We start from the raw sequence: 129,256 nt of genomic DNA on the forward strand, positions 1-129,256 counted from the left end.
GGGCTGGAGAGGAATGGCCTAAGATTTTATCACGATACTCAGAACAGCTCTCAATTTTAAACTTATAAGTTGTTTATTTCTGGAATTCTCCATTTAATATTTTCAGACACTAGTTGACCACAGGTAACTGAAACCATGGAAAATGAAACCAGGGGAAAAAAAACATGGATGAGAAGGGACTACTGTACTTCATTTCCCATAGTATTATACTTAGCTGTATAGTTGACCCTTAAATAACTTGGGGGTCAGTGATGCCAGCCCTCTGCACAGTAAAAAATCTATATAAAACCTTACAGTTGGCCCTCTGTATCCATGGTTTTACATCCAAAGATTCAACCGCAGATTGCGTAGCACTGTAGTACGTATTTATTGAAAAAAATCTGCATATAATTGGACCCATACAGTTCAAACCTGTGTTGTTCAAGGTCAACGGCATTTACAAATCTGTCTTCATAAGTACAAGTTCCTTGAGGCAGATCACATGCAACCCCTATAGGCCTCTAGAAGTTCATTGCAAAGTGTCGACTTCGCATAAAGTTTGCTGAACTTGTTGGATGGTGAGTGACGGCAAAACTTACTCACTGCTCAGGCCTCAACGCTTCCACCCATATTCTCCTTCTCTTCCACAGTGGAGCTTTGAGTTTAGAACATACTAATGACTCTTGTGAGAGCATGAATCTAGTAAGGAATGTCTCTAATTTAGGCTTTGAGTAAAAATAGACAATGGAGCAGAAGACCCTGCTTGGGACAGAATCCACAACTTGGACCTGGAAGGAGACTTGTTTAAGCAGAAGGTCTGCACACAAATGTCATGACCTTGATAATGAAAAACCAAAATATGTTTGCTCTTTTAGTCTTGGGGTCAAATTTATTATTTTCCAGAATTAAAATAAAGGGAGAAAAAAGATACATCTCTTCTACCAACATAATAAAGCATAATAACAGGAAAGAAGAGATGAATCCTGAATTACTTTCTTTAGGATACTGTCCATGAGCCTGGCCATCTGATTAAAGTACTGAGATGAATATGTGCAAAGAAATGCAAGCCAGTGTGCAATTCACAGGTACACTCACAAAATGCTAGGGTTACCTTTTCTAGCAAGGCAGGAAATACTCACCATAGGATGGGAAGACTTCAGTTCAAACTGAATAAATTATTAGTCAAATAAACTAGATTAGGTGATGTGATCTTGTGGAAATGTCAAAGATACCAAATTGAAATTAGGAGGTTGGGAGTTTGATTTCAGGTTCTGTCTTTAACTAGGTGTAGGATCTTAGACCTGTAATTAACACTTCTGGACCATGATTTTCTCTTCTCTAAAATGAGGAAATTAAAATTGATAAGTAGTTTTCAAAATTTTTGTTGTTGTTTTGAAAATTCCAGAACAATTTCTTCAAATGTAAGTTTAGAGAATCTCCATGTATACAAACATAAAAATGAAACTACTCTAATTGAAGCTGATGTGGGTGCCTGGAACCATCTGTTCCCATAAGGCTGCCTTTGGTTGGAACCCAGGGAACTCCAAACTCCATGAAGCTCAGTGTAAAAGTTGCTGGACAGGATAATCCTTGAAATCACTTTCATTTCTGACTGGCTACAACTCAAGGACTCTAATAAAATTAATTGTTAAAAGTTACAAATTCAGTCATTATGTTGGGCATAGATTTTAGCCTGGGAAACATGGAGGCACCAACATCCAGTGATGACATGGTTAGTTATTTTTCACACCTTGGTTGCCCTGTGTCAGAAAATCTTCTATACGTACTAGAAAATTTCTATAAGAAATTTTCTATAAGTCAAATCTAGTTTATTTGACTAATTATAAGCAATTGAAAGGTCCTAATAGATATTTTTCTACTGGAACTATTGAAACCTAATTCTGATTTTTATAGCAAGTCCCCTACTTTATGAAGTTCTAACTAAGTAAATGTGATTATCTTAGAATAAACTCAAATTACCTTTTCCCAGGCTACCTATCTCTGACTGTAGCTAGTTCAGCACTCACCCAATGACAATTACTTGGGAACCATTGATCTACCCTAGTTTCAAAATTATGAAGCTCTGTATTCACCCAAAAAACAAGCACCCTAGTTTTCTATATAAATTCTCAGATCTCCATACTGCTTTCTCCTAAACAAATTGATGAACAAACAAACAAAAATGCTTTCCAAAGTCTCATTTTAATTTGCAAGGAGAATGAACTCTTTTGTATTCATAACATTAATATTATACACAATAATAATATTTTTCTCTGCTGTGTTTTGTAAACCTCACTGAAGAAACCAGAAGAAAGTTAAAGCTTTCCACACCATTTTCTTGACCCCCTCTCAGTAGGCTGAGCTGAGTGATTTTCATATTGACTCAGGTTCTGTAGGCTTCTGGAGCCATGGAGAATCAGAGTAGGTAGGAAAGAACTCCTGACAGATCAAGTTCCATGGTAAATGTTAATAAATATGACTGAGTCAGCAAAATGGTGGAATAGAAGGTTTCAGCCCTCATCCCCCCACAGAAACACCAAAAATATTCATGGATGAAAATACCTGCATAAGGGCTCCAGAATCCAGGTGAGAGATTACAGAACCAGGGTAGAACACAGAAATGAAAAAAAGACACATTGAAGAGGGTAGGGAGGACAGTTTTATTTTACCTGTGTCACCTTTCTCCCAAGCCTACACAGCACCAAGAGAGATGCCTCACCTCACACTTAAGATGGTTTTTATTACAAAACCCAAAAGATAACAAATGTTGATGAAGATGTGGAGGAAAAGGACCACTTTACAATGTTGATGGGAATACAAATTGATGCAGCCACTATGGAAAACAGTATGGAGTTTCCTCAAAAAATTAAAAATAGGACTACCACATGATCCAGCAATTCCACTTCTAGATATATATCCAAAGGAAATGAAGTCAAGATCTTGAAGATCCTGAACTCACATATTCATTGGAATATTATTCACAATAGCCAAGACAAGGAAGTGACATTCATCAACAGATGAATAGGTAAAGAAATGTGGTCTATACATACAATGAAATATTATTCAGCCTTAAAAAAAGGGAAACCCCACCATTTGTGACAACGTGGATGAACCTGGAGGACATTATGCTAAGTTAAGTAAGTCAGACACAGAAGAACAAATTCTGCATGATACCACTTATAAAATGAATCTAAAATAGTCAAACGCATAGAAACAGAGACTGGAATGGTAGTTGCCAGGGACTGGGGGGAGGGGGAAAAAAGAAGGTATTAGTCAACTGTACAAAGTTTTCATTACACAGATGAGTATGTACTAGATACCTATTGTACAGTTTAGATAGTTAACAATATCGTAGACTTAATTTGTTATGAGAATAGATCTTATGTTAAGTGTTCTTATCACAATATAATAATAATAATAGGGCTGGAGGAAACTTTTGGAGATGATGGATAGGTTTAAGGCATTGATTGTGGTGATGGTTTCATGGGTGTATACTTGTCTCCAAACTCATCAATTTTATATATTAATTATGCACAGCTTTTTATACGTAAAAAATGAAATAAAATATAACAGAAAAACATGACCAAGCCCAAGTTCTTCTCTAATTCACAGATACATTTTTAAAAGTGTTATCTTGTTCCAGGGCACATCCAAGCACTTTAAAAAGTGACATTTATTGTGTTTTCTTCCTGATTACAAAAGTGCTGCATGATCACTAAGGAAAACATGGAAATTACAAGGCCTCTGGATTCTTTGATTGCACCAAAGCGAAAGCCAAGCATCCTTCTCCATCCTGTCCTGTTATCAGGATCCAAGTCATATCCTTCTCCATCCTGACCCCCTCTCTTCATCCAGGGATGGCTTCAAGAACTCATTTAACCTATTAGTCAATTAGTATCTTAAAGGTCAACTCAATATTAACTCCTCCAAAATTAAAACTATTGCTTTTGGTGTACACTTTTCCCCTCTACAACATGGCATGATGAATGTTAGCTTTAATATTCTATGATTTGGTAACCATAAAAAATGACTCCAGTTCACATTTTATTTTATTTTATTATCTTGGGCTATATTTCACATCAAACTCATCTGAGAGGGTCCCTTTACATGTGGACCCATGCAAAAGAAAACGTTCTCAAGAAATGCATGTGGCATAATATAATGTTATATATTTTAAAAAGCAGAAACAAAAGTGTATATGAGATGTGCTACAATGTTAAACTGCACAGATTCATCAATGAACAGAATATAGGGGCAGAGAATAAAGAAACTTACCTAGTAAGTTTGCTACCTAAAGTGGCATTTCAAATCAGTTAAGAAAAGATGAATTTTTAATAAATAATATTAAAGCATGTAGCTAACTATTTGGGAAAAAAGCTCCATCCACAGGCATTAAAGAAAAAATTAACTCCATATAGGTCAAAGATCAAAATGTAAAAAATAAATGACAAAGTGTTAGAAGAAAACATAAGTAATTTTTTAAAATATAATCTTGGGTTTAAAAGGCCCATTTGCTTAAGCAAGGTACCAAAGCCAGAACTCATTAAAAAAAAAAAAAAAGATTGATTTTAACTACATATAAATTAAAAACATTGTGGGCAAAAGCACCACAAACAAAATTAAAAAAAAAACAACTAAGAAAATATATTTGCAACACATTTGACAAAGCTCTAATACACTTTATATATAAAGTCAGGGCTAATTTATTTATGGTATAGAGTTCTTTCAAATAAAAAGGAAAATCCAATAGAAAAGTAGACAAGAAAAATATGCAGGCAGTACTCTGACAATGAAATGCAAATGATTTATAAATGTAAACAATAACACTCATTTAAAAGAGTGCAGGGTTTCCCTGGTGGCGCAGCGGTTGAGAATCTGCCTGCTAATGCAGGGGACACGGGTTCGAGCCTCGGTCTGGGAGGATCCCACATGCCGCGGAGCAACTAGGCCCGTGAGCCACAACTACTGAGCCTGCATGTCTGGAGCCCGTGCTCCACAACGGGAGAAGCCACAGCAGTGAGAGGCTCACGTACCGCAAAAAAAAAAAAGAATAGATATTTTCATGGATGTTCATTTTAGCTTTGTTTTAAATAATAAAAGTATCTAGAGATAAGCTAAATGTTTATCAATAGGAAATGATTAAGTAAATGAAGGTATAGCCATACAATGGAATGCAATGAAGCCAGTAAAAAAACTGAGTTAGATAGGGACTGACTTGGAAGGATATCTAGGTATATTAAGTGGGAAAAATGTAAAGGAAATGAATATTTTATGCTCCTATTTATACATGACACTAGATTTCTTAAAAGGTGAACAAGTATGGCTGGTACAGTGAAGTAGCAGGACGTACCAGTTAGAATCATCAAAACAACTTTACTTTTGGCTCTGGTCCCTTTAAGTTTGCTGCTCCATGGAGATGGTTCTACCCTCTTCCTAGATTTTTCTTCTGACTTGAAGGTAATAAAAGTTCTACAGTCAATATTAGTTACAAACACAATTCAGTTTACTAACCAGTCCCAGATGATAACCAAGACTCCAAACCTGACTGAATGTTACATCTGATCCTCTTCCCCAGCCCAGCCTGCTATGGGATGCTGCTTGAACCCACCTTCCTTTTCTCTTTTCTTGCTTTACTCTTCCGCCCCTCATTTTCCATCTTGCTATTTTGATTTCTGAACCAGCTTTAGTCAAAGCCAGGGAAGGGAGAAGAGTGGCAAGAGGAATAGGAGAGTTGTCACTTAACTGGTGTGGGCTTAAGAGGGCTTCATGCCTCCAGGGCCTGGCAGATATTTCAAGCTGACATTTTCCCCTCTTGAGAGAATTTGTGCATTTTCCTCCAGCCACTGGTTCCCATCTCTCCCTGCTTTTCAAGTATGTCCCTCCAAACAGCAGACTTTCTCTGTTGGGGTCATATTGCTCTTCCTTGGGCAGAATTTAAGATGGATCCAGGCCATTTTTCTTTTCTGCGTGGCCCACATCTGATATATGAGAAACAGCAGGCTCAAGGCCAGAGAGGAGTCTCCTGGGACTAATACAGAGCAAGAGAACAGAGTCAGGAAAACTGAGAGACAGAGACACACCCACAGAGAAAGCCAGGAGACTGGAGAGGTAGTCAGGGAACAGATCGTGTAGGGCCTTGAGAGTCTGTCTGCACCTTAGAATCTGGGGTACAGTTCAGTTCTAATTAATGGAGGGTCTTCAATAAATATTTGTTGAGGTTTTTGTTTTTCTTGTTTCACTCAGTTCTTGTACTTAAGAACTACACAGTCAAGTTGGGGAGATAGACATGTACACCAGTGCACTACAGTACAATGTGGAGACATGAGAAGAAATACAATGCTCTGTGGGGAGAAGCAAAAAAGGTTCCATAGACAAGGCGTCATTGGGTGGTATCAGGTAAAGAAGAGCTGTAGGGTAGGACCAACTGGGATGGTTGCACTGTCTGGTTAGATGATCAAGAATATGCAGGCCACAAGTGATGTGAGTATGGAGGGAGGTGAGGGAAAGAAGAAGGAGACAGATCCTCGATGATGGAGAAAGGGGATTTGGGAGCCAGAAAGCAGTATGAAGAGGCAACCCAAAGTACCATCTCCTTCCCTTCTCAGGGACCAAATCCCTTCAGGGTGAGACTGGAGGAAAAGGACCTCTCAGTGGTTGTCTCCACTGCAGCTTTTTTTTTGACAGTTGGCATTGCACAAATCTGGGTCTCATTGCCAGGAAGTTTCACAAGGCAGATTTGCCAAGGGAAGTCCCCAGAATCTCCTGGACTTCTTCCTGCTTCCTTCCCATAAGAGAGGCTGTTGAAACCTCTAGGGCATAAAAGGCCCAGAGGCATCCCAGGGAAGCTGACCAGGGATATGGGAGAAACCACCATGGACCAGAAGTCTGTCTCTCTGAGTAGGTGAGCTCTGGGCTGATAATTCAGCAGGAAGTTAATGAGGAGAGAAGGGGTAACATAGGTAACATAGACCTATGGAAGAAGCGTTCGTCTTCTTCTCCTGGGACACCAGTCTCTCTGTTCAATTCCTTATCAAAACCTATCGAGTCAAGGCAACTGCCCTAGGGGACCATCTGATCTTTCCTAGATGGGCAAGGGAGCAGCTGTGGCCAGAGCCCTTCAGACCATCAGGAGTGTTTTCAGTCTGCATTTTCACAGAGCCGCCTCTTATCCAGATTGTGATATACAAGCACTGTCTTGGGAGTCCCATGTTTCATGGGCTCTGCTTTCTGCACATGTTAAAACTTTAGGGAGCCTCACCACTTCTTGTCTTCAGAATGATCTGTTGGGGTAAATGTTTTCTAAGATCCTCCTTTCAACTCTAAAGTTCTGATCCAAAACTCTGGCTTTCATGGTGGCTGGGAATTTGGATGAAGGTGGGGATGAGACTAAATAAACAGGGCTATGGGTGAAGAAGGGAAGTTTGCTGGGCTAAGATGGATTATGTCTTATGGAGGAAAAGGAGCCATTTCATTGTGTCTTTCCCTCTTTCTTCCTGCCTGTGGTCTCAAGGCATGCCTGCCCACTTGGAAATGGCAAGAGCATTTTTTTTTTTTTTTTTTTTTTTTTTTTTGGTACGCGGGCCTCTCACTGTTGTGGCCTCTCCCGTTGCGGAGCACAGGCTCCGGAAGCGCAGGCTCAGCAGCCATGGCTCACAGGCCCAGCCACTCCGTGGCACATGGGATCCTCGCAGACCGGGGCACAGACCCTTGTCCCTGCATCGGCAGGCAGACTCTCAACCACTGCGCCACCAGGGAAGCCCACGGCAAGAGCATTTTAAGTTCCCTGTTGAAGGTCTCAGCTCTGAGCCCTTGGGGGAGCAGCCCACAGGGAGCTGGCACTTTGAAGAAGGGCCTGGAGGCTGACTTAACAGCAGATGTGGCAACCAGAATTCTCCTACCCACTTAGCAGGTGTGTGGAGGACCAGTTCCCTAAGAGTGATGTGAATCAGGAGAACAGAACCCTTGAATCCAGTTTCCCAGCCCCAAAGTCTGTGGAGAAGGCACAAGCCCCAACAGCTGTCATCCAAAGTTTTATCTCATTTTTAACTGCCCTTTTCTCCATTTTCAGATCCCCCCAAATGTCCTAGTGTGGGTAAGTCTAGACAATGTCCCCAGGGTGGGGGTCAGGTCATAGTTCAAGGAGTCTTGCCTTTTGGGTGAGGTTTCCAGCACCAGGGTCCTGCCCTTTCCTTCCTTTTAGGAGGGTGAATTAAGGATAGAATGGTCTCATCAGTCCTCCCAGGGGAGGTGCCCTATGGAGAAGAGGCTGGACATGACCTCAGTCATGAAGGCTTAGCGCACTTCCAGCGGCAGCTCACACTCCTCAATTCACCTTGCCTTGTTTTAAGTTAGTTGTGTGTACACATGGTGACTATTCATTTCAATTCACCCAGGAGAGTTCTGGTTCAAGCTGGTACCCCAGGGAAATGATTAATAATGATCCTTTTTCACCCTCCAAACTGTCCCATTGGATGATAAACTATTTGGTCACCTTAACTATATTCAATTCCAGACAAGGCTGTGAGCTGCCTGAGTACAGGGACAGCATCAGCCTCATTTTAGCTTCCTCAATATCCAGGACAACACTTGGCACAGAGCAGGTGGTTCAATTAATTTCTGTTGGATAAATGAATGAGCAAATGAATTCCCAGTTTGGAAAATGTTTCTCTGTAGGGCTGTAGACTCCACAAGGTACCCAGGAGCTGGGGACCTCAAGGCCCTATAAAGAGACCTCAGTAGCTATGCCTGCAGTGCCCAGAGGAAGTGTAGCTATATCTTGCATGTAGGCACACCCACACACTCACTGCCACAGTCTGAGACAGAGAACCAGGTGTGGCTTAGTAGATTTCCTTCTCACCCACCTCTTACAGTTTTAGTGGTCTTGCTTCTTCAGGAAGTCAAGTAGTCAATGAGTCACCACTGCCTGGGTCCCCTGGGCTGTGTCCTTTCTGATGTTTGGTTTATATCTCTGCTTCATTCTGTTTCTCTTGATGACTCTGCCAGGTTCTGACACTAACATACTGATGACTCTGAGTTTTTGTCCTGTGTGTCTCTTTGTGTATGCATGGCTCTGCTTCTATCTTTTGAGCCTCTCTCTCTCTGTCTCTCTCTCTCACCCACTTCAATGTTGTGTGTATCATCTCTTTTTCTTTTTTTTTTTTTTTGCGGTAGGCAGGCCTCTCACTGCTGTGGCCTATCCCGTTGCGAAGCACAGTCTCTGGACACGCAGGCTCGGTGGCCATGGCTCACGGGCCCAGCCGCTCTGCAGCGTGTGGGACCCTCCCGGACCGGGGCACGAACACGTATCCCTTGCATCAGCAGGCGGACCCCCAACCACTGCACCACCAGGGAAGCCCTATCGTCTCTTTTTTTTATGCACTGATATTTCTGTGTCATTCATCCATCCATCCACATTGAATCTCAGTGCTCTGTGGATGTTTTCCATATGGACAATATCTCTGTCTCTCACTGTATCTCTTAACTGGGGTCTGGATGCTCAAGAGCCAGCACTGGGGGTCCAGGTTGAATGACCTTCAGAGGCTCTGGCTGAATAAGCAAAGGAAGCCACCATGGTTTTTTGGGGAAAAACTGTGGCATTCTGGGCTCTGAGGCCACCGCATTGGCTCTCTTCCCTCTACTCCAGGATCTGCCTACAAACTGGTTTGCTACTTTACCAGCTAGTCACGGGACAGGCAGGAACCAGGAAAGTTCACCCTTGAGAGCACTGACCCCTTCCTATGTTCTCACCTCATCTACTCATTCGCCAGCATCAGTAACAACAAGGTCATCATGATGGACAAGAATGATGCGATGCTTTACCAGACCATTAGCAATCTCAAAACCAAGTCAGTAGGATGGTAGTGGGGAGCATCCAGGGTGGGTTTTGGGGGAAAGCAGATAGTTGTAAACTGGGCCTAAGGCCTTCTAGTTCCATTCATTCATTTGTGCATTTATTCAAGTGTTTTTCCTTGGGCATAATCCTGATGCTTCCTGGTTTTCTCCCCCATGCCTCATCCCTTCACTGAACTTAGCTGCTAAACAGCTGGAGCCAACTTACCCATATTCTAGTCCTAGCCCTTTAGGCAAAGTTTTCCCTGGCAGCCCGTAAAGAAATAATCAGCTTATTCTTCTACTACAGGAATCCCAAACTGAAAATTCTCTTGTCAGTTGGAGGGTATCTGTTTGGTTCCAAAGGGTAAGACCACAGTATCTCTATTTTTTGTTTATTCTGCCATGTAATTTCTAATCATCACTGTTTTTCCTCCTCTTGAAAAGAGACATTGAGTTAGGCTTTAGAAAGGTCCTCCCTTGGCTTAGATGGCAAAACTGATCTGAATTTTGTCATAAGTTGAGGCATAGCACTATGTTTTCTTGCGTCTTGGAAGGAACTCTGCAGGAGCTTAACACAAGCTCAGATACTTAAGTCCTGGGAGAAAATGAACTGGAAGCAGTATTTGGTAAACTTTCAATTATTTACATGAAGGTTTTTCACCTAATGGACTATGGGGAGATGCAATTTTTTTAAGGGTTTAAGGGTTTTGAGGGTTTGACTTTGTACCATGGGGGTGGGTCAGGTAGGTGACTTCCACATAAAACCAAGTCCTTAGCAGCCATCAGTGGACCTCGATTTCCTGGGTCATGGTTGTACAGCTGGATGGCCTGGAAGTGCAAAGCAGCATAAGGGCAATCAGGTCTGTTTTGCTTAAAAACAAAATAGTTATTAATATGAGACATATATTATAAATTATAACTCCTATTCACAGGAAAATGATACTCCATTTGCATCGAGCTAAATAACTACAAATATGTAAGGAAGAAAGGCATCTTTTTTTGCAATTTTTAAATTCAGTTAATCTAATTTTGAATTTCTTCTGTTTTAATTTTTTTTAAAGTGCCAACATTTAAAAAAGTCCAGAGATCTTAATCTCAGTCAGCAGAGGCTTTCCGCTTTCATGAGAAGTCTGATAAGACATCTTTCTCATGCAGCAGGTCAGTACTCTTTACAGCTGGAGTAAGCAGAGGAAAGAAGTAGCATTAGAAGACCTATGTAGATGAGTGACCTAGGGAAAGTTAACACACCTCTCTGAGCTCAGTTTACCCATCTGTAAGACGTATATCACAACATCTACTTCATAAGGTGCGTGCAAAGACTTTGAATGAGGTAACGTATGTCATGTGCCTGACTTAGTTATCAACCAGTAAGTGTCAACTTCTTCTTCTCCTTTTTTTATACTGAATATTTTCATCTATGAAATAAGAGGGCTGACCTAATTAATTTCTGAAGTCTCTACTAGCTCAAAACTTGTAGAATACTTAGTAAAGCAATTTCTACACACATAAAGAAAAAAGATCAACCTACCTAACTTACTTGGTTCTGCGTTAACCTCACCATGAACTCCTTTTAATTATTAATGGATTTTCATGGAAACTATCCATCTGATTCCCAAATTCTCTCTCATTCCTAATACCTGCTTACCTCGATAAAATTAAAAATATTTTCATTCATTCATTCTTACATGCATGCATTCATTTATTCAATAAATAATTTATTGAGTACTTATTGTATATTAGTTTAGTGGTTAAAAGTAGGACTTTGGAGATAAACAAATTTGGTTTGGCTTTCTCTTTAGCTCTATGCAAGCTGCATGCAAGTTGTTTAACTTCAGGCAATTTCTTTTTTTCTTTTCTGCTTTTTTTTAGGCAATTTTTCTTAATGTCTCTATGCTTCAATTAAAAAAAAAACTGTACAATGAGGCAAGTAACAGAATCAACCTAAGGATGAAGTTGTGAGGGCAGGCAATGCAAGCAAACTTTTTAGGTAGTGCTGATGTGCAAAAAGGACCTAATGGTTGCAATAATTATTGTTGTATATAAACGTTGTCATTATTATTAGGTAAATGCCAGGCTTTGTGCCAGGTGCTATGCAGCAATACTTAAAAATGTGTAATGAACAGACTTGCTTCTAAATTTCTAAAGAATGTTTGTCTTTCCTAAAATTGGAGGCTTCTGCCCAGAACATCAGATGCAACTGCTCCCTAAAAGAGGTATCCTTGCTTTTCTTCTAATCACTGTGAGCATTTCTGAAATATAAGAATAAAGTTACAAACCTACTTCTACAATGTTTTTCAGATAATAGTCCAAGTTTTTCTATCTCCTCCACTGTGCTGCTGAGATATATGCAGGAACCAAATCCTCAATTTAATTTTTTTTTCTTTTCTTTTTTTTTAACATCTTTATTGGAGTATAATTGCTTTACAATGGTGCGTTAGTTTCTGCTTTATAACAAAGTGAACCAGTTATACATATACATATGTTCCCATATCTCTTCCCTCTTGCGTCCCCCTCCCTCCCACCCTCCCTATCCCACACCTCTAGGTGGTCACAAAGCACCGAGCTGATCTCCCTGTGCTATGTGGCTGCTTCCCACTAGCTATCTATTTTACGTTTGGTAGTGTATATATGTCCATGCCACTCTCTCACTTTGTCACAGCTTACCCTTCCCCCTCCCCATAACCTCAAGTCCATTCTCTAGTAGGTCTGTGTCTTTATTCCTGTCTTACCCCTAGGTTCTTCATGACATTTTTTTTTCTTAAGTTCCATATATATGTGTTAGCATGCGGTATTTGTTTTTCTCTTTCTGACTTACCTCACTCTGTACGACAGACTCTAGGTCCATCCACCTCACTACAAATAACTCAATTTCGTTTCTTTTTATGGCTGAGTAATATTCCATTGTATATATGTGCCACATCTCCTTTACCCATTCATCCGATGATAGACACTTAGGTTGATTCCATGTCCTGACTATTGTAAATAGAGCTGCAATGAACATTTTGGTACATGACTCTTTTTGAATATGGTTTTCTCAATGTATATGCCCAGTAGTGGGATTGCTGGGTCGTATGGTAGTTCTACTTTTAGTTTTTTAAGGAACCTCCATACTGTTCTCCATAGTGGCTGTACCAATTCACATTCCCACCAGCAGTGCAAGAGGGTTCCCTTTTCTCCACACCCTCTCCAGCATTTAGTGTTTCTAGATTTTTTGATGATGGCCATTCTGACTGGTGTGAGATGATATCTCATTGTAGTTTTGATTTGCATTTCTCTAATGATTAATGATGCTGAGAATTCTTTAATGTATTTGTTGGCAATCTGTATATCTTCTTTGGAGAAATGTCTATTTAGGTTTTCTGCCCATTTTTGGATTGGGTTGTTTGTTTTTTTGTTATTGAGCTGCATGAGCTGCTTGTAAATTTTGGAGATTAATCTTTTGTCAGTTGCTTCATTTGCAAATATTTTCTCCCATTCTGAGGGTTAAGAAAAGTTTTAAGAACAGCTAGTACCTTCCAAGGGTTTTTATTGTTTATTTTCCAATAAAAATGTGCTTTGATGCCAGGCACGAAATGTCCACCTCATGAAAACCACAGTGTTTAAACAGATACTTATCAGCCCTGAGGACTGCCAAAAAAGCTAATAAGCTGGTGCTTTTCATGGTGATGGTCTCTACCACCCTGTTAAGAGCCATGACATTTTGTCCTTATTGAGCAGAGAAGGTGGTGGTGAGGGGAGTGCAGGTTGGAGGTACACAAAGTGGTGTTTGTAGGGGAGGAGGTCTGTTGACTTACTGATTAGCTATATACACATCTGGGTTAAATGCTCTCCACTTGGAAGATATCCTTTGTGATAACCTGGTACTCAGATGGTATAAAAAGAAAATCCAGGCTCTGCTAGACCAGTGCCAATGGCAACCATGGCAAAGCTTATTCTCACAGGTGAGTCTGTAATTGGAGATAGAGCCTTGTTCTTACCTGATTTCTTTTTCTCTCTGCATCTGACAGACATGAAATAGTCTTCATACACACCTCTATGCTTTTCTATTGTTCTTTCATCATTTCAAATTTCCAAGAGAATCCAGACATACACAAATAAGTCTACTTCTGATTCTCTTAATCTCAATTGACTCTGACAGCATTTCTACCTTCATTGATGCCACAAGCATGGTCCTAAAAGAAAGGCTAGTTTTCTTCCAATGCTTGTCTTACACTCCCATTCCTTGTTGGGTTGTTCCCATTTCTCTATTCCTCTTTCTGCACCACCTCATTTTAATTGATATTATTTTAATTTACATGTTTGTGATTTGGGTCTATCTTTTTCAGAGATGAAAATCAGTGGGAACTGAGAGACAGTTATGCAAGTTATCTTTGTTCTACTGTTTTCAGAATTATTTCTCTTTAATCCCTTACTGTCTTACTGAGTTGCTCATGTATTATAAAAATATCAGTTAGAATTCAATCATTTAAAGGGGTTGATTCAGTACATTGTTTAGAGCCAATTTGTATCCATAGCTTATTAGTTGCTCTAGAGCTGAGATTTACAAACTTTTTATAGCTTCAGAACCTTTTCCAAATGAAACCTCTAGCTCAAGTTATAAAGCAATCAGGTCAAAAGTGTCCTGGTAGAAGCCAGGGAACAGCATCTGGAGCCTTGTCTAACAGTTTCTAGTTCTCTTCTACTGTAAGGGCTCTTAAAGTTGGTATAAAAAAACTCGAAGGCCCCAAGAGATACTGAATTCACTGATTTAGAGGATGCTTTGTGTGTGAAGCTGTATTCATCCCAGTTAAGGGTGGTGAAGCATGGATGGGTGTGTAGTCATTGAGTAGAGTAAATTTTGGGTAGTTTCAGTACATAGATCTCCCATAGGTAGTAGACTTCCAATTCTGCCTTCCGTAACATTTGTTACTGACATGGAAGATGGAAGAAGAGAGAACCATGCTCATTTTTGACTAAGAGAAGGGAAGTACAGATTTATTGGTGCCTTCACTGAAAAGCCTACACTTTGGCATAACCCCTAAGTGCCACTTGGGCTATAAAAACCTATGACCCATAGGATGGTACCCAAGGCCTCAGAATTATATTCTACAAGATATAGACACTTTGTTCAGGATACATGTGTTTTCTTTCTCTCTAGGTCTGGCCCTTCTGCTGAATGCTCAGCTAGGTAAGTCATGGACTCTGTATCGTATCCTTGACATAATTTTTTCCTACAATAAACCTAAAATCTTTATAAATTATTCATAATGCAATTGTCTGCTTAATGTATTAAATGTGATTTTTTCATATTCTAATATTACTTTTTAAAAAGCATATCAAGAGACAGATAAGCTATACTAGGAAAGAAAGCTACTGTCTTCTTTACAGACAGGTGGATTTGATGTTGGGAGAACCTGTTATTTTGTATTGGCTGCCACTGTTATTCTCTTCAGCATGACCACCTGAGAGTTGTAAGTTGGTATTCACTGGGCTTCATAGGACTACTGGGCATTTTTTCTTCAGTGGTTCCTAGGCTTCACCAAGATCCCAAAGTGAATCTGTCAAAGTTAAAAATAACCAACTTGAAAGTCAGTGACTAGTTTCCAAGTTGGAAGCTTTGAAATCATTTGCAAGATTGTTCCTGTTAACCACCCTTACACAGAGATCAGGCATCTGAGGCAAAGAGAGGGAAACAGAAACAGGGCTAAAACTTGACAGCGCATTTCAGTGGCACTTAAGTCAGGCCATTTTTCTTGCTTCTTACTACTCTCAGGTTCTGCCTACCAGCTGATATGCTACTTCACCAACTGGTCCCAGTACCGGCCAGGCCTGGGAAGTTTCAAGCCTGACAACATTGACCCCTGCCTCTGTACTCACCTGATTTATGCCTTTGCTGGGATGAGAAACAACGAGATCACCACCATTGAGTGGAATGATGTGACTCTCTACCAATCTTTCAATAGCCTGAAAAACAAGTAAGAGAATGGGAAGATATCTAAGTTGGTATCTCTGCAGTTCAGGTTCAGTGAGTATGAGGTGGGAACCAAGACTCTGTATTTCTAATAAGCTTCCCTATGATGCTGATGCTTCTGGTCCAGGAGCTACACTTTAAGTATCGGGGATATAGATAACGTAGCATGTTGCCTGCTCTAGTTAGTATTAAAAAATAGTTCTGTATCTTCCTTTCACTGTAATTAATATTTTTTTATGACTCAGGAAACTGCAAACCATCTTAGCTACTTGCATCAGAGAACAGGAGGCAGAGGATACCGAAGATCAGACATTAACAGAGCCCAAGAAATCAGAAGAGTTTGCTGTATTTTAATAGAGTTCTGTTCTGTGTAAAAATGAAACAAAACAAACAAAAGCCCTGGTATCTTTTAATTTCTAATTTGTTCAGTTAGTTACATCCAGGAGAAGTAAGGCTACAGGCCATTGCTACCTTCAGTAGTGGCAGTATCTTGAATGCAGCCCCTAGAATTTGAGTAATGATACCTAAGAAGAAATAAACCCCTTCAGAGTGGTATTTCTCAAAGTGTGATCCATTGACCATGCATCAAAATCACATGAGTCACTTGATAAAAATCTCAATCCCTAATCCAACGGAATCACAATCTCTGAGAAAGGGGTTAAAAACCTGGAATTTTAATGTTGTCTTCCAACTCCGGTCCTTGTACTTCATTCTTATATAGACTGATGTTTGAGAACCACTATTCCAGAAAATGTGCAGGATTTTAAGCCAACTGATTTATATTCATTATCATAAAGTCTGAGAAAGTAATTATGTTCAAGCAATATTTACCATTTCATCTGCTAGAGTAGAATGTAAGAATTGCCAATACATTCCTATTTTTAAAAAACCCGGTCTCTTAATTTAGATTTTTCTAAAGAACTCTGAGTGCATTCATAATGATAACACAAATAATTTTTATAAAGTGTTCAGTAGTGAAGGAAAATTGTTCTACAGAATATTTTATCAAGGCAACATCAAAGTTTCTGACCAGGCCCAATACCAAAGCAATGTTATTTTAAATTGAGGAACTCATGGATTTTGAAGTTTTTCTTTTCTATCCTTTGCTTTAAAGGAACAGCCAGCTGAAAACTCTCCTGGCCATTGGAGGCTGGAATTTTGGAACTGCCCCGTAAGTCCTCTACGAGAGAGCCTGGTGTTCATTTGTTATGGAAAACAAGTTAGCCCAATGTGACCTATGTCCCTTCAGATTTCACAACTTAAGACAGGATATTAAGGATATACATTAAACAAATATGCTACTTAAATAAATTACTACACCAGAATCTCAGTATTAATTAGAACACCATTTATTTTGTATGTTTACATTTAGATGGATATTCTGGGACTACATTCACAGAAGCTTAGTTACTGAGATTTCAAAACAACCTCTTCTCAAAGTATTTCAGAAGTACAACCCCTGAGGAGAGTGTTATAGCACTTCTGTCTATTTACCTTCTGGGAGAAGGGAAGACAAAGTCATGCAAATAAACAAGAAGACTTTTTTGAGGGTATACGAACATCAGGGACTATCTGGAGAGACAACACAGTGAGCCAAGGTAGCCAGGTGTTCAAAGCAACAGGTACAATTTGGGAGAAAGATCAGAGTTGGGTGGATAACAAAACACAGAGAATACTGAGGTACCATGGCTGACAGAGCAGTGATTACAAAGTAAGTACAGGAGAAAGCCAGGAACATAGTTTTATCTGGGATGTGGATCTTGGTGAAAAGCTCTGAGGCAGAAATATAGGAGTTTGACTTCACTACAAAATGTTGGGACTACCAAGGCCTCACCCTGCCTTCTTTGGATCTCCTTCAGTTTCACTGCCATGGTTTCCACTCCAGAGAATCGCAAGACTTTCATTTCTTCAGTCATCAAATTCCTGCGTCAGTATGGATTTGATGGTCTGGACTTCGATTGGGAGTACCCTGGCTCTCGTGGAAGCCCTTCTCAGGACAAGCATCTCTTCACTGTCCTGGTGCAGGTGAGGAGGGAGGTGGCAGTGTTTAGCCCAAGAAAATTCAAAGCCTGTTCTTTTCAAGGAGAACCTGGTGGTTCCAGAGTGAAACTAAACTGGAATTTAGAATTTTGGAAACTTTACATTGCAAAGATTCTTAGATATCATGCCTACCTTCAACAGCATTTAAGAATAATAATAACATTATCATGTGTGCTATGTGTCAGGCACAATTCTACAAGCTGTTTTTAGAATCATAACTCATTTCATCTTCATGTCTACTCTATGATATAGGTAGTGTAAGTACCATAATCTTTATTTTACAGATGAGGAAGTTAATATATAGCTGGTTTAAGTAACTTGCCTAATGTCACACAACTAATAGGTGTTGTAACTACCCAAGTAGTCTGACTACAGAGCCCATTGCTTCTAACCTTTATACTAGACTGCCTATTATCACTGAGCACTTACACCATCCTAGACACTGCATTAAGTGTCAGGCTAAAGAATAAGACACAATCTTTGGCTTTAAAGAATACACAATCTTAGGTGGAAGCCTGAAAAATAACCAACAATTACAGTACACTTAGGTAAATGTCATGATAGAGGTATTCAGAGTGCAAAAGCAGCACAGAGAGAAGGTACCTAATTCTGCTCTGGGGCAGGATCAAGAAGAGCTTAGTCTTGAAAGTGGTGTTAACCAATTAAGTGATGATGGGATTGCACAAATGGAGACACGTAGATATGTGTGAGCAGGTATGTGAGTAATGGATTATGAGGCTGCACCAGAGACAAGAATCAGATCATGTAGGATTTGTATATTATGTTAAGTAATTTGGACATTACATTCAAGGCAACTTTGAAGTATTTTCAAGTAATGGAAAGATATGACAAAGCTCATGTTTTAGAAGGATGGCTCTGGCTTTAACCACGGCAGATGAATTAGAAGAAGGTAAGGAGGCAGGGATAGAGTTAGGAGGCTATTGCAATAAATTGAGCAAGAGATGCTGAGGGTCTGAACGAAGACCCTAACAGTGAGAACAGAAAAAGGAAGTATATAAGAGATATTAGGAGGGTAGAATCAATAGGATTTGGAGACCAATTGGAAGTGGAAAAAGAGAGAACTTCCAGTTTTCTGACCTTGAGAACTAGTTTGAATATGGTCCTGTTAACTAAGATGGTAAATACAGGAAAAAGGGTAGATTTGGAGCAAGGAAAAGGACTCATTAATTTGTCTTTGAACAATGCTGAGTGAGAGGAATCTGTAGGACATCCTATAGTTTTGCCTAATAGACACTGGATGAATAGATATTGGATGAATGCCAAGCTGGAGTTCAGAACAAAGGACTTGATTTGATATACTGTATTGACGTCATCAGCAAAGGTAAATAATTAAGAGATCACCAAGGAAAAATGAATGGAGTGAGAAAAGCCAAGGATGGCTTTTAGATTTACTCTCCCCCAAGACAGGGTTTTTTCCTATACCATCTGGTATACCAAATTGTCAGGCAGCCTCCAATAGTTTCAATATTAAGTAACTCACTGGTTGAAAAATAAACCTACTTACTTGTTGAACAGCTCTAGAGGTAAAAAAGAACATCTGTATTCTTAGTCAATACATGCGTCCAGTCATAATAACTTCCAGTTAGTGGTTCTTGCTATGCCCGCTGAAGTAACATAGAATGAAGCTGCACCTTTTGCAATATATTAGTTCAATATTTGAAGACGGCTATATCTTGCCTATAATTTTTCTCCTTCCAGTTAAATAACCTAGTTCCTTTAACAAGTACCCATACAACAATTTTCAGACGCACTCTTCACTGGAACACACTCTGGTACACCCTAATAATGCAGTTATAAAAACTGAATCCAGGGCTTCCCTGGTGGCGCAGTGGTTGAGAGTCCACCTGCCGATGCAGGGGGCGTGGGTTCGTGCCCCAGTCCGGGAAGATCCCACATGCCACGGAGCAGCTGGGTCCGTGAGCCATGGCCGCTGATCCTGCGCGTCCGTAGCCTGTGCTCCACAACGGGAGAGGCCACAACAGCGAGAGGCCCGCGTACTGCAAAAAAAAAAAAAAAAAAAAAAAAAAAAAAATGGAATCCAGTGCTCCGGGTAAGATTAGAGTCACAAAATAACAGTGGATTAACCTCTAGCATTGAACGGGAACCTATCACCTGGCTGTTACCACCTTCTTCACTGGCCAATTCAGCATTTCATTTGATGGGATGTCAGTCTTATAAAGTAGCTCATTTACTGGACAAAGGGAAGCAAATCTCTATATTACTAAAAGCTGGATATAGGTTACTGTAGCAAGTATAACTTCAAAGTGTAGTGATATAAGTAGAGCTCTGACTGGTCATCTGGGACCTGGGTTCTGGTCATGACCTGGATACTAACTTGCTGTGAGACTTTGGTGAAATTGTCTAACTTCTATGCATATTAGCTATAAAATGAATACCATCAATTCTGTCTACTTTATAGGGATATTGAGAAACTAAAGATAAAATATGTGAAAGCACTTTGAAAAAGAAAAGCATTATACAAACATATATTTATTAATATTTAAGGAGCTGAAATCAGTTTCATAGATGTCCTACTATACTTGATTATTCTATAGGAAATGCGTGAAGCTTTTGAGCAGGAGGCCATCCAAACTAACAAGCCCAGGCTGCTGGTCACTGCTGCAGTAGCTGCTGGCATCTCCAACATCCAGTCTGGCTATGAGATTCCTCAGCTGTCCCAGTGAGTGACTCACCTTATCCTCAAACTCCTATAGGTATCAGTTTTGCAAAGTAGACTTGTCCTTAGTCTGTCTTGCCACTCAGGGACTTTGTTTAAGAGGCATTGGAAGTGGTATCTTTTGTCTGCACAGGTGTGGGAAATAACAATTGGAAATGCTTTTAAATGCTTTATCCCACCTCAGGTACCTAGACTACATCCATGTCATGACTTATGACCTCTATGGCCCCTGGGAGGGCTACACTGGAGAGAACAGCCCCCTCTACAAATACCCAACTGACACTGGCAACAATGCTTACCTCAATGTGGTGAGTACCCACACAGATGCAGGTTCAGACCAGAGATGTTGTAAATCACATGGAGGTTCAGAGACAAAAGAAATATAAATTCTGCAAAAGTCTCATTTGGACAACTCTCTTCTTAAGTGGCTGATCATATTTCATTAACTATAACCTCACCAAAATGTTTCAAAAAATACCAACTGGTCTTCCCTGGTGGCACAGTGGTTGAGAGTCCGCCTGCCGATGCAGGGGACACGGGTTCATGCCCCAGTCTGGGAAGATCCCACATGCCGCGGAGCAGCTGGGCCCGTGAGCCATGGCCGCTGGGCCTGCGCATCCGGAGCCTGTGCTCCGCAACGGGAGAGGCCACAGCAGTGAGAGGCCCGCATACCGCAAAAAAAAAAAAAAACAAAAAACAAAAAAACAATTAATCTATCTGTTATTAGCATCATTCAATTTTACCTGTTAGGTCAGTGGACTAGCATAACTAAGCAATGGGTCATCAGCAGGTGATGCTCACCTGCTACATTTTCAGGATTATGTCATGAACTACTGGAAGAACAATGGGGCCCCAGCTGAGAAGCTCATCGTTGGATTCCCTGCCTATGGACACAACTACATCCTAAGCAACCCTTCCAACAATGGCATTGGTGCCCCTACTTCTGGTGCTGGTCCTGCTGGGCCCTACACGGGGCAGGCTGGGGTCCTGGCCTACTATGAGGTAGGTAGCCTGGATTTTACAGTTGAAATTCTGTGAATTTCATGCCCTGTGCTGCACAGTAGCCTTAGGGCTAGAATCTGTGTAGGGCTTGAATGTTCATTTTGTCCACTACTTACCTACTGTAACACAGATATTACTCCAAGTGCTTCAGGTGTTTAAGTAACCTATTCATTTACCTAATCCAGTATGAAGAATATTTGTAGTGTGCAATATCCCTTCAAACAACAGACTACATACTTAAGGTCATTTGTATTAGCACTTAAGGGAATTAAATAACTGTATCTCCCATACTAACATGGGTTCTCAAAATCAAGCACTAAGAATAGGGATAACATCTGAGTATTTCAAAAACAACTTGATCTTATTTACTGCAAATGAAAACCCATAATTAGAAATCTGATGAAAACCCCTATTGGAGGCATGACAGAAAAAAAAAATCAAAGAGGAAATTGTATGTTTTCTCTTTTTTGGGAGTCATACTTAAAGGATTTGAATCTCTTGACTTTTTAAAGATCTGCACCTTCCTGAAAGATGGAGCTACTCAGGCATGGGATGCCCCTCAGGACGTGCCCTACACCTATAAGAGCAATGAGTGGGTTGGCTATGACAATGTCAAGAGCTTTAATATCAAGGTAAGGTCAGCCCCTCCAATGTGCTGTGAGCTCAGCCCTGAGTCCCCCAAAATAAAATGACTCCTGGTGTCCTCTATCCTTAAACAGGCTGAGTGGCTTAAGCAGAACAACTTTGGAGGTGCCATGGTCTGGGCCATTGACCTGGATGACTTCACAGGCACATTCTGTAACCAGGGCAAGTTCCCCCTGATCAACACCTTGAAGGATGTTCTTGGCCTGAAGGGTGCAAGTAAGTGACAGCAGGGGGATGCCCATGGTGTATAAATGTTCCTTTTCCAACTCAAAAGACAGTCTAACATCTTCCCCCTTTGCCCTAGGAGTCTCTTCCCATTTTACCTCACTGTTCTTGCCTGCCTGAGAGAGAAGTCCTATATTCTTTCCTTACCCTTGAACGTCCACATCAGGAATTTAATGTTCTTATGAGAAACCAGGCCTACTGGGTGGGTTTTCCAGGTCTACTAATTCTTTTTTTTTTTTTTTTTTTTTGCTGTACGCGGGCCTCTCACTGCTGTGGCCTCTCCCATTGCGGAGCACAGGCTCCGGACACACAGGCTCCGCGGCCATGGCTCGCGGGCCCAGCCGCTCCGCGGCATGTGGGATCCTCCGGGATCGGGGCACGAACCCGTGTCCCCTGCATCGGCAGGCGGACTCTCAACCACTGCGCCACCAGGGAAGCCCCCAGGTCTACTAATTCTTAAAGGTGTGGAAAATCCTCAAGAAATTAGGCTGACCTTCAATATAAGCATTTATTTTTCTATGAACCCCTTATTAAAAGTCTCCTTCAGCCTGCCTGGGGAGATTGAACAAAAAACCCTAAGCAGTACTGAAATATTTCGAATCTATAATTCAGGGCAAGTACCAATTCCCTAAATTTTGTCCAGATTTTCTCTTACAGCTTATTTGCTTACTGCTTATACCCAGGTCCTAGAAAAGCATTTCGCATATACTGGGTGCTCAGTAAAATTTTTAAAAAATGATTTTAACATCATAAGAGAGAACTTTTAAAATTTAAAACTGGGCTGGCTTGAAATTATAGCTGTTCCTAATTCCTAAGATGGAGTTATCTTGTGAGCTCCTCAGTTACAGGGACCCAGAGCGAACTGCACTCCACCTCTAGACCTCACCCCAGGTCTGCTAGTTCTTCACCTCTAGGTGAATCTGAGAGCTTCTGCCAGGTCCACTAGTCTGCTCTTCATGCTGTTTCAGGTTGCACCACCTCCACTCAGTCCAGTGAGCCCAACAGTGGTACCGGAAGTGGGATTGGAAGTGGAAGTGGGAGTAGCAGCTCTGGAGGGAGCTCTGTGAGTAGTGGATACTGTGCCGGCAAAGCCAATGGCCTCTACCCTGTGACAAATAACAGAAATGCCTTTGTGAACTGTGCAAATGGAATCACATACGAGCAGTATTGCGGGGCTGGGCTTGTCTTTGACACCAGCTGTCAGTGCTGCAAGCTGGCATAAACCTGACCTGTGTCTCCATTCCCTAGTGTGCTGAACAGTCTCCTTTGCTTAGCACACCTTGCTCCTACCTAGAGTTCTGCAATAAAATCCATCAGTCAAAACATAAGTGTCCTTGGTTTTAAGTGATTTGGGTGGAGACCTTTCTAGATGTGAAAATACCAGTTGTGCATGGGGGTGGAGTGGCAGAAGAGAGTGTGTGAGGAAGTGATGACACCAACACACCCACAAGCCTTCTACTGGCTTAGGTTGATATGCATGAAGGTTGGATGCTGTCAGGAGGAAACATCTGAATGTTTGGTGTTGGCATGGGATGAGGACATGAAGAAGATAGGTCTGCATCTTGGTGACTGTTCTCAGTAGGGAACCAAAGTGATTCTGGGAGACTCGGGGGCACAGGCCTGTTTGGCTTGCTCAAGGAACAGAAGGCCAGGACATTCTTTCCATGTCTGCTGAGGTCCCAGAGCTGGTCCAGCTCCCCTGAATTGGCAGCATTGGGAAGGTCTTTGCAGTGGGCTCCTTTGGGGATGTCTGCCTTTCTCAGGAGTGAAAGCAGAGGTCCTTTCCTTGAAACCATAGCTGTGGTCCCTAGCAGCTGTGGTTTTACTGCATTATCTCCTCCTCTGGCTTGGCTGATTGACTGGCATAGACATCAGATTCAAGAGGGCTTATCAGATTATCACCCCTTGGAATCTGCAACAGAGAACAAGGAATGGCTAACAGTCCCTGAGACTGGCTTTGCCTATAATATGTAAGCTCAGGATCTGTAGTGAGGAACTGAGGAGAAGGGAAAGTTGCCCTGGATGCAGAGCAAGAAGACTAAAGGGGAGCAATGGAGAAAAGCCACGATGAAAGATGCAGAGAGAACATTTATCAATAGCTTTCCAACTCTTCATTCTAGCTCCTTCCTGAGGCCCAGATGCATTTCTGCCTTTGGGTTCTGTGAAACACCCCTATAACTATGTAATAAACTGCTCTTTGCTACATACGCTGGCTTAAGTTTGTTTCTTTTATTTGCAACTGAAAGAATCCTAAGTAATAAGAATATAATGGCTCCTATTTTCGGGCATGCTTACTGTATGTCAAACTCCATTTTAAGTGTTTTACATGTATTTTGTTTTTGTTTTTGTTTTTGTTTTGTTTTTTTTTTCTTTTTGCGGTATGCGGGCCTCTCACTGTTGTGGCCTCTCCCGTTGCGGAGCACAGGCTCCGGATGCGCAGGCCCAGCGGCCATGGCTCACGGGCCCAGCCGCTCCGCGGCATGTGGGATCCTCCCAGACCGGGGCACGAACCCGTATCCCCTGCATCGGCAGGCGGACTCTCAACCACTGCACCACCAGGGAGGCCCTGTATTTTGTTATTTAATTCTCTCAGCAACTTTGTGAGGAAGATAACATGAACCCAAGAAACCAAATAACCTGCCCAACATCTCACAGCTAATAAGTTGCAGAGCCAGATCCAAAAGAGTTCACAGTCCTAACTACTATGTTTTACTGCCTCCTTTGACACAGATCTCAGTGTCCTCATGGTAGATGGCAGCACTGGTGGTAATGATGAAGCACATGCAGCTTTCTGGGTAATGACTATTCATTCATGAGCTCACAACATTTCTTGATTATTTATTATGTGCCAGATAATGTTCTAGGTACTAAAGACATAGTGGTGAATAACATAAAGAGTTCACCCTTATGGGGATGATATTTTGCTGATGGGAGTGTTAAGCAATAAATTAGCAAAAAAAAAAAAAAAAAAAAAATGAGGAAAGTGAATCAGTGATAGAAAGTGACCAAGGGAGGAGCCTATTTTAGTTTGAGCAGTCCAGGAAGGCATCTCTGGAGAGATCCCATATGAGATGAACCTTGATATTAGAGAGGAACCAGCCATTCTGAGATTTGGGAAAAGTGCAGAGGTGCAGCAAGTACAAAGTCCTTGAGGTGGAATGAACATGGCATGTTAGGAAAAAGGAGATCAGGGTGACGTCAATATCATGGTAGTATGAGACAGTCTGTTGGTCTCTCCTCTTCAATCTACAAGGAGTAAAACGTTCATAACTCAACAAAGGTTCCTCTGGTCCAACACACTAGGATTCTGGAGACATCCACACATCTGCACATCTGAAGATAAGTAGACTGGGACAAATAGACGAGGTGGAATTGGGAGAACAGCAGAGGTGGTACTTGCAATCTGGACTCCATGGCCATGGCAGTACTGAGCCAACAGTTCCAGAGGACCCAGTAGTAATAGGGGAGGCAGCACACACACATTGGGCCTCCAGACTGCAGCAGGACCCCAGACACAGAGAACCAGGCATCAGCAGTGGAAAGGCCCATGACCTCAGCCCCTCCAGTTCTGGTGGTGCCTGGACTCTGGCACTCTTGCATCTGACAATCCCAGATGCATCAAAGGCACTCATGACCTCCTTCCCACACCACCCTCCCTCTGCCCTTGCTGTGGCCGAGTTGCCCACCACCCAAGCATCCCTGGACCCAGTGGAGGTGCCCACCATCTTGATGCCCTTGGCAGTGACCCTGGCAACAATGGCAACATTGGCAACAGCAAGGCACCAGAGACTCTGGCGGCAAAGCAGCAAGGGCATAAGTGACACCTCTGGCAGAGGCGGTGGAGGGTGGAGAGTCAATTTTCAAACATAGCCAGAGACGTTTCGGGGAAGAGAAACAAAAACTTGTGCTATAGCACTACCTACTAGAAAAAAAAAAAAAAAGGCCTCTAATAACCAACATGTTGAATTGTTAAAATCAAAGTGAAGAAACTTAATATAAAAAACTGAAGAAGAAGAAAAAAATCAAAGTGAAAAGAGTTTTACCTAATTTAAAAAGGTGTTTGCTACTTCAAAAGTGCCAGCGGAGGAACAACTCATTAAGCACCATGAAAAACCATGGTAACATGGTATCACAAAAAGAAAATGGCAATTCTCAGGAAACCAAACTTAAAGTCATGAAAGAGTGTGAACTAACTGATAGGGAATTGAAAATATCTGTCATGAAAGAACTCAATGAGCTACAAGAAAACTCAGAAAGACAGTTCAATGAGCTCAGGAATAAAATTAATGAACAGAAGGAATGCTTTACTGAAGAGACTGAAACTCTTAAGAAGAACAAAACAGAAATTCGGGAGCTGAAGAACTCAATAAATTAGATGAAGAAAGCATTAAAAGCATTGGAAATAGAGCAGACCATAAGGAAGAGAGAACTAGTAACTTCAAAATCTACGAATGATTCAGGTAGAAGAGAAAAGAGAACTACAATTTTTTTTAATGAATAAGTTCTATGAGAACTACTCAATTCCATTAGGAAAGGCAACATAAGCCTAATGGGTATCCCAGAAGGAGAAGAGAGGGAGAAAGGAACAGAGAGTTTATTTAAAGAAATAATAGGTTAGAACTCCCAAGCCTGGGAAAGAACTGGGTATACAAGTTCACAAAGATAAGAGAACACATAATTATCTCAGTGCAAGAAGACATTTTCCAAGACACATTATATTAAAACTGTCAAAAGTCAATGACAAAGAAAGAATTTTAGGGCTTCCCTGGTGTCGCAGTGGTTGAGAGTCTGCCTGCCGATGCAGGGGACACAGGTTCGTGCCTGGGTCTGGGAAGATCACACATGCCACGGAGCAGCTGGGCCTGTGAGCCATGGCCGCTGAGCCTGCGCGTCCGGAGCCTGTTGCTCCGCGATGGGAGAGGCCACAGCAGTGAGAGGCCCGCGTACCGCAAAAAAAAAAAAAAAAAAAAAAAAAAGAAAGAAAGAAAGAAAGAATTTTAAAGGCAGCCAGGGGGGAAAAAAAGACAGTAACCTACAAGGAACCCCCATTAGGCTATCAGTAGATTCCTTAGCAGAAACTCTACAGTCCAGGAGAAAGTGGGATGACATACTCATAATATTGAAAAATTAAAAACTGTCAGCTGAGAATACTCTACCCAGCAAATTTATACTTAATTATAACGAAGAAATAAAGGTTTTCCTAGACAAACGAAACCTGAGGGAGTTCATCACCACTAACCCTGCCTTAAAAGAAATGTTGAAAACACTTCTCACTACCTCTACTTCAACTACGTTGGTGTCTTTGCTGTTTCTTCAATAGTCCAGGCATGTTAGTGCCTCAGGGCTTTTGCACAAGCTAGAATAATCTTTCCCAAGATTTCTATTTGACTTTCTGCCTCACTTCCTGTAGGCCTTTCCTTGAAGCCACCTTCTCAGTGGGCCCCTTCCTGGCCATAAAACTCCCTTTTCCCTTCTTCCCTGTCTGTGATTCCTTTGTTTTTCCTTGGCAAAATCAATACCTGACATCCCATACATTTTATGTATTTACCAATTTTATTGTCTCCCCTGCTAGAATTAACCTCTAGGAGAACAAGGATTTCTGTTTGCTGCTATATTCCCAAAGCCTAGAGCAGTACCTGACATATTATAAGAGTTTAATAAGTACCTGTTGAATGAATAAATCAATGAGGGCAGGAAGGAAAATAATGAACAAGTTGAGTAAGCCAAGCATTGGACTTTATATAGGTTATCTCCTACATGGTGAATATTGTCCTTGTGCTACAGGTGAAGAAATTGAGATATTGTGAGGAAAATTTGCCCAAGATTATGAAGTTAATAGTTAGCAGAGCTTATTTTCAAAGTTGGGCTTTTCTGGTTCCTTCTACACCATAATGTTGCCTTGTAGAAAGCAATGTCACAATGACTTCAGGGGTGGGGGAGGCTGTTGCTTAGCAGCCACTCTGAGTTACACCCATCAAATTCCTGGTTAAAGTCCACTTGTAAGAGTGGTCACTCATGGAGATGGTATACAAGAGAGTCAGGGTTTTTAAAAGTCCCTTTGATAGAGAGTTCTGGTCCAGAGCTTCTCAGAGATCTTCAAAGTTCATGCCATCTGGGCTTCCCTGGTGGTGCAGTGGTTGAGAGTCCGCCTGCCGATGCAGGGGACACGGGTTCGTGCCCCAGTCCGGGAAGATCCCACATGCCGCAGGGCGGCTAAGCCCGTGAGTCATGGCCGCTGAGCCTGCGCGTCCAGAGCCTGTTGCTCCGCAACGGGAGAGGCCACAACAGTGAGAGGCCCACGTACCGCAAAAAAAAAAAAAAAGAATCTCTGAGTGGGATGGTGGGATGGTGGGGGTAGTAGCTGCAATAAGTTACCTTGGCTCTCTACCCACCATAGGTTTATTTCTACATCCTAAGCCTTAGGTACTTTTAGGTAGCTGAACCATACATACCCTTTTCTTAGTTTTCTACCTACTATAGGCTTGTTTCTAAACCATAGCTGATACATGAACACGAGAAGGATGATTTTGTTTCTCTACTTAGAAGGTTTTTCATGTGTGTGTGTATATATATATATATCACCCTCTAACATATTGGTCTTTTTCTTGGAAACAGGATATGACACCTTACCCAGGCATGTACCAGAGAGTCAATCCTCGAGAGCAAAAACACAAACACAATTTTGCTCCATTTAATTCTTTGCTGCCTCAATTTAGGACATACTCAAAGGACTCTTGTTATCCTGGGTATGTGTCCCTCTTTCTGGTGCACTTCAACAAATAGCAATAGGAAAGGAAGTACAAAAAGGGGTTTCATCCCAACCATGCCCTCTAAATAAGAAATCATCTATCTTTAAAGATTCAACCTCTTGCCTTCCAGGTCTCTAGAATTATAAAATTGTAGAGTATAGTGATTCATTCAATAAATATTTATAAATAGCCAGGCAGATTTGTAGGGTTCAGAGATTTTGCATTAAACCCATCACACAAGATTCCTGATTTCTTCGAGCTTATATTCTAGAGTCCAAACAATGAGAAGCAAATAAACAAGAAAATATCAATGGTAATAAGGAGAGTGACCACATTATTTGTTAGTCAGACAGTGACAATTCTCAGAATGAAGGGTGTCTTATTAACAATTATACCAAGATGGTAGCCATAAACTAGGGCTGTCATGGGTGCATCAGGAAGTCTGGTGACCTGGTGATGTGCTGAATAAAATCAAACAGGATGATGATATCATACAGAGTGGTGGACTGGAATCTACTTTGGCAAGGATTGTCAAGACAGGTCTTTTTGGGGAAATAACACTATATGAAATCACAATGACAAGACTGAGCTGGCCCTGTGAAGATCTGGGCCCAGAGCTTCTCAGAGAGGAGGAAAAGCAAGTGCAAGTGCTATAAGCTGGGAAGGAATTTGGTGAGAGGAAAAAAGAAAGAAGATCAGTTTGGCTAGAGTGCAGTGACCAAGGAGGAAACGAGAACATAGGGGGAGGGGTGTGGCTAGAATACATAGGCTTAGTAGACCAAGGGAAGCATTCTAAGTGCTTTAGGAAGGCTTTCAGAATGTGTGGAATTGTAGGGCACAGGGTCAAGGTCTTTCTTTCTTTCTTTTTTTTAAAATTTAATTAATTAATTAATTTATTTATTTATTTTAACATCTTTATTGGCGTATAATTGCTTTACAATGGTGTGTTAGTTTCTGCTCTATAACAAAGTGAATCAGCTATACATATACACACATTCCCATATCTCTTCCCTCTTGCGTCTCCCTCCCTCCCACGCTCCCTATCCCACCCCTCTAGGTGGTCACAAAGCACTGAGCTGATCTCCCTGTGTTGTGCGGCTGCTTCCCACTAGCTATCTATTTTACATTTGGTAGTGTATATATGTCCATGCCACTCTCTCACTTTGTCACAGCTTACCCTTCCCCCTCCCCATATCCTCAAGACCATTCTCTAGTAGGTCTGTGTCTTTATTACTGTCTTACCCCTAGGTTCTTCATGACCTTTTTTTTTTCTTAGATTCTATATATATGTGTTAGCATACGGTATTTGTTTTTCTCTTTCTGACTTACTTCACTCCGTATGACAGACTCTAGGTGCATCAACCTCACTACAAATAACTCAATTTTGTTTCTTTTTATGGCTGAGTAATATTCCATTGTATATATGTGCCACATCTTCTTTATCCATTCATCCGATGATGGACGCTTAAGCTGCTTCCATGTGCTGGCTATTGTAAATAGAGCTGCAATGAACATTTTGGTACATGACTCTTTTTGAATGATGGTTTTCTCAGGGTATATATCCAGTAGTGAGATTGCTGGGTCGTATGGTAGTTCTATTTTTAGTTTTTTAAGGAACCTCCATACTGTTCTCCATAGTGGCTGTATCAGTTTACATTCCCACCAACCCTTAGAATGGGAGAAAATATTTGCAAATGAAGCAACTGACAAAGGATTAATCTCCAAGATTTACAAGCAGCTCATGCAGCTCAATAACATAAAAATAAACAACCCAATCCAAAAATGGGCAGAAGACCCAAATAGACATTTCTCCAGAGAAGATATACAGATTGCCAACAAACACATGAAAGAATGCTCAACATCACTAATCATTAGAGAAATACAAATCAAAACCACAATGAGATATCATTTCACACCAGTCAGAATGACCATCATCAAAAATTCTAGAAACAATAAATGCTGGAGAGGTTGTGGAGAAAAGGGAACACTCTTGCACTGCTGGTGGGAATGTAAATTGATACAGCCACAGGGTCTTTCTTTTACTGGTGAGAAATCCAAGGATCAGAGAGTGAGTGTAACTTTCTCAAGGTTGTACTAAGGAAGTGGAGATGTTGAATCTTGATTCCCTCAGCCATTCTATGTGTTATTTCCACAGCAAAGAGTCTACACCAAAAGACAAAGTGTTATGAACAAAGGCAATTATTAAATAATCCCATTATCAAGAAATTTCACCTGGTTCTGCTTTGCTGTCCCTAGATTACTGATAACTTTAAATTAGCACTGCACTTTTATCCTCAAATTTATATCATGAGCAGTACTTATGCATCACTGTGTTAGCTGTCTTTTATCACCCACAATTTCTGGGAACTTATGGTCTCTCAGCTAAGGATACTGAAATTCCGGAAATATTTTAAAATAGAGTTGATTTTTACTTTGTCAAGACTAGATATCTTGAACGCTAAAACTTAGTTAGAAATACATTAAAAGGTAAAGGAGGGTCTTCCCTGGTGGTGCAGTGGTTGAGAGTCCGCCTGCTGATGCGGGGGACACGGGTTCGTGCCCCGGTCCGGGAAGATCCCACATGCCGGGGAGCGGCTGGGTCCGTGAGCCACGGCCGCTGAGCCTGTGTGTCTGGAGCCTGTGCTCCGCAGCGGGAGAGGCCACAACAGTGAGAGGTCCGCGTACTGCAAAAAAAAAAAAAAAAAAAAAGGTAAAGGAATCCTATGTTAATCAGTTGGCTGACTTTCCCCAAAAAGTTAGGACTCTAGATCAGAGGTAGAAATTCATACATGGCCACTAACTCATTACATATGATGTTTTGTATTTTTGTTTCTAGCCCCACCACATACAACCCAGAGATAAAGCCACCCAAAAAAGTCACCTGGCCAATGAAATTTGGATCTCCAGACTGGGCTCAGGTTCCATGTCTACAGAAAAGAACACTGAGAGCAGAGGTAATAGGATTGGACTTCTATGGAGCCCTTTACCTAATACTTCCATGTATACCAGTGATTCTTAACCAGGAGTCTGTGAATAAGCTTCAAGAAATCCTTGCTCCCCTGAAATTATTTGCACAGTTTTGTGTGTATATGCATATGGGGATCTTTTTGGAGAGTTACACAATTTCACTTGATTTTTAAATGTGCGTATGAGCAAACAAGTCACATTTTCTTATTTAGTTCTCAAATAATCTATAGTAGTCCGAGATACTTATCCCTCTATGACTGAGGAGGAAACTGAGGCTCAGATGAATTAAGTGGCTTGTAGAAGTTGCTCAACTAGAATCTAGGTCTTGTGAGTCCTAAGCCAGTGTTCTTTCCATCACACCACTTGTGTATTAGATCATCAAGGGGCTGTGGATCATTCTAGCAAGAGCATGGATTTCAGGGACAGACTGCCTGGGTTCAGATACTAGTTCCATATTTGCTTGCTTTGTGATCCTGTGCAAGTCCTCTAACTATTCTAATCCTCAGTTTGCTTATCTTGAAAATGGATATAATAATAGACTCAATCTGATAAAGTTGTAAAGATTGAGATATTGTAGAAAAGCATTTAGCACAGTACCTGTAACGTAGTAAATGATCTCAATCCATGTCAGCTATCATAATTCCAGAGGTGCCTTTTTTCCCCTAGTGGAACTTTGGATTAATTCTACAAATATTTATTAAACGCCAAACGTATTAATGTCATTGTGCCTATGGGTAACATTCAAGTATTAAACACACAATCTTCATTTTCAAGAAGTTTACCAGCTACACTTGACAATTTACCAAGTAGAAAATAATTCCTAGAATGATATATTCCAGAGTAAGATGACAAAGAGTACATGTACAAAGCAATGCTGAGAGACTCACTAAGGCTAGGTTACTATGCAGTTGGGGTTCAGTTAGGCCACAACAGCTATAACGTACAGTTCTGTTTTGCACAGCCAGGAAGACCAGAGGCAGAGGGTTCTCATTCGAATATTGACCTAGAAAATATTCTTTCACTGCAGCTGCCCACAGACAAAGACTTTAGAAAGCCACAGAACCGTGTGGCCTACCTAAGCCTGTATTACAACTGAAAAGCTGTGACTACCTTCACGTGTTCCTCCTGACCACAGACTCTCCAGGATTGAGGACAGAGCTGCTCTTGTCCTTCTGCATTGCTCTGGCCCACCTGTCTGACAGCATGGGGCACAGGGAGGGGCAAGGGGCTCATAACTACTGTATAACAGCATAAAGACAAGTTCAGAGGGCTCTCTCTCCATGTGCTGGTTTGTTGTGTATACATGTAGATGGGCCAAGGGGGTTTCTACTGAGTGTTCAGTGGGGTGGCTTCACTTTTCTGAAATACTTGTGGGTCCCTGCCCTCTAGCTCTAATTCCCAGGCACGAGTTTTATGTTTTCTACCACTAGCCCTTGTGACAGGTGACTGTTAGTCTATACATATCAAGGATTTGGATGACTTGCTTGGCCTTGTATTTGGGCTTGCTAGATGCAGAGGATACTTAAAGGCAGAGTTAATATTTAGGTTTTAGGAGCTCTTCCAAGTGTCTGAGTTCCCCAGCGTGGATTGGGGAGGTCCTGATTTGATTGCCTTTCCCAGATTTGTGTAAAACTCACAGAATCAAAATATCGCCCCTTTTCCATTACATCATGTATTTAGTCTGTCAGTCATCATCATATTGACTTCCTACCATGCATCAGGCAGAGTGGCAAACACTGGAGATACAGCAAGAATCAAAATAAACTCACTTACTGGCTTCTTGAGCCTGGACTGAAGTATGAGAAGGACTCCCCAGGGAGGCTAGTGGATTGGATCTGTTCCCCACTCCCAGTGTGAATGATGCCCTGAAGCCTTACAAGTTACTCTACGTGTGTTAAGGTCAGAACTCATGGCAGCCACATTCAATGTACTTATCTAGACACTGGCCTGGGAGACAGGCCTTTTCCTTCTAGCACAAACTGAAATAACTCAAGTATGGTTCCTTCAGAAAGGGCATTAAGTATAGTCTACCTTATCTTTTAATGGGAAGGTCCTTTTGTGCCTACTTAGCCTTCCTAGTAATTATCAGACCAATGGCAAGTCTTCATGTGTCTGGATACCAAAGAGTGAGATGCTGCTAGTGCCTCAAAAAGCTGTAGACTGCTGTACTCTTCAGGGTCAGCATATGATAAGTGTTAGCTGGTGAAAGAAGCACTAGGAGTTGAAACCTATTGGGAGTATGATGCTGAGAGGCCTAACTCCTTAGGGGCCAAGATCTTCTGAAGAAAAATGGTGAAAAACAAGTCCATCGGAAATCAGATTAGAATATTGAGAGAATGCTAAATATACCTCAGTCTAAAAACTTTTACTTCATTTAATCTGATCATTTAAAGATTTCTATTATCTTGTCAAGAAGTATTTTTATGACTTGAGATAAATCAAGATTTACATTTCTCACTGCTTTTGCCCACCTCCCTCCCTTTTCTCCTTTGGATCCACACACATGCTGCTTTTTTCAGAGGTGGTAATTTAGCATTCATTATTTTTTCTGACTTAGGGTCTTGGGCCCCTTCTTTGGAGGATATTGACAGGGATGAGAGAACATTTTTCACACTGTTTTTTGGTTCATAGTCTCAAGGCTTTTGCCAGGGAAGGCAACTCCCCTTTCTAAAATAGTAATCTGATTCGACAAAAAGTAAAAATTTTACTATAGCTTCAGTTAACCTCCAGGGTCCCTTGAAATTCTTAACTGTATATACAAATACTTAAGAAAAATACAAATGAGTACAAAAAATAAAGCATACAGTGTCATTTATTTTACATATGGATTTTGTTCAAGGGGTTTACAGTTTTTTTAGATCTTAATGGAGTAAAACCTAATTATAATTCTGCTTTAGTAACGTAGGGCTTCCAAATTGACAGATAGATTGATATAATATGTAGACTACATGGAGTATTAGAAGATTAAGTTTAACATGCAGCACAAGAGAATTTGCGACAAAGTAGAATTTTTCCAACATTTTAAATTGAAGGCCAATTACAACACTTGCAGTTCTGGTGGAACACCAGACCCTGAGCACACTGGGAGTGGAAGGTCTTGCCTCCAACACACTGGTGGAACTTGGTGGTGTCTTTAGGATTGCTACAAATGCCATCTGCTTTACCAGTGCAGAAACCTTCATCTCCTCCACTGCCCCCATCACCGTCACCTCCACAACTTCCTCCATCACCACCACCTTCTCCACCACTGCCGCTGTCTCCACTGATATTGGCACAGAAAACTTCACTTCCGGGTGTCACTGGTGGGTTGTCTCCACCGATACTGGCACAGGAAACTTCATTTCCGGGTGTCACTGGTGGTTTGTACCAGGTCTTGGTGGCTGGTGGAGTGCATTCTAAAGAACAAAAAGACCATTTCAGAGCATCATCCTAAGCTGTTTTTGAACCTAGAAGCAAAAACTATAGACCTCCTCTTATATCAGTTTTGTTCTCCAAGAACTTGAGCCCTGTGAGAGTTCTCAAGTTATGGTTGGGAAGAATGTTACAAGGGGACAGATGTCCAAAGCAAGGAGGAAGGGAGAACAAGGGCCCCTGGAGTCCTAACAGGATGTCAGCCCTAGGCTTATACTACGTTTCCACTCAGGGAGAAGTGAACCCAACCCTACCGTGATTGGACCAAGGATTTTATGTGGGGGGCTAATTAATACTTGTGTTTTCATAGAGGAGGCTTATCCATATTTCTGTCATAAGTAAAACATCTGCATTTTGTCATCTTGTTAGCAGTAGGTATTATACTTAGATTTTTTCATCTTGTTATGCTTTGTTTCGTATGCTTTATTTTTGCTTGTTTCCTTTCAACATTGCTTTTTCTCCCCTCTTTCTCCCTCTGGCAATTCAGACATTTTATATTTCATTTTACTCCATTACTAGAACCCTCTCCACCACTAGAATTTGCTGCCTCTTACTCCTTCACTCTATAATTTGAGCCCATCTTTTTATAATCATCTCTTAACATGTTTTACAATTAAAAAAATCAATTATTCTGTCAATTTCCTGAGAGTAGAGACATACAGAACTCTTATATCTTCTACTTCTCTACCTCCATCTTTAGCCTTACCCCAGGGATGCTTAAGCCTTACCCCAGGGATGCTTAACCAAGGAACATACAAAGCCATGTGAAGAGCAGGGGTTTCTCTCCTCACACTGTTGAGTCATGGACCAATCAGCAATGTGAGCCTTTGTGCCTGCTCTTCTTCAAGACCTACCTCCAACCCTCCCCACTAGCACCCAAAGACAAAATCTGTAACTAAGGCAGGTGGGAAGTGGCTAAGCTGGCCTGCTTATGTCTAAGTTAGGATATGGTGCACTGCACTGACAGGGAAGCTGTCTAGTTTAGAGAAAATGTCAGCACAGGCATCAGACTCACTTTCAAGATATCAGATTCTTCCTCCCAGACAAAATTTTCCTGAGAAGAAAGGCCCACCTCTAGGGTATAAGGTATATTCAAATCTTTGCCCACATAGCTACTGAACTTAGACTGGTGTCTTGATTGAAAAAAGTATTTCTTTTTTTTTTTTTTTTTTTTTTTTTCTTTTTGCGGTATGTGGGCCTCTCACTGTTGTGGCCTCTCCCGTTGCGGAGCACAGGCTCTGGATGCGCAGGCCCAGCGGCCATGGCTCACGGGCCCAGCCACTCCGCGGCATATGGGATCCTCCCAGACCGGGACACGAACCCGTATCCCCTGCATCGGCAGGCGGACTCTTAACCACTGCGCCACCAGGGAGGCCCGAAAAAAGTATTTCTAAAAAGCCTCTTCCAGTAAATCTGTCCCTTTTTCACATGATGCTCTGTGGCTACCTACATGCACTCTTGCCCTTCTGCAGTTGCCATTGTTGCAGCTTGACCTACATCATCTTTAGAACAATGTGGTGAACTTAGTAGTGATGCACCTGAGGACAAGCACAGGAGCGACTTCAGCTTGATTGTGAGTGAATATTTGCCCTTATTGCAGAAGGAGCCTAAGAAGTCATCCAGATCAATGGCCCAAATCACGGCCCCACCAAAATTGTTCTCCTTAAGAAAGTTAACCTGCAGACACAAAGAGCACTTGGTAGCCAGAATCAAATGGCATCTACACAACAAAGAATGGAGTACAGGGTGACAAGGGGATATTAGGGAGAAAAATGCAAGTGGGTTGAAACCCTATGAATTTTTCTTTTATGAAAGGATATGTGCTTTGTGAATTCAAGGTGTGATTGTCTAACTCAGTTCTATTTTTGTTTTCTTGCTCCAGTTAATAAACTCTTGGGTGTTAATATAAACAAAGCTAATATTTATTTAATACTAGTATACCAAGCTAAGCTACATTTTAACATTCATTACTTGCTTAATCTTCACAGGAACTACTAAGTAGATCCTATTATTATTACTCCTTCACAGATTTCTGGGAACTCACCCAGTCGTAGATGAGGACTTGAGAACCGGGTATATCTGACACCAAAGTCTAGACTGTTAACCACTGCACCATACAGCCCTTTTCTCCTCCATGTTGACCACCTTTCTCCTGACCAGGATTCTGTAAAAATGAACTGACAGAGCAGTGCGAAGGAAAGAGCCGGACGTGAGCCAATGTGGTAAGTCACTGAACAGAAGGCTGGCGGCAGGCCCAGGAGCAGAGTTCAGACAGCCCACCTGAGAGAGTCCAGGAGCTGCACAGAGAAGGCATCACTCAGGCTGGAGGGCTGGCTCGGCCAAGGCCCGGATTTGACAGACAGAAAGAGCCACCATAGGGCCCTTGCTAGGCAGCTCTTTGTCCAACACCTGCAAGTGATGGCAGTAAACAACCTTCTGTTAACCGCTGTCTTGCCCTTGTCCCCAGCCTTAGGCTTCCCCTGTGCCCTGAGCCCAGATATGATCAAAGTAGAATCATTTCTGGATTCTGGAGCTGCCAGGCTGGCTTTACTTCAAGTAAGAAGACACAGGTCCAGTGGTCACGACTGGGGCTGTCTCTGAGTACAGGGTACAAGAAGAAGAGGTCCAGACCATCAAAGCCATGTGTCCTCAGGAGGGCTATCACTGAATTGACAAACTTCTGCCGGTTGGTGAATGTGGACAGCATCGTGGTGAACCTGCAAGGAGACCAGAGGTGAGACCAGGAGTGTTTTCTGCTCAACCGCAGCCTCCCTTACAAGACCCCTTGGTTCACACCCCGTGGAGGGCACAGTGGATGTGACTGAGGAAAGGAAGGCAGGTTTTTGAAACTCTCAGAGCCTCTTAAAGCCCATCCCAGCATGGGGCTCCAATACCCAGGAATGGGGACTTCAGGCTCCAGGGAGGATTTGCAAACCACAAGTTCCCCTGCCAGATGGAAACAAGTACACAACCTGGGGTGGAGAGTGCAGGCTCAGGCCAGCTTGGCCTCTGAAAACATGGTCCGCCCCTAGCCAGGCACTATCCTTCTGAAGTTTCCTTGTGGGTAACAGTTTAGTCCTGACACCCTGTCCTGGCACTGACTTTCTCTGCTTGAACAGATTAGCAGAGGGAACATGAGCCAAGGGCCAGCATTTCCAGAAAGATCTCTGAGCTAACGTGGCACAAGAGGGCCATGCTCTGACTAGGAGTTCAGTACTCTTTGCTCTTTTGTTCTTTGGCTGTTTGATTGTTTTCTTTTTTTTTTTTTTTTCTAGTGCTTTCTCTTCCACAGTGAAAACGCTATTGGAAAACTTGTAACTTATCAGAGTTGAACTTTAAGCAATTTGGGACTAGTCCTGAGTGCAATGATTAGAAAATTAACCAGATTCAGACTTAGGCAGGCCTAGTTCCATTATCTGGTTTCCACCCATAGCTGGGCAATCTCTCACGGTCACCTGTGTGAAATATGGTAAGTTTCTTAAGCTCGCACTCTTGCTTTTCTCTGCAAATTTAGAATGTAAACAGCCACTTTGTAAGCCTCTCCCAAGTAACCATGAGATAATGCATGCAAAGCCTCTGGCCAGCGTCTGTACACAGTGAATGTTCAAGAAGTCGTGGCCCAGGGAGAGGCGAGGCCTGGGGTCAGGCAGAGCCGGTTCTCACCCAGCTCCCTGCATCCTCCCTGCATTGCTCCTGGGTTCTGGGCCAGGTGCTTCCTCACATTCCCCCACTCTCAGGCCTCCAGGTGTCCCTGTCCTACAGTTCCTTCCTCTAAGGCAGGAAGGGAGGCAACTCTCTACCCTTGGCCTCAGCCATGAAATAGGGGACAAGTTTCTTCAGAGAACACGAAGGCAGTTTGTCACCACCACACTGCCTAGTGGAGGGTAACGCAGAGTAGCCACCATGCACTGGACACAGACCATGTGCCCAGGTGCTCAGCTGAGTATCTTGTTTATATCACTTTCTTTCCTCCTATCCTTTCATGTTGATACCACTGGCTCCATTTATAAAGCGAGGAAACCCAGGCCCTGGGAGGCTTGGGGTTTACCCATGTCCCAAACAAGACTCCTCCCCTCTCTGAGGCAAAAGCCCTGCCTCTTCTGAAGCATTGAGGGGACAACTGTGAGCACCCCATTTTGCCCCTCATTTCCCCCCAGCCCCTTTCTCACCACCTCCTGGACCTGCCTTGTCTCCCCTCACTCACCATGGAGGAGAGGTCGGGGGACCCTGGAGTCCAGGGCCAGGTCAGGACTTGGGGGCGTACTAGCGTGTCTCCCCATGGCCCAGCTGGCTCCCCACTCTGTCTTCACCTCCGGCCTGCCTGCTCCTCCCCCATACACCGCCCCCACCCCAGAGAGACCTGACAGCACAGTCTCACCTCGATGTGCCGAAGTTCCACCCCCCGATGGACAGCAGTGTTTTCAACTCCCTGTTCCTGTGATGCAGGACAGAGTCTGTGAGCTGGGTTCTCATTCATTCATTTGGGAAACTGTGGCATGTAGGGGGGATGGGGGGACAGGAACAGAAAGGGGGAGACGGGTGGAGAAACCTAAGGAAGAAAAGGGCAGAGCCCAGCAGAACCCAAGAAGGGAAGAAGGAAAAGAGAGAGAACAACCAGCCCACACAAAAGTCATCACACCCAGGAACCCCCGGGCTGTCCAAAGACCCCTAAATTCCCCGCTCCCATGACAGTCCCATAAAAAGGAAAGAAAAAGCAGCCTAAAATTTCTCTACACTCACTTTCTTAGTCAAAAAATATTTACTGAGCAATTATTATTTGCCACTGACTGTTTTAGGTGCTTGAGATACAGCAGTGAACAGTGGACAAGCTCCATGCTCTCCTCTCCAGAGCTTGTAATCTAGTGACATGGATTTCCCCCACCCTTCTATAACCATGATGCAGTGACAGACCACCCCCGGGGCAGGAGAGCCCAGGAGTCCTGGGGAGGGAGTACTGAGCACCAGCTCTCTGCCGGGCACTGACCCAGCCACTGGTGAACAAAGATATCACAGACATTGGCCCTTCCCTTGGGGGGCTCATTTGCAGGTGATAGATGGTAATAGAAACATTAGCATTTGTGATGCACAGCCCTCTCTGAAGCACTTCAACAGCATTAATACATAGACTCCTCAACACGGGGCTTGAAGGGTGCGTTGGGAGATACCAGGCAGAGAAGAGAGAGGAGGCCATTCCAAGCAGGGGTCACAGCAGCCACGAAGGCAAGGAGACAAGGACAAGCTCAGAGTGCTGCTCAGTGAGGAGCTCCCAAGGCAGGGAAGCTCCGGAGCGCCCTGGACAGGAGGCTGGGACACAAGAATCAGAGGAAAGTTGATGACTCACAGGAGAAAAGGATTAACTCTCTTCCATTTGTAAAATACAACCCCGCATCCAAAGTGAACACACCTCTCCTTGAGCTTGTTGAACTCTGGGTAGAGGATTTTCTCATCGTGGGGATCCTTAGGAACAATCCGATTGCTGTTCATTGAGGAAAAGGCAAATACCAGGTGGGTGCAGAGAAAGGGGTCCAGGTCCCGGGGCAGGATGGAAGCAGGGCTGGGCCAACTAAATGCCCAGTTGGTGAAATAACACACCAGTTTGTGGGCAGCACCTGGCAGGGGAGAGCAGGTATTTGTTGGCAGAAACCAAGGTGGGGATGGAGCTCAGCTTCCACAGAGCAGCGTGGACACAGCTCAAGAAGCAAGGCCACTGTAACACCACCCCACTCACACCCCAAATCTACACTGAAGGCAGGTCCCTCCCCCACTGCTGGGGTACCCAGGGGCGGGGGGAATTATGCTTTGTGAAACCCTGGTCAGAATGGATCCTCGACTTTGGATCCTGGCACAGAGAGTAAGCCAAACAACAGGTGACTGAAAATCCTCTGCTGAACTGCATTGGGTCAGTGATCCCTGACACGGAGTCAGGGTAGGGCAGGGCTGCAGGGGCACTCGACCTGGAGCACTTCTCAGGTGGACACTCTCCCTGGCTCTGGAGAGGACCACACAGGGTCCTTACCCTTGTCATGTTTCAGCACAAGAACCAGCCCTGCAAGATACAAAGGAGGAATCACATGCAGATTCACAGGCACACCCAGAGTGACACAATCCAGCACACCCTCCAGTTCTGAGTACATCCACAAACTAACACAAATGGAGACACACACACACTTCCCTCTTTCCTCTCCTCTACACTGAGCAGATGAAGCCAGATCTACCTAAAATAATAAACACCACTTCAGTAAACACCATATGTATACACACATGCTTTGCACAGGGACAACCATGACATTTAGAAGTCCCAGCAAAAGCTCAAAGTCAGTGGATCTCAACCTTGGATGCTAATTTAAAAGTAGTGTTATCCTATTATCCAACATAGTTTTGGAAGTTTTAGCCACAGCAATCAGAGAATAAAAAGAAATAAAAGGAATCCAAATTAGAAAAGAAGAAGTAAAGCTCTCACTGTTTGCAGATGAAATGATACTATACATAGAGAATCCTAAAGATGCTACCAGAAAACTAATAGAGCTATGCAATGAATTTGGTAAAGTAGCAGGATACAAAATGAATGCACAGAAATCTCTTCATTCCTATACATTAATGATGAAAAATCTGAAAGTCAAATTAAGAAAACACTCCCATTTACCATTGCAACAAAAAGAATAAAATATCTAGGAGTAAACCTACCTAAGGAGAAAAAAGACCTGTATGCAGAAAATTATAAGACACTGATGGAAGAAATGAAAGATGATACAGATAGATGGAGAGATATACCATGTTTTTGGATTGGAAGGATCACCATTTTGAAAATGACTATACTACCCAAAGCAATCTACAGATTCAATGCAATCCCTATCAAACTACCAATGGCATTTTTCATAGAACTAGAACAAAAAATTCCACAATTTGTATGGAAACACAAAAGACCCCATATAGCCAAAGCAAACTTGAGAAAGAAAAACGGAGCTGGAGGAATCAGGCTCCCAGACTTCAGACTATACTACAAAGCTACAGTAATCAAGACAGTATGGTACTGGCCAAAAACATAAATATAGATCAATGGAGCAGGATAGAAAGCACAGAGATAAACTCACGCACATATGGTCACCTTATCTTTGATAAAGGAGGCAAGAATGTACAGTGGGGAAAAGACAGCCTCTTCAATAAGTGGCACTGGGAAAACTGGACAGCTACATGTAAAAGAATGAAACGACAACACTCCCTAACACCATACACAAAAATAAACTCAAAATGGATTAAAGACCTAAATGTAATGCCAGACACTATCAAACTCTTAGAGGAAAACATAGGCAGAATACTCTATGACAAAAATCACAGCAAGATCCTTTTTGACCCACCTCCTAGAGAAATGGAAATAAAAACAAACAAATGGGACCTAATGAAACTTAAAAGCTTTTGCACAGCAAAGGAAACCATAAACAAGATGAAAAGACAACCCTCAGAATGGGAGAAAATATTTGCAAATGAAGCAACTGACAAAAGATTAATTTCCAAAATTTACAAGGAGCTCATGCAGCTCAATAATCCAAAAAAAAAAAAACCAAGAAAAAAACCCAATCCAAAGATGGGCAGAAGACCTAAATAGACATTTCTCCAAAGAAGATATACAGATTGCCAACAAACACATGAAAGAATGCTCAACATCATTAATCATTAGAGAAATGCAAATCAAAACTATAATGTTATATCATCTCACACCGGTGAGAATGGCCATCATCAAAAAATCTACAAACAATAAATGCTGGAGGGGGTGTGGAGAAAAGGGAACCCTCTTGCACTGCTGGTGGGAATATAAATTGATACAGCCACTATGGAGAACAGTATGGAGGTTCCTTAAAAAACTAAAAATAGAACTACCATACGACCCAGCAATCCCACTACTGGGCATATACCCTGAGAAAACCATCATTCAAAGAGTCATGTACCACAATGCTCATTGCAGCACTATTTACAATAGCCAGGACATGGAAGCAACCTAAGTGTCCATGGACAGATGAATGTATAAAGAAGATGTGGCACATATATACAATGGAATATTACTCAGCCATAAAAAGAAACGAAATTGAGTTATTTGTCGTGAGGTGGATGGACCTAGAGCCTGTCATATAGAATGAAGTAAGTCAGAAAGAGGAAAACAAATACCGTTTACTAACACATATATATGGAATCTTAAAAAAAAAGATCATGAAAAACCTAGGGACAAGATGGAAATAAAGACACAGACCTACTAGAGAATGGACTTGAGGATACAGGGAGGGGGAAGGGTAAGCTGGGACAAAGTGAGAGAGCAGCATGGACATATATACACTACCAAACGTAAAATAGATAGCTAGTGGGAAGCAGCCGCATAGCAAAGGGAGATCAGCTTGGTGCCTTGTAACCACCTAGAGGGGTGGGACAGGGAGGGTGGGAGGGAGGGAGATGCAAGAGGGAAGAGATATGGGGACATATGTATATGTATAGCTGATTCACTTTGTTATAAAGCAGAAACTAACACACCATTGTAAAGCAATTATACTCCAATAAAGATGTTTAAAAAAGTAAATAAATAAAATAAAAGTCGTGTTATCTTGTGTCCTCCTCCAGGGATTCTGATTGAATAGGTCTGAGGTGGATGCCAGGCATAAAAATGTTTAATGTGCAGCCAGAGCTCCACCACTGCTCTGATCTCTCCTCCCTGGGCCACTCTGGCCCTTCACTGTGTCCTGTCCTACCTCTACCTAATCCAGGCCCCTGAGTCCCAGGATGCTTCTTAGGCACCAGAGAGACAACAAGCTTATGAAGCCTGGCACCCCTGGACTGAGAGACATTGCAGGGCTGGAACCCACCACACTCACCAAGCCATAGGAACAGCTTCCCCATCTCCATGTTCTGAGAGCTGTAAGCCTAGACATGGAACCCCTTTATCTGCGCTTCCCCAAGTATGACCCTGGGACAACACTGGGATAGCCCAGCTAAAGACATACAAAACCAGGGACAATGATTAATGGGAAGCTGCCCCAGAGTCACAGTGACCCCAGAATCTCCTGTCCTCCCACCCAGCAGAGCTATAGCTCTCAGATCCAACAAAGCAACAACTCCCTCTCACACTGGCACAGAGTGGGTGTCCACCATGAGCCCTGGTGAGGGCAGGGTGGTACTCAGCCCCTCTTTCTGGAATTCAGCCCCACGTGGACTGAGTATGAGGAAGAAACACTGAAGGGCAGCAGTAATTCTATTGTTTTAAGATCAGTGGTTTTAGAGAGCTGTGTAATGTAAAGTTAAAAAGCACCAGACATGGACTCAGGCAGGCCAAAGTCTGAATCCTAGTGTCAAAAATTAGAAGTTTTAGGGCTTCCCTAGTGACACAGTGGTTGAGAATCTGCCTGCCAATGCAGGGGGCACGGGTTCGAGCCCTGGTCCGGGAAGATCCCACATGCCGCAGAGCAACTAAGCCCGTGCACCACAACTACTGAGCCTGCATGCCACAGCTACTGAAGCCCACGCACCTAGAGCCCATGCTCTGCAACAAGAGAAGCCACTGCAATGAGAAGCCTGCACACTGCAACAAAGCAGCCCCTGCTCGCCACAGCTAGAGAAAGCCCGTGCGCAGCAACAAAGACCCATTGCAGCCAAAAATAAAAATTAATTAAATAAATAAATTTATTTAAAAAATAAAGTAGAAGTTTTATCATCTTGGACAGTTACTTAGCTCTTTGAGCTTCAGCTTCCACACTTGTAAAACGGAGATAACACTTGAACTTACCTCATAGGGTTTTATACATATTAAAGAGAATGTGTCACTTTGTCCCAGCATTGACATATACACACTACCAAATGTAAAATAGATAGCTAGTGGGAAGCAGCAGCATCACAAGGGTAGATCAGCTCGGTTCTTTGTGACCACCTAGAGGGGTGGGATAGGGAGGGTGGGAGGGAGACGCAAGAGGGAGGGGATATGGGGTTATATGCATACATATAGCTGATTCACTTTGTTATACAGCAGAAACTAACACAACATTGTAAAGCAATAATACTCCAATAAAGATGTTAAAAAAGGGCTTCCCTGGTGGCGCAGTGGTTGAGAGTCCGCCTGCCGATGCAGGGGACACGGGTTCGTGCCCCGATCCCGGAAGGTCCCACATGCCGCGGAGCGGCTGGGCCCGCGAGCCATGGCCGCGGAGCCTGTGTGTCCGGAGCCTGTGCTCCGCAACGGGAGAGGCCACAGCAGTGAGAGGCCCGCGTACAGCAAAAAAAAAAAAAAAAAAAAAAAAAAAAAGATGTTAAAAAAATTAAAAAAGAGATAATGTGTGAAAAACTGTTAGTTCAGTGCTTTGCATATAGTAAGGGCACAGTCAATGGTAGCAGGTATTAGTGATACCATAAGAGTTTCCCCGAGAGCAGGGTTCTCAAACTCAAATGCTGACAGGCAGGTAATGTAAATCAATGTAGTGGACACAAAAGAATAGTTCACTTTCCACTTAATTGGAAGAATAACAGTTCAGGCTCAGTGATGCACTTTAGCTAACATGAGGAGGCAGCAGAGACTGGTATGAACAGGGACAGCACTCTGAGTAGCCACTAATTTCTGCATTGTAGTGAAGTAGAACCAATCTTTTGGAGGATTCTTCAATTTCTCAAGAGAAAACAAAAATCTGAATTTTTGTTTGAGTCAACAATGTTTGAGCCAGTATAAGAGCCAATGGGGACACTGTCATGAGAAGGGTCATGAACCTAAGGAATATAATGAATCCAATTCTGGACACCTGGATTTTTAAAATATACAACAATAATACAGCAATAATATGAAGGGTACAACAATTTATGAAGGATAAATAACATAAGTCTATACTCCAATGATCCATCAGCTTTTTTTTCTGCTACAGAGGCTCTCAGACCATGAGAAGGTCCCATATTTCAGGGTCTGAACCTCAACCATGGGGGACCAGAAACTGGATGTTCTCACTGTATCCACTATGCCCATCCTCTTGGAGACTCACACAGCTGACCCAATCCACACGCCATTGAGGTGCTAACCAGATATCAATATAATAAATGACACTGGAAAATAACAATGGCTATTGGTTGAATTCACTTCATTTCCAATATGCAGAAACTAGGAAAGTTTAATTTGTATCAGCAGGTTGCTTGCATATCGTGGAATAAAAACAATAAGTATAAACAATGGTATAGAATGTTTAGGACAAGGATATTTCACTGAAACTTGGGAAAGCCTGAGGGAATACCCCACCCAACAGAGGCTGTGTCTCCATTCGTTCAGCCCTCTTTGCCTTCCTTTATGTATTCAATGAATATTCATTGAGCATGGGCCAGACCCTGATAGCCACCCTATGTTTGTGGTGATGAAGACACAGTTTCTGCTCAAGGAGCTTCTAGTCTAGTGAGCACATGGATCACATCCTCCAGAGCTACTGTGTGTCTCTCTCTTGTATCTCTTGAATGAGTGCAGTGGAAATCACATGAGTTTTGTTTCTAAACAGGATTGAGATCCAGTTCCTGCTCTGTACTATCATTACGTCCCACCTGCATGTTCAATGCCACCCTCCATACCTTGGGCTAATATTAACCTGAATCAGGAGATAACTAAGTCCCTGAATGCAATGCTAGATCAGATTTGGCAACATCTCACACCATTGGTAGATTACCCCTGGTATGGTTTCTAACTCTAATGACCAAGCTCTTATTTGTTTCCCAGTTCTTAGCCCTTGTGCTCTAATTCTTGTTTCTGGGTCTCCACTTTGATTTCTCCTGGGTTATGACTGTAGGCACCACAGTTGGTTCCTAGGGCCTGGGTCCTGACTCATTCTTGCCAGGCTCCTGGGGCCTTACTGCCTGTTTTTTAAGACCACCCTGATGTGAATGCCTGCTTCTCTCTGCTTCTAAGCCCCCCTTCACACCACCTCCTGCTCCCCAGATACCACATCACTGAGATTTCCCACAAGGTTTGTGCCCTTCCACCCAGACTCCTGCCAGGGGCACTAGCTGTTCATGCTGTAACCATCACAGGGTCAAATCTGCCTGCCAACTGACCTCCTTCATCTGTACCTGGCTCAGTGTTCTGGGCTCCTAATCTGCTGCAGTGGGCAAGGCTGGATCCCAGACCTCCCTCTTCCATACATTCAAAAGTGACTAATGATGCTGAGAAGAATGGCAAGATATAACATCGGATGCCCAGGAGTGACCTCTGCTTCATTCAGGGATGACTGTGCCAAAGAATTGGCAACTAAGCCTCTGTGTGTAGGAGATGATGAATAGTGAAATGCTGAGTGAGGGTCAGGTTGAAAATCACTGTGCCATGTTGCACTGTTCACTCCCAATCCTCCTCCTTGGGTTCCTGCTGTCAAAAGTACAACCGTTGCTTTGTATTTTCACACACCCACCCAGATACTTGGAAAACACTCCTTCCTAATGCTCAGCCTGTTCTCACGAAATGAGAAAAGGCACGTACAATATCTTTAGTTGGCTTGCTGAAGAAATCCCCACTGCAGCACAACCTCTTCCACATTCTACAACACTCAACTAGATGAAGGCAAGATCACAGACGTGAAGGGCTGTGGGTTTAACAAAGCATTTGACCAAATTTTTCATGATTCTCATGTGGAAGAATTGGAGAAGTATGACTCGAACAAAAGCAATTGGTTGAATAACATAAGAACACAAGAATAACATAATAACATAAGAAAGAGTGTTGACTCCAGATCAGTGTAAACTTGAAATAGCTTTACCACATCTCTAAAATGAAGGAGATAGACTAGAGCATTGTTTCCCAATATTTAATATAAAAGATGATTTTTGGTTGTACATTAGGATTTTTAAATTTTAATATTTATGTGTTTAATGTGTTAGAAAATGTAATTATCCAAAAACCCCATGATTTCTTAGATATTATTTAAGTGTAAAACTTGAGGCAATTCAAAAAAGAATATTTTAATAACGTAGTGAAAGTAACACTATTCATTCAATCTCCTTAGAAGACATTTTGAGAACACCACAATCCTAAATGCATCTTGTAACCCAGCAACTTCACTTTTAGAAATTTACCATGCAGACGTATCTGCCCAAGTACACAAAGAAAGTATGTTCACTGCAGGTTTATTTGTAACAACAACAAAAAAAGAGAATTCCCAACTAACTAAATGACCATTACTTGGAGACACATAAATATGTTATTGCACATCCATGCAATGACCTCTTTCTTTACCTTTTAAGCCAGTGGTTTTCTACTGGGCAATAAATCACCCCCATGGGACACTTGACAATGTCTGGAGACATTTTTGCTTGTCACGATGGGGACAGGGGTGCTACTAGTACCTAGTGGGTAGAAGACAGGGATGGTGCTAAACACCCTACAAGGCACAAGACAGCCTCCAAGAGCAAAGAATTATCCATTATTGATAATTAATAATCCCAAGGGTGAAAAAAAACCCAGTTAAAGCAGAGTTGCTTTCATTATTGTTCTTGTTCTTTTAATGCCATCACAAACCTGAGATCACGTATATACTCACCCCTTATTACCCTAGATTTAAAATTAAACAACTGTTTCAACTATTGCAAAGTGAGCTCTTTTAGTGAGGATAAGTGATTGATTTATCTTTGTAGCCCCAGAACCAAAAATTAAATAGTCTGCCTTTGGAATGAATGAGCTAAGGAAAAGCACAGCCAAGAAGCACACTCTGGCTTAGAAAGAGGCAACTGGCATTGGGTCCAGTTATAGAAGCAGGGATTGTAACAGCTATATTTTATATTACTTGTTTTTATCTTCCCATTTCCCTCCTGTTACTTTATATGAGGGCACTGTTGATGGCTAATTGTTTAGGTTTAAAGTGAAAGTATGAACAAATGAACATCATCTCATGATGATAAATAGCTGATGGAACTTTGGGTATCTCTTGTGTTGAGGTCATGACATTTGACCTGCATTTCGGACAAGAGAGGACAGTAGGAGGCAAACAGGCTGGACCACAACAGATATTTTCCAATTATCCCTCTACCTCCCTATCTTTCTCCACCTTGCTCTCTGCCCCTGCAAGTTAGTCTGTTTGGACTACATCCAATAGCTCAGTGGGCTCTGCCTGACAGAAGAGTAGATGGAGGAAGGAGAGTGAGGTCAGCGAGTTTATTCCCCTAGGGATCACTCACTGTGAAGTCACATCAAGATGACCGTAACCCTCCTTCAAGGTTCACTGTTCCTCTCAAGGAAGAGTGCTCGACCTGACTATCTCTTCTTCCAGTTTCAGGTAACCTCTCCCTGTAACAGCTCCACTGTTCTAGCCCTGGCTTCCTACACTAGCTCTATGATTCCCCTACACCACTCCCAAAACTCCGTAGTTACTCTCTTTGTAAATGAACCCTCCTCACATTATCTTAATTTGAGTGTACCACCTGTTTTCCTTAGGACCCTGACTGACAGACCATATAATCTTGGATCATATTGCTTAATCTTTATGAGCCTGTTTTCCCACCTATAACGTTAAAATATTAATAATTATCTTTCCAAGTGTTCAGATTATTAAAAGTCTTACTTTAAATAGAGTGTTTAAAGACTAAGTACTCAAAAATATAATGACTGTTAACTATTTGCATTTTTTAGGTGCAACAGAACACTCAACTAGAAGCAATTTAACCAAAATGAAAACTTATTTACACTCACTAAAAGAAACCCAGAAGAGATGGCTTAATCAGCACTGCTTAATTCAGGTGTTCAGCACAATCATCCAGGACCCAAATTCTTGACGTGTTTCTTCTCTAAAGGACATGGCCACCCGTACCTGAACAAAATCAAAGTCCTGTTGGTAAATATGGAGGAAGGAGGGAGAATAGTTATTAGACAGCCAACTGCGCAGGCTACACTCTTATTAAAGTGTATGTTAATGAGCAGTTGCCCAACCTTTGGTGGCACACCAGAGTGCATGTGGCCCAGAAAGACTCTTGGGGGGTTGCTGTCAGAAGAGCAGGGTCAGAACAAGAAAGGCAATACCCTTCACAGAAACCAATGAAGAGGGACTGTTATTCCTGATGACAGTGATGACTTCACAGAAAGATTCCCATAACTCTGACAACAGCTTCTATTCACTTCCAACCTCACAGAACATGCAGCATTTTCCCCACTGACCAAGACAGTAATTGTTGGAGTTGTGGGGTTGCAAACAACAGACACCGGCTCTGGCTAAATCAATCAAAACAGGAATTCAAAGGAAAGCCTGTAAGGCAACTTACAATCAATGGGCATGTTGTAGAAGAGTCTTGAAACACAGGCAGTGTATATATGTCCATTCTCTAATAGGTCTGTGTCTTTATTCCAGTCTTGCCCCTAGGTTCTTCATGACCACATTTTTTTTTTTTTTAGATTCCATATATATGTGTTAGCATATGGTATTTGTTTTTCTCTTTCTGACTTACTTCACTCTGTAGGACAGACTCTAGGTCCATCCACCTCACTACAAATAACTCAATTTCGTTTCTTTTTATGGCTGAGTAAAATTTCATTGTATATATGTGCCACATCTTCTTTATCCATTCATCTGTCGATGGACACTCAGGTTGCTCCATGTCCTGGCTATTGTAAATAGAGCTGCAATGAACATTGTGGTACATGACTCTGCATTATGGTTTTCTCAGGGTATATGCCCAGTAGTGGGATTGCTGGGTCGTATGGTAGTTCTATTTTTAGTTTTTAAGCAATCTCCATACTGTTCTCCATAGTGGCTGTATCAATTTATATTCCCACCAACAGTGCAAGAGGGTTCCCTTTTCTCCACACCCCCTCCAGCATTTATTGTTTGTAGATTTTTTGATGATGGCCATTCTGACTGGTGTGAGGTGATATCGCATTGTAGTTTTGATTTGCATTTCTCTAATGATTAGTGATGTTGAGCATCCTTTCATGTGTTTGTTGGCAATCTGTATATCTTCTTTGGAGAAATATCTGTTTAGGTCTTCTGCCCATTTTAGGATTGAGTTTTTTTTTTTTTTTTTTTTTTGAGCTGCATGAGCTGCTTGTAAATTTTGGAGATTAATCCTTTGTCAGTTGCTTCATTTGCAAATACTTTCTCCCATTCTGAGGGTTGTTTTTTGTCTTGTTTATGCTTTCCTTTGGTGTGCAAAAGCTTTTAAGTTTCATTAGGTCCCATTTGTTTATTTTTGTCTTTATTTCCATTTCTCTAGGAGGTGGGTCAAAAAGGATCTTGCTGTAATTTATGTCATGGAGTATTCTGCCTATGTTTTCCTCTAAGAGTTTGATAGTGTCTGGCCTTACATTTAGGTCTTTAGTCTATTTTGAGTTTATTTTTGTGTATGGTGTTAGGGAGTGTTCTGATTTCATTCTTTTACATGTAGCTGTCCTGTTTATGTTTTGGTTTTTGATAATAGTCATTCTGACAGGTTTGAGGTGTTATTTCATTGTAGTTTTGATTTGCATTTTCCTGACGATTAGTGATGTTGAGCATTTTTTCAGGTGTCTGGTGGCCATATTTATTTATTTACATTTGGAAAAATGTATTTCAGGTCTTCTGTTCATTTTTAATCAAGTTGTTTGGATTTTTTGATATTAAGTTATATGAGTGCTTTATTATTCTAGATATTAACCCCTTATTGTATAATGATTTGCAAGTGTCTTCTCCCATTCGGTAGGTTGCCCTTCTGTTTTGTTGCTGGTTTCTTTTCCTTGCAAAAGCTTTTTAATTTGCTATAGTTCCATGTTTCTTTCTTTCTTTCTCTCTTTCCTTCTTCTTTCTTTCTTTCTTCCTCCCCCCAATTTTGTTGTCCTTGCCTGAGAAGGCAGGTCCAAAACAATATTGCTAAGATCTAAGTCAAAGATCTGACTGCCTATGCTTTCTTCTAGGAGTTTTATGGTTTCAGGTCTTACATTCTTACATTCAAGTGTTTAAAACCAATTTGAATTTAGCTTTGTATATGCTGTAAGATAGTGTGGCCCGGTTCATTCTTTCACATATAGCTGTGCAACATTCTCAACACTATTTATTGAGGAGACTCTCTTTTCTCCCCTGTTCTGTATTCTTGCCTCTTTGGTCATAGCTTAATTGACCATATAAGCATGGATTTATTTCTCAGCTCTCTATTCTGGTCCATTGATCTATGTGTCTGTTTTTGTGGGAGTATCATAGTTTTGGTGTCATATTTTACATATTTTTATTTTGCATACCCTTAACTAATCATTTTAGATGTAGATTATTTTACTACTTTTGTCCTTTAGCCTTCATACTAGCTATAGGTGCTTGATCCTCTGCCTTTTACTTTATGTTTCCATTTACCAGTGAGAGTTTTCTTTCATAAATTTTTGTATCTAGTTGTGGCCTTTTCTTTTCCATTTGAAGAAGTCCCTTAACATTCCTTACAGGGCCAATTTACTGGTGATGAACTTCTTTTACAGTTGCTTCTCTGGGAAACTCTTTCCTCTCCCTCAGTTATGAATGATAACTTTGCTAGGTAGAGTATTCTTGCTTTTTTTTTTTTCTTTCAGCACCTTTAATATATCATGCCACTCCCTTCTGGCCTGTAAACTTTCTGCTGAAAAATCAGCTGATAGTCTTATGGGGGTTCTCTTGAATGTAACTAGTTGATTTTCTCTTGCTTCTTTTAAGATTTATTTTATCTTTAACTTTTAGACATTTTAATTATGTCTTCGTGTGGGTCTCTTCTATTTCATCTTGTTTGGGACTCTTTGTGCTTCCTGGTCTTGGATGTCTGTTTTCTTCACCAGGTTAGGGAAGTTTTCTGCCATTATTTCTTCAAATAAGCTTTCTGTCCCTTTCCCTCTCTCCTCCTTCTCAGACTCCTATAATATGAATGTTACTACAATGTGATGTTGTTCCCAAAGTTTGTTAAACTCTCCTCATTATAAAAATTATTTTTTCTTTTTGCTGTTCCAATTGTATGGTTTCCACTGTTATGTCTTCCAGATTACTGATCCTTCTTCTCTGTAATCTAATCTGATGTTGATTCCATCTAGTGTATTTTTTACTTCAGTTATTGTATTCTTCCCGATTTGTTCTTTTTTATATTTTCTATCTCTCTGTTGAAATTCTCACTGTGTTCACCCTTTCATACTCTATGATCATTACTCTATGACCATTACTTTGAACTACTTATCAGTAGATTACATATCTCCATTTTGTTTAATTATTTTTTTGAGGTTTAGTCTTGTTCTTTCGTTGGAACATATTCCTGTGTCTCTTCATTTTTTCTAACTCTCTGTTTCTTTCTATATATTAGATAGGTCAGCTACATCTCCCAGTCTTGAAGGAGTGGCTTTATGTAGAAGAATTCCTATGGGGACCAGAGAGCAATCACTTCTGGTCACCAAAGCCAGGCACTCTAGAGGTGTACCCTGCATGGGCCTTCCTGTTGTGGTGGTACTATGACAGTTGTGGGTGTGCTGGTAGGTGGCACTAGCCTCCAAGCTGGCTGAAAGTGAAGCTTAGCAAGAGCTGCTGTAGGTGTACTGGTGGGCAGAGCTGGCTCTGGGGAGCTGACTCAGGGTGCAGCTGCAACACTGATAGCACACTTCCGGACAGCACTGACCCCTGGAATATCAGACTTAGAATTCACACCCACTACCACATTCCTCCTCTACCAGGGACAGAGCTGGTTGTGAGTCAGCCCCTCAGAACAGGGAGACAGTCAACAGTTTGCTTGCTTCAATCACCCAGTCCCCTTGAAAGAGACAATACTTTTCAGAAGAGAAAAAGGACCCAGCAATCTGCTGCTCCCCTCCCTGATTCCTGATCACAGAGTTCTACATCACGCTTACAGCTCAGAAAAGCCTGAGTCCAGCACAGCAAGTGAGCAGTCTTCACTAACAGAGACCAGGAAGGGAGCATTAGGAGAGAAGAAGAAGGTTGAGAAAGGTAAAGCCCATGGGTCTCAAGACAAAACCTGACTGGGCAATCCCCAAAGCCCACCTAAAATGATCAGAGAAGGTGGCTTGATTGCCACTTTGGGTTAAAGTCTGGCTACCACTCAAGTCTACAGTACAAGTTCCAAGATAAAGGAAATGGAGGGAAGCCAGGGTTGACAGCCATCCTGGCAACTAACCATCCCATCTGGTCCCACCCTGTAGCTTTGGCAATAACCCAGAAACACAGGCTTTCCAACCACACAGCCCTACAAGCCCACAATATTAATCATTTTGGATGTCAAGCAGGAACAAGACCATATTTTAGCCATTTGCAGTCAGAGACCAGACAACCCCAAAAATGGACTACAGTCTTAAGAGATCTTCCACATTCCAAAACCTCAGTTACAACAGTGCCTGCTTTAAGGAGCTACCCAATCAGCTAATGCTACGCCAACACAAGCATCCCCCCTCATTCTTCCTATTCATACCCACCAGGCCCTTGACGACAAAGAACAGTACCTGTGCGGGGAGAACACCAGCCCAGTGACACACTGGGAGTGCACAGCTGAGCTGAGGGCACAGCTTGCACTCTTGGTGTCCACAAGGGAGACAGTCCCATTCTCATCACCTGAAGGAAAGAGAGAGTACACCACAGAGGTTGCGAGCATGGGCTTTGGACTCAGCCAGTTCTGGATTTGAATGCCCTCCATCATGAACAAGTTAACCACTCTGAGCATGTTTCCTTTTTGGTAAAGTAGGAATAACTAGTCATTTGGAGGTTGTGGAAATTAAATTAATGGATGACATAATTGTTATCACAAACTATGTCACCATATACCCAGCCATATCATCATGTTAACACAACTGTCCCTACTATACAACTGCATTCCCTATGTAACAATCCACTTGTTTGCGGCCCACTGACTTCTAGCCATGAATACAAGAGCCACAGCAAACAGTCAGGAATCAAATCTACGAGGACAAAAATCATCATGTTCTTCAAGGCTAAACTAAAACCACTTTTGGATAATCCCACCTCCTTACATCCCCATTAATATAATTCACCTTGCGCCCAAGTGCGCTGATGAGACTGAGCAGCCAGGGTCTCGAATTATGGAGTCAGCTCTCTTGCTCATCCTCCCCTTCCCAGAGTCAACACACAGTTCGACATGCTGCCTTACCAAAGACAAAGACTTCACTCTGCTGCGGATGCCAAGCCAGGGAGGTGGGAAGGTAGCCAGAGGCACTGCAGCCTGTAAAGGGGAGAAGAGGGGTCTGGAACAAGACTCCGAGCCCAGCTCTGAGCCAAAGCTTCTCAGGTGAAGTCACTCAAAATCCCAGGATCACCTTTATTCAGTCTCCCAAGCCCTGCTAAGACAGTCCTGTCCTCATTCTTGACCCTCACAACCTACATCTACCCATCAGGCTCCTGCCCTTTCCAGACGTGAGTCACGGGCAAGTTTCAAAACAAAGCATGAAGAGAACAACTCTGACCCCTTTGTTCGCCCATCCAGGAAATGTAAATGACCTACCCAGGAATCAGCCCTTCCTCTTGGGACCCACTGCATGAAATGGGGTCAGCAGAACTTTAGTGGGAAGAAAACAATTTTGTCACTTGTGTCAAAGTGACTGGGCATCTGGTACCTACACCTTTGACTCTGGCCAAGGAAAGCCTCTTCCAGGTGGATTCCTAATACTATCTAAAAACAAAACAGCCAAGGCTAAGACTGAAAAAGAAAGAACATGCACTCACCTTGGTATGAATTCAGAACCATTTGCTGAGCAAAGTCCCAAACCTTGATGCTAAGAAGCAAAAGGAAACAGAAACTTAATGTTGACCTACACTGTCTACATAAAAACATGTGTTCAAACAAGAAATTCCTTTAACAGACATATCCTATGTCTTTGCCTACTGGACATCCGATACAGCCTATTTTTACAGTAGATTGCAAAATCTCTAAGGAAACCTTATAGACATGTCATAATTAGTCACTGGGTTCTTATAATAAGTCCAAAACATTACTTAATGAGGCCAGTATGACACTAAAGACACAAAAAGGAGGCCTAGAGACTCAATGGGAGCAGGGACTCACCAGAAGTCTTTGCTACCACTGACAGCTTTTGTGCCAGAGCTCAGCACACTGACTGTAGACATGATGTCATCATGCTTATACTTGCAGAACTTGCTGACACTGAGTGTCTCATTCTCATCCAGCTTCCACAATTCAACAGCACCTATTGGGAGTGGGGAAGAGGGTGAGGAAAACAAGCTTGGATTATGCCAAGACAGCAATTCACTTCTAGGATTCAGGTAGTCCATTGTCAATAAACTAACTAACAAATTAAGTTATTCCTATAAAAGCAAAGTCTGCATCTTTAGAATGTTTAACTAACTCTCAAGCCATTTGGCTTTATTCTGGCATTACTGATGTCCTACTAACAGTCCAGAAAATTAGGTGGGGAAAGCTTCTAGAAAAAGACAGGGAAAGATGGAATGGCTAGTAAAATCCATTTTCCTGCTTCCAGTAAGAAAACATTGCAAAATAATTCTTAGGAGACAAAGATGAATCTCCACAATGATCTGTGTAGCACACAGTCCAGTATGGTTAAATCTTCTCTGTTATTTGGGCACTAATAAATATTTGTTGAACAATTTGAATAAATGTCTTACAGAGTCATAAAAAATATGTTGAATAATTCAGTGTCTTCTCAGTGACTGGCTAAGTTCAAAACCCCTCCACATAGCTGTCCTGAATAAGTAGTGTTCAAGCTCAACTGCCAGAGAGGCTCAACCTTTAATGTCCCACTTTTACCTTCCATGGAATGTCTGCCAACATCCAAATGATGTTTTTTTAAATTCCAGAGTCTCCATTGCTGAGCCTGATATTCAAAACAAAGAAAGCAAAATGGGAAGAAACGGAAAGATACAGGTAGTACAGATTGGACATTTTTTCTCTGAGGTGCACATTCAAATTTTTACCCATTTTTAAAATTATGTTCTATTTCTTACCGTTAAATGTTACTTCTCTCTCCCTCCGCCCCGCCCCCACCCCTGCCCCACGTATAGATAATTTTTCTGATATGATTCCCCAACCACCCTAAAAACTCTACTGTTACTGTCCCAGAGATTCTCTCAAACATTATGACCATACACCCCTACCAACGTGAAAATCAACATTGATAAACACTATCATTAAATCCACAGACCCTATTCAAATATGGCAATTGTCACAACAACACATCTTTCTTATCTCATTCAGGAATACGTGTTGCATTCGATTTTCATGTTTCATCAATATCCCTCAGTCTGAAGTAATTCCTCAGCCTTTTTATGTTCCTCATATCCTTGGTACACATACAGTCACTTTGTTTTTGCTAGTTCACACTCTCCTGGGCTTCTGGCCTTGGAGGTGCAGGTTCCCACCCAACGTGGCGCCGGGGCAGCTCCGGGGCAGCTCCGCTTGCCGCGCATGTGTGCTAGGAGCCACTCCCCTCAAGGAAGCACCGGAACTGGAGCTGCCGGCCAGCTTCTGTTTCCTAGGCAATGCAATACACAAACGCTGGCCCTAGTGGCACTGGTGCAATGCACTTCAACAAAGCAGGTGAGGAGGGCTGAGTCAAGAGTAGAGGCGGGAGGAAGACTGAGGAGACTGGGAAAGACCAAAGGGGAAAGGAGGGAAATGTGTTCAACCCCCTCCTTGGATTGGTCACGGTTTTGTTCAGAGTTCTGTCTGCCCAGGTCTCTGCTCCCCCTCCCCACACCCCACCTGCCCCCAAGCTCTCACTTAGACCATGGGGCCTTCCCTCATGTGGAGTTTCTCCTCTTTCTTGCTCTCCAGAGACGCTGGTTAACTACTCCTTTGGAACATGTCAACAGAGGAAGCTCTTTCCTCACTTCCACCCCCCAAACTTGTTGGGGAACAAATTTCTCCCTCTTAGGGGAGCGCCCCACAGAGGGCCTGGATGTTACATAGCAGAAGATGTGAGTATTCACTTTTCTTTAAATAGGTCTCAGTTCCCAGACTATCTAAGTGTACCTAAGTTTCCTGGAAGAAAAGCCCTGTAAGATTTGTGACCTTCAGGGTCCCAACATGAGAAAGTGCCCTGGTCCTCTGCAACCAGCTGTCAGGGCCAATATCAGAAATTGCGTTGCTTGCATTGCTCCCCTTTGAATCCCCACCAAATGCAAGCCTTGGCTTTATGCGGCCCCCAGTATAGTTCCCACACCCTTCCCACCTACAAAGGAATCAATAGCTCCTCTTAGTCCAAACCTGGACTGTGGCTGTGCTGGTAGGTCAGTTTATGAAATCATATAATCAGACTGACAATTGCATGAGAGAAGATTCAGCTCTGTGGGCCTTAGAAAACTGGATTCACTGGAATGCATAGAAATGTCATTCACTCTACCTATCCAGCCACGTTCCTTTGTAGAGTTGCCTGTGTTACTTATGTAATTGCTTGTATGGTCTTGATGCAGAGGAATCAAGAAAGAAAGAGCAACTTTGGCAGAGAAGATTCAGGAATACTCTAAGTTCATTCTGTTTTAATAACTATAATGTTCTCTATGTGTGTTTTTTCTTTCTTTCTTTGTTTTCTATATACTACCGGAAGAGGTATGGCTTGGCATACAACCTCTCTAAGATCCCGACCAGTATAAAAGGATATGCTTTGGGAGCCAGAACAGCTGTGAGGTTTAAGCCAATCAGCAAGGTTAGAAATGTCTGAATGTACTTAGCTTTTAGTGTGATCCATGATGCTGCATGTATTTACATTGGGGAACAAAGCTAGAGGTTACCTAAAGTACATGCCCTGAAATTCAAGAAAAAAAGTCATTTAGATGAAAGCTACTAAGAAGCCTATATGAAAAGCTTAGATGTTAACATTGCAAATGTGTATGTGTGAGTGTCCGGGGAGAGTGGAAAATAATTCTCAGAAGGAATGGTACCAAGGCAAGGCTTCAGTCCTGAGATACCTGATGTTAAAATACTGGAAGCTTTGTTTATATGCATCATATTATCTTGTCAGTTAAAAAACAAATTCCAACTTCTTTACCCTTTTGTGTGATTGGACTTCAAGTCTTCAGTATAGGTTCCTAATCTCTTGTTGGACATTTTCTTGATGCTTTAGCTTGAGAGGGATACTGGCTCTAAAAGAATCTCTGAGTGGGATGGTGGGATGGTGGGGGTAGTAGCTGCAATAGTTACCTTGGCTCTCTACCCACCATAGGTTTACTTCTACAACCTAAGCATTAGGTACATTTAGGTAGCTGAACCATACCCTTATCTTGGTTTTCTACCTATTGTAGGTCTATTTCTATAGCTTGAGGTGGTTCAATCATAGCTGATAACATGAACAGGGAGATGATGATTTTGTTTTTTCTACTTAGAAGGCTTTACATGCATATATATTACCCTCTAACCTATTGATCTTTTTCTTGGAAATAGGATATGACACCTTACCCAGGCATGTACCAAACAGTCGGTCCTCAGGAGCAAACACACAAACAAAATTTTGCTCCATTTAATGCCTTGTTGCCTCGATTTAGGACATACTCTAAGGACACTTGTTATCCTGGGTAAGTTCCCCTCTTTCTGGTGCACTTCAACAAAGAGCAATAGGAAAGGAAGTACAAAAAGGGGTTACATCCCAACCATGCCCTCTAAATAAGAAACTATCTATCTTTAAATATTCAACGTCTTGCCTTCCAGGTCTCTAGAATTACAAAATTATTATAGAGGATAGTGATTCATTCGATAAATATTTATAAATGGCCAAGCAGTTTTGTAGGTTCTGAAGATTTTGCACTAAACCCACCATGCAAGGTTCCTGATTTCTTGGAGCTTACACTCTAGAGTCCAGACAGGTGAGAAGCAAATAAACAAGAAAATATCAGTGGTAATAAGGAGAGTGACCATATAATTTATTAGCTAGTGTGTCACTTCTGAGAGTGAAAGGGGATCTTACTAATAATTATACCAAGACTGTAGCCATAAGCTAGGGCTGTCATGAGCACACCAGGAAGTATAGTGACCTAGTGATGTGCTTATTAAAACCAAACAAGATGATATGATATGGAGTGATGGCTGGAATCTACTTTGGCAAGGACTGTCAAGATAGGTCTTTCTATGGAAATGACACCTGATCTGAAATCACAGTGATAAGACTAAAATGGCCCTGTGACGATCTAGGCCTAGAGCTTCCCAGGCAGGAGGAACTGCAAGCACAAAGGCTGTAAATTGGGAAGAATTTGGTGTGAGGAAAAAGGAAAAAAGACTAGTATGGCTACAGCGTAGCGGGCAAGGAGGAAATGAGAACAGAGGAGGAGGAGGGGCTAGAGTATATAGGCCTAGTAGACCAGGAAGGCATTCTAAGTGCTTTAGGAAGCCATTCAGAGTATGCAGAATTGTAGGGCACAGGGTCAAGGTCTTTCTTTTACTGGTGAGAATTCCAAGGATCAGAGAGTGAGTGTAACTCTCTCAAGGTTTCAGTAAAGGAGTAGAAGTGTTAAATCTTGATTCCCATGACCATTCTATGTGTTATTTCCACAGTAAAGAGTCTACACCAAAAGACAAAGTGTTATGAACATAGGCAATACAAAATATCCCATTGTCAGGAAATTTCACATCATAGGCAGAACTTAAGCATCACTGTGGAAGATCTCTTTTATCATCCATCATTTCTGGGATCTTTTGGTATCTCAGCTAAGAATACTGAGGTTCAGAAATATTTTAAACTAGTCGATTTTTACCCTCACTGCCTGTCAAGACTAGAAATCTTGAACACTAACATCTATTTAGAAATACACTAACTGGCAAAGGAACACTATGCTTGCCTGACATTAAGATCTAATCAGTCTGTTGCCTTTTCTAAAGGAGTGAGGACTAGTTCAGGTGCACATGTGGTACTGATGAGGTTTGTATATGGTCACTAACTCATTCAACATAATATTTCATATTTTTATTTCTAGCCCTGGCACATATAACCCAGAGATAAAGGCACCCAAAAAAATCACCTGGCCAATGAAATTTGGATCTCCAGACTGGGCCCAGGTTCCAAGTCTACAGAAAAGGACCCTGAGAGCTGAGGTAATAAGATTGGACTTCTATGGAGACCTGTATTTAATACTTCCACGTGTATTAGTGATTCTTAACCAGGAGTCTGTGAATAAACTTCAAGAAGTCCTTGTTCCCCTGAAATTACTTGCACAATTTTGTGTGTAGATGGATATGGGGATCTTTTTGCAGAGTTACACAATTTCACTTGAATTTTAAAGATGTGTGTGCTGAACAAAAGTCACATTTTCTTACTTAAACCTCAAACAATCTTTTGTGGCAGTCCAAGATAATTATCCTCTATGATTGAAGAGTAAACTGAAGCTCAGACGGATTAAGCAGCTTGTAGCTGTGACTCCTAAGCCACTGCTCTTTCCATCACAACACTTGAGTATTAGATCATCAAGCAGCTGTAGATCATTCTGGCAAGAACATGGATACAAGGGACAGACTGAGTGGGTTCAAATACTAATTCCATATTTGCTTGCTGTGTGTCCTCTAACTTTTCTAAGTCTCAGTTTGCTTGTCTTTAAAATGGATGTAATAATAGACTCAATCTGATAAAGTTGTGAAGATTGAGAGATCGTAGAAAAGTATTTAGCACCATACCTGTAACATAATAAATGCTCAATCCGTGTCAGCTATCATAATTCCAGAGGTGCCCTTTTTTCCCCTAGTGGAACTTTGGATTAATTCTATAAGTATTTATTAAATGCCAAATGAATTAACATAATTGTGATAGGGCCTATGGGTAACATTCAAGAATTAAACACATAATCTTTGTTTTCAAGAAATTTACCAGCTATACTTGAGTATTTACCAAGAGAAAATAATTCCTATGATATATCCTAGAGTAAGATGACAAAGAGTAGATGTACATAGCAATGTTGAGAGACTCACTAAGGCTAGGCTCCTATGGGTTGGGGTTCAGCTAGGCCACAACAGCTCTAACGTACAGTTCTATTTTGCACAGCCAAGAAGACCAGAGGCAGAGGGTTCTCATTCTAATATTAACCTAGACAACATTCTTCCATTGCAGCTGCCCACAGACAAAGAATTTAGAAAGCATCGGAACCGTGTGGCTTACCTAAGCCTGTATTACAACTGAAAAGCTGTGACTACCTTCATGTGCTCCTCCTGACCACACTCTCCAGGATTGAGGACAGAGCTGCTTTTGTCCTTCTGCATTGCTCTGGCCCACCTGTCTGACAGCATGGGGCACAGGGAGGGGCAAGGGGCTCATAACCACTATATAACAGCATAAAGACTAGTTCAGAGGGCTCTCTCTCCATGTGCTGGTTTGTTGTGTATACATGTAGATGGGTCAGGGGGGTTTCTACTGAGTGTTCAGTGGGGTGGCTTCACTTTACTGAAATACTTGTGGGTCCCTGCCCTCTAGCTCTAATTCCCAGGCATGAGTTTTATGTTTTCTACCACTAGCCCTGGTGGGTGATAGGAGACTGTTGGTCTACACATATCACAGATTTGGATGACTTGCTTGGCCTTGTATTTGGGCTTGCTGTATGCAGAGGATTCTTAAGGCAGAACAAATATTTTAGGAGCTCTTCCAATTCCTGGACAAGATGGCAGAGTAGAAGGACTTTGAGCTCACCTCTTCTCATAAGCACACCAAAACCACAACTAACTGCTGAACAACCATCAGTAAAAAAGACTGGAAACTACCAAAAAATATTCTACATCCAAAGACAAAGAAGTAACCACAACAAGACAGTAGGAGGGGAACATTCATGATATAATCAAATCCCACACACCCTGGGTGGGTGACCCACAAACTGAAGAATAATATCTCAGAAGTTCTTCCACAGGTGTAAGAGTTCTGAACCACACATCAGGCTCCCAGTCTGCAGGTCTGGCATCAAGAAGAGTCCCCGGAGCATTTGGCTTTGAAGGCCAGTGGGGCTTAATTGCAGGAGCTCCACAGGACTGGGGGAAACAGAGACCTCACTTAAAGGGTGCACACAAAATCTCACACACACCAGGTCTCAGAGAAAAGGCAGTAACTTCATAGGAGCCTGGGCATGACCTACCTTCTGGTACTTGAGGTTCTCCTGGGGAGGCAGGGGCAGCTTATCCTGGGGACATAGACACTGGTGGTGAAAATATTGGTGAGTGTTCATCTGCATGAACTCTTGCTGGAGGCTGACATCTTGCTTGGGTCATTAGCACCAAGACCTGGCCCCATCCAACAGCCTCTAGGCTCCAGTACTGGGACGCCTCAGGACAAACAACAAACTGGATGGGGATACAGCCCCACCCATAAGCAGACAGGCTGTCAAAAGACTTCCTGAGCCCACAGCGACCTCTAGACATGCCCTTTGACATGGCCCTACTCACCAGAGGGCCAAGACTTCCAACTCCACCCACCAGTAGGCAGGCACTGACCCCTCCCACCAGGAAGCCTGCACAAACCTCTAGACCAGCCTCACCCACCAGGGGGCAGACACCAGAAGCAAGGAAACTACAGTCCTGCGGCCTGTGGAACTGAGTGAGTCTTCAAACACAGCTTGGAACCTATCCTGGGACCAACTGGTCCCTGGTCCTTGGGAGATGAGAGGGGAGTGTACTCCTAGGATACATAAGACATCCCCTACAGAGGGCCACTTCTCCAAGGCTGAGAAATATAACTAACCTTCCACATACATAAAAATACAAATAGAAGTTTAGACAAAATGAGATGGCAGAGGAATATGTTTCAGATGAAAGAACAAGATAAAACCCCGGAAGAACAGCAAAGTGAAGTGGAGAGAGCCAATCTACCTGAGAAAGAGTTCAAAGTAATGATTGTAAAGATGATCCAATAACTTGAGAAAGAATGGATGCACAGAGTGAGAAGTTACAAGAAGTTTCTAAAAAAGAGTTAGAAAATATAAAGAACAACCGAACAGAGTTGAAGAATACAATAACTGAAAAGGAGCTCTTCCAAGTGTCTGAGTTCCCTGGCATGGAGTGGGAATGTACTGATTTGATTGCCTTTCCCATATTCATGTAAAACTCACAGAGTCAAAAATCGCCCCTTTCAGGAACTTCCCTGGTGGCACAGTGGATAGGACTCCGCACACCCAATGCAGGGGGCCTGGGTTCGATCCCTGGTCAGGGAACTAGATCCCACATTCATGCCTCAACTAAGAGTTTGCCTGCCACAGCTGAGGAGCCCACGTACTGCAACTAGGGAGCCAGCAAGCTGCAAATAAGGAGCCCACGTGATCCAACTAAGGAGCCAGTGAGCTGCAACTAAGGAGCCCTAGAGCTGCAACTAAGGAGCCTGCCTACCACCACTAAGACCCCACGCAGCCAAATATATATATATATATATAAAGTTAAAAATCCTCCTTTCCCATTACATCATCATATTGAGTTCCTACCATGGATCAGGTAGTGGCAAGCACTGGCGATACAGCAGGAATCAAAATAAACTCATCTACTGGCTCCTTGGGCCTGGCTGAAGTATGAGAAGGACTCCCCAGGGAGGCTAGTGGATTGTATCCGTCCCCCACTCCCAATTGTAATGATGCCCTGAAGTCTCACAAGTTACTGTAGGTGTGTCAAGGTCAGACATCATAGGAGTCACATTCAAAGTATTTATCTAGACATTGCCTGGTGTCTACCCCACTTTGTGCATATTTAAACTTTGAAACCATAGATCTTAGTGAAATGGGATCCTGATGAGCTTAAGATTCAAAGCTAGAATTGTAATTTTTTTATACTGTTCATACCTTATATCCATAGCTCTCAATATTGTCATAACCAAACCATTCAGTGTTTTTATAAGCATATAGGACTTTTTGGTCTTCAGTCCAGGCATTTGTGTCTTTATTTAGGAATATGCAGATCTATGTGGGGAATGAAGGAGGCAACATTGAACACGTCACAGATTATGTCATGTATTGGAAGGGAAAGGACTTAAATGGGAGAAAAATAATAAGAAATGGGAGGGGGATGGAAAAGGGGACGTTGTGAAATATCTACATTAATTTCACATATTTCTCTCAAAAGTGATTTTGTTTCATAAAATGAACACAAATTTCTATGAAAACAGGATACAAACAAGTGAAATTCTAATTTTGTACCCAGAGGTTGAGAAATGGTAAGCATGACCATATGTGCTGAGATCATTCTTCCACAAACACTCTAGTCTTTGGCAAACACTGTTAATCATTCTCCGGATTTTCAGCATAGAATTTGAGTAAAATCAATCAATTCAGATTGGCAGGGAGATCAAAATATTTGCCATCCCCAGGCTAGTCTGTTGAAATCCTTCTCCACCTATTTACATGGACGTACTAAAATTCAGTATTGCTTTGGGCTGTGGGAAAGATGGTGCCATATACTTCAAAATCCAAAAAGGAAATTCAGATTGATTTTTTTAAGTGAAAAGTGTTACACAGCCATCAACCTGCCTTTCCACAGGCTTCTATGCTCAGAGCTGTCAGATCTGTGAAAGCCGGGATGGATAGAGGATCTGAAGAGCAGAAGGGTAGCAAGATGACTTGGAGAGTGGAAGAATATTCCCCAGGGCATTTTAACCTGTATTAGCTGTGTTAGTTACTTCATAGTAAGACCAGAAGCCAGCCTCACCTGTATAAGGACAAAATGACCCTGCTCCAGAGACTGGGCACAGACTGAGGTGTTAGAAGTGCTGAGCCGGAAAGTCCTCCCATAGGTGGGGAAACCCATGATGAGCTTCTCCGAAGGTATCCCACTGTCTCTCCAGGGCTTCATGGCATATTCCTGCAGAAGGCAACACAGACATTATTGCTCACCAGTGTTTGTTCCATATGATCAACAAAGTCTAGCTAATTGTCCCCCAAAAAGAAACCCTGTTTTCCAACAACCAAGGCTCCCAATCCCTTCCCCATCTCCCTTCTACATATGATTTGAATCTTTTCTTTCTTACACAGTTGCAATAACACATGTCACCTCCATCCTTGTTTCCTACATGCAGGAAAATGTTGTGTCCTGTATATGTGCCCCAGCCACCATGGAAGTCATAGGTCATCACACTGATGGGATCAAGGAGCCTGGAACAATAGATTTTGAGCCATCAAGATTCTGGAAGCATTTTCTTACAGACAATTTAAGAGCAAGAAATGGTAGCTGTGGAAATTCATGATGTCAAGTAGATGTCCATATGGCCCCACTAATGTGGCTTCCTTGGTGTCTCCAGGGAGCAGATTATCTTCTGTGACTCCCATAGGGCTAGACAGAAAGTCTCCTTTACTTCCTTGAAAGATTAAGGGCAAACCCAGAGAAGAGGGAAAGATATGTTGTTAGAAGAGTGTGTTTTAGAAACACACATCTCCAGGGCCATGGTAAGCACAAGTGAGTAGCCTTGTCAATAATAGTTTTCCTGATTTTACAACCTTTTCGAAAAGGAACTGCTAATGAGAATTTTTATTACATATAAGGATTTGCCAAGGCCTTGAATCTTGTTCCTCTTTTCCCCAACACCCATGATAGTGGCAATTTAAATGAGTCTTCTCTTTATCCCGGAGCCATTAATTCCCCGAACTTCTTTGGCAATTGAAGGTACCAGCTTTCTCAACATAATGTTTACATAACTACTTGGGATGCTCTCCACCAAAAAGTTTACGAATTTCTGCTCTAGGATTTGGGGGCCCTGGGAAGTTCATCGCACTCACTTCCCAACCTCTGCAATTTCATATCCTGTGTCAGTGGTCCCTTTGCCAGCAGATACAGCTGCTGTGATCAGTAGTCTTGGGTATCCTGTTTCATCCTGTAGCATTTCCTGGAGAGAACAAAGGGTGAATTTTTGCAGTCGTCTTCATTATCTCTGTCCAATAGCATGTACATTTGGGGCTGCTTTCCAGCTTATAGCAATTCCCTTATTTCTGGAAATAACCCCTGAAATATAGGGATAGGTTCTGGCAAGGTGTAACTTGGACCAAAGAGATACAAGGACACTAACAGTCCTTGAATCCAAGTCACATTTAATGACAATTCTAAAGAAAAAGCCCAGGAACTCCTGGCAGAGGGTCTAGGAGCTATCTTTCCTGCTGTGACTTCACTCTCCCTTTTAAAGCTCTAGTCTCTCAATTTTTAATAGCCATGCCTCTTTCCTGCCTTCAGTCCTTTGCTAATGCTCTTACCACTTCCTTAGAAAATTCTTCTTCCTATCTTTTGTATGCCTGGCTCCTTTTAACTCTGCATATTGCAGCTTAAATATCACTTCCTCTGAGAAGGCCCCATGCCCCGACCATCCTATTTGCTGCTATCACTGCTATTATCACCATTTGCAATTATTTGATTTTTTCTTTTTTCATTTGATTTTTCTTTCTTTTCTTTGTTTTCCCCCTCTGTATCCTCCACTATGCTCTAACCCCGCAAGAGCAGGGATCATGCTTGTCTTGTTCACTGCTCTATCTCTAGTGAAAAGCACAATGTCTGGATCACAGTAGATGCTTAATAAATACTTACTGAACAAATGATATAACAAATGGTTCCACCTCCTCAACTCAAGAATGTCCTCCTTGGGTTCCTTCAGATACCAGTATCCTTTTGATAAATCCTCTTTTGGCTTGAGTTAGCTAGAGTCTGTTTCTGTTGCCTGCAAACCACAAACACCTTCACTAGTGTACTTCCGAGGGCAGCATCCTTTGCTATCCCCAGGAAATGCAACTCTCACAGAAAATCTACTAAGGTACCAGCCTTTCTACAAGAAGACACAGAGCTAGTGCTTCATTCCCACCTTAATCAAGATGGTAAATCACTGTTTGTCCTCAGGTGGGAGGGATATTCCCTGGGATATTCTTTATCCCTTAGATATTCTATATCCAAGTCAATGCCATCAAATCCATGTTGACAAAGGAAGTCAATGACAGGACGGATGAAGATTTTGCTTTTGACAGCTGTGGAGACCATGATGGTGAATCTAGGTAGAGAGTTTGTCTGTATTAACATCACAGATCCAGGAGTACTCACCACACCATTCTAATATTAATTTTTAATTTGCATTTTATAATAACCCCTGTTGGATTTTTACAGTTAAGATGAACTCAAAAATGTTAATGTTAATTAATGGATGAATATTTTTAATTTAAACTTTTTTTCCTTTGGTATACCCATTGAATAGTATTTTTCTACTTATTCATAAGATCAAAGGTACATGTACATTTTCTATTTTAGTGAGATCTTTCAGGGGCAGTGGTTTAGATAACTATATTTCTTTGATACTATGATGTTTGTTTTTTATACTTACTGTTCCCAAATTAAGATGTGATTTACAATCTGCGAATATATTTAATGAGGCACTTCTGTCAGCACAAAGAATATGCTATTAAATATTTTCTGAATCCTGTATTTGAAGGTGTCTTAATATCTAGAAAATTCAGCTCCTCTGCCATAGTCAGCAGTTTTATAGTCTATAAACACATGTTTATACACCCTCAGAGGGGAGAGCAAGATGACGGAGTGAGAGGACGCGGAACTCACCTCCCACCATGAACATATCAAAAACACATCTACATGTGGAGCAATTCTCATTGAAAACAAACTGGAGACTGGCAGAATGACTCTTATACAACCAAGGCTGTAAGGAAGATCCACATGTAATCAGGTAGGAAGGGAAGAGAAGTGATCAGGTCAGGACCTGCACCCCTGGGAGGGGACACAGAAGAGGAGGAGGATTATGTGGACTCAGAGATCCTCTCTGGTGGGCCACATATTGGACGTCTCAGCCCTGGGGTCCAACACCAGGAGGATAAGTCCCCTTAGGAGCTTTGAAAACTAGTGGGACTGGCAAGGAGCTATAAGAAACCTAGACTCCACTCTTGAAGAGTGTACACACACTTGCTAATCCTCAAAACAAGGTGGAGGAAGCAGATTGAAACTGCTTGGGACTCTGACTGATTTCCCACCACTGCCCCAGTGCAAGCCCCAGCCTCAGTAGAGCACCCACTCTGGCTACTTTCTCTGCAGTGCAGCTCCACAGTAGGGTCAGAGTTGCTATGGCCCAGCGGACCATGTAGTTGTGAGGGATGTAGCTGGCTTGGACCCAGAAGGCATCTTAACAGGGCAAGGGCAGCCATTGTTGGAGCCTAAGGAGGCAGTGGATCAGGATCAGTCTGGGATGCTGACTGCTGCTGAGACCACAGCAGCCTGCACCCCAACACACACTGGGGTTCTAGTCCTGACATCACGAAAGGAGAAGGAAATGCAGAGTTGGAAGGAAGGAGGGAAAAAAGAGTAATGATCAGGAAAACTGGAGTGTGGACAGGAGGCTGTGTTACTCCTTACCTAGTTGTACCTGCAGCAGAAGAGCCAAGCCTGAAACAAACAAAGAAACAAAATACAAAAACAAGGAGTCCTCAAATGGGCTTCCCAGTTAGGACCTGCTGCTACCCTGGAGACTTCCAGGATGTCAAGGGCCCAAAGGCCTTTGGATTTATCAGTGGTCTTTCAGAGCCCAAGGCATTGGCGGGGGGGGGGGCATATAGAAGCCTCACTGAAACAGAAGCCTACCCTCCTCCCCATTCCCAGGGAAAGCCCATGACCTGTGGGAAGGAAGAAGGGCTAAAAGAGTAGGAGACTCACAAGCCCAGACCAGCATCCTCCCCACCATGCCTACATACTGGCCATCTTGGGCAGCCTCTTGGCGCAGTCCTTATGCAAAAAGAGAACATCACAGCTGCCATCTTATGATCACAGATGCCTGAGGCTGTCACATTCATATCTCCACCCATCCTATCTCATCCCAGATTCATGAGAATCTTAGGGGAAGAGAATCCCAGGAGAGTTCCCTCACTAGCCCAGGACTGGCTACTTTGAAAGAACTGCTTACTATTGGAAGCCTTAGCTTAGCACTGAGGCCAAGTCTCCCTGGGGATGTGGAAGCCCAGGGAAGGAATGAAGGGCACAATGCTGGAGTGAGGGTCCCAAGGTAAGGACCCAGAACCAGGAAAACACATTGCAGGGGGCGGTTATTTGCGATATTGAGTATTCATTTAAGGCATGTAATTTTCCTCCTATAGGACCATTTAAGGCCAGTGGCAAGGGTCCTGGAAGGAACCTGGTTCAGGGAAGGATTAACCCTGCTCATCTTATCCCCCTTGTCCCCTAGTGATTTTACTGCCATAGTTCTGGAGGGAAAGGACAGGGGCAGACATAGGATGCTGCAGCTGCCAGCTCTCCCCCCTTATTCCAGCCCAGGGAAGAGATGGAAAGAAAGCAGCTGCTGCCAGAGAAACATGGACCTTGTATCTCCGCCCCCTCCTCCTCATTCTTGGAGGGCTGGTGGTATTAGGGTATAAGGAACATTGTGTCCTAGTTTTGCTAGAGTTTGACTCCTTAGGAAAACCAGATGAGGTTTAGAGGTGTGGGGGAAGGAGGGAGAGGTGTGCCTGGGAGAGTAGTCAGTGCTACAAGGCAGGCAGGAGTTACAGAGGTCAGGGTCTGTTTTATCTCATCTGATGCCCCAAGGCCATAGATTTGCCACTGCCAGCAGCCACATCCCTCAAACCTGGGCCTAAGCCAACCGGGCAGATAAGAGTTGATACAGGTGGAGGGGCAGCTGCCAGCCTTGGCCTTAAAGCAGGTCATCAGGTTGAGCCAAGAATTTCTACAGTGTATCTAGCCTCCTTTAAGTCTTCTCGAGTTCATCTTTGGGTCCCTGGAAGTTGACACAGACTAGGCACTTGATACAAGTTGGTTGAATAAATGGATGTCTCTTCTTCAACAGTTCTGGTGTTGGACAATCTCATAGACAAATATCAACAACCAAGCTCTTCCTGACTCTATTTGTTATCTATTGCTGTATAACAAATTATCTCCAAACTTAGCCACTTAAAACAATAAGAAATATGTATTATTTCATATAGAGCCTATAATTCAGGAGCAGCTTTGGCTGAGTGGTTCTGGATCGGGTTCTCTCATTAGGACTGCAGGTTGCAGTCAAGATGTTGACTGGAGCAGTTACTGAAGGCTTGACTGCGTCTGAAGGATCCATTCCTAAAATGACTCACTCACATGGCTGGCAAGCTGGTGCTGGCTGTTGGCAGGAGGCCTCAGTACCTCCTTGTGGGCCTCTCTTTAGGGCTGGTGGAATATCAGCTGATTCTCCCAGGGTAAATGAACCAAGAAGGAGCATGACGGAAGTCCCACTCCAACATATCCACAGTGTCCTTATTGGTTACACAGGCCAGTCTTCTCAGTGTGGGAGGGGATGATACAAGGGCATGAAGACAAGGAGGCAAGAATCACTGAAAGGCAACTTGGAAGCCTTATTCCAAATTTTTAAAGAAATATTTTCTTGACCACTTTCACTAGTGTATTTTTCTTGATTAACCTGATAATCAGTTTATCCAATTAAAATGCTCACACACAGCTCTGGGATTTTTACATTGTGATACATTTAGAAATTACTATGTGAAAAATGACAGATTTATGGTGTTGAGTTTTCCCATATAGGTATATGATTTATTCTGATGGATTAGAAAAGCCATGAAGAAAAGAAATTTATATATTTTATTTGCTTCTGATCCCCAGGGCCTAGCAGAATTCTGGGAAATAATAGATGCTCAATACATATATGCTTATTCTTTATCTCTATCAGGTTTAGTTGAAATGTAAATAAATTGAAAGGATTTTTCTAGGTTCTGGAAGTTCTTAATTCTTTCTTAAATGTTTGAGGACTGTCTGGGCCTGGTAGCTTTGGGGGTAATTTTTAATAGCAATTTCAACATCTTCCAAGGTTATTGGTCTGTTTAAGTTTTCTACCTCTTTTTATGTCAATTTGATTAGTTCATGTTTCCCTACAATTTATTCACCTAGATCTTTTAGTTTATTGTAATTTGAATCATCTTTTTATCAATGGTAATCTCTGGAAAGAAAACAACATATTGATTCCACATTCAGATAAGTCTAAAGTGAGCTCTTCACTAGAATAGTAGAGGGATCAATACCCTAAACATACAAAATTAGAAAAGTCTTAAATCCAAATCAATCCAGATTAGAGGTAGGAGGACGCTTTTCACCAAAGATTAGAGCAGAGTTGCAGATTACCACAGAATTCTTTGCTCAAAGTGAAAAGAATGCTAGTTTTATTCCTTTCACTAGATAGACTGGAAAAAATATATAGTCTTGAAATATTTGGTATTTAGTTTCTTTGCTGGGTTACACAGCAATAGCTGTTTCTTGATAGGCAAAATGAATTAGCCTCAAGTTCACCATAGCAAGGCAGTAATTTTGTATATAACATACTGACAGATGGAAAAGTGCATATTTTCTAGGGTTTTGTTCAGTAATTTACCTCAAAAGCCCATCTCAAACTCTCAGATGAGAAATTATTAAATGTTAGAAACCATAAGTTGTCTTGATGTTCAAGGTACTGACTCTCATGGTACATCATTTAAATTGTAATGTCCTATGCCTAGGTGAAATGGTTCATGGGCCCTGGCCTACTCTAAATAGGATGACCATCCATCCCACTTTTCTGTGGACTCTATAGGGTTATACTATTATTCACTCAAAAATGTCCCAGTACTGATACATTTACAACACGAATACTACAATTCCGTGCATATGAATATCCTGAAGAGACAAATTTGTAGACACAGAAAGCAGATTAGTGTTGCCTGGGGCTGAGCAGGAATGGGGGGTGACTGCAGATGTGTCGTTTGAGGGATTTTTTTTTTTTTTTTTTTTTTTTTTTTTTTTTTTGCCACACTGCGCAGGATGTGGGATCTCAGTTCCCCGACCAGGGATCAAACCCATGCACCCTGCAGTGGAAGCATGCAGTCTTACCCACTGGACCATCAGGAAAGTTCCCTGAGAGATCTTTCTAGGATGATGAAAATGTTCTAAAATTGATTTGTGGTGACAGGTCTGTAAATTGTACAAAAATCTTTGAATCGTAATATGAGTGAAATTGTAAAATTATATTGTTAAAATGAGTAAAGTTCATGGTATGTAAACTATACCTCAATAAAGCTGTTTTTAGAGAAGGGGAAAAAAAGTATCCCAGGTTGGGAAGTAAAGCATATGGTCATACTTGCTAGAATTTTTAATTTTTCTCTGCAAAAATAAATTTAAATCCTCACAGCAGGAATCATGCCTTGTGCCTCTGTTTCCTAGAGAATCAGTAAGTGAAACAATGTGTATGGAAGTATAGTTTCTTTGGTTCAAGTTGTTTCTCTAATTACCTGGTGTCTAAAGCCCCAGCAGAGACTTGAGCTTGGAGATCAGAAGGTATAAACCCTCACTGCAGAAGTTTCCCAAGAAGTCATCTAAGCCAAGACCCCAAACCATGGCACCATCCATCAAACCCATTGGCTTTCAGAAACTTCACTTGTGATATGAGTGTCATCTATCAACCTAGCACAAAGTCTCTTAAAACACTATAAAAGGGACTTCCCTGGTGGTGCAGTGGTTGAGAATCCACTTGGCAATGCAGGGAACATGGGTTCGAGCCCTGGTCCAGGAAGATCCCACATACCATGGAGCAACTAAGCCCGTGCACAACTACTGAGCCTGCACTCTAGAGCCCGTGAGCCACAACTCCTGAGCCTGCGAGCCACAACTACTGAAACCCGCGCACCTAGAGCCCATGTTGTGCAACAAGAGAAGCCACCGCAATGAGAAGCCCGCGCACTGCAACGAAGAGTAGCCCCCACTCACCGCAACTAGAGAAAGCCCGCGCACAGCAACGAAGACCCAACACAGCCAACAATAAAATAATAATAAATAAATTTTTTAAAAAACACTATAAAATTATTGAAAGCATTATGCAATACCTTTGTAAAAAGAAAATATAAAGAAAAACATCATCATACCACTGTAAAATAACTCATCACTTTTGCATGTTAATCACAGTCTTCATGCACCCACCATCATTATTTACAAGGTCACCATCACAGCATAAAAACCATCTCTATCCTGTTTTTTATCTTTATTTTCACTTTGGATGACAAATAAACATTTCTCATGTTTCTGCTTAATCTTTATACTTATTTTTAATGATTTAAAATACTTTTTCATGTTTATGAAATATAATTTAATATACCATTATTCATTCTTGTGATGTTTTACAATCATAAGCAAGACTCTGAGAAATACCTTACTACATAAATGCTTTGATCATATTGTCTTTCCAAAAATACCCAAGAATTGAAATTGGAGGCTAAAGAGTATACATATTTACACAATTCCTGTTATATACAGCCATATTGTTTTCCAAAAGAGGAAGCCAACTGAACCCTATACAAGAGGCTCTTGGAATGACAAGTGTTCTTACAAACTGGGAGTCTGTTAAGGTGTGGTGAATAGAGGATAAGTTTGGAATTATTCAGACCTGTAAACCAAATACTAGTACACCATTTACTATATGTCCTCCAAAAGTAAATTAACCTCTCTTAGCATCAATTTCCTTATTAGAAAATGAAAATTATAATACATATTTCATAATAATAACACTTCCATTTGTTGAGCATACATTCATCATGCATTCTTCATGTAACCCAGCCTCTAGGCTTATTATAAGAATTAAATGGAATAACATATGTAAAAAAGCTAGCACATTGTAGATAATCAATAACATGTAGATTTCCTTCTCTTTCCATGGAATAAAAATAAATTTTGTCATAATCTCAAAAAAGAACTCTCTAAGCAGAGAGAACTTTGTCTTCAGTTACACTTATGGAGTGCCAGCAGTCTCCAACAAGCATGCAGACATGGTCCTATGGCCAGGATTTTATTGGCAAGTGCACCTACAGGCACCATCAAGTCCCCTTTTGGTCACCAATGAATCATCAAGGTCTGAGAGACTGAGGCTACCCACTTCTCACACACTTGCATTAGTGGTAATAGGGTTGATTATGGTTAGCTTTACCGTCTCCTTCTTAAAAGTTATACCAGCAAAATTATTGGGCCCTCTGTGACCCCCCACCATGGTAAAAGTTTGGCACTTTTGTTACCCTGCTCATCAATATAAGGGGTAATGTTCCTTCTCTTGGGCAGCTTTAATTCTATCTCCTTTCTTATGAACAAAGGTGTATGAACACTCAGAACCTCCTTCCTGCTGCCCCAGGACAATCTCATCTTCCATTGTCTTACCTTTGCTTACTCTTCTCTAAACTTATCAAAGGAGGGAGGACAGAGATAGAAAGGCAAGGCTGAACATGCAGTTAGAGATAAAAGAGTGGGTCGGGGTTGGTGAAGAAAAAACAAATATTCCAGTTTCAATTTCTTCTCTACCACAACCCCTGGATTTGATTACAAAGAACCAGAAGTGAGTGTGTTTATTTGTAGAGGTCTTTTGGGTATTAGTGTATATGTGTGTCTGTGTATATGTCTAAGAAGGTAAATGTCAGTGATTCATGTTCATGTATTTTACATATATTACATATGTGTTATATAAATTATATATAATACATAAGCATGAATCCTGACATATATGTAAATCACTGTTTTCTTTTTTTAATTTAATTTAATTTATTTTTTATACAGCAGGTTCTTATTAGTCATCAATTTTATACACATCAGTGCATACATGTCAATCCCAATCGCCCAATTCATCACACCAGCATCCCCACCCCCCCTGCAGCTTACACCCTTTGGTGTCCATATGTTTGTTCTCTACATCTGTGTCTCAACTTCTGCCCAGCAAACCGGTTCATCTGTACTATTTTTCTATGTTTCACTTACATGCGTTAATATACGATATTTGTTTTTCTCTTTCTGACTTACTTCATTCTGTATGACAGTCTCTACATCTATCCACGTCCCAACAAATGACCCAATTTCGTTCTTTATTATGGCTGAGTAATGTTCCATTGTATATATGTACCACATCTTCTTTATCCATTCATCTGTTGATGGACATTTAGGTTGCTTCCATGACCTGGCTATTGTAAATAGTGCTGCAATTAATATAGGGGTGCATGTGTCTTTTTGAATTATGGTTTTCTCTGGGTATATGCCCAGTAGTGGGATAGCTGGATCATATGTTAATTCTATTTTTAGTTTTTTAAGGAACCTCCATAGTGGCTGTATCAATTTACATTCCCACCAACAGTACAAGAGGGTTCCCTGTTCTCCACACCCTCTCCAGCATTTGTTGTTTGTAGATTTTCTGATGATGCCCATTCTAACTGGTGTGAGGTGATACCTCATTGAAGTTTTGATTTACAATTCTCTAACAATTAGTGATGTTGAGCAGCTTTTCATGTGCTTCTTGGCCATCTGTATGTCTTCTTTGGAGAAATGTCTATTTAGGTCTTCTGCCCATTTTTGGATTGTGTTGTTTGTTTCTTTAATATTGAGCTGCATGAGCTGTTTATATATTTTGGAGATTAATCCTTTGTCCATTGATTCGTTCGCAAATATTTTCTCCCATTCTGAGGGTTGTCTTTTCATCTTCTTTATGGTTTCCTTTGCTGTGCAAAAGGTTTGAAGTTTCATTAGGTCTCATTTGTTTATTTTGTTTTTATTTCCATTGCTCTAGGAGGTGGATCAAAAAGATATTGCTTAGATTTATCTCAAAGACTGTTCTTCCTATGTTTTCCTCTAAGAGTTTTATAGTGTCCGGTCTTACATTTAGGTCTCGAATCCATTTTGAGTTCATTTTTCTGTATGGTGTTAGGGACTATTCTAATTTCATTCTTTTACATGTAGCTGTTGAGTTTTCCCAGCACAACTTATTGAAGAGACTATCTTTTCTCCATTGTATATCCTTGCCTCCATTGTCATAGACTAGTTGACCATAGGTACGTGGGTTTACCTCTAAGCTTTCTATCCTGTTCCATTGACCTATGTTTCTGTTTTTGTGCCAGTACCATATTGTCTTGATTACTGTAGCTTTGTAGTATAGCCTGAAGTCAAGGAGTCTGATTCCTCCTACTCCATTTTATTCCCTCAAGACTCTTTTGGCTATTTGGGGTCTTTTGTGTCTCCATACAAATTTTAAAATTTTTTGTTCTAGTTCCATAAAAAATTCCATTGGTAATCTGATATGGATTGCACTGAATCTGTAGATTGCTTTGGGTAGTATAGTTATTTTCACAATATTGATTCTTCCAATCCAAGAACATGGTATATCTCTCCATCTGTTGGTATCATCTTTAATTTCTTTCATCAGTGTGTTATGGTTTCCTGTATACAGGTCTTTTGTCACCTTAGGTAGGTTTATTCCTAGGTATTTTATTCTTTTTGTTGCAATGGTAAATGTGAGTGTTTCCTTAATTTCTCTTTCAGATTTTTCATCATTAGTGTATAGGAATGCAAAAGATTTCTGGGCATTAATTTTGTATCCTGCAACTTTACCAAATTCATTGATTAGCTCTAATAGTTTTCTGGTAGCATCTTAAGGATTCTCTATGTATAGTATCGTCATCTGCAAACAGTGACAGTTTTACTTCTTCATATCTGATTTGTATTCCTTTTATTTCTTTTTCTTCTCTGATTGCTGTGGCTAGGACTTCCAAAACTATGTTGAATAATAGTGGTGAGAGTGGACATCCTTGTCCTGTTCCTGATCTTAGAGGAAATGCTTTCAGTTTTTCACCTGTGGGTTTGTCATATATAGCCTTTATTATGTTGAGGTAGGTTCCCTCTATGCCCACTTTCTGGAGAGTTTTTTATCATAAATGGGTGTTGAATTTTGTCAAAAGTTTTTCTGCATCTATTGGGATGATCAAATTGTTTTTATTCTTCAATTTGTTAATATGGTGCATCATTGATTGATTTGCATATATTGAAGAATCTTTGCATCCCTGGGATAAATCCCACTTGACCATGGTATATGATCCTTTTAATGTGTTGTTGGACTCTGTTTGCTAGTATTTTGTTGAGGATTTTTGCATCTATATTCATCAGTGATGTTGGTCTGTAATTTTCTTTTTTTGTAGTATCTTCGTCTGGTTTTGCTATCAGGGTGATGGTGACCTCATAGAATGCATTTGGGAGTGTTCCTTCCTCCACAATTTTTTGGAAGAGTTTGAGAAGAATGAGTGTTGGCTCTTCTCTAAATGTTTGATAGAATTCACCTGTGACTCCATCTGGTCCTGGACTTATGTTTGTTGGAAGATGTTTAATCACAGTTTCGTTTTCATTACTTGTGATTGGTCTGTTCATATTTGCTGTTTCTTCCCGGTTCAGTCTTGAAATATTATACCTTTCTAAGAATTTGTCCATTTCTTCCAGGTTGTCCATTTTATTGGCGTAGAATTGCTTGTAGTAGTCTCTTAGGATGCTTTGCATTTTTGCGGTATCTCTTGTAACTTCTCCTTTTTCATTTCTAATTTTATGGATTTGAGTCCTCTCCCTGTTTTTCTTGATGAGTCTGGCTAATGGTTTATCAATTTTGTTTATCTTCTCAAAGAACCAGCTTTTAGTTTTATTGATCTTGGCTATTGTTTTCTTTGTTTCTATTTCATTTCTTTCTGCTCTGATTTTTATGATTTCTTTCCTTCTGCTAACTTTGGGTTTTGTTTGTTCTTCTTTCTCTAGTTCCTTTAGGTGTGAGGTTAGATTGTTTATTTGAGATTTTTCTTGTTTCTTGAGGTAGGCTTTTATGGCTATAAACTTCCCTCTTAGAACTGCTCCTGCTGCATCCCATAGGTTTTGGATCATCATGTTTTCATTGTCTTTTGTCTCAAGGTATTTTTTTATTTCCTCTTTGATTTCTTCAGTGATCTCTTGGTTATTCAGTAACATATTGTTTAACCTTCATGTGCTTGTGTTTTTTATGTTTTTTTCCCTGTAATTGATTTCTAATCTCATAGTGTTGTGGTCAGAAAAGATGCTTGATATGATTTCAATTTTCTTAAATTTACTGAGGTTTGATTTTTGACCCAAGATGTGATCTATCCTGTTCCGTGTGCACCTGAGAAGAAAGTGTAATCTGTTGTTTTTGGATGGCATGTCCTATAAATATCAATTAAATCTATCTGGTCTGTTGTGACATTTAAAGCTTCTGTTTCCTTATTTATTTTCGTTTTGGATAATCTGTCCATTGGTGTAAGTGAGGTGTTAAAGTCCCCCACTATTATTGTGTTACTGTCGATTTCCTCTTTTATAGCTGCTGGCAGTTGCCTTATGTTTTCAGGTGCTCCAAGTTGGGTGCATATATATTTATAATTGTTACATCTTCTTCTTGGATTGATCCCTTGATCATTATGTAGTGTCCTTCCTTGTCTCTTGTAACATTCTTTATTTTAAAGTCTATATTATCTGATATGAGTATTGCTACTCCAGCTTTCTTTTGATTCCCATTTGCATGGAATATCTTTTTCCATCCCCTCACTTTTAGTTTGTATGTGTCCCTATGTCTGAAGTGGGTCTCTTGTAGACAGCATATATATGGGTCTTGTTTTTATATTCATTCAGCAAGCCTGTGTCTTTTGGTTAGAGCATTTAATCCATTCACCTTTAAGGTAAGTATTGATATGTATGTTCCTATGACAATTCTCTTAATTGTTATGGGTTTGTTTCTGTAGGTCCTTTTCTTCTCTTGTGTTTCCCACTTAGAGAAGTTCCCTTAGCATTTGTTTAGAGCTGTTTTGGTGATGCTGAATTCTCTTAGCTTTTACTTGTCTGTAAAGCTTTTGATTTCTCCATAGAATCTGAATGAGATCCTTGCCGGGTAGAGTAATCTTGGTTGTAGGTTCTTCCCTTTCATCACTTTAAGTATATCATGCCACCCCCTTCTGGCTTGTAGAATTTCTGCTGAGAAATCAGCTGTTAACCTTATGGGTGTTCCCTTGTATGTTATTTGTCATTTATCCTTTGCTGCTTTCAATAATTTTTTGTTGTCTTTAATTTTTGCCAATTTGATTACTATGTGTCTTGGTGTGTTTCTCCCTGGGTTTATCCTGTATGGGACTCTCTGTGCTTCCTTGACTTGGGTGGCTATTTCCTTTCCCATGTTAGGGAAGTTTTCGACTATAATCTCTTCAAATATTTTCTCTGGTCCTTTCTCTCTCTCTTCTCCTTCTGGGACCCCTATAATGCGAATGTTGTTGCATTTAATGTTGTCCCAGAGGCCTCTTAGGCTGTCTTCATTTCTTTTCATTCTTTTTTCTTTATTCTGTTTCGCAGCAGTGAATTCCACCATTCTGTCTTCCAGGTCACTTATCTATTATTCTGCCTCAGCTATTCTGCTGTTGATTCCTTTTAGTGTATTTTTCATTTCAGTTATTGTATTGTTCATCTCTGTTTGTTTGTTCTTTAAATCTTCTAGGTGTTTGTTCTTTAATTCTTCCAGGTCTCTGTTAAACATTTCTTACATCTTCTCGATCTTTGCCTCCATTGTCTTTCCTAGGTCCTGGATCATCTTCATTATCATTATTCTGAATTCTTTTTCTGGAAGGTTGCCTATCTCCACTTCATTTAGTTGTTTTTCTGGGGAGTTCTCTTGTTCCTTCATCTGGTACATAGCCCTCTGCCTTTTCATCTTGTCTATCTTTCTGTGAATGTGGTTTTTGTTCCACAGGCTGCAGGATTGTAGTTCTTCTTGCTTCTGCTGTCTGCCTTCTGGTGTATGAGGCTATCTCAGTCATTGATTTCTGAGCTGCCTTTCCTATGTCTCACAAGAACATAGGAAAGGCAGCTCAGAAATCATCCATTTCAGTGGCCTTGTTTTAAAAATTAGGAAACGAGCTTAATAATGGGAATTATTGGCTTAAAATCACAGTAAGACCATAACAAAGCTGTGACTGTAATTGCTAGTTCCTGTCATCTTAACTAGGGCTCTTCCCACTTAGCGAATTTTTCACGGGCAGAGATAATGTAAATAGTCTTAAGGTCCACGGGCTGAAACTAAACTTATGCTCATAGCTTTCAGTATTGTCAAACGCAATCCATGCATTCCTTTGTAGTCTTAAGGGGGCTTCTGGTCTTTAATCCATGAAATGGTGGCTTGAGGTAAAAACAAATGTGCATATCTAAGCAGAGGGAACCAAGTGAGCAAAATCATGATGATGGGATTGTCAATAGGAAAGGTGAATATTTTGCTTAGATGCTCACATGCAAACAATTCTACTGTTGCACAAATCACACTTTATTGTAATTATTCCTTTGTGTTTTTGCTTCCTATACTTGGGCTATGAGCTCCATGAGAGCGGAAACTATGTCTTAACTTAACTATATTCCCAATGTCCAGCACACTGCCTGACATATATAAGTGCCCAATAAGTTATCTTAGACATACTTATTAAACAGAAGTAGCTTGAGTATTACATTGAGCTCACAAAAGAGTTATTTCCCTGAAAGCTTTTTTATTCTAAAAATTAAAAAGCAGAGATTTTAAAACTTTGCATTTTTACTTGGTTTTATACTCTTACTATTAAAAGGAGTTACCTCTCCTATAAGTCAAACTAAGGTCATCTTATACATGGGAAGACCACTTCAATTTCCAAGGTGATTTATCTCTTCCTGGGGAATGTTTTTCATCTCCAATTGGGGTATATGGAGAGACATAAGCAATTATGCAACAAGAGTTATTTTATAATTGAAAGGAACCCAAAGTTTATCTAATCTCTCTCCCTAACTGACCAGAGTTTCCACTGCAGTCTCTCCTGGGAGGAGTTACCTCATGGTAGATCAGAAGCCAGCCTCCTGGGTGTGGGTCCCAACAGACCCTGTCCTGAGGTGGGTGTTGCCCACCATTTGAAGAAGTAAGGTGTTTGGTCTGTCCATACGTGGTGAACCCCATGATGAGCTTCTCATCAGAAACTCCCTTATCTCACCAATATTCTTGTGGCAAGTTCCTGGGGGAATATTCAGCTTAAGGCTCAAATCCAGTTCCTTTCTACCTTCCTCCCCATTTCTGCTTCCCAGTCCTAACCAATGGCTCCTACTTTACAGTGTTGAAGTAGACAAAATTTCCATGGTCAGTGGAATCCTGGTGCAGGGGGCTGTTTTGTCCTGTGCCAGTGTCCCAACCTCCATGAACATCATAGGTCATCACATGATGAAGCCGAGGAGCCTAGGAGGGAAATGGCACAGGAGGGTGGACAGCAGCTGAAGCTGTCATTGTCATGATGGCTGAGACAGGGGTCATGGCCATGGCTATGCCTGCAGCTGAGACATTTCTCAGGGACCCAGTGGATTATCTGGCGGTGTGGATTTTGTTTTGGTTTTCAGTGGTGATCCACAGAATCCTAGAAACCTGGACAAGGATGCATGAATCATGTCAACCAGAATCCTTTCACTTTTATATCTTTTCTGATTAGAGATCTGACAAATATTTCATTTGAGAAGGAGTTACAATGCTTTTTCAAAAGTTTAAAAGCCACTGGTTTGATGTAATTTCCCACCCAAGCATTAAAAATGTTCATTTCGCCTTTGCTGGACACTTTTGAGCTAATCACCTAATCAGGCATTTGATACCATTATGATGTGGCTCTCAATCTAACAACTGGCCCTAGAAAGTTAATTGTTTTATTGATCTGCAAAATGATTGCCTGTAATTTCTTCCTGTTGGCACTAGCTTTTCATTCAGGACCAACAAAACAAGTCTGTGCTCTCAGATGTAATTGTACATGATTCCCCTACCCCACTTTTTTTGTTGTTGTTTTGTGGGGTTTTTTGCTGGATCATATGGTAGTTTCATTAATTAAAAAATACTCAGCAGTTTATTTTAAAAAATAATTTACATGGAATGTTATATTCGTTTCAGGTATACAATATGATTCAATATTTGCATTCATTGTGAAATGATTTCCAAAGTAAGTTTCATTAATATCCATCACCTTACATCATTACAATTTTTTCCTTGTGATGAGAACTTTAATTTTTTTAGATTAACTTTATTATACATCATTACCAAACTGTTATTGTTACTTTAAAAATTAATTATTTATTTACTTTTGGCTGGATTGGGTCTTCCTTGCTGCGCGAGGCTTTCTCTCTAGTTGCGGCGAGTGGGGGCTACTCTTTGTTGCGAAGCACGGGCTCTAGGCTCACGGACTTCAGTAGTTGTGGCTCACAGGCTCTAGAGTGCAGGCTCAGTAGTTGTGGCACACGGGTTTAGTTGTTCTGTGGCATGTGAGATCTTCCCGGACCAGAGCTTGAACCCATGTACCCTGCAATGGCAGCGGATTCTTAACCACTGCTCCACCTGGGAAGTCCCATGAGAACTTTTAAGATCTACTCTCTTAGCAACTTTAAAAAATATGCAACACTGTATTAACTACAGTCACTCTGCAAAGCACTGTGATTATCTGTCAATTTGGATCTCAGAATTTCTTCCAGGAAAAAAACTTCTCTATTCCTTTAAATCTCCAATGAACTAGTGTGCCATTCAGGTGCATTCCAAATAGGCTTCCTTCAGCTCTGGATAATGATGTTCTGTGACCTCAGAGACCCCTCTGGTTTCTCATGAAGTGGATAGCTCAGGGGGCTGATGAACTAGCTATTGCTGGAGTCTTGGGAAGAATACCCTGGAGCCAGACCCCTTTCACCTCTTCATGCCTAGTGTCAGGCTATAATATAAAAAAAATTTCCCAGAACAGTCCTAGGGGAAATACAAGCAGAGGAATTATCAACACACCTAGCTTGCCTCATCACTGTTCAGGCGGGCATTGACAGTAGGCTTGATTGCACTCAGAACACAGAACTTTCTCTAACTCTCCTTTTCTGCTCTCACTAGTGGCATGCTTTCAGTGGATGCAGCAAGCCTTCCTCTCCCTGGATCGGTACAGTAGCTGGACCACATGCATTCATGCAAGCCCATGGAGAGCCTCAAGTCACGTAGGACACATGAAACACTCTCTAGGTCCTAAGCAGGAGACAAGAGTGGTTAGCATACAGCAGCTGTCAGGCGAGAGACTTGAGGAGGAGAAAAGGGGAGGGGGACCCCATAAAAACCAGGCAAAGATGTATAGACTAAGTTAAGTTTAGTCTGACTGCAGCTCCATGGATCCCTCAGGTTTAAATTTCACCCTGGAATGAGACTTGCTCTTCAGGCCTTCGGGTATTGCTGCCTGACTCATGCTCTGATCTTGGCCATTTCATAACACAAAACAACAGTTCCTTTGCCTGCAGACATAACTGCCAAGACCATTAGACAGGGATGGCTTGGGCCTCAGCCTCAAAAGCTGATAACATTTGGCAGTATATATAAGTCCATGCCACTCTCTTACCTCGTCCCAGCATACCCTTCCCCCTCCCTGTGTCCTCAAGTCCATTCTCTAGTAGGTCTGCATCTTTATTCCTGTTCTGCCCCTAGGTTCTTCAGAACCTTTTTTTTTTTAGATTCCATATATATGTGTTAGCATACAGTATTTGTTTTTCTCTTTCTGACTTACCTCACTCTGTATGACAGACTCTAGGTCCATCTACCCCACTACAAATAACTCAATTTCGTTTCTTTTTATGGCTAATATTCCATTGTATTATATATACTACCAAGTGTAAAGTAGATAGCTAGTAGGAAGCGGCCACATAACACAGGGAGATCAGCTCCGTGCTTTGTGACCACCTAGAGGGGTGGGATAGGGACGGTGGGAGGGAGACGCAAGAGGGAGGAGATATGGGGATATATGTATATATATAGCTGATTCACTTTGTTATAAAGCAGAAACTAACACACCATGGTAAAGCAATTATACTCCAATAAAATTGTTAAAAAAAAAACTGATAACATTTCCTGTTGGAAAAGATAGGACAGTATTGGTGATTATACTAGTAATAATTTTAGGGAAAATACAGTATTCATACATGACCCAAAGTTTAAGTTAAATATATATAATTTTATATTTAAATATAAATTTATATAAATAAATACATAAATAAATATAAATTTATATAAAATAAAATTATATATATATAAAATATAGCAATATTTGGTAGGGAAAAAATCTCCCTGTGTGGCCTGGAATGTATGTTTACCAGGTATGTGTGTGTGTGTGTGTGTGTGTGTGTGTGTGTATGTGAGTGAGTTAAGGCTTGAAACCAAAGTGTCTGGAATATTTTCCCCTGCTCTGGGGGCCCAGGTACTCAAAGTCAAGGTCAATGCCATCAAACTCATCCAGCCAGATGTATGTGATCACTGAGTCAATGAATACCTTACAGTTGCCAGTCTTGGCCACCGTGGAGGTGAACCTGGAGAACGCATGATCTTGAGTGGCACTTAGATGCCATCACCTGTTCCCTTTCCTTCTTTCACTCATATGGATTTGATCTAGTCCAAGGTCCGAGAAATATCAGAAGAATCATCACCAACCCATTGCCCATGTCCTGAGCAATCCATCTTCATCTCCAGCATCTGCTCCTAGTAGTCTGATATCATAAAAATCCTCCTATAGAGCCTATAAGGCAGTCAATATAGCTAACCTGGCTTTTTGGTGCTTGCAGATGAACAATCCCTTAGTTATTTTAGGGTCTTCTTGAAGCCACTTACCAGTCACACTCCATGTCCTCTCATTAACTCCCAAATCCCTTCAGCAAGGGCATCATAGTACAGCAGTAGGGAAAGAAAAATGACATCTCCCTTCACAAAATATTCATTATCACTCTTCCCTCCCTCTTTCTCTTTTCCTCTCTTTAGGATATGGTTTTACAGCTATTCGATTGCTCAGAGTTCACCCAAACACTCGTTTTATACACTCACACTTCTATGCCTTTGCTCGTGGAGTTCCATTCTCTTACAATGTCCTTCCCATTCTTCTCTGACAAACTTCTACTTAATACTCTCTGCCTTTTTCAAATGTTCCCTACCGTTAAATCCTTCACCCAAGCAGAATTTACCATTGCTTTCTCATCATTTTCTGATGACATTTTACGTATTCCATCATGGCACTCCATTGCAGTTTTCAGCTGGGTGTGTACATGTTTGTTTCTCCACTACACAAAAAGCTTCCTGGGACTCCTTCATTCACCTTTTCTCTCCTATAGTGTCTTGAAAGGCTCTGGCTCTATGCTAATTAACAGATATCTAATATCCTTGGGTTATCCCAACAATATCTAATATCCTTCATGAATTCCCCAGGCTGGCAATATCCCTCTATTTATCTTCTTTGCTCTAGTTGACATAGTAGGAGACATTGTATTAAGATCTTTTCTCTTATAGCTCCTTCTTCCTTGGATATCTTGCATCTATCTTATCCTTAGTACCTATCATGGTACTTAGCACATAATAATGGACTCAGTAAATACTTATTGAAATAAATGGAAGCACTGCAAATAAACTTATCATATACTATATGTATGTCATATGACAGATTCCTTCCACAGAGTAACCCTTCATGCTGGTTCTCTTTCTCTAGTTCTCTGCCTTTCTTCATCTTATTATCCTAGATCTGGATAAATTCTACTTGTCCAAAGGCACCCCTGAGACTCTAGAGGTTATCCTCACCACCACCACATCATCAAAACAAATTATCAATTGCTTCACCAATTTGAAAACAGAAAAAAAATGAGGATCTTCCAAACTGGGTTGACTCCTGTCATCCTGATGTCAGTAGGAAGGTAATTCACCTAGAAAGTTCTTTAACTGAGGCTAATTTCAGTCAGTTTCTGAGATTACTTTCCTTTTAATTCCCTCTGGAAAGTCCGGACTTTCCCTTGCTCACTGCCTTCAGCTAAGTAGCTTCAAAGGGACACGTGATGGAGCACTACAGGGCCTTCCAATTTACAAGTGTGAACTTAAAAAATAAAACAACCAGTTACTTTTCAAGCAAAATGAGTTTATTCAGGAACAGCAAAGAATTACAATTTTGGATATGCAGGCTATAGCAAAAGCCAAGGGAAATCTAACAAACAAAGGAGAGGAAAGTTATTTTACAGAGTAAAAAGGAGGAAGTTGGGAGGGGTTGTTTTGAAGGAAAGGAGGAAAGTGGGAGTTCAGATAGATGATGGGTTCTCATAGGCCAGGTAGCTGGGGTAGTCCATTTCCTGTAGGAGATACAAGTACATCTTTCCTGTTGAGTCCTGTAACTGACGATTCTTTCCTCATGATGCTTCTTCCTGTTGGGGTCTCTAAGCGACTGTCCTTCCTGTTATTGACCTTGAGGGGTACTGTGTGAGAACTCCCCCTTCTGGCATCTCATTTCCATTTTAAAAGAAGTTTCTCTTTATTAATTTTCACAGAAATAAGGTTAAAGAAAGGGAAAGCGAAGATTAGAGCAATGAAGCCAGTTATTGTGGCATGCAAAATTACTGCTGAGGAAAGGGAAGTCGTTTTGATTTGTGTCACGGTGGCTTGTCATTTTCATTCCTGTCTCCTCCGGAGCCACCCTGTCTGTATTGCGTAATTTAGCCCTGAGTTGGGAGATGGCTCCCAAAACTAGCTCTGAGTTTCAAGTCCACCCAGAACGTCTGTCCCAGGACTCTCCCAGATATTCCAGGACAAGGTACTCACTGCTGCTTGAGGGCCTGGAACATGGGTTAAATGGCATCATCACTCCGCTGGGAGACATCTTGATCTTGAACCATTCTTGGAGAAGGGAAATTTCCCCTTTATCCCTCTTGAATTCTTTTGGCTGGTCTAATAATTAAATTGACACACCACAGATTAACAGGAGTAAAAAAAAACAAAAAAAATTAGGGCTTCCCTGGTGGTGCAGTGGTTGAGAGTCCGCCTGCTGATGCAGGGGACATGGGTTCGTGCCCTGGTCCGGGAAGATCCCACATGCCACGGAGCAGCTGGGCCCGTGAGCCATTGCCGCTGAGCCTGCGTGTCCGGAGCCTGTGCTCCGCAACGGGAAAGGCCACAACAGTGAGAGGCCCGCGTACCGCAAAAAAAAAAAAAAAAAAAAAAAAAAAATTAATTCATAAACATGGAGGTTTCAAAGAAATCAGACCCCCGAAGTGACCAAATCAGACTATTTATATATCATTTTTAGACAAAGAAACATTTACTTGTGAAGATTTAACAAAACAAAGGGGTGAGCGCTTGGGGTGGCAGACTAATGAAGAAGTAACAAAATTTGTTTATGCAGACTTCTTGGTTCTGAATTCCCTGTCGCTGGGGATAAGGGTGTCCTTCTACCTCCAGATGCAGGGAATGACCGTTTCACATGAGAGATTTATTTCCGGCTTTCAGGGAGACAGAAAGGAGGGTCAAAGTGTTCCTCTTGCAGCAGCCATTTCTTAAGCAAATTTAATTCAGAATAGTCAATATGCCATTGAGGCATGTTTTGGGGTGGCCTTCCCTGGGCCCCAACCCCACAGTGGTGAAGACATAGATGAGCTGTGTACACTGGGGATGTGAGGAAGACATGAGAAAGGCTCAGGTTACTGAGGTAAGACTACAAGCTACAATTCCCCTCTCAAAGACCTGGGAATGGAGTCAGAACAAATACAGGATAAAGTGGATCACCTTCCCTGAAGAGTTCTAATTTCAATGGAGTTGAAGACTGGTCTACTCTAAACTAACCCATTGTACTGCTATTTTAATTCCTTACCCTGACAAGGGTCATCGTGATCCTCAGCACTCTCATTCCCATCTCTAGTTCATAGGAATGTGGATACGGGGATGTAGGAGGTAGAGTTGAGGAAGCTTTCTCTTTTTTTCTTCCTTCCTTCCTTCTTTCCTTTCTCTCTTTCTTTTTTGTCACAATTTTAAGTGTCTTATAGGAGGTGGAGATTCCAGCTCTCTCAGATTTTCAAATATGTAAGTTTGCCGATGGTAGAAACTCCTCTGTCAAAAGGAAAGACACTCATGATGCTTACTTACCAAGCTGCAGCTGCAGCAACACAGCCAGACCTGTAAAAAGGCAATAAAGAAATACATGACTCAGCTCGGGGCTTCCGGGGAAGCTACAGACCTGTTGCCCTGCTGGGTAACTAACAATGAACAGTCAGCTCCTGGTGAGTCCTGCACAGATCTTCTACTTCACAACATGTGCCTAAGCCACCCTGGGGAGGAGGGGATCCTGGAGCTGGGCTCCCCACCACCTAGTGAGTGGTGAGCAGAAAGAGCATGGGCTCTGAGCAGATACTGCTGTGCTTGAAGCCTGGCTCTTCTTCCAGCTGCAGGATGCTGGATACCTTGTCACACGACTCCTAATATCAATTTGCTTACTGACAGAAATGGGGAGATTAAAACTCACTTCATAATATATTGTATTAGGTAACTGAAGTGACATTATCTAATATTACAGAACTGACATTATAGTAAGAATCAAATAAATGTGTTTTTTTTTTCTTAACATCTTTATTGGAGTATAATTGCTTTACAGTGGTGTGTTGGTTTCTGCTGTATAACAAAATGAATCAGCTATACATATACATATACATATATCACCATATCTCCTCCCTCTTGCCTCTCACTCTCACTCTCCCTATCCCACCACTCTAGGTGGTCACAAAGCACCGAGCTGATCTCACTGTGCTATGCATCTGCTTCCCACTAGCTATCGATTTTATATCTGGTAGTGTATATATGTACATGTCACTCTCTCATTTTGTCCCAGCTTACCCTTCCCCCCACCGCGTGTCCTCAAGTCCATTCTCTATGTCTGCATCTTTATTCCTGTCCTGCCCCTAGGTTCTTCAGAACCTTTTTTTTTTTTTTTTAGATTCCATATATATGTGTTAGCATACATAGTATTTGTTTTTCTCTCTATGGTTTACTTCACTCTGTATGACATGCTCTAGTCCCATCTACCTCACTACAAAAAACTCAATTTCGTATCCTTTTAGGGCTGAGTAGTATTTCATTGTATATATGTGCCACATCTTCTTTATACATTCACCTCTCACTGGACACTTAGGTTGCTTCCATGTCCTGGCTATTGTAAATAGTGCTGCATTGAACATTGTGGTAAATGACCCTTTTGAACGGTGGTATTCTCAGGGTATATGCCCAGTAGTGGGATTGCTGGGTCATATGGTAGGTCTATTTTTAGTTTTCTAAGGAACCTCCATAATCTTCTCCATAGTGGCTGTATCAATTTACATTCCCACCAACAGTGCAAGAGGGTTCCCTTTTCTCCACACCCTATCCAGCATTTAGTGTTTGTAGATTTTTTGATGATGGCCATTCTGACCAGTATGAGATGATATCACATTGTAGTGTTGATTTGCATTTCTCTAATGAGTAATGATGTTGAGCATTCTTTCATGTGTTTGTTGGCAATCTGTATATCTTCTTTGGAGAAAGGTCTATTTAGGTCTTCTGCCCATTTTTGGATTGGGTTGTTTGTTTTTTTTGTTATTGAGCTGCATGAGCTGCTTGTAAATTTTGGAAATTAATCTTTTGTCAGTTGCTTCATTTGCAAATATTTTCTCCCATTCTGAGGGTTGTATTTTCGTCTTGTTTATGGTTTCCTTTGCTGTGCAAAAGCTTTTAAGTTTCATTAGGTCCCATTTGTTTATTTTTGTTTTTATTTCCATTTCTCTAGGAGGTGGGTCAAAAAGGATCTTGCTGTGATTTTTGTCATAGAGTATTCTGCCTATGTTTTCCTCTAAGAGTTTGATAGTGTCTGGCCTTACATTTAGGTCTTTAATCCATTTTGAGTTTATTTTTGTGTATGGTGTTAGGGAGTGTTGTCGTTTCATTCTTTTACATGTAGCTGTCCAGTTTTCCCAGTGCCACTTATTGAAGAGGCTGTCTTTTCTCCACTGTACATTCTTGCCTCCTTTATCAAAGATAAGGTGACCATATGTGCGTGAGTTTATCTCTGTGCTTTCTATCCTGCTCCATTGATCTATATTTATGTTTTTGGCCAGTACCATACTGTCTTGATTACTGTAGCTTTGTAGTATAGTCTGAAGTCTGGGAGCCTGATTCCTCCAGCTCCGTTTTTCTTTCTCAAGTTTGCTTTGGCTATATGGGGTCTTTTGTGTTTCCATACAAATTGTGGAATTTTTTGTTCTAGTTCTATGAAAAATGCCATTGGTAGTTTGATAGGGATTGCATTGAATCTGTAGATTGCTTTGGGTAGTATAGTCATTTTCAAAATGGTGATCCTTCCAGTCCAAGAACATGGTATATCTCTCCATCTATCTGTATCATCTTTCATTTCTTCCATCAGTGTCTTATAATTTTCTGCATACAGGTCTTTTTTCTCCTTAGGTAGGTTTACTCCTAGATATTTTATTCTTTTTGTTGCAATGGTAAATGGAGTGTTTTCTTAATTTGACTTTCAGATTTTTCATCATTAGTATATAGGAATGCAAGAGATTTCTGTGCATTCATTTTGTATCCTGCTACTTTACCAAATTCATTGCATAGCTCTAGTAGTTTTCTGGTAGCATCTTTAGGATTCTCTATGTATAGTATCATGTCATCTGCAAACAGTGAGTTTTACTTCTTCTTTTCCAATTTGGATTCCTTTTATTTCTTTTTCTTCTATGATTGCTGTGGCTAAAACTTCCAAAACTATGTTGAATAATAGTGGTGAGAGTGGGCAACCTTGCCTTGTTCCTCATCTTAGTGGAAATGGTTTCGGTTTTTCACCATTGAGGATGATGTTAGCTGTGGGTTTGTCATATATGGCCTTTATTATGTCGAGGTAAATTCCCTCTGTGCCTACTTTCTGGAGTGTTTTTATCATAAATGTGTGTTGAATTTTGTTGAAAGCATTTTCTCATCTATTGAGATGATCAATATGGTTTTTATCCTACAATTTGTTAATATGGTGTATCACATTGATTGATTTGCATATACTGAAGAATCTTTGCATTCCTGGGATAAACCCCAATTGACCGTGGTGTATGATCCTTTTAATGTGCTGTTGGAATCTAGTTTGCTAGTGTTTTGTTGAGGAGTTTTGCATCTATGTTCATCAGTGATATTGGCTTCTAGTTTTCTTTCTTTGTGACATCTTTTTCTGGTTTTGGTATCAGGGTGATGGTGACCTCATAGAATGAGTTTGGGAGTGTTCCTCCCTCTGCTATATTTTGGAAGAGTTTGAGAAGGATAGGTGTTAGCTCTTCTCTAAATGTTTGATAGAAGTTGCCTATGAAGCCATCTGGTCCTAGGCTTTTGTTTGTTGGAAGATTTTTAATGACAATCTCAATTTCAGTGCCTGTGATTGGTCTGTTTATATTTTCTATTTCTTCCTGGTTCAGTCTCGGAAGGTTGTGCTTTTCTAAGAATTTGTCCATTTCTTCCAGGTTGTGAATTTTATTGGCATATAGTTTCTTGTATTAATCTCTCATGATCCTTTGTATTTCTGCAGTTTCAGTTGTTACTTCTCCTTTTTCATTTATAATTCTATTGATTTGAGTCTTCTCCCTTTTTTCTTGATGAGTCTAGCTAATGGTTTATCAATTTTATCTTCTCAAAGAACCAGCTTCGGGCTTCCCTGGTGGCACAGTGGTTGAGAGTCCCCCTGCCAATGCAGGGGACGCGTGTTTGTGCCCCGGTCTGGGAAGATCCCACAAGCCGCGGAGCGGCTGGGCCTGTGAGCCATGGCCACTGAGCCTGCACGTCCGGAGCCTGTGCTCCTCAACAGGAGAGACCACAGCAGTGAGAGGCTGGCATACCGCAAAAAATAAATAAATAAAATAAGACCCAGCTTCTAGTTTTATTGATCTTTGCTACTGTTTCCTTCATTTCTTTTTCATTTATTTCTCATCTGATCTTTATGATTCCTTTCCTTCTGCTAACTTTGGGGGGTTTTTCTTCTTCTTTCTCTAATTACTTTAGGTGTAATGTTTGGTTGTTTATTTGAGATGTTTCTTCTTTCTTGAAGTAGGAAAATATTGCTATAAGCTTCCCACTTAGAGCTGTTTTGCTGCATCCCATAGGTTTTGGGTCATTGTGTTTTCACTGTCATTTGTTTCTAGGTATTGTTTGATTTCCTCTTTGATTTCTTCAGTGATCTCTTGGTTAAGTAGTGTATTGTTTAGCCTCCATGTGTTTGTACTTTTTACAGATTTTTTTTTCTGTAATTGATATCTAGTCTCATAGCACTGTGGTTGGAAAGGATACTTGATACAATTTCAATCCTCTTAAATTTAACAAGACTTGATTTGTGACCGAAGATATGACCTATCCTGGAGAAGGTTCCATTAGCACTTGAGAAGAAAGTGTATTTTGTTGTTTTTGGATGAATTGTCCTATAAATATCAATTAAGTCCATCTTGTTTAATGTATCATTTAAACTTGTGTTTCCTTATTTATTTTCATTTTGGATGATCTGTCCATTGGTGAAAGTGTGATGTTAAAGTCGCCTACTATAATTGTGTTATGGTCAATTTCCCCTTTTATGGCTGTTAGCATTTGCCTTATGTATTGAGGAGCTCCTATGTTGGGTGCATAAATATTTACAATTGTTATATCTTCTTCTTGGTTAGATCCCTTGATTATTATGTAGCTTCCTTCTTTGTCTCTTGTAATAGTCTTTATTTTAAAGTCTATTTTGTCTGATATGAGAATTGCTACTCCAGCTTTCTTTTGATTTCCATTTGCATGAAATATCTTTTTCCATCCCCTCACTTTCAGTCTGTATGTGTTCCCAGGTCTGAAGTTGGTCTCTTGTAGACAGCATATATATGCATCTTGTTTTTGTATCCATTCAGCCAGTCTATGTCTTTTGGTTGGAGCATTTAATCCATTTACATTTAAGGCAATTATCATTATATATGTTCCTATTACCATTTTATTAATTGTTTTGGGTTTGTTATAATAGGTGTTTTCCTTCTCTTGTGTTTCCTGCCTAGGGAAGTTTCTTTAGCATTGGTTGTAAAGCAGGTTTGGTGGTGTTGAATTCCCTTAGGTTTTGCTTTTCTGTAAAGGTTTTAATTTCTGCATTAAATCTGAATGAGATCCTTGCTGGGTAGGGTAATCTTGGTTGTAGGTTTTTCCCTTTCATCACTTTAAATATGTCCTGTCATTCCTTTCTGGCTTGTAGAATTTCTGCTGAAAGATCAGCTGTTAACCTTATGGTGATTCCCTTGTATGTTACTAGTTGTTTTTCCCTTGCTGCTTTTAATATTTTTTGTTTTTATTTAATTTTTGATAGTTTGATTAATATGTGTCTTGGTGTGTTTCTCCTTGGATGTATCCTGTATGGGACTGTCTGATCTTCCTGGACTTGATTGACTATTTCTTTTCCCATAGTAAGGAAGTTTTCAACTATAATCTCTTCAAATATTTTCTCAGTCCCTTTCCTTTTCTCTTTTTCTTCTGGGACCCATATAATTCAACTGTTGGTGATTTTAGTGTTTTCTCAGAGGTCTCTGAGACCGTCATCAATTCTTTTCATTGTTTTTCCTTTATTCTGCTCTGTGGTAGTTATTTCCACTATTTATCTTCCAGGTCACTTATCCATTCTTCTCCCTCAGTTATTCTGCTACTGATTCCTTCTAGAGAATTTTAAGTTCGTTTATCATATTTTTCATCATTGTTTGTTTGCTCTTTAGTTCTTCTAGGTCCTTGTTAAACGTTTCTTTTATTTTCTCCATTCTGTTTCCAAGATTTTGGATCATCTTTACTATCATTACTCTGAATTATTTTTCAGGTAGACTGCCTATTTCCTCTTCATATGTTTGGTCTCATAGCTTTTTGCCTTGTTCCTTCATCTGCTGTGTGTTTCTCTGTCTTCTCATTTTAGTTAACTTACTGTATTTGGGGTCTCTTTTTCACAGGTTGCGTGTTCATAGTTCCTGTTGTTTTTAGTGTCTACCCCCAGTGGCTAAGGTTGGTTCAGTGAGTTGTGTAGGTTTCCTGGTGGAGGGGACTAGTGCTTGTGTTCTGGTGTATGGGGCTGGATCTTTCTTTCTGGTGGGCAGGACCATGTCTGGTGGTGCATTTTGGTGTGCCTGTGACCTTATTATGATTTTAGGCCACCTCTCTGCTAATGAGTGCTGTTGTGTTCCTGTCTTGCTAGTTGTTTGGCATAGGGTGTCCAGCACTGTAGTTTGCTGGTCATTGAGTGGAGCTGGGTCTTAGCATTGAGACGGAGATCTCTGGGAGAGCCTTCACCATTTGATATTAGATGGAGCTGGGAGTTCTCTAGTGGACTAATGTCTTCAACTCAGCTCTCCCATCTCAGAGGCACAGGCCTGACACCCAGCCGGAGCACCAAGACACTGTCAGCCAAACGGCTCAGAAGAAAAGGGAGAAAAAAAGAAAGAATGAAAAAATAAAATGAAATAAAATAATTAAAATAAAAAATAATTATTAAAAATTAAATTAAAAAGCAATTTAAAAAAGAAAAATAAGGAAAGAAAGAAGAGAGCAACCAAACCAAGTAACAAATCCACCAATGATAACAAGTGCTAAAAACTATACTAAAAAAAACAAAAAAAGGACAGACAGAACCCTAGGACAAATGGTAAAAGCAAAGGTATACAGACAGAATCACACAAAAAAGCATACACATACACGCTCATAGAAAGAGAAAAAGGAATAATATATATATATAATGCCTTTTTATATATATATAAAAAGGAATATATTATATATATTATATATAATATATATATTATATATTTTATATATATAATATATATAATAATATAATATAAATTATATATAATATATATAATATATATAACATAATATATATTATATAATATAAATATATTATATATTATATAATATATATTATTATAATATTATATATTATAATACATATATTATATATAATATATATTATAATAATATATAATATATATAATGTATAATATATATTATATATATTATATATATAATATATAATATACATTATATATATTATTCCTTTATATATATATATATGTATATATATATAGTTGCTCCCAAAGTCCATTGCCTCAATTTTGGGATGATTTGTTGTCTATTCTGGTAGACAGATGCAGGGTACCTCAAGTTGATTATGGAGATTTAAGCCGCTGCTTCTGAGGCTGCTGGGAGAGATTTCCCTTTCTCTTCTTTGTTTGCACAGCTTCTGGGGTTCAGCCTTGGCTTTGACCCCCTCCTCTTCGTGTAGGTCACCTGAGGGCGTTTGTTCTTCACTCAGACAGGATGGGTTAAAGTAGCAGCTGATTAGGAGGCTCTGGCTCACTCAAGCTGGGGGTAGGGAGTGTTATGGAATGTGGCGCAAGCCTGTGGCAGCAGAGGCCAGCATGACGTTGCAACAGCCTGAGGTGAGCTGTGTTTCCTGGGGAAGTAGTCCCTGGATCACGGGACCCTGGCAGCGGCGGGCTGCACAGGCTCCCGGGAAGGGAGGAGCGGATAGTGGCCTGTGCTTGCACACAGGCTTCTTGGTGGCTGAAGCAGCAGCCTTAGCATTTCATGTCTGTCTCTAGTGTCCGTGCTGATAGCCGCAGCTCGCGCCCGTCTCTGAAGCTCGTTTAGGCGGTACTCTGAATCCCCTCTCCTTGCACACCCCGAAACCATGGTCTCTTGCCTCTTAGGCAGGTCCAGACTTTTTCCCGGACTCCCTCCCACCTAACAGTGGTGCATTAGCCCCCTTCAGGCTGTCCTCACGCAGCCAGCCTCAGTCCTCTCCTTGGGATCTGACCTCCGAAGTCAGAGCCTCAGCTCCCAGCCCCCACCAGCCCTGGTGGGTGAGCAGATAAGCCTCTCAGGCTGGTGAGTGCTGGTCGGCACTGATCCTCTGTTCAGGAATCTCTCCGCTTTGCCTTCTGCACCCCTGTTGCTGCACTTTCGTCCGTGGCTCCGAAGCTTCCCCCCAGCCACCCGCCATGTCCGCCAGTGAAGGGACTTCCTTGTGTGTGGAAACTTTGCCTCCTTCACAGCTCCCTCCCAGTTGTGCAGGTCCCGTTCCTATTCTTTTGTGTCTGTTTTTTCTTTTGCCCTACCCAGGTACGTGGGGAGTTTCTTGCCTTTTGGGAAGTCTGAGGTCTTCTGCCAGCATTCAGTAGGTGTTCTGTAGGAGTTGTTCCACGTGTAGATGTATTTCTGATGTATTTGTGGGGAGGAAGGTGATCTCCACGTCTTATTCTTCCACCAACTTGAAGGTCTCTCCCAATGAGTGTTAAACCATAAGCCCATCTACCTGGCGTATTCATCAAGGCTCCAATGGACTGGATTCTCACCTTTCGACAATGACCTTAAGCCAAGATCCAGCTTATCTGCTCTTGTCTTAACTCAGCTGAATGTTCAGTGAGGGCAACAGCTGAACAGTTCTGCATTCTCATTGATGCCCAGGACACCCCAGAGCCTGTTGGATTAGCTGTTCCCCCTGGTGGTGTTCAGTATCCTCAGGTGCTCATGGACCACAGCCTTCCAAGGCTCTTTGGGAGTGGGGTGTTGCCAGCTCATGGATTTGAACACTGAGGGTAGCATTAGTTCTTCCTTTACAGAAGGCCTCATTGGGCAAGAAATGGGTGGTGAGAGAGGTGATGGATGAAGGAGACTAGGAGTTGTAAAAATTATTCTATTAAGTAAAATATTGGAGAGAGAGAGGAAATGGGACTTGGATTGGAAGCTATAGAAGCAGTGCCTTGGCTTAGATCCCCCGTCTCTAGGAGACCATTATGCAGGCCCTGCTTGGGCTTGGGCTCAGGGCAAGCACTCAGGCAAGTAGATTCACTACCCTGGACTAAGCCTTCACTCCCTTGTCAGAGATGGAGTAATACTGTGACCTTTGTCAACTCTAAGTTTTCATGCCATAAAATTAAATAATGAATGTGAAAGAGCTCTAAAAACACAAGGGATTGAACAGGAGTCAAATACTGTCTGATAATATTGAGATTTGCTTTTTGGTTAAAAAATGACCCAGTACCTGTCCTATAGTACCTGTCCTATAGTAACTTCTTAATAAATACTTATTGATTGAATGAGTGGTGTGATTAGAATAGGAATATGAATCTGCCCTGACCTAGATCCCCCATCTCATTCCAGATATCTCCTACTCCCTTGGAGCCATATTTCCCCCTCCCTACTTGCCTCCTCCTTGTACTTAGGCAACAGAATAAAGTGGCATATCATTAATGGGGTGAAAGAGAGAAGGAAAGAGGAAAGCAAATGGAAGAAACACCCAATATGTCTGTAGGGGTGGCTCTGAGGCACAATCATTTCACCCAGGGGAGCCAGAGACATGCAGGGAATGGATGACTTTCTGGGACACACCTGCTTAGACTTTGAAATGCAGTTCTTTGTTGCTTTAGCATCTTCTATCAATGCACAGAGGATGTCACTCTTTTCATTCTGGACCCTGAGCATGTGCAAAAGAGAGAGAAAGCCATAGCCTAACAAAGCAGGGGCTTGATGTGATGGCACATGCCGGGACAAGAGAGAAATGACATAGAAAAATCTAAATAAAGCCTTGTTGTATTGAAGCTAGGGGCTGGATCCCTGCTTTCTGATGCCTTGATGAAGAGGATTCTCTGGATTTAGAGGAGAAGAGGGGAGTGGGTCTGTGTTACTTACCAGCCCAAAGCAGCATCCTCCCCATCTCTAATACAGTCCCCACACAAAGACCTGGAGTCCGTCACTCTGTGTAAGATCTGAGCTGAGAGGGGTCTCGTTATCCCTGTGACAGTAGAACAGCTGCACAAGGCATTGTACCAGAATCCAGCTGCAGAACCTGCATCCAGCTCCACACTTGTCCCATTCCCAAGGTCCCTGGGCAGCCTATTGTGTTGTCAACCCCTCACCAGCTGTGGCCAAGTTCAGAGAATTCATTATGTGTCAAAACTTCTCAAGAAGATAAAATCCTTTTGCCATGTCTTTGACTGTGAGAGGGACAGGGAAGGAAGCCTTGGTCAATATGTCAACAGGACTGTGGGGAGACGTTTTTGTGGTTCCTGTGGCTTTTGGATAGTGAAGTGGAGAGTCACAGTGGAACTAAGAAAGAGGTAAGCTGAGAGCTCCCTGATTTGGGTTGGCTTTAAATTCTGGGCTTTGGGTCTTTCACTTCTGTTTAGGTTTCTCAGCCATGAGCATGAGCTAGGAAAATGGCTAGGGTCCTAAGGCAGAAGCTCTACCAGGAATGAAGAATATGCATCTCTCTGGAGTTGTGTCTCCACAGGTATGGGAACCTGAGGAACCCCAACTGAGGGCTGTGGAACAGAGGGTCCTGCCAGAAGACCTCTCTTCCTCAAACAAAGGTCTGATCATTCTCTCTCTTCTTCTAAACCCATTGTGGTTCCCATCGATTAGATAATAAAGTCCAGACTTCTAGCAAGGCCCTGCCCATCTGATCTGGCAGTCTCATTCCCTGCTATCCTTTCCAGGTACTGTGTGCTCCAGCCAGTTCAGAGTCCCCACTGATCTACAATGGCACAAACTCTTCCAAGCCTCTGTGTTGTTCTTACGCTGTTTTTCTGCATGAGATGCCTTTTTACTTTCCCTACCTGATGAGTTCCTACTCACACCTCAAAGCACAAAGTTAATTTCCTCTGTGATACCTTCTTCTTTCCTGAAACTCTCAGGCAGAATTCACTCTAACAGTATTTATCTCACTTGTATTTTCATTAATTTGGCAGTACAACAGAATTTTCATTAATTTGGCAGTACAACAGATGTCTGCTAAGTACTTATCTGCAAGACACCTAAGATCTGGGGATTTAAAGAGAAAAATAACACAGCCTCTTTCCTCTAGGAGATCATAATCTAGTTGTGGAGATATACATGCAAATGGATAAAATCCAATGCACTGTGTAATGCATTATCAGAGATACAAAGTGCTGTACCTCTTCATAGGGAGTGGGAGGGTAGGCACAGGAAAGGGAGAAAAATGTCAGAGATCAGGGAAAATTTTATTTACATAAACTGAGATTTTAATCAATATTTATGAATTAGTGATATTTGACCAGAGATGACATCATGAGGAATAGTTAAATAGAAAGAAATGTCTAGAACCTGTTTTAAGTATAACAAGTGTAACCAAAATATAAGCTAGCATCTCAAGTGGCCATTGTCTCCATGAATTCAGTTTTTACCAGGGCCATGTGCTTTATTTCTGGGTTCTCCTCTGTCTGGCACATCTCTGGGTCCAAGCAGTGTTTTCTGACTTTAGAATCAGTGGACAGAAACTATAGCAAATTCCATCGGCCATATTACAGAATATTTATGTTATGCTTTTAGTGTGTTACCTATGGATTTTGAGGGAAAAAATGAAGACAATTTAGCTGGAGAGGGTGTGGAGAAAAGGCAACCCTCTTACACTGTTGGTGGGAATGTAAGTTGGTGCAGCCATATGGAGAACAGTATGGAGGTTCCTCAAAAAACTAAAAATAAAGTTGCAATATGATCCAGCAATCCCACTCCTGGGCATGTATCCAGACAAAACTATAACTTGAAAAGACACATGCACCCCTATGTTCGTAGCAGCACTATTTACAATAACCAAGACATGAAAACAACCTAAATGTCCATCGACAGATGAATGGATAAAGAAGATGTGGTATATATATACAAAATGAAATATTACTCAGCCATAAAAAGAATGAAATAATGCCATTTGCAGCAACATGGATGGACCTAGAGATTATCATACTAAGTGAAGTAAGTCAGAAAGAGAAAGACAAATACCATATGATATCACTTATATGTGGAATCTAAAATATAACACAAATGAACTTACCTGCGAAACAGAAACAGATTCACAGATATAGAGAACAGACTTGTGGTTACCAAGGGGGAGAAGGGGTTGGGGGATGGATGGATTGGGAGTTCGGGATTAGCAGATGCAAACTGTGATATATAGGATGGATAAACAACAATGTCCTATAATATAGCACAGAGAACTATATTCAGTACCCTGTGATAAACCATAACAGAAAAGAATATGAAAAAGGATATGTGTGTGTGTATATATATATATATATATATATATATATATATATATATGTATGTGTGTGTGTGTGTGTGTGTGTGTGTGTATAACTGAGTCACTTTGCTGTACAGCACAAACTAATGCAACACTGTAAATCAACTATACTTCAGTAAAATTTTTATAAATGGGAAAAAAAAGCACATTACAGCTGCCAATGATAAATAAAGCGGAATTCTAATCTCTACTTATATCTCTTTTTTTAATGAATCAGTTATACATATACATATGTTCCCATATACCCTCCCTCTTGTGTCTCCCTCCCACCATCCCTATCACACTCCTCCAGGCAGTCACAAAGCACCGAGCTGATCTCCCTGTGCTATGCGGCTGCTTCCCACTAGCTACCTACCTTACGTTTGGTAGTGTATATATGTCCATGCCTCTCTTTCGCTTTGTCACAGCTTACCCTTCCCCCTCCCCATATCCTCAAGTCCATTCTCTAGTAGGTCTGTGTCTTTTTTCCTGTCTTACCCCTAGGTTCTTCATGACATTTTTTTTCTTCTTAAATTCCATATATATGTTAGCATACGGTATTTGTCTTTCTCTTTCTGACTTACTTCACTCTGTATGACAGACTCTAGGTCTATCCACCTCATTACAAATAGCTCAATTTTGTTTCTTTTTATGGCTGAGTAATATTCCATTGTATATATGTGCCACATCTTCTTTATCCATTCATCCGATGATGGACACTTAGGTTGTTTCCATCTCCGGGCTATTGTAAATAGGGCTGCTATGAACATTTTGGTACATGACTCTTTTTGAATTATGGTTTTCTCAGGGTATATGCCCAGTAGTGGGATTGCTGGGTCATATGGTAGTTCTATTTGTAGTTTTTTAAGGAACCTCCATACTGTTCTCCATAGTGGCTGTACCAATTCACATTCCCACCAGCAGTGCAAGAGTGTTCCCTTTTTTCCACGCCCTCTCCAGCATTTATTGTTTCTAGATTTTTTGATGATGGCCATTCTGACTGGTGTGAGATGGTATCTCATTGTAGTTTTGATTTGCATTCTCTAGTGATTAAAGATGTTGAGTATTCTTTCATGTGTTTGTTGGCAGTCTGTATATCTTCTTTTGAGAAATGTCTATTTAGGTCTTCTGCCCATTTTTGGATTGGGTTGTTTGTTTTTTTGTTATTGAGCTGCATGAGCTGCTTATAAATTTTGGAGATTAATCCTTTGTCAGTTGCTTCATTTGCAAATATTTTCTCCCATTCTGAGGGTTGTCTTTTGGTCTTGTTTATGGTTTCCTTTGCTGTGCAAAAGCTTTTAAGTTTCATTAGGTCCCATGTGTTTATTTTTGTCTTTATTTCCATTTCTCTAGGAGGTGGGTCAAAAAGGATCTTGCTGTGATTTATGTCATAGAGTGTTCTGCCTATGTTTTCCTCTAAGAGTTTGATAGTTTTTGGCCTTACATTTAGGTCTTTAATCCATTTTGAGCTTATTTTTGTGTATGGTGTTAGGGAGTGATCTAATCTCATACTTTTACATATAGCTGTCCTGTTTTCCCAGCACCACTTATTGAAGAGGCTGTCCTTTCTCCACTGTACATTCCTGCCTCCTTTATCAAAGATAAGGTGACCATATGTGCGTGGGTTTATCTCTGGGCTTTCTATCCTGTGAAGAACATTAAAAATTAGAATTTGTAAGCATGGGTAACATTTCTCAAAATCTCCATCATACGTTCCCCTCCAGGGATGTTGCTCTGGAACATCTTCCCCAACAGAGCTCTATCTTCACCTCCACCCTCCATAGTTACTATCCCTTCTCACTTCCATGTTACCTCCCAGCTCTTTCTATCTAAATACTATCCTCTATCTTCCTACCTTTCTGGACATGTTCTCTCTCTCCCTCTCTTCCCAGTCCTACAATTCTCTATCACAGAAGATATGATAATTGGGCAGGTAAGATCTTTATTTAGGGTAGTAGAGACAGAGGGGTGCTAGTAAAAGGTGAGGGAACAGTCACATATTAATAAATCATGTCCCCATTCCACAGTGATAGTCAAGGCAGAACAGACTTTAACTTGTGGAGCAGTTTCTGTTGGGTGTTATTTTCTAGAATCCAGGAGCAGATAGAATTTTCTAGCTCTGGCTTTACCAATACCTCATATGTTGTTCCAGCGAGCTGATTCCTGCTGATGAATTTCAGGTGACTCATGATAACTTGCATTTTGTTGTATCTCAGTATTGAGAACTTTGCAGAAGTTATATCTCTAACTCAAGATCTTTGCTTTAAATAGTTGAGGTCAAAGGCCAGAAAACGAATAGAAGTGATACTGATGCGGGAACAGTGTCTGTCAAGGCAGGGGATGAGGATGGAGGTGAATTGGGGTTAACCTGCAACTCCCTTCCCTTTGACAAAAAGAATCTATTTCTTCCATTAGGGAAATGCAGCAGAAAAGAAAGAAGGAATGACTCAAGTGCAGAGACAACTCAATTCAATAAAATCAATGCACTATGTGTTAGTAGAGACCGCTGATGAAATGACATAGAAAAATACATACCTACATCCACCACTACCAACCCACATACATCTGGATTGATAATGCTTTGCATCTTTCTTTCCAGATATGTCCTAATTATATTGGTTGAAGTTTTGAGGTTCCAAAGCAATAACAGTTTTTAATTCCCTGGAGGCAGCATTTCTGCATGGGAAGAACCTGCTCCAGATGATTACTGATAACAATGTATTGCAAATTCAGCTATTGGGCTTGCTTCAAACAGGAAAAGTGCTCAAAAGTAAAATGCTCTATTGGGGGAGTGGCCAAGATGACAGAGTAGGGGCTCTACTCTGAGTCTGAGCTCACCTCATCCCATAAGCACACCAAAATTACAATTATTTACAGAGTAACTATTGATGAGAATGACCTTAAAACTAGTTGAAAAGATTTTCCACATTTAACAATATAAAGAAGGAACCACAATGAGATGGGTAGGAGGAGCAGAGATGTGGTATAGTCAAGACTCACACACCCATGAAGGTGACCCACAAACAGGAAGATAATCACAATTGTAGAGATTCTCCCCCCAAAAGTGAGGGGTTCGAGGCCCACATTGAGCTCCCCAGACGGGGGATCCTGTAACCAGGAAGCCAAGCCCTCAGAATGTCTGGCTTTGAAGGCCAGTGGGACTTGCGTACAGGAGAATCAGAGGACTGTAGGAAGCAGAGACTCCACTCTTATAAAACACATGCAAAATCTCACACACTCTGAGACCCACTGCAGAGATGGTAATTTGAAAGGATTCTGGGTCTGACCCACTTGTTGATCTTGGAGAGCCTCCTGGAGAGGCAGGAGGGAACTGGGACTCCCCCTGTGGACATAGACACTAGCAGCAGCCATTTGGTGGCACTCCTTCTACCATGAGGACACTGGTACTGGCTCTGGAGTCCTTCCTCTAGCCAATTAGTGCCAGGGGCTTACCTGCCCACCAGCCAGTGGATACCAGTCCCAGAACCACACAGGCTGAGGAGCCAGCCAGTTGGGAACTCAGCCTCACACACCAGCAGACCAGCACCAGCCCTGAGCTCCCCCAGGCTCCCCATAAAGCTGCCCCAGAACCCATAACTACCCAGCAGTGGCTGCCACTAGACCCATAACACCCAGGTCCTGCAGCCAGCTGCACAAGGACTTGGCTGCAGCTACCAGTGGGCTAGCTTTGGTCCCAGGACCCCCATCCCTCACCCAGCTCCATCCACCAGCAGCCAGCAGCCTCCACATTAGGCAGGGCCTGGCAGCCAACTGAGGTGGGAACCAGACTTGCCTACTAGTACACCCACAGTAGTTTTCCCTGCCACAACTGGAGAGCCCACTCGGCCCACATAGGGGGCACCCCTAGATTATATAGCTCTTGTGACCAGAGGGAAGTGTGCTGTTGGGTCTCATAGGACATATCCTACATAAGGTCCCTTCTCTATGACCAGGAAACACAACTGAAATAAACACAGAGAAACAGGGAAAATAGGGGGACAAACGAGTATATTCCAAACAAAGGAACACGATGAAACACCAGAAGAAGAACTGAGCAAAGTGGAATAAGCAATCTACCCAATAAAGAGATCAAGGTAATGATCATAAAGATGCTCAATGAACTCGGGAGATGAATGGATAAACACCGTGAGAAATTTGAGTTAGAAAATATAAAGAAGAACCAAACAGAGCTGAATAAATAATAACTGAAATAAAAAATACACTAGAAGGAATCAACAGTACATTAGGTTATACAGAGGAACAGATCAGCAAACTGGAAGACAGAGTGGTGGAAATTAACCAAGTTGAACAGGAAAAGTAATTTTTTTAATGAGAGCAATTTAAGAGACCTCTAAAACAATAACAAACATACTAACATTCACATTTTAGGGGTCCCATAAGGAGAAGAAAGAGAAAAAGAGCAGAGAACTTATTTGAAGTGATAATAGCTGAAAACGTCCCTAACCTGGAAAAGGAAACAGACATCCAGGTCCAGGAAGCACAGCAAGTCCTAAACAAGATCAACACAAAGAAAGTCTTGAAGGTACATCAAGACTCCCTGTAATTAAAATGGCAAAAATTAAACATAAAAAGATCATATTAAAAGCAGTAAGGGAAAAGCAACTAGTTTTATACACGGGAACTCTCATAACACTGTCAGCTGACTGTTCAGCAGAAATTTTGCAGGCCAAAAGGGAGTATCATGATATATTTAAAGTGATAAAAGCAAGAAAGCTACAACCAAGAATACTCTACCAGGCAGGGCTATCACTCAGATTTGAGGGAGAAATAAAGAGCTTTACAGACAAGCAAAAGCTGAAAGAGTTCAGCATCACTGAACTGAATTGACAAGATAAGTTTAAGGGATTATTCTAAGTGGAAAAGAAAAGACCACAAAAAGAAATATAAAAATTATGAAAAGAAAAATACCATTGGTAGAGGCAAATATATAGTAAAGTTAATAGGTCAACTACTTATAAAGCAAGTAGGAAGGTTAAAAGACAAAAGTAGTAAAATTATCTATATCTGCAATAAATAGTTAAGGGATACACAAAACAAAAAGATGTAAAACATAATGCCCAACATACCTAACAAGTGGTGAAGGGAATAACATTCAAACTTAAGAGATCATTAACTTAGGGACTTCCTTGGTGGCACAGTGGTTAAGAATCCACCTGCCAATGCAGGGGACACGGGTTCGAGCCCTGGTCCAGGAAGATCCAACATGCCACAGAGCAACTGAGCCCATGTGCCACAACTACTGATCCCACGCTCTGTAGCTCACGAACCACAACTACTGAGCCTACGCACTGCAACTACTGAAGCCTGCAGCCTACAGCCTGTGCTCCTCAACAAGAGAAGCCACCACAATGAGAAGCCTGAGCACCGCAATGAAGAGTAGCCCTGCTCGCCATAACTAGAGAAAGCCCACGCACAGAAACATAGACCCATTGCAGCCAAAAATTTAAAAAAAAAGAGATAGTTAACTTAAAATAATTGCATACATATATATATAGAATATATATTACTTATATTTTATATATATTATATATATTTTTATATATATATAGAATATATATATATAATATATATATGGTTGGCCAAGAAGTTGACATTTGGGTTTTTCCATAGATATTATATATATATTACAAATATATTATATATATTATATATATGTTACATGATATATATATAAATTACTTTGGTACCACAATCCATTGGTACCACAATCCAAAATCTGAAGGTCTATAATAGATACACATACACACAAAAAGAAAGAAATCCAAACATAACTTAAAGGTAGTTATCAAATCACAAGGGAAGAGAGCAAAAGAAAAAGAAAGGAACAAGAACTACAAAAACACCCCCAAAACAATTAACAAAATGGCAATAAATACATACATATCAATAATTTCTTCTAATGTAAATGCACTAAATGCTCTAATCAAAAGACATAGAGTGACTGAATGGATACAAAAACAAGACCCATACATATGTGGCCTACAAAAGACTCACTTCAGATCTAAAGACACATACAAAATGAAAGTGATGGGATGGAAAAAGATTCCATGCAAATGGAAATGAAAAGAAAGCTGGAGTATCAGTACTTATATCAGACAAAATAGACTTTAAAATGAAGACGATAACAAAGAAGGACATTACATAATGATGAGAAGATCAATCCAGGAAGAAGATATAACAATTATAAATATATATGCACCCAACATTGGAGCACCTAAATACATACAGGAAATATCAACAAATGTAAAGGGAGAAATTGACAGTAACACAATCATAGAAGGGGACTGTAACACCTGACTTACATCAATGTCAAGATCATCCAGACAGATTCAATGAGGAAACACTGGCCTTAAACAACACATTAGATCAGATGAATGTAATAGATATATGTATAAGATAGGTAGATAGAGAGATAGGTAGGTAGGTAGGTAGGTAGGTAGGTAGGTAGATAGATAAATAGATAGATAGATAGATAGATAGACAGATATTCAATCCATATGAAACAGAATACACATTCTTTTCAAGTGCACATGAACATTCTCTAGGATAGATCACATGCTAGCCACAAAATAAGTCTCAATAAACTTAAGATTGAAATCATATCAAATATCCTTTCTGACCACAACAAAATGAAACTAGGAATCACCTATGAAAAAAAAACTGCATAAAACACAAACGCAGAGAGACTAAACAATATACTACTAAACAACCAATGGGTCACTGAAGAAACCAAAGAGGAAATCAAAAACTATCTAGAGAACAAAGGAAAACAGAAACACAATGATCCTAAATCTATGGGATGCAGCAAAAACATCTCTAAGAGGAAAGTTTATACCAATATGAGCTTACCTTAGAAAACAAGAAAAATCTAACCCTACACCTAAAGGAACTAGAGAAAGAAGAACAACCAAACCCAAAGTTAGTAGAAGGAAATAAATAATAAAGATAAAAGCAGAAATAAATGAAATAAAGACAAAAAACAATAGAAACAATCAATAAAACTAAGAGCTGGTTCTTTGAAAAGTTAAACAAAATTTATAAACTTTTAGCCAGATTCAACAAGAAAAAAAGAGAGAGGAGCTAAATAAATGAAATCAGAAACAAAAGATGAAAAGTTACAACTGACACCACAGGAAAACAAAGGATCATAAGAGATTTCTATAAACAATTATATACCAATAAAGTGGACAAATCTAGAAAAAATGGATAAATTCCTAGAAACATACAATCTCCCAAAACTGAGTCAGAAAGAAATATCAATTACCTGTATGAAAATTGAACAAGAAAAAATTTTCCAACAAACAAAAGTCCAGGACCAGTTGGCTTCACAGGTGAATTCTTCCAACCATTTAAAGAAGAGTTAATGCCTACCCTTCTCAAACTCTTTTTAAAAATTGAAGCTGAAAGTATGCTTCCAAACTCATTCCATGCGGCAAGCATCACCTGATCCTAAACCAGACGAAGATGCCACAAAAAAAGAAAATTACAGGCCAATATCATTGATGAACATAGACACAAAAATCCTCAACCAAATATTAGCAAATCAAATCCAACAATAAATTAAAAGAATCATCCACTATGACCAAGTGGGATTTATTCCATGGATGCAAGTATGGTTCAATATTTGCAACTCAGTCAATGTGATACACCACATTGACAAATTGAAGAATAAAGATCATATGTTCATCTCAATAGACACAGAAAAAGATTTTGACAAAATTCAACATCCATTTATAATTAAAAACTCTCAACCAAGTGGATATAGAAGGAACATACCTCAACATAATAAAGGCCATTTATGACAAATCTTCAGCCAATATCATACTCAATCGGGAAAAGCTGAAATCTTTTCCTCTAAAATTAACAAGACAAGGGTGCCCCTACTCACCATCTTGATTCAGCATAGTATTGGAAGTCCCAGCCCCAGCAATCATATTAGAAGAATAAATAAAAAGAGTCCAAATTGCAAAGGAAAAAATAAAACTGTCCCTGTTTACAGATGACATGATACCATATATAGAAAATCCCAACAATGCCATTAAAAAACCATTAGAACCAATAAATAAATTCAGTAAAGTAGTGGGATACAGATTTAATATACAGAAATCTGTAGCATTTCTATACACTAACAACAAAGTATCAGAAAGAAAAATTAAGAATCAATCCCATTTACAATTGCATCAAGAAGAAAAAATACCTAGGAATAAATCTAACCAAGGAGGTAAAATATCTGTACTCAGAGAACTGTATGACACTGATGAAAGAAATTGAAGGCAACACAAACAAAGGTAAAGATATACTGAGGTCATGGACTGGAAGAATCAGTATTGTTAAAAAGACCACACTACCCAAGGCTATCTAGAGATTCGATGCAATCCTTATCAAAATACCAATGGCATTTTTCAAAGAACTAGAAAAAATAATTCTAAAATTTGTGTGGAAACACAAAAGACCCCAAATAACCAAAACAATCTGGAGAAAGAACAACAAAGCTGAAGATATCATGCACCCTGATTTCAAACTATACTACAAAGCTACAGTAATTGTTTTGATGGTATTGGCACAAAAACAGACACATTGATCAATGGAACAGAATAGAGCACTCAAAAATAAACCCACACTTTTATGGTCAATTAATCTACGACAAGGAGGCAAGATTATACAGTGGAGAAAAAACAGGCTCTTCAATTAATGGTGCTGGGTAACATAGACAGCTATGTGCAAAGGAATCAAACTGGACTACTTTCTCATACCATATACAAAAATAAACTCAAAATGGATTAAAGACTTAATGTAAGACCTGAAACCATAAAACTACTAGAAGAAAACATAGGCAGTATGATGTTTGACATTGTTCTTAGCAATAGCAATATTTACTCAGATATGTCTCCTCAGGCAAGGGAAACAAAAACAAAAACAAACCAAAAAAATAGGACTATGTTAAACTGAAAAGCTTTTACACAGCAAAGGAAACTATCAACAAAACAAAAGAGCCACCTAATAAATGGGAGAAGATATTTGCAAACCATATATTTGGTAAGGAGTTAAAATCCAAAATATACAAAGAACTCATAGAACTCAACATCAAAAAACAAACAACTCAATTTTTAAAATGGGCATAGGACCTGAATAGACATTTTTCCAAGAAGATGTATAGATGGTCAATAGACACATGAAAATGTGCTCAACATCACTAATCATCAGGGAAACGCAAATGAAAACCACAATGAGATATCACCTCACACCTGTCAGAATGCCTATTATAAAAAAGGCAACAAATAACAAGTGTTGGAGAGGATATGGAGAAAAGGGAACCCTGTGCACTGTTGGTGGGAATGTAAATTGGTGCAGCCACTATAGAAAACAGTATGGACGTTCCTCAAAAAATTAAAAATAGAACTTCCGTATGATCCAGCAATTCCACTCCTGGGTATTTATCCAAAGAAAACAATAACACTAATTCAAAAAGATATATGTACCTCATGTTCATTGCAGCACTATTTACAATAGCCAAGATGTTGAAGCAACCTAAGTATCCACTGATAGATGAAAGAATAAAGAAAATCTTTATATATATATATATATATCAGCCATAAAAAACAATGAAATCTTGCTATTTGCAACAACATGGAAGGACCTAGAGGGTATTATGTTAAGGGAAATAAGTCAGAGAAAGACAAATATAATATTATTTCACTTATATGTGTAATCTATAAAACAAAACAAATGAACAAACATAACAAAATAGAAACAGAGTCATAGGTACAGGGAACAAATAGGTGGTTGCCAGCGGGGAGGGGGATAGGGGAATGAGTGAAAAATGTTAGGAAGATTAAGAGGTACAAACTTCTAGTTACAAAATAAATGAGTCACAGGGATGAAATGTACAGAGTGAGAAATATTGTCAATAATAATGTAATATTTTTGTGTGGTGAAACATGGTAACTAGATTTATCATTGGTGGTCATTTTGTAATATATAGAAATATCAAATCACTATGCTGTGCACCAGGAACTAACATAGTGTTGTAGGTCAATTATACTTCAAAAATAAATGAACAAATAAAAAACTCGTAGAAATAGAGGTCAGATTTATGGTTACCAGAGGTAAGGGGTGGGGGGATGGGGGAATTCGATGAAGGTAGTCAAAATATACACTTTCAGTAATAAGATAAATAAGTACTAGGGATGTAATATAATGATAAAGATATCATGTAACAACATGATAAATATAATTAACACTGCTGCATGTTTTGTTTGTTTATAAATTTATTTATTTTTTATTTATTTTTGGCTGCATTGGGTCTTCGTTGCTTTCTCTAGTTGCAGCGAGCAGGGCCTACTCTTCCTTGTGGTGCACGGGCTTTAATATCCACTTTGTAGCCAATTTTAAAAGCAGTTAATGGCTTTGCTGATGGAATCTAAAGATTAGGATGTGATAACTAATGTAAAATGCATTGGGGACAAAGGATCCTGGCACCCTTGTCTACTGGGAAATGGCTGCTGGCAACTTATGCCAGAACAATGGAACAACTTGCTCTTTGGCTCCAGAAGGTATGTGCTTTTTTGAGATTTACAGTGTACACTCTACTTCTTCTCCTTTTCCTCCTTCTTGCTTTGATCAGTCTCACTTATAGCCTTCATATATGATTCTCATAGTCCATGACACACTATGTTCTTTTTTTTTTTTTAGTTCATGAATTTATTGAATGCCTACTCTGTGCTCACCTCTGCACTAAGCTCTGGGAGTACAAAGATAATTAAGAAATGATCCTTGTATGTAAACCTCTGCATTCCTGCTGGAATGATTGAAACATATTCAAATTATGAGTCTATGTGGCTTGAATATCACTCTAGGCATTCAAATGGATGCTGAGTATTCATAAAGAGTATTCATAAAGCAAGCAGAGAGGAAGTGATAGCTCCTGGTGAGATAAAAAGGCTTCACAGAGGAGGTAACATTTGAGTAACAAACCTACAGGAAGCTAGATGAGGAAGTAAGGGAAGTGGAAGAGCCATTGGAGGCAGAAGAAAAGCTTGAGCAATAGCATAAAAGAGTAAAGTTGTGTGATGAGTTCAAAGAACATTATGACGAATGAATGTAGCCAGAAGGGCAATTCTCAACATGGTTCCTCACCAGCCAAGACACATCCAAAGGACCTGCACTGGATCTGCACAATTCTCATCATGCTAACTGTAGCTATGAAAATTATTTTCTGCTCAAGAAAACATTTGAAATGAAAAGGACTATAATGGTAAAATAGGAAAACTCTTGAGTCTTCAATTATATTAAAGTAGTACATAGTCACTACCTTCAGTATTTTAACTATTATTCTATCAAATTATTTATGACATGCCTCACCACACCAGAGCACCATGGGCGGCACTACTGGACTACGGTACTTGATACTGATATAAGCATGATTGTAAGGCCTATTGATACATGTTTATTTAAAGCATTGTGTTATTGACTCTGCTGTTAATAAATGAACAAATGACCCTCTGGAGGAACAGCTAAAATATGTGCTTATTTTCAGAATTCTAGAGGTACATTTTTATTTATAATTGGATAGACTATATTAATTAACTTTATAGACCAGCATGATTATATAACTTATAGGCTTTGTATTTTTATAATTTTTATTTTTTGCATATATTAAGTGTAGTTAGAAGGTATTTCATTGATTGCTCTCCATAATTCTTTACTTTTTAAATTTTTAAAATATTTTTAAGTTTTTAATATAATTTTTAGAAGTTTCCATTTACAGTTATTGTGAAATATTGGCTATATTTCCTGTGTTGTACAATATATCCTTAAGCCAATAGTTTGTATCTCCACTCTCCTACCTCTTTTTTGCTCCCTCATCCCCAACTGGTAAGCATTAGTTTGTTCTCTATAATTGTGAGCCCACTTCTTTTTCATTATATCCACTAGTTCGTTGTATTTTTTAGATTCCACATATAATAAGTGATATAATACAGTATTTGCCTTTCTCTGTCTGACTTATTTCACATAGCATAATGCCCTCCAAGTCCATCCATGTTGCTTCAAATGGCAAAATTTTATTCTTTATTATGGCTGAGTAGTATTCCATTGTATATATATATATCACATCTTCTTTATCCATTCATCTGTTGATGGACACTTAGGTTGTTTCCATATCTTGGCAATTGTAAATAATGCTGCTATGAACACTGGAGTGCATGTATCTTTTCAAGTTAGTGTTTTTGTTTTTGTTTTAGATATATACCCAGGAGTGGAATTGCTGGGTCATGTGGTAGTTCTATTTTTAGTTTTTTGAGAAATCTCCATTTCCAGTGTGGCTGCACCAATTTACATTCCCACCAACAGTGTACAAGGGTTCCCTTTTCTCTACATCTTCTTGCCAACATTTGATTTTTGGGTTCTTTTTAATGATAGCCATTCTGACAGATGTGAGGTGATATCTCACTGTGGTCTTGACTTGCAGTTCCCTGATAATTAGCAATGTTGAGCATTTTTTCATGTGCCTCTTGGCTATCTGCATTTCCTGTGTGGAAAAGTGTCTATTCAGTCCTTCTGCCCATTTTTCAATCATCTTTTTTGTTAAGTTGTATGAGCTGTTTAAATATGTTGGATATGAACCCCTTTTCTATCATAACATTTGCAAATATTTTCTCCCATTCAGTAGGTTGTCTTTTCATTTTGTCAGTGGTTTCCTTTGCTGTGCAAAAGCTTTTACGTTTAATTAGTTCCCATTAATTTATCTTTGTTTTTATTTCCTTTACTTTGACAGATCCAAAAGGATATTGTTATGATTTATGTCAAAGAGTGTTCTGTCTATGTTTTCCTATAGGAGTTTTATAGTATCTAGTCTTACATTTAGGTCTTTAATCCATTTTGAGTTTATTTTTGTGTAGGGTGTTAGGGAGTATTCTAATTTCATTATTTTACATGTAGCTGTCTGGTTTTCCCAGCACCACTTATTGAAGAGACTGTCTTTTCTCCATTGTATAATCTTGCCTTCTTTCTCATACATTAATTGACCATAAGTGCATGGATTTATTTCTGAGCTCTCTATCCTTTCCATTGATCTATGTGTCTGTTTTTGTGCCAGAACCATCTTGTTTTGATTACTGTAGCTTTGTAGTATAGTCTGAAGTCAGGGAGCCTGATTCTTCCAGCTCTGTTTTTCTTTCTCAAGATTGCTTTGGTTATTCAGGGTCTTTTGTTTCTCCACACAAATATTAAAATTTTTTTGTTCTAGTTCTGTGAAAAATGCCATTGGTAATTTGATAGGGATTGCATTGAATCTGTAGATGGCCTTGGGTAGTATAATCATTTTGACATATTGATTCCTCCAATCCAAGAACATGGTGTATCTTTCCATCTGTTTGTGTCATCTTCAATTTCTTTTATCAGCATCTTATAGTTTTTAGAGTACAGGTCTTTTGTCTCCTTAGGTGGTGTCTTTAGGGTTTTCTATGTATAGTATCATGTCATCTGCAAACAGTGACAGTTTTACTTCTTCTTTTCCAATTTGGATTACTTTTATTTCTTTTTCTTCTCTTGTTGCTGTGGCTAAGAGTTCCAAACCTATGTTGAATAAAAGTGGCAAGAGTGTACATTCTTGTCTTGTTCCTGATCTTAAAGGAAATGCTTTCAGGTGTTCACCATTGAGTATTATGTTAGCTGTAGGTTTGTCATATATGGTCATTATTATGTTGAGGTATATTCCTTCTGTGCCCCCTTTCTGGAGAGTTTTTATCATAAATGAGTGTTGAATTTTGTCAAAAGCTTTTTCTGCAAATATTGAGATGATCATATGGTTTTTATTCTTCAACTTGTTGATGTGGTGTATTACACTGATTGATTTTTGGGTATTGAAAAATACTTGCATCCCTAGGATAAATCCCACTTGATCATGGTGTATGATCCTTTTAATGTACTGTTGGATTTGGATTGCTAGTATATTGTTGAGGATTTTTCTGTCTATGTTCATCAGTGATATCAGCCTGTAGTTTTCTTTTTTTGTGGTATCTTTGTCTGGTTTTGGTATCAGGGTGATGGTGGTCTCATAGAATGAGTTTGAGAGTATTCCTTCTTCTGTAATTTTTTGGAATAGTTTCAGGATAAGTGTTAATTCTTCTCTAAATGTTTGATATAATTTGCCTGTGAAGCCATCTGGTCCTGGACTTTTGTTTGTTGGGAGTTTTTAAATCACAGTTTCAATTTCAGTACTTGTGATTAGTTGGTTCATATTTTCTATTTCTCCCTGGTTCAGTCTTGGGAGATTGTACCTTTCTAAGAATTTGTCCATTTCTTCCTGGTTGCCATTTTATTGGCATATAGTTGCTTGTGGTAGTCTCTTATGATCTTTTATATTTCTTTGGTGTCCACTGTAACTTCTTTTTCATTTCTGATTTTATTGATTTGAGCTCTCTCCCTTTTTTTCTTGATGAGTCTGGCTAAAGGTTTATCAATTTTTTTATCTTTTCAAAGAACCAGTTTTTAGTTTCATTGATCTTTTCTATTATTTTTTAGTCTCTATTTCATTTATTTCTGTTCCAATCTTTATGGTTTCTTTACTTCTACTAACTTTGGGTTTTGTTTGTTCTTCTTTCTCTAGTTCCTTTAAGCATGAGGTTAGGTTGTTTACTTGAGATTTTTCTTGTTTCCTGAGGTAAACTTGTATAACTATAAACTTTCTTCCTAGAACTGCTTTTGCTGCATCCCATAGGTTTTGGATAATCATGTTTTCGTTTTCATTTGTCTCTTTCATTTTTTGATTTCCTCCTTGATTTTTTCAGTGATCCATTTGTTTTTTAGTAGCATATTGTTTAGCCTCCATGTGATTGTGTTTCATCCAGTTTTTTAATTGTAGTTGATTTCTAGTCCATAACTCTTTACTTTTTAAAAAGGATGTGAAAATTTAATGAGTTGGCTAAGCAATAATATACCAAGTGCATTATAACTGGAAAATGTAAATATATACATTATTCACCATGAATTTTTGCTAAGCACATTTTTCATCTTCACATACCTTGGTCCTCAGTTTGAAATATCACGCTATTTTCCTTTTTAAAAAAATGCCTATATGTGGGCTTCCTTGGTGGCACAGTGGTTTAGAGTCTGCCTGCCGATGCAGGGGACAAGGGTTCATGCCCCAGTCCGGGAAGATCCCACATGCCATGGAGTGGCTGAGCCCGTGAGCCATGGCTGCTAAGCCTGCGCATACGGAGCCTGTGCTCCGCAACGGGAGAGGCCACGACAGTGAGACGCCCGTGTACCGCAAAAAAAAAAAAAAAAAAAAAAAAGCCTATATGTCATATGAAGCAGTACTGACTTTATTCTGTACATGAAAGGGGCCAATTAAAGTTCTTTTTTTTATCTAGTGAATGACACACTTAATACCTTCTATATATCATTTATACATAGTTTTTTAAAGTACAGCCTTTCAGAAGCATTTAGTGAAAGAGGCCATTTACCAAAATGATTCCCTAGTAAAGTTGTACCTGGCAGAGGTAAATGGCTAGAACTTTGTCATGAATCTACTCTGAAGCTTTTGACCTAGGCACAAGCCCAAAGAAGTTTCCAATTTCACTTATATCATTTAATGTTTCTTTATAGAAGTAAATTCTTAAAGGGAAACTTAAGAGCTACAGAGGATATGCTTATAGCAATAACTCCCACTTCCTGAACACCAACTTTACACCAAGCACATATTTCCTCTAACCATTGTAACAGCTTTATGAGGCTCATTTAGCTTCTCCATGATCACATAGTCAATAAAAGGCAGAGCTGAGATTTCAAGTCTGGTTTGTCTGAACTCAACTTCTGTCTAACCACGACCTCCTCCTCTAGGCCCTCTGTGTGCAAGCTCTCTTTGCTTCAATGTGAAAGAAAGTATCAACTTTAATGATAACGACAAAGAGATTTATATTTGATTTAATTTTTATAGAAAGGTATTCTAATTGCTTTTATCATACTCTCCTAGTTTTCTTCCTGCCTCCATAAAAAAAAAAAAAGTAACCATGTAGGCTCCTGCCACCTGGTGGTAATATTTCTAATTTACAAAAAAAGGTTTTAGAAATGCTGAAAGAAACCTTTTATGTGGCTCTTCAAATTCAAATTAGAAAGTGACCAAAGCACATAGCATCCGCAGCTTGCTTTCCTAGGTAGGTACAACTGGTGCCTGCTCACTAGTCATGCCCCTGTGAGCCCTTCCTATCCATGTTAGATTAGCCAAACCATCTCCTTGCCAGCAGTTCCTAAGACTTCTCCCACTGCACATCTGTCTCTGGCCTCTTGTCAACGCACACACTCAAGTCTCTATTAATGCACATACAAAGTCTTTGCAGAATGATATTAGTACCTAAGCTCTCTGACTCTGTTCTTTGCACAAGTGAAATAATGTCTGTAAAGCACAGTGACCTCTAAGTTCTCTTAGATAATCATTTGAGTGATTGTCTTCTCTCTCTCACTTTTGTTTAAAGTCTTGTAGAAACTTTGTTCCTGAAATACCAACCTACTGCTCATATCACAGTGGCTTCCACTCAGAATAATTACTCAGAATTTTCCACCCAAGAGAGGAAAGAGGGGAACATTACTCAGGCTTCTGTTCCCCATTAAAAGGGTTGCACAGGCACCTTCTCTTCAAGGCAATGGGTCTGTTAGGAGACAAGCACTGACATTGCTCCTTGACAATTGTGGTTCTTTCAGACCTAAGTAAATTTGTGTGATGTGCCATATCTCTGTGGGAACTGATCACAGTGTGTATTAAAAGATCACTCTTGTGGCCAATTGTTCTTATCACAATAAGTATGAAGAGTTTAAAGAGTTGGGGTGGGGCATAGTCAGCAGGTATTATAATTCTTATGAAGCCTCATTCAAGAACTGAAAAATTCTTCCATTTCTTAGTTCAGCGTTTTCCAGTCTGAGTGAGGGCACCCATCTGGAAAGGTAGTGCAAAGAAAACAATGAATTAGAAGGAGGTGCTGGGTTCTATGGCTCCCTGACCTTCAGGGAATCAGTAGGGAAAAGCTTGCAATTAGGCACTGAAGGCTTTGGGGTATTGCTTATCTAAGTATTTGCTACCACTGAGTCCTTTGGTTATTATACTGGTGCCATTTTTGAGGGCTTGCAAACTGAGCTTTCTGAGGAAGATGCAAGGGTGAAGTTTTTATTCTGCCAACAATGAACTGACTGTATGATCATGAAACTTAGTCCCCTCAGAGTGGATATTTCAAGACTCATTCTAGGAGTTTATGTACAATACAACTTTTCAGTTGTTAATTCATAATTGTCTAAATTACAACGGGTACAATTATAAGTTCTTAAGTTAATGAAGTACTTACCAACCACTGATACTGGGCGGTAGGAAATGAGGTCTGGAAAGGCTATAACTTTAGTACTCACTGTTAATCTGACCTATATTGAGGGCATCCTATGTGCAGAGATCAGTACAATCTCTTCTCCAAAGTCACAGTCTCCCCTCTCCAGAGATTATAGTTCCCCTTTTTAAGATGTTAGTGAAAAATTGGGAGGAGGTGGAAGCTATATTGCAGTGAAAAATTGAGGATGAGCATCAAAGGAAATCAGCAGAAAATAGTGTCTTATTTCCCACAAAGGGGTCCCCAATTGATGGTAGTTAAGTCTAGGGACATGAGTAGCCACCTTCAGTCATTTCCAATAAACTCCCAGCTAAAGTCATGGATAATATTTTCCTAACTTGAAGACCTGATCTAAATTCGGGAGCCAGACTTACTGGGTTTGAATTGCTGCTTGCTATATCCCAAGGAAAAATCTTCTCGTGGTCCATGTTGTTGTAGGCACTGAGCCAGACCCAGGGAAGGCATGGGGCAGAATTGTACTCTGCAGGACAGCATGCTCCATCAAGATTCTAGAGATGGGGTCTGAGTTCAGATCTAACATTCTAACTCTTCCTTCACACTGTTAGGTTAGCCTCTATCCTCAAGAAATGTCCAAAAAATAAATCCATACCTCCAGCTGATCTTAATATGTCAGAGACAGCAAAATACCAGGTGTTTATATACTATAGTTCAACAAGCATTTACAACAATACCATGAGTTATATTAGATTTTGTCAGCCCCAAACTCCTTCCTTAGGAATTCACCCTTCCCCTACCTCCACTTCCTTCAAGAGAGGCAAACCTTGTTAGTGCTCCCTCTCCCACTTGTGGTCTCAGTGATGCTTACATTATTTAGGCCCAGAAAAATTTTGGAGCCTCATTCCCTAGAAACAATGACTGATTCCAGGATTAGCACATGACCCTCATGAGGCCACCAGGGTCTTTCTTGCAATTGACATAGAGTTATCATGTGAGATAAGTATTCCTTCCACTGGGAAGATATTACTTTGGGGATTTCAGCAGCAATTGACTTGATCAGATGAAGAAGATTGTCTGCAAAATTAAGGCAAATAAAAGCAAGCAGAGACACTTCCGGGTAAGATGGCGGAAGAGTAAGACGCGGAGATCACCTTCCTCCCCACGGATACACCAGAAATACAGCTACACGTGGAACAACTCCTACAAAACACCTACTGACTGCTGGCAGAAGACCCCAGACCTCCCAAAAGGCAAGAAACTCCCCACATACCTGGGTAGGGCAAAGCGGAGAGATTCCCGCACAGAGGATCGGTGCCGAGTGGCACTCACCAGCCCGAGAGGCTTGTCTGCTCGCCCGCCGGGGCAGGCGGCGCTGGAAGCTGAGGCTTGGGATTCGGTCGGAGCGCAGGGAGAGGACCGGGGCTGGCGGCGAGAACTCAGCCTGAAGGGGGCTGGTGTGCCACAGCTAGCCGGCAGGGAGTCCGGGAAAACTCTGGAGCTGCCGAAGAGGCAAGAGACTTTTTCTTCCCTCTTGGTTTCCTGGTGCGCGAGGAGAGGGGATTAAGAGCGCTGCTTAAAGGGGCTCCACAGACGGGCGCGAGTCACGACTGAAAGCGCGGAGCCCAGTGACGGGCGTCGGACGCTGGGGCTGCTGCTGCCGCCGCCGGGAGGCCTGTGTGCGAGCGCAGGTCACTGTCCACACCGCCCTTCCGGGAGCCTGTGCAGCCCGCCACTGCCGGGGTCCCGGGATCCGGGGACGGCTTCCCTGGGAGAACGCACGGCGCGCCTCGGGCTGGTGCAACGTCACGCCGACCTCTGCCGCTGCAGGCTCGCCCCGCACTCCGTGCCCCTCCCTCCCGCCCGGCCTGAGTGAGCCAGAGTCCCCGAAGAGGCTGCTCCTTTAGCCCTGTCCTGTCTGAGCGAAGAACAGACGCCCTCTGGCGACCTACACGCAGAGGCGGGGCCAAATCCAAAGCTGAGACCCAGGAGCTGTGAGAACAAAGAAGAGAAAGGGAAATGTCTCCCAGCAGCCTCAGAAGCAGCGGATTAAAGCTCCACAATCAACTTGATGTACCCTGCATCTGTGGAATACATGAATAGACAACAAATCATCCCAAATTGAGGAGCCAGGAATCAGTGCTGTGCCTCTGAGGTGGGAGAGCCAACTTCAGGACACTGGTCCACAAGAGACCTCCCAGCTCCACATAATATCAAACGGCGAAAATCTTCCAGAGATCTCCATCTCAACACCAGCACCCAGCTTCACTCAACGACCAGCAAGCTACAGTGCTGGACACCCTATGCCAAACAACAAGCAAGACAGGAACACAACACCACCCATTAGCAGAGAGGTGGCCTAAAATCATAAAAGTCTGCAGATACCCCAAAACACACCACCAGACGTGGACCTGCCCACCAGAAAGACAAGATCCAGCCTCATCCACCAGAACACAGGCACTAGTCCCCTCCACCAGGAAGCCTACACAACCCACTAAACCAACCTTAGCCACTGGGGACAGACACCAAAAACAACGGGAACTACGAACCTGCAGCCTGCAAAAAGGAGACCCCAAACACAGTAACATAAGCAAAATGAGAACACAGAAAAACACACAGCAGGAGAAGGAGCAAGATAAAAACCCACCAGACCTAACAAATGAAGAGGTAATAGGCAGTCTACCTGAAAAAGAATTCAGAATAATGATGGTAAAGATGATCCAAGATTCTATTTCCCAGATCCAAAATCTTAGAAATAGAATAGACAAAATGCAAGAAACAGTTAACAAGGACCTAGAAGAACTAAAGATGAATCAAGCATCGACTAAAAACACAATAAATGAAATGAAAAATACTCTAGATGGGATCAATAGCAGAATAACTGAGGCAGAAGAACGGATAAGTGAGGTGGAAGATAAAATAGTGGAAATAACTGCTGCAGAGCAAAATAAAGAAAAAAGAATGAAAAGAACAGAGGACAGTCTCAGAGACCTCTGGGACAACATTAAACGCACCAACATTCGAATTATAGGGGTTCCAGAAGAAGAAGAGAAAAAGAAAGGGACTGAGAAAATATTTGAAGAGATTATAGTTGAAAACTTCCCTAATATGGGAAAGGAAATAGTTAATCAAGTCCAGGAGGCACAGAGAGTCCCATACAGAATAAATCCAAGGAGAAATACGCCAAGACACATATTAATCAAACTGTCAAAAATTAAACACAAAGAAATCATATTAAAAGCAGCAAGGCAAAAACAACAAATAACACACAAGGGAATCCCCATCAGGATAACAGCTGATCTCTCAGCAGAAACTCTACAAGCCAGAAGGGAGTGGCAGGACATAATTAAAGTGATGAAGGAGAAAAACCTGCAACCAAGATTACTCTACCCAGCAAGGATCTCATTCAGATTTGATGGAGAAATTAAAACGTTTACAGACAAGCAAAAGCTGAGAGAGTTCAGCACCACCAAACCAGCTTTACAACAAATGCTAAAGGAACTTCTCTAGGCAAGAAACACAACAGAAGGAAAAGACCTACAATAACGAACCCAAAACAATTAAGAAAATGGGAATAGGAACATACATATCGATAATTACCTTAAATGTAAATGGACTAAATGCTCCCACCAAAAGACATAGATTGGCTGAATGGATACAAAAACAAGACCCATATATATGCTGTCTACAAGAGACCCACTTCAGACCTGGGAACACATACAGACTGAAAGTGAGGGGATGGAAAAAGATATTCCATGCAAATGGAAACCAAAAGAAAGCTGGAGTAGCAATTCTCATATCAGACAAAATAGACTTTAAAATAAAGACTACTAGAAGAGACAAAGAAGGACACTACATAATGATCAAGGGATCGATCCAAGAAGAAGATATAACAATTGTAAATATTTATGCACCAAACATAGGAGCACCTCAATACATAAGGCAAATACTAACAGCCATAAAAGGAGAAATCGACAGTAACACAATCATAGTAGGGGACTTTAACACCCCACTTTCACCAATGGACAGATCATCCAAAATGAAAATAAATAAGGAAACACAAGCTTTAAATGATACATTAAACAAGATGGACTTAATTGATATTTATAGGACATTCCATCCAAAAACAACAGAATACACATTTTTCTCAAGTGCTCATGGAACATTCTCCAGGATAGATCATATCTTGGGTCACAAATCAAGCCTTGGTAAAAATAAGAAAATTGAAATTGTATCAAGTATCTTTTCCGACCACAATGCTATGAGACTAGATATCAATTACAGGAAAAGAGCTGTAAAAAATACAAACACATGGAGGCTAAATAATACACTACTTAATAACCAAGTGATCACTGAAGAAATCAAAGAGGAAATTAAAAAATACCTAGAAACAAATGACAATGGAGACACGATGACCCAAAACCTATGGGATGCAGCAAAAGCAGTTCTAAGAGGGAAGTTTATAGCAATACAATCCCACCTTAAGAAACAGGAAACATCTCGAATAAACAACCTAACCTTGCACCTAAAGCAATTAGAGAAAGAAGAACAAAAACATCCCAAAGTTAGCAGAAGGAAAGAAATCATAAAAATCAGATCAGAAATAAATGAAAAAGAAATGAAGGAAACGATAGCAAAGATCAATAAAACTAAAAGCTGGTTCTTTGAGAAGATAAACAAAATTGACAAACCATTAGCCAGACTCATCAAGAAAAAAAGGGAGAAGACTCAAATCAATAGAATTAGAAATGAAAAAGGAGAAGTAACAACTGACACTGCAGAAATACAAAAGATCATGAGAGATTACTACAAGCAACTCTGCCAATAAAATGGACAACCTGGAAGAAATGGACCAATTCTTAGAAATGCACAACCTGCCAAGACTGAATCAGGAAGAAATAGAAAATATGAACAGACCAATCACAAGCACTGAAATTGAAACTGTGATAAAAAATCTTCCAACAAAAAAAAGCCCAGGACCAGATGGCTTCACAGGTGAATTCTATCAAGCATTTAGAGAAGAGCTAACACCTATCTATCCTTCTCAAACTCTTCCAAAATATAGCAGAGGGGGGAACACTCCCAAACTCATTCTACGAGGCCACCATCACCTTGATACCAAAACCGGAAAAGGATGTCACAAAGAAAGAAAACTACAGGCCAATATCACTGATGAACATAGATGCAAAAATCCTCAATAAAATACTAGCAAACAGAATCCAACAGCACATTAAAAGGATCATACACCAGGATCAAGTGGGGTTTATTCCAGGAATGCAAGGATTCTTCAATATATGCAAATCAATCAACGTGATACACCATATTAACAAATTGAAGGAGAAAAACCATATGATCATCTCAATAGATGCAGAGAAAGCTTTCGACAAAATTCAACACCCATTTATGATAAAAACCCTGCAGAAAGTAGGCATAGAGGGAACTTTCCTCAACATAATAAAGGCCATATATGACAAACCCACAGCCAGCATCATCCTCAATGGTGAAACACTGAAACCATTTCCACTAAGATCAGGAACAAGACAAGGTTGCCCACTATCACCACTCTTATTCAACATAGTTTTGGAAGTTTTAGCCGCAGCAATCAGAGAAGAAAAGGAAATAAAAGGAATACAAATCGGAAAAGAAGAAGTAAAGCTGTCACTGTTTGCAGATGACATGATACTATACATAGAGAATCCTAAAGATGCTACCAGAAAACTACTAGAGCTAATCAATGAATTTGGTAAAGTTGCAGGATACAAAATTAATGCACAGAAATCTCTGGCATTCCTATATACTAATGATGAAAAATCTGAAAGTGAAATCAAGGAAACACTCCCATTTACCATTGCAACAAAAAGAATAAAATATCTAGGAATAAACCTACCTAAGGAGACAAAAGACCTGTATGCAGAAAATTATAAGACACTGATGAAAGAAATTAAAGATGATACAAATAGATGGAGAGATGTACCATGTTCTTGGATTGGAAGAATCAACATTGTGAAAATGACTCTACTACCCAAAGCAATCTACAGATTCAATGCAATCCCTATCAAACTACCACTGGCATTTTTCACAGAACTAGAGCAAAAAAATTCACAATTTGTATGGAAACACAAAAGACCCCGAATAGCCAAAGCAATCTTGAGAACGAAAAATGGAGCTGGAGGAATCAGGCTCCCTGACTTCAGACTATACTACAAAGCTACAGTAATCAAGACAGTATGGTACTGGCACAAAAACAGAAAGATAGATCAATGGAACAGGATAGAAAGCCCAGAGATAAACCCACAGACATATGGTCACCTTATCTTTGATAAAGGAGTCAGGAATGTACAGTGGAGAAAGGACAGTCTTCAATAAGTGGTGCTGGGAAAACTGGATAGGGACATGTAAAAGTATGAGATTAGATCACTCCCTAACACCATACACAAAAATAAGCTCAAAATGGATTAAAGACCTAAATGTAAGGCCAGACACTATCAAACTCTTAGAGGAAAACATAGGCAGAACACTCTATGACATAAATCACAGCAAGATCCTTTTTGACCCACCTCCTAGAGAAATGGAAATAAAGACAAAAATAAACACATGGGACCTAATGAAACTTCAAAGCTTTTGCACAGCAAAGGAAACCATAAACAAGACCAAAAGACAACCCTCAGAATGGGAGAAAATATTTGCAAATGAAGCAACTGACAAAGGATTAATCTCCAAAATTTATAAGCAGCTCAGGCAGCTCAATAACAAAAAAACAAACAACCCAATCCAAAAATGGGCAGAAGACCTAAATAGACATTTCTCAAAAGAAGATATACAGACTGCCAACAAACACATGAAAGGATGCTCAACATCTTTACTCATTAGAGAAATGCAAATCAAAACTACAATGAGATATCATCTCACACCAGTCAGAATGGCCATCATCAAAAAATCTAGAAACAAGAAATGCTGGAGAGGGTGTGGAGAAAAGGGAACGCTCTTGCACTGCTGGTGGGAATGTGAATTGGTACAGCCACTATGGAGAACAGTATGGAGGTTCCTTAAAAAACTACAAATAGAACTACCATATGACCCAGCAATCCCACTACTGGGCATATACCCTGAGAAAACCATAATTCAAAAAGAGACATGTACCAAAATGTTCATAGCAGCCCTATTTACAGTAGCCCGGAGATGGAAACAACCTAAGTGTCCATCATCGGATGAATGGGTAAAGAAGATGTGGCACATATATACAATGGAATATTACTCAGCCATAAAAAGAAACGAAATTGAGCTATTTGTAATGAGGTGGATGGACCTAGAGTCTGTCATACAGAGTGAAGTAAGTCAGAAAGAGAAAGACAAATACTGTATGCTGACACATATATATGGAATTTAAGAAAAAAAATGTCATGAAGAACATAGGGGTAAGACAGGAATAAGGACACAGACCTACTAAAGAATGGACTTGAGGATATGGGGAGGGGGAAGGGTAAGCTGTGACAAAGTGAAAGAGCGGCATGGACATATATACACTACCAAACGTAAGGTAGATAGCTAGTGGGAAGCAGCCACATAGCACAGGGAGATCAGCTCGGTGCTTTGTGACCGCCTGGAGGGGTGGGATAGGGAGGGCGGGAGGGAGACGCAAAAGGGAGGGGATATGGGAACATATCTATATGTATAACTGATTTAATAAAAAAATATATATATTAAAAAAAAAGCAAGCAGAGATTGTGTGTGTGTGTGTGTGTGTGTGTGTGTGTGTGTAAGAGAGAGAGGAGAGAGAGGAGAGAGAGAGAGAGAGAGAGAGATCCAGCTCTACTGACCACCCCAGAGCAGGTACCATGGGGTAAAACAGAAAATGAACATCTTCTTGGGTTGTGTGATTTCTTAGCCTGACAATTATTAGCATCATCTTACTTTAAATTTGGATTCCGTTCATATATTTCTATCCCTGCCATGCTTTGGGGAATTTGTATTTCTAAAACACTGTAGCTTAGCCTGAAAATTCTGTGATTTTTCAAATCTGAAAACAACTCCTCACCCCCCAAAAGTGCACCATCAAGAAACAAGCTACATGGTGATGGATGGAAACTAAACTTTTGGTGGTAAGCACACTGTAGTGTATACAGAAGTAGAAATAATAATGCTGTACACATTAAAAAAAAAAAAAAAAGCTACAAATACTGCACAGCCCATTGGAAGTGTAGACTCTCCAAAGCCTACTTCAGAAGCGGTCATGAAGGAAATGGGCAAGAGAAGGCTCCAAGAAAGCAGTCAGGAATATGGCATGCATATCATGTGCCAGGCACTGTTCTAAGTGTTTTAAGCATATTAATTCACACACTGAGTCCTCACATTTACCAACAAGGCAACTGAAGCATGAAGAAGCTAAGTAACCTACCCAATGTCACAAAAACGCCAAGATCAGAATAAACACAGTCTGGTCTGGATACATACATTAACCACACACTCTGCTTCTTCTATGAAATGGACAAGTGATTCCTATCAGAGAGAACTAGGGGCTGGCAGGTGAACTAATCAAAGAACTCATACCCTGCCAAGGAGGGAGTCTCTGTAATTCATAGTCAACAGGATATGAACTTTGTAATGTTTCCCATTCTTTTATTTTTCCAAAGGGAATTTTTACTGGGGGAGATGAAAATTACTTGCCTTGTAGTTTATAGGTTATCAGGTCATGGGGGTCAATTTAGGACATAATCACAGGACTGCGTACCACCCAAAAACCTTGGCCTTTGAGCTGCAGGCGGTAATTGAAGGGACTTTGGAGTCAACTTCCAGGAAGATAATAAGTGGTTTCTAAACATAAAAGAAGGGTTACAGATATTTGAATGGCCAAAAGGGCAGATGTATGGCAAAGACTGCTATTTACCCCCAATATCTGTCCTTACTTTTATATATGTCATAGTATAAAAATCCTAATATTTACCTGAGTCCATGGCCTACCGGAAAAAAAACGGTATTTGTCAGGTTTCATTGCAGAATGAGTTCACTTTCAGAACAAGTTCACAAGAGAATGTGTGACCTCAACATTGAACTCCCCGCTTCCCCTTTACTTGTGACCAATACAGGGTAGAACCTTGACTGCCCACTGATCTATGTTTTGAGAGAGATGATGAAGTTGGAAGTTCCAACCAATTTACAGCTAAAAGATAAGTTCCCAGAAGCTTATAAGTAAGATTTTTAAAATATAGAGATAAATAGAAACTGCCAGACACATTACCCTTGAATAAAGCACACGTAGAGGGCTTCCCTGGTGGCGCAGTGGTTGACAGTCCACCTGCCGATGCAGGGGACATGGGTTCGTTCCCTGGTCTGGGAGGATCCCACGTGCCGCGGAGCGGCTGGGCCCGTGAGCCATGGCCACTGAGCCTGCGCATCTGGAACCTGTGCTCCGCAACGGGAGAGGCCACAACAGTGAGAGGCCCGCGTACCACAAAAAACAAACAAAAAAAAGCACATGTAGAAAAGGGGACAGAAAAAAAAAATCACAAAGATTCACCAGAAATATTTATTTTCCATATAGGAGCTAGTGGAAAAAGCTCCACCTCTATCTCTTTTCTATACTATAAGAAAGACCAATTAAATATATAAGCCCTAACCTTTAAGGAGATGAGTATAGGGTTTATACAAAAAGTAGAAGAAGAAACAAGATAATCCGGTGTCCAGAATGAAATGACAACCCACCTCTATTCCATCAAACCTTAATACGAACATGGAACCCTTTAATCCAATTGCGCTGTCAAAGCACGTGTGCACACACACACACACACACACACACACCCGTAAGTTTAGCTTCTCTTAAACACAGGAATATTGAGCTTGTATGGTAGGTTATTGCGGTAATATCCTCCCATTTATTTTTGCCTCCCTGTATCCACTTGGATAATTCCCTACCATTCTAACTCTGGGTTTGGTCATTTGACTTGCTTCGGCCAATGGAACAACAGTAAATAAGATTCAAGCAGAGACTTAAAAATTAATTGTCTATTGGAGATTTCTCTCTGGCTTTCTAGTAACAATGAGACCACAACCATGTAAACTAGCCGGTTGAAGAATGCAAGTTCTCATGCAAAGAGACCTCAGTCAGCCCAGCTGAGGCCATGACAAACCAGCCCACCCCAACCCAACCCACTAGCTGACTGAAGATGCCTGAGTCATTCCAGCCAAGACCAGCTCAGACCATAAAAACGACCTGGTTTTTCAATTTAAAAAAACTAATAATTCTTCCAAAAAAAAAAACCCCACCTAATTGAACACAGCGTAAATTACCAAATTTTAGATCTATGAGCTAAATAAATAGCTGTTTTGTAAGCCACTAAGTTTTGAGGTTGGTTTGTTTTGCAGCTTAACTGATTTGGGATTTATGGTGTGGCAACATGGTCCCGGGGACATGTGCCCACATATGTGTGGATACAGACTATACCTGCTTTAATCATTTGTGATAGGTGCCTGCTCCCACAGGTACTTTAATGGGACCCTTATCTTAAAGTCTTGGAGGCTGCACTTCCAAACGAAAAGGTAATATTGGTGGTAGATTTGACACTCACTAGCATCACTGTTTCCCAGAAAAGGGGGGCTAGAAATTGGTCCTGTGTCTATATTGACTATGAGGGTCAATCATGCCCAAGAAAATACTCTGTAGGTGGACTTCAGGGTGTAGTATAGGAACTGGTGTTTCTGGAGGAAACCTAAGAGAAGTTTGCAGGTAACACAAAAGATAATGATTTTGTCTCCCCCTCCACCACTTCTTATGGAGAGAATAGGTGGGGGTGTTTTTTCAGAGCCAACTAAGACTTTACAAAGTAGGGAATATAATTGGAAGGCACAACACCCTCCTCCTT

General features: G+C 40.8%; 4 protein-coding genes across 4 annotated transcripts; 3 read left to right on the plus strand and 1 right to left on the minus strand.

The window, feature by feature from the left end:
- The first annotated feature begins 13,729 nt into the window (after positions 1-13,729).
- Positions 13,730-23,592, plus strand: CHIA (chitinase acidic). Its single transcript, XM_060086483.1, has 11 exons — positions 13,730-13,751; positions 14,948-14,977; positions 15,563-15,764; positions 16,875-16,931; positions 17,620-17,785; positions 20,377-20,501; positions 20,683-20,806; positions 21,315-21,500; positions 22,013-22,132; positions 22,220-22,361; positions 23,339-23,592. The coding sequence occupies exons 1-11, from the start codon at positions 13,730-13,732 to the stop codon at positions 23,590-23,592; spliced, it is 1,428 nt and encodes a 475-aa protein (XP_059942466.1).
- A 2,408-nt stretch (positions 23,593-26,000) lies between these two features.
- CIMAP3 (ciliary microtubule associated protein 3) lies at positions 26,001-33,182 on the plus strand. The gene is made up of 4 exons (XM_060119916.1): positions 26,001-26,138; positions 28,986-29,116; positions 31,956-32,073; positions 33,114-33,182. Exons 1-4 carry the CDS (start codon positions 26,001-26,003, stop codon positions 33,180-33,182), a joined length of 456 nt encoding a protein of 151 aa, XP_059975899.1.
- Positions 33,183-54,280: 21,098 nt separating this feature from the next.
- LOC132503479 (methylosome protein WDR77-like) lies at positions 54,281-57,843 on the minus strand. Its single transcript, XM_060119930.1, has 6 exons — positions 57,801-57,843; positions 56,465-56,606; positions 56,125-56,174; positions 55,553-55,624; positions 54,891-54,999; positions 54,281-54,353 (listed from the first exon to the last, which is right to left on the minus strand). The coding sequence occupies exons 1-6, from the start codon at positions 57,841-57,843 to the stop codon at positions 54,281-54,283; spliced, it is 489 nt and encodes a 162-aa protein (XP_059975913.1).
- Positions 57,844-57,954: 111 nt separating this feature from the next.
- Positions 57,955-62,531, plus strand: LOC132484108 (protein pitchfork-like). Its single transcript, XM_060090252.1, has 6 exons — positions 57,955-57,973; positions 58,211-58,353; positions 58,983-59,081; positions 59,816-59,946; positions 61,339-61,456; positions 62,463-62,531. The coding sequence occupies exons 1-6, from the start codon at positions 57,955-57,957 to the stop codon at positions 62,529-62,531; spliced, it is 579 nt and encodes a 192-aa protein (XP_059946235.1).
- Positions 62,532-129,256: the final 66,725 nt, after the last annotated feature.

The sequence above is a fragment of the Mesoplodon densirostris genome, chromosome 2 (assembly GCF_025265405.1).
Source record: "Mesoplodon densirostris isolate mMesDen1 chromosome 2, mMesDen1 primary haplotype, whole genome shotgun sequence".
NCBI lineage: Eukaryota > Metazoa > Chordata > Mammalia > Artiodactyla > Ziphiidae > Mesoplodon > Mesoplodon densirostris.

Coding starts and splice junctions, on each gene's coding strand:
- CHIA (XM_060086483.1), top strand. CDS start 13,730: ATGGCAAAGCTTATTCTCACAG. Junction 15,765..16,874: donor TTCAATAGCCTGAAAAACAA/GTAAGAGAATGG, acceptor TTTGCTTTAAAG/GAACAGCCAGCTGAAAACTC. Junction 22,133..22,219: donor TCAAGAGCTTTAATATCAAG/GTAAGGTCAGCC, acceptor ATCCTTAAACAG/GCTGAGTGGCTTAAGCAGAA.
- LOC132484108 (XM_060090252.1), top strand. Junction 58,354..58,982: donor GATGTTACATAGCAGAAGAT/GTGAGTATTCAC, acceptor TACTACCGGAAG/AGGTATGGCTTGGCATACAA. Junction 61,457..62,462: donor AAAGGACCCTGAGAGCTGAG/GTAATAAGATTG, acceptor CTTCCATTGCAG/CTGCCCACAGACAAAGAATT.
- CIMAP3 (XM_060119916.1), top strand. CDS start 26,001: ATGACCTCCTTCCCACACCACCCTCCCTCTGCCCTTGCTGTGGCCGAG. Junction 26,139..28,985: donor TGGCAACAATGGCAACATTG/GCAACAGCAAGG, acceptor TCTTGGAAACAG/GATATGACACCTTACCCAGG. Junction 32,074..33,113: donor AAAGAACACTGAGAGCAGAG/GTAATAGGATTG, acceptor CTTTCACTGCAG/CTGCCCACAGACAAAGACTT.
- LOC132503479 (XM_060119930.1), bottom strand. CDS start 57,843: ATGCGCGGCAAGCGGAGCTGCCCCGGAGCTGCCCCGGCGCCAC. Junction 56,175..56,464: donor AGTGGTAGCAAAGACTTCTG/GTGAGTCCCTGC, acceptor TTTGCTTCTTAG/CATCAAGGTTTGGGACTTTG. Junction 55,625..56,124: donor GGTTCTGAATTCATACCAAG/GTGAGTGCATGT, acceptor TCCCCTTTACAG/GCTGCAGTGCCTCTGGCTAC.